Source organism: Diabrotica virgifera, chromosome 1 (assembly GCF_917563875.1).
Source record: "Diabrotica virgifera virgifera chromosome 1, PGI_DIABVI_V3a".
Taxonomy (NCBI): domain Eukaryota; kingdom Metazoa; phylum Arthropoda; class Insecta; order Coleoptera; family Chrysomelidae; genus Diabrotica; species Diabrotica virgifera.
Window position 1 is genome coordinate 200,717,937 of NC_065443.1, and position 144,179 is coordinate 200,862,115.

Consider the following 144,179-nt stretch of genomic DNA (forward strand, 5'->3'; position numbering starts at 1 on the left):
ATGAAAATTAACATGGAAGGCCTATGCCCAGGAATGGGCGTTTAAGGCTGATTAGATAAATAACTAGACAAGAGCATAGCGTATAGAAATCAGAAGTGTGATCACTTTTGAAGGTAACGCGGTTATGCCATGAGTATACATAAGTTCAACTGGTAAACTATTAAAAGTTAATTTCCTATATATAGTCCAGGGTAATAAGGTTTTTTCCATGACACTTGAACAGCCAGGGTACTGAAGCGTTTTTTCGACAGGTAATACCTATAAGCGCAAATTGTAACTATTTCCTGCGTAGGATCTGGCGGCCATTTTTATTTATAAACAGTTAAGTGTCAAAAAATGGCATTTTTCACTTTTTTTTCTAATCAATGAAAACAGGGAAACTTCTGGTCTTTTTAGTACAAATATCTTCGAGATACTGGAAAAAGCTTTAAAATGACGTATTACAAAGTTTGATATACTCATTTATTGTTAATATAATTGCGAAAAAAGGTCGGAATAGTAAAAAAAATTTCGCAATAACTGTTGTAAAAATTAGTGTACAGCTTTGAACTTTTTGTCAAATAAGGGTTCTTTGGTGGTTAATATGTGATAAAAATTTCAAAGCGATTCATTCAATTGTTTAAATTTTATTCAAATGGTTTATCCCAGAGAGCATTTTTTTTGCAATAACATAAGTCAGAAGAAAATGACGTGAGAACCATTCCACAGGTGTCAAATGAAAGAGCATAAGCTATATTTTCAACTTGGTTTAAAAAAAGTAAATAAAAAATGTATTTATTAGTAATAAATAATTATGCAAAAGTTTCTTAAATCTTTCCTTATAAACTTTTTATTTTGTTATATAAGAAATTATACATATTTATTACAATTTTTTATCAATTATAATATAGATAACATTACTTGGTAGTTGTGCACTTAAAAAACAGGGTAAAAAAGTTAATTTTTTTGGAAAAAGTTATTCAAAAAGCTTATAAAGAAAAATTGACGATACTTTTGCATAATTATTTATTACTAATAAATGCATTTTTTATTCACTTTTTTTAAACCATGTTGAAAATGTAGCTCATGCTCTTTCATTTGACACCTGTGGAATGGTTCTAAGGTCATTTTTTCTGACTTATGTTATTGCAAAAAAAATGCTCTCTGGGATAAACAATTTGATTAAAATTTAAACAATTGAATGAATCTCTTTGAAATTTTTATCACATATTAAGCACCAAATAACCCTCATTTTACAAAAATTTCAAAGCTGTACACTAATTTTTACAACAGTTATTGAGAAAATAATTTTTTCGCAATTATGTTAACAATAAATGAGTATATCAAACTTTGTAATACGTCATCTTAAAGATTTTTCCATACTCTCGAAGATATTTGTACTAAAAAAATCATAAGTTTCACTGTTTTCCGTTGATTTGAAAAAAAAAAGAAAAAATGCCATTTTTTGACAGTTCATTGTTTATAATGTTGTTTATAATGTTACAATGTTCAGGAAATAGTTATAATTTGTTCCTATAGGTATTGTCTGTAGAAAAAACGCTTCAATGCCCTGGCTGCTTAAGTGTCACGAACAGGGTATATTTTTGTCTTATTACCCTGGCCTAATAGGCTTCAATATGAAATTAAACACAAAATACTCAGATAAGTTATTTATTTATCAGTGTATAAGTATTGTCATTGACTCAAGATTAAAAATTCGGTTGGGTCGATGGTTCTAGGACATCGCTAAACTTAACTTCGGGAAAATGATTCAATGTAACTGTGTCAGTATATGTAGTATTGGAACACAATGACGGATAATGCACTTCTTGTGCAATAGCGCTTACAGAAGTACTCGGGCCCGAAGACCACATCTCTGACTCAATGTTTGATATCATTGTTAGGGTTTGTATTTTGGCTCGTTGTTGTAAGTGACGAGGAAACTTCTTTACAGTCATTGCAATGCTTCTAAAAAATAAATCCGTTTCGTCAGTTTCAGTATCCGTTTGAAATAGCTGTTGGATCATTGCATCTCTCTCTTTTGATCTCTTTTCAATGGTTGAAATAAGGTTTTCACTATAATTAATATTCTCATTGATCATTGCATCTCCCTCTCTTGATCTTTTTTCAATGGCTGAAGTAAAGTTATCTCTATAATTCATATTTTCATTGATTATTTCATCTCTCTCTTTTGATATTTCTTCAATGTCTGAAGTCAGGTTTTCTCTATAATTCATATTTTCCATGCTGGTGGGCTCTCTGGGTGGTGATTCCTTGGCTGTTAGTTCCTGTTCCATCTCAGAATCCTTACTGGTCGATTGCCCATCGATTTCGATGTTATCATGACCAACGTTCTCGTCGACGTTGCAGAAATCCCTGGAAAAAATAATCAGCTGTAATGGAAGTTTAAAACGGGATAATTTGTGATAAAACGGGGAAAAATTATACCAGTTACAAAAGAAGGTTTTTTACTATGATGTTAAAAGTTATAATATATATCGTAGGTCCGCTCGAACAGTGTCACAACTCAAAAAAAAGATAAAAACGGTTTTATTGCACCAACAGTTTCAAAACTAGAAAATCTTATCCCAAAAGTGATACGTTTATAGTTCAAGCATTTGTCGTTAGATGACACTAATGTCATTATATGATTAACCGAAATCAACGGTGCACCGAACATAAACAGTGTCACATATAGGCTGGGAGATATTATACAGAAGTTCAGCCACGATTTTCTTTCCATAGAGTCCTGCCTTTTGCCATAGTGGAAGGGTAGACGAGGTACTTACAATTTGTGGAAATATCCACAAAGGACATCGCACACATCTTATGGAAAATATAATGTCACTCAAATTCAATAAAATTTATACCAATAGATTCGTTTTAAATTAACGATCAAATCTTATCATTGCGCCAACTCTCTATTTTCAAAAATAAGAGCAGAAATTGATATAAATAAATCTGAAATCAAATGGGTAGGTACATAAGTTAGAGAGAGAAAAAATATTTTAAAATACCCAGATTTTCGGTACTCCATAAATCAGCGGATTAGTTTCACTAATCCGCTTAGGCCCAGCGGGATTTAAGCTGTTATGAATAGCACTCAGAGCAATAATGATTGTAAACTAATATTTTATGGACTCCAAAAATGTGATTTCGATAAACTTTAATTGCAATTTGCGCCGTAATTAATCATAATTAAGAGTTGGCGCAATGATAAGAATTGATCGTTATATTAAAACGAATCTAATCGTATAAATTTTATTGAATTTGAGTGACATTATATTTTCCATAAGATGTGTGCGATGTCCTTTCCTGTGACATTTTTCTGTAAAAATTAGATTTTCTCAAAAAATAAAAATAGGGTTTTGCGATGAATTTCTGAGTCCTGCATATCAGTAGAATGACAGGATACTATGGATTTTATGAAGAAAATTTTTTGGGCAGGAGGGTTGCAAACGGGCTAACGGAGTATATATGTATACAAACATGTAAGGAAAATAATGAAATTTTCATGATTTTCTGGGTCCTGCCAACTAAATAAATTAAACATATTTATTTCAAAATGATCAAAAAAATGTTGGCATGACGTCTCCTACTGTTTAAGTATACTTGTCCCTTGGAAAATTCTGAGGAAAATTTTCACCCTGATTCCGCGATTTCCTGCCTTTAAAAAGTTATAATATTCAAATGCAATCAATACTTTTTCGGTACTCGGCAGGAAGGTTAAACGGTTCTTGTAAGACAGCAGGAGTCCTAGTAGGTCTGGATCTCGCGTATGAAAAAAAAGTTGATTAATAGCAAGCTGAAAATTTGTTAATAGCTTAAGGGTGTCTAGTCGAAAAAACTTTGATATATGGGAACACTGGAACAGGGGAAGATTTAATTGTGGAACAGGTTAAAAATTTGGAACGGTCAGACCACGAAAACGTCACATGTATTTTGTCCGACAGAACAGACTTAAACTCTCCGAACAGAGATTAAACTCTCATGCAAAAATCAGACTGCTATTTATCACCAAATGGGCGTTTTAATGAGTGAAACATGTAGAATATGTCAAATGACAGGAATTATGACAGGTGATAAATATCAGTCTGATTTTTGCATGAGAGTTTATTCTCTGTTCGGAGAGTTTAAGTGTATTGTGTCGGACAAAATAAATGTGCCGTTTTCGTGGTTTGACCGTTCCAAATTTTTAATCTGTTCCACAATTAAAACTGCCCCTGTTCTAGTGTTCCCATATATCAAAGTTTATCCGACTAGACACCGTTAAGCTATTAACAAATTTTCAGCTTGCTATTAATCAACTTTTTTTTCATACGCGGAATCCAGACCTATAGATTTGTAAGAAAATTCGTGAAAAAATCCACGATGTTCTGAGTCATGCCATTTTGCATATGTTTCAAGAATCTTAATATAAGCCTATTTACAAAATTATTTCGTATACAGGGTAAGGCATTAGTGTGACAAAGTCCAATTACTCGTTTGTCGTAAGAGATACGAAAAAAAGTTATTAAGGTAAAACGTGGGGCAAAGATAGGATCATAATTTAAAAATATTTTCTAATATACAGGGCTACCCGTATTGACAGGGTGACATAAACTTATGTTTTTTTTAAATGGAACACCCTGTATATAATTTTAAGATTCCTAAGATAATTTTAAGACAATTTAACACAATTCACCTAATTCAAAAATGTTTCCTAAGGCTAAGGCTCCACGGGCGACAATTTTACGCCAGCAGTAGCTGTAAAACGAACATAAGGTTCCGCGGAACGGAATAGGAATAGCCGAACTGAACCGACTACAGGACTTGTGCGTAGTCGGTTCAGTTCGGCTATCCGAGCTAGAGCTCTTTGAAGATAGCGCCTTGTAATTAGTTTTTTTTTATCTCCAGAACGCTTCCATTTCGATAGACAAAAACTGGTCCGCCTTTTTATCTTCCAGAGATAAATCGATTCCATCAATTGCGAACATCTAGTACCGGTCATAGGAGTCCGTTTTGGGTAGGGTAACGGTTATTTTATCGCATAACATTTTTGTCTTTAACTTTTAAGCATTTTTGACACTATGTATATTATTAAATTGTGAGGTATTCTAGTACTAAAAGGCACTCTTGCTTTAAGTCGGTAAGATGCAGGGTTTTCTAGAAAAATCAATTTTAAAATTTTTCGCATTTTAAATTTAAAAAAAATTTGAAAAAAAAATAAAAAAAACGGTGTATTTACCGACTTTAAGGAAGAGTAACTTTTAGTATTAGAATACCTCATAATTTAATACTCTACTGTCAAAAATGCTTAAAAATTAAAGAAAGTTATGAGATTTCGTTGATCTACCCAAGACGGACGCCTATGACCGATACTAGAAATTCACAATTGATAAAATCGATTTCTGGAAGAGAAATAAACGTACCAGTTTTCGTTTTTCTAAATAGTTTTTTTTTATTTTTTTTTCAAATTCAAAAACCGAAAAATTTTTCAAATCGATTTTTCTAGAACACGGCGTATCCTACCGACTTAAAGCAAGAGTACCTTTTAACACAAGAATACCCCATAGTTTAATAATCCAGTGTCAAAAATGCTTAAAAGTTAAACACAGAAAAGTTATGCGATAAAATATCCGTTTCCCTACCCTAAACGGACGCCTATGACCAGTACTAAAAATTGACAATTGATGGAATCGATTTATCTCTGGAAGATAAATACATAGGTGTACCAGTTTTCGTTTTTCTAAATAGAAGTGTTCTGGAGCTATTTTAAAAAACTAATTACAATACGCCATCTTTAAAGTGCTCTAGCTTCCTAGCATTTTCGGACTAGGTGAATTGAGTTAAATTTTCTTAAAATTATCTGAGGAATCTCCGGGCTTCGTTTGTTAGAAGAGTTTCTGGACACCCTGTATCTGTATAATAGGTACAATCCCTACTATAACCAATTAATTGTAAAATTATTGATTTTATTCCTATTACTTTTATTACGTTTACTTAGATATAAATATGATCTAATCGCTTAAAATAAAGATAAAAAAAAATAAAAAGGAAAAGATTCCTCTCATTGGCTGTATACCATAATAAAAAACTTACTTAAGTAAGTTTTACTTCCTTAGTAAGTAAAATAAAGATGTTACAGTTTGGTATTAGATTTGAAAGGTATGTAAAAATCCGAGACATTACTCAGGGAAATAATATTTAATACCGTACGATTGTTCGCCAAGCCTGTCTATTCTGCCAGTCTTCTTCAGATAGATTTCTTGCTGACATTGCTTTTGAGATTCCTTGGATCCATCTTGTTGGTGGCCGTCCTCGTTTTCTTTTCTCTGGTGGTACCCATTCTAATATCTTTTTGGGTAGTCTTTCTTCCCCCATACGTCTAACATGTCCGTACCATATTAGTTATTGTTTTTCGATGTCTTCTATAATTGACCTTTGTACTTTCATTTGTTTCCTTATGTCCTCATTTCTCACATGTTCTAATCGAGACTTTCCCGCTGCTGTTCTGCAAAAATCCATTTCAACTGCCATAGGTTACATTTAAGTTTATGTGATAACTGCCACACTTCTGAGCCATAAACGATTACTGGTTTTTTATATATTCTTTTTTTCGTTTCCGGTCTTATATTTTTTTGCCATAATACTGAATTCAACGCACCTATAACTTGTTTTCCTTTGGTTATTCTCTCTTTTATGGCTTCATCACTTCTCCCTGTCTTTGTGAGTTTTACCCCCAAATGTGTACATTGGTCACATTTCTTAATGGTTTCATCTTCGAAGTCGAGGTCATCTGCAGTATTTTCTCCTCCTACGCAAAGATATTGTGTTTTTTGGACGTTTACTTCGAGGCCCCATTTTTGTACTCTTCCATTAGTTTTCTAGCCATATACTCCAGGCCTTCTTTGTCTTGGGAAATAACTACCTGGTCATCTGCATAGTGCAACGTATATAACGTTTCATCCCCAATAGATAGCCTTATCCCTTCATACTTCTTTTTTCAGTGCCTGAGTGCTTCATCGATATATATGTTGAACAGTATGGGAGATAAACAACAACCTTGCTTCAGTTCTTTTGTTACCTGAAAACCATTAGACACCTCTTTTCCTATTTTAACTTTTGCTATTGTGTTCTTATATAGCTCTTTAATAGCGTCGATTAGTGTAAAGCTGATACTGGTTTTCTCCAATACTTTCCACAACTTCGCAACAGGCACGGTGTCATATGCTTTTGTTACATCGACTAAAAGTAAATGCACTTCTCGAGATCTCAGTTTCAATTTTTATGTACCTATTAAATATCTTCGTGGTTATCCTGCCACGTTGTAAACGGTTTTAGATTAGTGTTTTTTAAGCATATCTGACATGACATGACTCAGAAAATTGTGGTGATATGTTTGTATAACAACCTGCAATAATTTTACAGACTTAACATTTTATTTATATACGAAATATCTACACAACCATCCTGCCTCTTTGTTAATAGTTTTATATTAACATTCTTGAGATATATGCAAAATGGGATGACTCAGAAGATCGTGTAACTTTCCACGAATTTTCTTACACATTTTTGAACTATGTATAGTTAAAAACATCCCGCCATTTTGAATGATGTCTACTTAAATTATTTATTTTATAATAAAATTTTTGTTATGACTCGGAAAATTACGGAACCAGGGTGAAAATTTTCCACAGAATTTTCCAAGGGACAAGTGCAGTTAAACATTGGGAGACGTCATGCCAACATTTTTTTCGATCATTTTCAAATAATTATATTTAATTTATTAAGTTGGCAGGAGTCAGAAAATTATGAAAATTTCCTTATTTTCATTACATGTTTGTATATCTATATACTCCCTTAGTCCTTTTGCAACCCTCCTGCCCACACAATTTTCTCCATAAAATTGATAGTATCCTGTCATTCTATGGATATGGCAGGACTCAGAAATCCATCGCAATTCCTCATTTTTTTCTCATGGAAAATCTAATTTTCACATGAAAATGTCACAGGAAACCCCGTGGATTTTTCCATAAATTGTAAGTACCTTTTCTAACCTTCTATTGCAACGGTATTGCAACGGGCAGGACTCTGAAAATCGTGGTTGAAGTTCTGTTAATATATCCCGGTTTATTTGTAGAGGTTTAAAATCCTTTGTAACTGACTAAAATAGTGATTATACTTATTTTAATCATTTTTAAATTAAACCCGGAAAAGTTCTAGCACAAATTTTTAACGACGTTTTTTATATTATTTTCTGAGAGTCGCGGCTAGATTAGAAATCACACGAAATGAACGAAGCAATCATGTTGAGGATCCCATTGGTCATTCACCATCATTCCCAAGTATTTGAATGGTTTCACTTGCTCGATTGGAGCATTATATCTACTTGCAGTTGTACTCTTAAAAGTGCGCCCTTTCTTATTGCCATGCATTTAGTTTATACAGTAGTTATCTTTAAGCCATTATGTTATTCCTGCAGTATTTATTTTATTTAACATCAACTGCTTATCATGTTCGTTATCTGTGATTATCGCGGTGTCGTTGGCGTAACGAATATTATTTATAGAGTACCCGTCTTGACCTTTATATCATAGTCAGTGCCTTCAAGTGCCCCTGCAAAAACATTGTCCACATAGAACTTGAAGAGCACAGGAGACAAAATACACCCCTGTCGCACCTCTCTTAAAATGTTACACTTCCTAAATAAGATAATTTTGTAAAGCTCTTATTTCTTACTGTTGAAAGGAGCAACTTTACAGTGTACTTGTACTTACCTTCGAGAATAATTCGGTGTCCTGAGGAATGACAACTTTTCTTGTAATAGCCATTTCTTCTTTCCTTTTTTGTAAAGTGGTGCATCCGAACTAGTCCTAATAATTTTCGTGTTCCTTTTGTTCCTTCTGTCATGGGTGTCTTTGATGTTCTTCCATCGCTTTTTACAGTTAATAACTGCGAACAAAAATGTAATTGTTAAAAATGCTGAACACTTAACATTTAACTAATTTACATAATTTTAACATAATTTACTTTTTTTAAGATATTTGGCAACTGGAGAGTCTTTCCATTCATTGCAATACCACTTCAGGAATCAGAAAGGCATCATGAAAAAGGCATTAAAAAACAGCAAAACTGCAATATGGCCTTGAAAGCTGGACATTGAAGCAAGAACTTATAAATAAGCTACAGTCCTTTTAGTCTAGAAAGCCACTGCGCATCCGCTAGGGAAAATATTCCGATTCGGATTTTTTGCACAACCTTACTCAAAAAGGACCCCTTTTAACAAATTTGCATGTTGCCAGGTTCAGGCATTCGAAGTATGCTTTTCATACTTGGCAGGAAGTATAGGTACTGTTCAAACTACTAAATTATGTTAAACAAACGTTTCTGGCTATTACCAGAGGCGTACGACGGGGGAAAGTGAATGGTTGACCCTTTCCAAATTCTACGCCACTAGCGGAATTGCTATTTTAGTTCAATTTTTGGATTCTCCAATACTTTCTATGAAAATAATATACTCTTCATTCGTAACGATAAAGTCATTAGTTTTCGAGATCTTTGAAGTTAAAAATGAAACGACACGGTTATTTTGATTAATGTATTATGTCGCTTCATTTTTAATTTCAAATCTCGAAAAATTAATCATTTTATCGTTCCGAATGAAGAGTATATTATTTACATAAAAAGTATTGGAAAATCAAAAAATTACACTAAAATAACAATTTCGTCAGTGGCGTAGAATTTGGGAAGGGTCAACCAGTCACTATCCCCTGTCGTACGCCTCTGGTAGTAGCTAGAAACGTTTATTTCTCTTAATTTAGTAGGGTGTACAGTACCTACACTTTCTGCCAAGTATGATAAGGATACGCCAAATAGTTTTAAAGTACTGGGTACAAATAATTTTTAAATTTTAATCATATGAATCATATCATAAATTAATCAAAATAACTGTGCCGTTTCATATTTAACTTCAAATATCTCGAAAATTAATGACTTGATCGTTACCAATGGAGAGTATATTATTTACGTAGAAAGTATTGAAGAATCTAAAAATGACACTAAAATAATAATTCCTCCAGTGGCGTAGAATTTGAGAAGGATCAACCATTCACTATCCCCGGTCGTACGCCTCTAGTAGTAGCTAGAAACGTTTGTTTATCATAATTTAGTAGGGTGTATAGCAGTCGCACTTTCTGCCAAGTATGCAAAGGATACGTCGAAAAGATTAAAATGCTGAGCAAAAATAGTTTTTAAATTTTTAGATAAAACACCCTGTAACTCAGTAAGGAACCACATTTTATTTAAGTGTTTTAGGTTAAATCTTCGTATTTTGCGCTCCAGGTTTCTCCAGTTACTATATGGAACATTAAATGAAACACCCTGTATATGTAACGTGCGTAAATATATGTGCGGAAAAATATTTCGATTCAATTTTTTTCACCATCTTGCTTGAAAATAGCGCCCGCTTGGTTGGCAATTAAAAAACAAAGAGGTTTTCGATATTGTATTGCAAAAAACTCTTCGGGATTTGATCAATCGATGTTCAAAGGATATCTTATTACCTTGGCAACATCGAAATTTTAAGCTTTTCACATAGTTTTTGAGGGCCAAAAATGGCCGATTTCGTAATTTTTAAATTTTTAATCGTTTATACATATGTCAAAAACTATCAACTTTAGAGAAAAGTCACTAAAGACATTTTCTGTTTGAAATGATCCAAAAAATCTAAAAAAACTGTGTTCGGTGCAAAAAATAATTTTAGGAAAAAAAACAAAAAAAAAAAAACGTTTAAAAAAATTTTGACCCACTTTTGGACCTGACAACATGCAAATTTGTTAAAAGGGGTCCTTTTTGAGTAAGACTGTGCAAAAAATCCGAATCGGAATATTTTCCCTAGCGGATGGGCAGTGACTTTCTGGATTCTGGACTATTTGAAATATGTTGTTACAGAAAGATGCTTAGAATAGCATGGACACAGAAGAAAACTAACAAAAATACTAACACGGAAACATTGCGAGAAATTGGCAAAGAATACGAAATCATAAACATAATAAAAATAAAGTTACAAAGTCTGGGACACATAATGAGGGATAGTGGTATGAACTGCTAAGACAGATAATACCGAGAAATATAAGAGGAGGAAGGGGTATAGGAAGAAGGAAAGTGTCATGGTTGAAGACGGCGGGCGTAATTTCGGCCGGTAATCCCTTGGTCTACCTGCATAAATCAAGGGGTACCATTTATGACAGGGGTAATTTCGGCCGAGGGGTTGATGTTTACGATGAGATTAAAATATTGGTAATTACACTCCTGGGGTACTCTACACTCTAATACCCGAAAGTTAGGTTTTGACGAAGCGTTAGGTCTTCCACCTTTGAAAATTGTACTGTGTAATATATAATATAATATATTAATTTTTTAAAATTAGCAAAATTTCGGTTCAAAACGAATAAGAAGTAATTAAGAAGCAACTTAAAACCTCCGGCCGAATTTACCTACCGGCTTTTAGTACCTGCCCTTTTTCCGGCCGAAATTACGGCTGCACATGGATTCGCTCCCGGGTTCAGGTAGGAAGACCTAACCCTTCGGTCATAACTTAACTTTCGGGTATGAGTTTCGGAGCCAACTCGTGTACAATAAAAGTGGTTTTATAGGGGTTGGGAGCGAATCCATGTGCGCCGGAAATTACATCCGCCCGGTTGAAGAATTTAAGGGACTGATTTAAATGCAGTTCTATAGAACTCTTCAGAGCAGCGGTAGATAGAGTAAAGATAATGATGATGATATTCAACGTCCGATTGGAAGACGGCACTGAAAGAAGAAGTTAGTGAAATATGTGTAATAATGGAAGAAACTCTTCAATGACTAAAACAGAAGATTGTAGCTTTGTTTCTGCCACACCTTTCCAAAGGTGATTTGTTACGAAAGACTACAGAATATTATGCGAAATGGAACTTCCCAAACTGCGCACAACACATTCATAGAAAACATGTTAGAATCAAGCAGTGTTGCCAATCTGCGGATAATTATCCGATTTGCGTACCTTTTTGAGAGTTGTCCTATCTTCTTCGTATCTTTAAATAAATCGGATATTTGCGTATATTTTTCAGTGTATCTACAATCTACTAAAACTTTCTCATCCATATATTCCCAACACCAACAACACATTAATTTTGGTTCCACCCAAATTTTTATACCGGATAAATGTTAGTGACATCCCATACTTTTCATTTTTTGACAAAAGGGACATGTACCGATTCTTTTGTTTAGAATTTAAATGCACAAGTGCGTCCACTTAAGGCATACTAATCCAATTCAAATTTCAAAAACCATCTGCCGTCCGATGTTATTTATGAGTTTTTAGTTTTTAGTCTTTAAACTTATCAAAGCTAATTCACGCACGATTTAGTTTTATTTTCATTTTATGTAGTGCAGTCTAGGGATGGGAAAAACCTACCGGTTTTAACCTAAAACCGGTTTTTTTCTCTGATATAATCGGTTTTTCCGGTTGTTTTTTGTCCCGGTTATAACCGGTTTTGTCTTTTTAAAGTAACAACCGATAAGTAGAAAATACTGAATTCAGAGAAAAAATAGAAAATTTTTTCGCCCCACGCTCGTAAATGAGAAATTTTAAGCTGACTGGAACCTATTGTACATAGGCTATGTCTATAAAAACCGAACACCGGTTTTTGGAACAACCGGTTTTTTTGACCGGTTATAACCGCCAGGTTAAACCGTAGGTATTGATTTATTTCTTATTAATTTTTTTAGTACCTAGTTTTAGGTAGTTATTACGTTTTAATAAAATAATCTTTAAAAGTGTTTTTTTACTTAATAATTATAATAAAAATAACGATCCAAATAATGAAATATTTAGATTTATTTATTTATTTAGAATTTAACACTTACGATAATACAAAATACGAATAATATAATAATAGTAAGTACCTAAATAGTATTTTCCACCTACCTCTACCGAAAGTATACTTTTCCGGACCTGATTTTAAAAGTTGCAAGTTGTACTTTTGCTCCCTAGGGAGGAAAAGTAAAAGTGACGTCATGGTATTTCATTCATGAAATTTAACTTATTGACCAATATCTATTTTCTATTACGTAAGTATCTATACATTTTAACGTTTTTTTTTATAAAACACCCTGTATTTTGCAGAATGGTAAAAACAGTAAATTGTTATTTTGATTTAACAATGTCTACATTAATAATTTGACTTATATTTGACAGTTGACAGTTATATTGTACCTACTTGTTAAGTTTTAGTTTTAATAAATTTTGTTGGTTAGTTACATAAATAAATTAAGTAAAAATGAAATATTACTTGTTATTAATTTGACGAAGGTGGAAAAACCATATGTATAACATGGGAGTAAAGTGTCTTTTCCTCCCTTGAATGATTACTGCCCTCCGCTACGCGTCGGGCAGTAAACTTCATTCTCGGGAGGAAAAGTAGCCCTCCCTTGTTATACAAATAGCTATTACATACATGAATTAGGTAATCAGCTAGGATACGAGATTTTCATCTATAAACGAAAATTTTTAAACTGTGAAACAGAGAATCCAGTAGATTAAAGGGCCGGTTGTTCGAACGCTAATCAGAAATGGAATCAACTGATCATTATCAAATATTTAATTTTAAAGTCAAAAGGCAGATATCGAGCACTGAATGTAATTAAATCTTGCCCAAGTATACTTTCGCTCACAAGAGCATCCTCAGGGGCATCTGAAATAAGTAAAGAAAACGCCATTGTAGAAGAGGAAAAAAGTTACAGACTTCGACAAAAAATCGAAGGTGATATGATAAAAAATACAAAAACGTTTCTAGACTTACTTCGTCAATAAAAAGAAGGTATCCTCGAATGTCATTTAATTATTATAGATCATTTTGGTGGCAAACTTAAATTAACAACTAACTACACCCTGAACAAGGGACAAACATATAAATTAAATTGCCAGTAGGTTCTACATTTTAAATATGGAGGCAGAACGAAGAATGAAGCAATGAAGTATTACTTTCTTCTTCTTCTCTTTTTTTATGGCTTCGCTACGAGGCGATTCGCCAGCACTATTTGTTGGCGACCGTGATGTAATCTGGTTCTAAACCATATCAGGGCCGCTGACATTTGCGTGAGATGGTAGCATTTTTTCCTGACTTTTAAAAATTTGAGGTTAAGGTGTTATATACAAATAGGAAACACAAACACAGATTGTAAACAAATGGTAATAGGAACGCCACAGAGGAGAAACTGAAAGGCAAAAATATTAAACATATTAAATTAAAGTTGAGCATCATAAATTACAAATTAATTTTATTATAGTCAAGAAACTGTAAGATTGCACTGACCGACCTTTCGTTAGGGGATATTAAGATTGTATCTATTGAGATTGGTGTTTTGAATTTCATTAAAATAAAGATTGTGTATAAGTCCATGTTGGGAATAACATTAATGGGGCATTCAAAGAAAATATGGTTTAAATCCTCCACTACTCCGCATTCACATGCTGGACTGTCTATTATTTTGATTTTAAAAAGGTGTTGTTTAGTTAAGCAATGACCTGTTCTCATTCTTATTATTGTGGTGATATGTCTTCTGTTTTTAAATGTTAGGGTTGAGAACCATGCCTTAAAGGAAAAAGAGGTTTGCATTCTCATATACTGGTAGTTTTTCCTCCGCAGCATGGCTTCCCAATTGATTTTAAATTTAGTAATAATTTTTTCCTTTATGGAGTTTAGAATATCTTGGGAGTCTAATAACATAGCCAACGGAATATTTAAGCCTGTCCCTATTTTGGCTAGTAAATCAGCTTCTACATTACCAGGAATGTCAGAATGTCCTGGAATCCATGAGATTAAAATGTCAAATCCTTTCTTATATGCTGATAAGATGAGATTTTTTGTTTTGAGGGAGATTGAGTCATCAGTGGCTGATATTTTAGGGTTTTTAATTTTAGATATAGCATTTAGAGAATCTGAGAAGATAATAGCCTTCTTGATGTCTTTAGATATTATGATTTTAATTGCTTGGTAAATTGCCACATTTTCGGCTTTTGTTATAGATATCTCACCAGGAAGCCTAGAAGAAAACTTGAAGTTAATGTTGGGAATGTTGACTCCAAAACCTATTCTCCCATTACTTTTGGAGGCGTCAGTATATACAAAGGAGAAATCCCTATTGTACTTTTGGGTGAATATTGAAAATTTTTGTTTGATTGATGATTCATTTTTCTTAAGATTACAGTTTAACGTTTGTATTGGATTGATTAATGTGTTGAAATCCAAGTCATAACAAGGAAAGTTTGGATGTTTGTGTATTTTGTTTTGATAAGGGAAAAAATGTTCAAGGGCCATTACAAGAAGAGGTACGAGGTTTGCCTTGTGGAAAATGGGTTTATTTATGATTTTTCTACGTATGTTAAGAAGCGTCTTTATTACTGGGTGATTGTTAATTTTGATAATTTTAGATATGAATTTAGACGCTAGTATTAGACTTCTATGTTCCAGGTCAATCTGAGCAGATTCAGCTAAGATTGCTAAGCGCGGAGTGGATTTCATGCATCCCAGGCATACTCTGAGCCCTTCGAAAAATACGTTATTTAGGTTATTGCTACATTTCTGTGTAATTGGGCTGAACAGAAAGGAACCATAATCCATATGAGACCTAATCAAAGCATTAAAGACCATAATTAGAATCTTGGGGTCTGCACCCCACCAAACTCCACACAATGCTCTCAATATGTTGATATTTTTCTTTGCTTTAAGTACAATTTTGTCTAAGTGAGGGTCCCATTTCAAGTTTTTATGAAAAGTGATGCCCAAGAATTTAACCTGATTTTTGAAGGGAATGTTATTGTTATTATTAAGAGAGATTATAGGGGGGTTTGTTTTGCGTTGACCTCTTGTGAACCACACAGCTTCACATTTATCAATTGAAATAGACAACCCATGAGCTTCTAGCCAGTTTTGAGTGTTTGTAATTTCTGGGATGATCTTATTTGTCATACTATGAATGTCTTTACCGCTAATAAATCATCTGCATACCCACATATTTTCACTTCGTTAGAGAATAAATAGAAAAGGTCATGAATGTATATGTTAAAAAGAATGGTGCTTAAGGGAGAGCCTTGAGGTAGCCCCATAGAAGTTTGGTATGGTCCCAAGAAATTGCCGTCATCAGCTCTTGAATATAAAAGTCTATTTTGTAGGATTTTAAGGATAAGGTTGATTAAAGCCAAGGGCAGGTTTAAATTTTTAAGTTTATTATAAAGGTTGTATATTTCAACATTGTCGTAGGCTGATTTAATATCTAGAAAAATGGCTAATACCGTTTGGGAAGATTCAAATGCTTCTAAAATCGTAAAATGTAAAAGAGCTAAATTATCATATGTCCCTCTACCTTTCCTGAAACCTGATTGATTAATTTTAAATAGTGAATTGTGTTCCATAAACCAATCCAGACGATTTTTAATTATGATTTCGAGAGTTTTAAGTACACAGGATGATAGGACTATTGGTCTGAAACTCTCAGACAAAGTAGGGTTTTTTTGAGGCTTTAAGATGTTAATTACATTAAATTTTTTCCATTCCACAGGAACAGGACCCCCACTCAAACAAAGGTTGTAAATTCTTAACAGTGTGTTTTTGGCTGCCAGTGGAAGGTTTCTTAACATCAAGTAAGATATGTCATCGATACCTGGCGCAGAATCTTTTTTATTATTTAACGCCAAATTATACTCATGGATTGAAAAGGGAGCAACTTCTTGGTTATCATATGACATATTAAAATTGGGATCAATGTTTATTGAAGACATTTTACCTAATATTTCTAATTTAATATTATCTGGCGGATTATGAACAACTTTATTATTGTGATAATTGGAAAATTTTTTAATTTTATTCCAAACGTAAGTGATATTGGATCCTCTATTTAAGGATTCACAAAAGTTTTTAAATTTGTATTTCTTTTTTGCTTTTAAGTTCCTCCTAGTCATAGCGATGATGCGTTTTGTTTCGATGAAATTTTCTATAGAGGGGGAATTATTAAAATTGGAGATTGCTTCTTTTCGTGTTTTGATCCATAAGGAACACTCTTCGTCCCACCATGGATTCCTGGGTCTACCCTGTACCCCACAATTTTTGAAAGGGATTGCTTCATCTGCCGCTGTGTTTATGACTGTAAAGAAATCCTTATAGTCTTTGATTTCTGACAAGTTTTGCTTGTTTAATAATATGTTCTGGTAATAGGTATTCCAGTCAGCATTTTTAGTGTTTCTTGTTTTGTATGGTTTAAGTAAGTGTCTTTCTATTCCATTAAGGTCCTCTATATTTAATTTAATGTATGTGGGAAAGTGGTTACTGTTACCGCAGTCTTGGATAACACCCCACTCAGACGACAAACACATACTGTTGCTCACAATTGCAAGATCTATTGCACTGATGTTCTTATAGAGTCTTGAAATAAGGTTGCTGAGCCATCATTTAACACTGTAAGGTCATTATCAAAGGAAAAATCAAAAATAACTTTACCACCTTTATTGCATACCCCTTTATCCCAAGCGGGATGGTGTGAGTTCAAATCCCCCATAATGATCAGATTATTTAAGGGTATACCTTCTACCATTTCGTTTAGTAAAGTGGCAGTGATTGCCATATTGGAACTAGAATATATATTTATAAGGTATAGGTTACTGATACTAATTATTATGTATTGAACTAGAGCTGAATTGAATTTTTTGATTGTCGAAAACCTTATGGATTTCTTAATGCATGTTGCCACCCCACCAAATGAATCATCCCTGTCTTGTCGGATGATGTTATAAAAGTTTAAAGAAAATCTGGCATCATGCTTAAGCCATGTTTCATTGATGAAAATGATATCTGGATCCATTTCGGATATTAGACTAATCAGGTTATCCCTATTTGCATTAACACTTCTGATATTCCATTGTATTATTTTTAGTTTTGGGTTGTGAGACATTGTGGTGTATAGGAAGTTATAAAGAGTCAAAGTCTGAGATTGAATCTTGGTCCATATAGTCCAAGTTTGTCTGGGATAATATATTTTTGAGAATATTTAAATTATCGAATGTCGCATTATTGAGAAAATGTAGACAAGCGTTTCTGGTATCATATAAAGTATCTGAGTCAGAATGTTCAATATGTTGCAATGCACTGGGATGCCAGGCTAAGTTTTGTAGAGAGTTTGATGAGGGTTTTTCTGTGTTTGTGTTATATGATGTTGAGACCTGTTGTTGGGAGGGAGAGTATGTTGATTTTTCGGGGCGTGAATTAGGGAGAAAGAGGTTTTCTTCATGAGCTTTCTTGTCGTACCCTTTTTGAATGACTCGTCTTTTGTTGTTTGAGTTAGAGACCACCTGTTGAAATGAGCGTTTGGTAGTAGAGGATTTGAAGTTATGAGTTCTTCTTTGGGAGGGCGTGATAGAGTCGTTGATGCTAACATTATTGTTTGGGATATTATTGGACTTCCTATTCCTAAGAACTGGGAAGTCACTGGCATACATAATAAACTTATCTTTTTCTACATATGTTTTTGTGACTGCTTCGTTGGCATCATAGAAAGTCATATTTTCGTATGCCATTAATTCTTTAATGTTTTTTTGCCTCAGGAATTCGGGGCAGTTCTTATCAGTGGCTTTGTGGGGTCCCTTGCAGAAGAAGCATCTGACTTCACATGCTTCAGTATGGGCAAGTTCACCACAGTTAATGCAACGATCTTTACTCTTACAGATTGTTTTAGTGTGCCCAAACCTTAAACAATTGAAACACTGAGTAACTGGTGCTACGTAAACGTTAACTAGTTTCGGCATGCCATAAAAGTTTACTATTTTAGGCATTATTACACCTTTAAAAGTAAAGAGTACTGTGCCTGTTGGTTCGTACGTGATTATGTCATTCTTGAATACCTTCCTATTGAGTCTTCTAACATTTAGTATTTCGATGTCAGAGCCTGTACTGCAACAATCCAACAATTCTTTGTCACCAATCTCTAGATCAATTTGTCTAACTATACCCTTACAAGTAACAAAATTAAAGGGAATATAAATTTTATAACCCTTGTCTAACAAAGTTTTATTATTTAGAAATTGATTAGCTGATTCAAAATTAATAAATTCAATTGCAATTCGATTAAGGCCTTTACTATGTATTTTTCGAATATCTTTTAATTTTAAATTGAAAATATCTCTAGCAATTTTAATCCCATTAAACGAACCTACTTTCGTATCTATGTTTGTTGATTTTAAATACACAAAAAAGGGCCCATTATCTTTTTCGGAGTAGAGGTTGATAATTTTTTGTTCCTGATGGGTTTTATCGTTCTGAGATAGGCTATGGGAGTTAGAAATATCGTTATTACTATTTGATGCGGAATCTAAAATTATGTTCTCGACGGGTTTGAGGGGGGACGTACCCCCCTGTTCGTTACTCATAATACAAAAAGCCAGTCAGTGCAAGTTTTGTAATAAACAATATATAAAAAAGAAAAATAACAAAATATATCAAATTAAGCCTATAAAAAAGAAAGAAGTATTCAAATGATTAAGCTAATGCTCAACTTACCCAGACAAAAACAATTTGGGGTAGGTTAGGTACGTTAGTACTTAGGAAAGACCTCGTATTCGTAGAACGCGGAGCCAAGCGCTGTTCACACCACCAAGCACAGGTCAAGGAAGTATTACTTTTTCTTGACGTAAATGATCAAGTGATGGCTGACAGATGACAACTTGGTGAGACTATGATTGTGTAATATGTACAGTCACTACACATTGGGCTGTACATTCAAAAAACTGTAAACGATCAAAGGCCTCAAGCAAGACAAAACAGTATCAGTAGCAAACGGTGAAATGAGAGGTTATTAAAATGTTTTGTTAAAATATTTATTTGTAGTTAAAAGTGAAAGCCAGTTACCACATTCAAACTTGTCAGAGGTGGGCTAAGATGTTGGTTGGCGACAATGTTTCTAGACATAGAGATTGGATGTGGCACTGGTTGAAATATGAAGATTAGTGGGTTGCATACTCTGTAGTACTTACTAATTAAGTGTCAGCTGTTGAAAAATTTTTTTTGAAATTGACTTATTGAAATGGACTGAGTAAAATTTGAGATTTAGAAAACTTCAAGCAAGCAAGCATAGTGATTTAACCCAGCCTGAGAGACTTGCTCACCCCTAGAGAATGACATTCGGGTGATACAATTCATTAGGGCGAGGAGGATTAACTCCCGTAAGCAGGAATCACTCCACTTTAGAAAACTTGATGAAATATGAAATATTATACCACTGTTGAGTCAATGATCGGAATACAAGATTGAAGTGTCAAGCATAATCCAAGATCAAATGAAAACAGCTAGGGCCATCTAAATATATGATGTTAATGAAATATTAAAATTCCAAAAAAGGGTATATATAAGTTTTAATTAAGTCCAGCTGTGAAACAATTGACCTCAAATGAGCTTGGCTAACATGTAATGTGTTATGGATGATACAAATCTAAAGAGATGTAAAACTATTAATGAATATAGACTCAGTGCTGGAAAACCTATACAGCCGAGCTGGGACTCCTGCGAGGTGATGCTGTAACAAAGTTTTTAAAAATTGGTTTAAATTTAGTGCAATTTAAATTGATTTGAGTGTTAAGGCAATGAAAGTTTTCATTTGATTCCCTGGTAATCTCCAAATCCTCCAACAAATCCAACTCCAAGTAGTTTTTCTTCCTACTGATATCATGTAAAATGGACGAGCCTTTATTAATATTGAAATTATGTTTGCTGGAATCTAAGTGTTGACCGAAACTTGAAGAATTTGGTCTTTTCAAATGTTCTGTAATTCTCGTTGACAACTTACGAATGGTTCTACCTACATAGGAAGCATCACAATCCTCACATCTCAATTTATATATACCACTCTTATCCAAGGTGTTCGTCCTGTCTTTGCTGTTAATTAGAAAGGAGCCTAAAGTATTATGTGACTTGAAAGATATTTTGATATTGTCAATTGTGGAAGTAAAAAGTTTGGATATTTTTTTAGAAATGTCACTAATGTAAGTGAAGGAGAAATACTTGGTGTTATTATTAGTATTGAGGGTAGTGGATGTTTGAGAGTAAGCATGCTTTTCTGCAAGTTTTCGTTTTTCTTTATTGAGAAGTATATCTATGATATTGGGATCATAACCATTGTTGTGAGCATTTTGCTTAAGAGTACAAAGTTCTAACTTGAAGTTGTCATTAGAAAGTGGATATTTGAGAACTCTATAAATGAAACTATCGAAGGCTGCCATTTTGTGTTGTATTGGATGGTTAGATGTTTCATGTATAACATGATCCGTTTGGGTAGGCTTCCTATATATGTTATATTCTAGAGAATCTTAATGACGAGTTATGGCTATATCCAAGAAGTTCAACTTATTGTTAGACTCTAGCTCAAGTGTAAAAGAAATGTTAGGATGGAGTTCATTAAGATGATCTAGGACCTGTGTGGCATCATCTTGAGATCCCTCTATGATGGCTAGGCAATCGTCAACATATCTAGACCAGAAGACTATTTTGTTGTTGTTATGAACAAAGGTCTGTTCCAAGTTATCTAGGAAAAGGTCAGCTAAAAATGGGGATAGTGGAGATCCCATCGCTAAACCTGTTGGTTGTTTATATATTTTTTGATTGAATTGAAAAAAGTCTTGGTCAAGACAAAATTTAAGCATGGTTGAGATTGCAACTTGGTCTTTTGTAGTTATGTTACATTTGTTTAAAAGGTTTTGTACCAGAGGTAAAGTTTCATCTCTTGGTACAGAAGTGAACAGATTAGACACATCAAATGAAACCAAATAAAAACTCTCTCTGATCCTGATGTTATTTAAACGTTCTATTAATTCTAAAGAATTTGAAACAGAAAACTTAGGTTTAAAGTTAGTGATAGATTTAACTGTGTTGTAAACGAACTCTGATAAAAGTGAAACTGGGGTGTTACAGAAACTAACAACAGGCCTTATAGGGCAATTATGCTTATGAATCTTAGGAAGTCCATATAACCTAGGTGTTATAGGATTAGATAAAGTTAACTTTTTTGTAGTATATTTAATGATGGTGTCATTGTACAACTTAACCATAGCTTTTGATTTATTAATAAAAGTGTTAATTGGATTTTTTTCCAAGATTAGAAAGTTGTTATCTGAAAGGAAGGACTACTTTGTCTATATATTGAACTTGTTCCAAGACTACAATACAACTACCCTTATTGGCTTTACTCAGTACTAGAGAATCTCTATTGAGTTTTTCTTTTATAGATTTAAGTAAAACATTTTGTTTTTTAAATAAATGATGGTGTTTACGGAAATTGAGTTTGTACTTACATTGTTGTTGTTGGAGTAAGCTTATACATGAATTTCTCAAATACTGTTTTGTTTCAATATCTTTTGTCATACCTTCTATAAGGGTATCCAGCTCCACTGCAAAGGTTCCCAACACTGAGTCAGTAAACCTAAAATTCTGACAAGAAAACTTAAGACCTAGACCTAAAAATTGTAATTCTTCCTCTGAGAAATTGGTGTTACTTAGATTTAAAACCCTAGGGTGGAATTTATGATCTGAAAAACTATGTCCGGGTGTTGAGGAGTTGGACTATTGTTTTTTCAAAATCAAACGGTTTAGTTTGCTGGTCAAACAACTCTTCTTAGTAGATTGTAAGCGAGAAACTTCATCTTCTATATCAGTTAAGGAATCAGTAACGAAAGACCAGGGATGTTGTTGTAGAATCTTATCATAGGTTACTTTGAGGTCAACATTGATTTGATTGAGTTTTGAATAGTGTTTCTTAAGTTCTCTTTTCAGTATTTTCTTTTCCAAAATATGTTTTTCCCTATCAAGTACATTCCTTGATGTTTGGACCTTAGCAAAAGTAGGAGTGACTTGATGTAGAATGCACTGCCTAACGAACCAAATGTTTAGAAAAACGACCATTCTCTTGCAGAATAATCTCCTATAGGAATCAACCAAGACTGCCATAGTCAGAAAATTAGGAAATGGTTGAATGCTCGAATAAATGAATTTTAAAGTCAAAAGGCAGATATCGAGCACTGAATTTAATTAAATCTTGCCCAAGTATACTTTCGCTCACAAGAGCATCCTCAGGGGCATCTGAAATAAGTAAAGAAAACGCCATTGTAGAAGAGGAAAAAAGTTACAGACTTCGACAAAAAATCGAAGGTGATATGATACAAAATACAAAAACGTTTCTAGACTTACTTCGTCAATAAAAAGAAGGTATCCTCGAATGTCATTTAATTATTATAGATCATTTTGGTGGCAAACTTAAATTAACAACTAACTACACACTGAACAAGGGACAAACATATAAATTAAATTGCCAGTAGGTTCTATATTTTAAATATGGAGGCAGAACGAAGAATGAAGCAATGAAGTATTACTTTTTCTTGACGTAAATGATCAAGTGATGGCTGACAGATGACAACTTGGTGAGACTATGATTGTGTAATATGTACAGTCACTACACATTGGGCTGTACATTCAAAAAACTGTAAACGATCAAAGGCCTCAAGCAAGACAAAACAGTATCAGTAGCAAACGGTGAAATGAGAGGTTATTAAAATGTTTTGTTAAAATATTTATTTGTAGTTAAAAGTGAAAGCCAGTTACCACATTCAAACTTGTCAGAGGTGGGCTAAGATGTTGGTTGGCGACAATGTTTCTAGACATAGAGATTGGATGTGGCACTGGTTGAAATATGAAGATTAGTGGGTTGCATACTCTGTAGTACTAATTAAGTGTCAGCTGTTGAAATTTTTTTTTTGAAATTGACTTATTGAAATGGACTGAGTAAAATTTGAGATTTAGAAAACTTAATGAAATATGAAATATTATACCACTGTTGAGTCAAACTTGAAGTCAATGATCGGAATACAAGATTGAAGTGTCAAGCATAATCCAAGATCAAATGAAAACAGCTAGGGCCATCTAAATATATGATATTAATGAAATATTAAAATTCCAATAAAGGGTATATATAAGTTTTAATTAAGTCCAGCTGTGAAACAATTGACCTCAAATGAGCTTGGCTAACATGTAATGTGTTATGGATGATACAAATTTAAAGAGATGTAAAACTATTAATGAATATAGACTCATTTAACTCACTAAATAAACTCATATAGACTCACTAAATATTTAATTACTGTCAATGTCAACTTTGATTGGGTTGCTGAAAACATAATTGATTACAATTATGAGATTAATTGATTAATTAATCAATTATGTTAATAATTGTTACGTTAATTGATAGTTAATAATTAATCAATCAATTAATTATGTTAATTATCATAATGATAATTGATTACAATCAACTGATTGGCGTACGAACAACGGATTTTGTTATTTGATGGTTGTTAAGGGGAGTAAAAGAATAACATTGGCAACATTGATTTTAATAACAGAATAATTTTTGACCTAGCGTACCTTTTGTGACAAATCGGATATTTTTCGAGCGATCATCGGATAATCTAGAGAAATGCGATTGGCAACACTGGAATCAAGTGCCCTGACGGATCAGCCTCTCTGTTTTATAACTACATAAGGTTCTTCTCTATTGTACCTACTCCTGTCGTTGACGCAAACTACAAATTTATGTACATCGATGTTGGTTCATATGGTAAAGAGGGCGACATGCGACAGTGGTATTTTTAAGTCCAAATTGGGCAATGGTACTATACTACAATCCCAATACAGCTCCCTGACTCTGAACTTATTTTGCCGCATGTTTTTGTTGGTGATTTAGATTACATCCGATCAAGATAAAACCGTACCGAAGAGACGATGCTATTGGTAAACATATCAACGCATGAAAGGCAATCCTTCCTAACCGACATCTATACAAATGTGCAGGAGAGCTGATCAAAAATTTTTTTTATTGAAAAATTCTTATAAAATATTTACTTTCCATCATAGATAAATACTTGTTAGAGTTTATGCATTATAATATTGTGGGCTTTTATCTAAGAAGTAATATTTTTACTTAACACTTCAAGTTTACCATTTAGAGTTGGTTAGTAAAAGATTACCCCAAAAAAATAACAGGTACAACTATATATGCGCCTGAGCCTACAAAAAAACTTTCAAGTATATTCAGTTACATACTTAAGCTATTTATATGCAAATAGGTAAAAATATATTAATAACGAAAAAATATCTTTGAAAAATAGGAAAAAAAAACTAAATAATTAAATTTTAGTCAGATCTTTCAAGAAAAATAATCTAATTACTTATTATAAAGTAACATTTGCAACTCTATCCGACATTTTTGAAGGGAGTGAGTTTAACAAATAAAACAATTTTTGTTTTTAATCAATATTTTTATTGTATTGCAGTATTTTTTTGAATTAAAAATGAAGAACTTAAACAAAATTTGGTTTTTATAATAAACACTGGGTATGAATAAAAAAAATCTTCTAAATAATTGTTAAATAACATAAGTAAGTAACATCAAGAATTTGCAAACAAGAAAGAGATCTCAACATATTATTATTAATTATTATTACTCCAAATAAGGCACAGTGTACAGTTTAACATCACAAGACTCATCAGAGTTAAAAAAGTTTCTTTAAAATCTCATACATAATATTATGTTCGTGTGTACTCTTTCATTAACACTTAACTATGGTTAAGATCCAAAACTCTAACTATTGGAAAAATAATTGGTAAAGAACACATTAAATGCAAAATTAACCAAGTGTACTTAGAGTAATATCCTATGTAAGACAATTTGTAAGGAATTCTATAATTCAATCTCAAACATATAACAAATGATAGCAAACAAACAAAACAAATAATAGTTAAAAAATCAACTTTAAATCGTATTTGGTCAAGACTGTAATACTGGAACCTCAAATAATTAAACTTATAAAAAAATATGCTATTTAGGGGGGCTTGCGTAACGCTTTCTAAATCAATTTATGCCTAAACGCATTTAATAATGTCATTGCATCTTTTTATAATCCAAACAGATGACGGAGAAGCAATAATTGCATTTTAATGCATTTACCCATAAATTTATTTAGGAAATGTTACACAAGCCGACCGTATACTTGTTATTAACCAGCCTTATTAACATTTTGACTTCTTATACCTTATAACATCAAAATGAAAGCAACCACAAATTATAATATACTCGTAATACTAATATAATAACATAATATCAAAACAAAACTGCAGCAAAAATAAATGAAAAATCGTAATCAGGATCTTCTACGTCTGATTCTGGTAACACACCTTTCATATTCGCATCCCGTGGAATGTTCAAATATTCATGATGAAAACAAGCTGGAATGACTTGGTGAGCACAAAATTTCTGAAGATCGTCATATTTCTTTTTGGAAATGGGCAATAGTGATCTATAGCAGGACATAAGTGGGACCCTAGTCTTAGGCTGGACTTCAACATCGAATAATTTGACAACAGAATTCATAGATGTTTTTATAGAAACAATAAGTGCGTTCGCGGGTGCCAATTAGCAGCAAAACGCATGCGCACTTTAAAATGATATAAATAAAATCGTTAATAGATAAATATACAAGGTATATTTACCTAGTATAATTTTATAATTAGTTATTAATATTAATTAAATGTAAGTATACCTCGTATATTTACCTATTAACGGTATTATTTATATTACGTGAGGTTTGTCACCTAATGTGTTTGTCTTTCTTAAAAGTTGCAATCCGAACTTTACTTATTTTGCCAGTAAGATTTCCTTTGAAATATTTGTCTCCAATGTTATCCCATTTTTTAAATTGATCATAAGATATTCGGTCAACATTAAATGGCGATGGATTCTTTCTAGCAGTTGAGAAAATGGTGAACCATTGGGAAGGTGCATAAACAGTTGTATGTTTAAGGTTATTTTCAATGATGGCGTGAGACGTATCTACTGGCATATAAGTGTGTCCAGTTAGTAGGAAATTCAATTGAATTGTTTCAAGATTATTACATTCCTGCAAAGTTTGGTGAATCATACCCATAACAGTGCGGTTCCGGTTTTGCCCTGGACAACAATCGCAGTATAACAGCAATCGTTTAACATTTCCTCTGGCATCAACAGATTTAATGTATTTATGCAAAATTGTTGCTACTTCATTTGCACCTCGTTTACCATTAGATTCGTCCCAATAATAACAGAATACTTTACGAGTCCTGTTCTCGTAGAAACATAGGTTATAAACAGCTAGTTTTCTACTATAGTATAATAGTAATAAAGGTGAATATGGCGTATTCAAGACCTTTTGAAGATCAAAGCTGACGCATAATGTAAAAGAATCATCTTTGTGGATCTTTTTGTGACTTTTGAAACGGGCGTAACTTTCTTCTTTTTCTTTCTCATGCTGTTCTTTTTCTTTCAGTTTGTCAGGATCAGTGGTTTTTTCAAACACAAGGCATTTATTGCACTTATCTTTCTTTGGTACATGAAAGCCGACGTTAAACTGCTCATGAAATATTTTGCGAAAAATTCTCTCACTCACAATATCCATACCTTGATTAATGACATTATTTTTATAAATTCCGTAAAGAGTTGGTATGGTCTTGAATTCTTCTGGTAAATAAACTTTACTGGAATCTTGGCGGCCATAGTGCGATGGTAAAGCAGGCAAACTTTTTATAAAGTTTATAACGGCATCCAGAGTAGTTTGTTTGGTTTTATTTGACGGCTCCATCTTTCCTCTCATGTTTTCCTTGGCACATCCCCACTCTGCATTTTTAATAATACTATAAATAGTTTTATCTGAAACATTCATAGTGGCTGCTAAGAACTGTAAGCATACATTTCTCTTACCTTCTCCTTCATTTATAAAATATTTTATAGTACAGTTGCGTTTTTCAGACTCACTGCGCTTGCGCTTCACACCTACTCTTTGCGCCAATGATACCAACCAATTTCGTCGTCGAGTTGTATCCAGTTTCCAGAAATGGTTAAATAGGCTTTCTCTTCTTTCTTCTGGGATAGATCCACAGTTATTGCCACATTTTTTTCCTTTACATGGATTCGGGAGAAATTTCTTGGCTGGTACTGTCACTCCCTTCTTAATTGTATATTCTTCCCCAGCTCTCTTCTTCTTAGATCTTTCTTTTCTTTCATTATTTTTTCTTTCCGTGAATCCAGCGTCACCTATAGTTTCTTCTTCTATGCCCGATCCATTCGTTGTTGGTTTTATTCTTCTGAAATTCTTTTTCTTTTTTCTTGTTTTACCCGTTGACTCTGCATCATTTGTTTCCTCGTCGCTTGCACTTTGTACTGGCAACCAGTCGTATGAATCCTCATTGTCGCCGTAAAAAGTTGAAAAATCTTCTTGATCAGACATGTAATCGATGTATTTCATGTCTCTTTTGCATTTACGAACAGTTTTTTTTCTTTTCAACAATATTGGTATTATTTGATTGTTCTTTATTCATCTCAGTTACTTTTAGGACTATATCAATGTGTGGTGTATTTAAATCCATACTATTTGAGGGCTATGCCAAATTTTCACCTTCATCAGGACTGTTTCTCGATATAAGTTTATGATTGTGAGTTAGTCCTCTTACTAGTATAATACGAAAGCAGTATGCAGTATGTTATGCATAACCGACATTCAAAACATGGTTGCGCCTCCTAAGCGCCTATTATTCGTTTTGAAATTCAAATAAAACTATCTAAGCGACACGTTTGGCACAACATTAAGGCAAGTAAAACTATTTAAGCGACATTCGGTTCCAAACTAATTAGTCAGGTAAAATTATCTAAGCGACATCAAGTCGGTATCGTTTTTTTATGTAAAATTATCTAAGCTCTTTTTTATACCTATTTCGCAACAAGCAAAAATGTCTAAGCACAAATGATGTCAAATACATTTTTAGGAACAAATGTATAAGGACACGTTTGGATGATATTTCTGTTTGTATAAAAATCGGTAAGCGACTATGATAGCAAAATCTAGAACAGGAAAAAATACCGTACTGCTTGGTGCATATGATTTTACTTTCAGTAAATTTATCTAAGTTAACGGTTAATATAATTTTAAGACAGGAACAAATTACTATTCGTTTTTTCTTATAACTCAAACTGTCCAACCAACCGATATATAGAAAATTAGGACTTTTTTGTTGCTTAGTCAGTTGAAAACGTGAGAATACTTAAGATTCACGTACTTCCTAAGCGACAACAAATCTCAACGCAGCGCTACGAGACCCAGACCAATCGACGCGGATTTTTATGGCGAGTCGAATGATATATATATGTCGTTTTACCAAATCTTGTCGGTTAGGAAGGATTGCCTTTCATGCGTTGATATTAAAGATGTGTTTAATTACATACTGTGTCGTGCCAGGCAAACTTCGGAAAACGCATTTGGGATACTTTCCCAAGTTTTTCGCATTATTTACACTCTAATATTCCTCAAACCTAAAACTTAAAACAGTAGATGACGTCATCATTGTATCTTACTGTTTACATAATACTATGAGGGAAAGGTATTTGTCACGTAATGGACTTTCCAACAAGTTTGATTGTCTTTTACTATTCTACACAAGAGACAAAGACAATCACTTTGACAACTTGTGGCATCCAGCGTCGTATAGACTTGGGATGGGCAGCATTTGATAAAAGCTAAATGCAAGGGTTTACAATAAGGTATTACAATACGCCTCATATTGTGCTGTGGAAGTGAAAACAACTTGGTAGGATTCTACTGTCTGTAGAACAGATAGATCATAAGATAAGAGCATTTTACTGTATATTTTATTGTATTTTATTGGCAGTAGACTACGTGTTTTTTGAAGCTAACATAGAAGTATTAGAACAGCTCGCATATCTGGGTGTACAGATAATTGAGAATGGCAGCGAGGAGAAGGAAATACGGAAACAGATAATTCTTGCTAACAAAGCATACTTCTCTCTGTTGTAGCGTATGTGTTTGGATCCAAAGACATCCATAGAGAAGTAAAGTTTAAAATATATAAAACCATCATACGGCCAATAGCAATATATGGAATAGAAACATGGATCATGACTAAAAAGACAATAAACTTTATTAATACTTTTGAAAGAAAGATATTAACCCCTTCGTGCTGGACCGTCATTCGGCAAGTTGGCTCCTGTATACGGATTCGAGCGCTTACCGAGCGGCTTCGCGCGGTCGGTTAAAATACAGTATCACACTACAACTAATTAAAGTTAATGTAATAATAACACTTATTTTAGAAATAAAACTATTTTTATTAAATTATTATTCTACATAGTATGTGAGTTAAATTAAATTTTATCCATAAAAAACCATTTTAAACAAAAATTATTAAAAAAGATAAACAAGATAATTCGTATGGAATTCCTCAGATTATTTTGTGCTCGACATCGTCCCAGTCTCGTAATCTGGACAATCTACCTCTGGATATCACCCACTTTTGGGCGTGGTTTCCCCACTTTTAGATTTGAATAAGGTAATTCGGACAGAACAAAAATACCTGAAATATGATGAAGATGGTGGCACTGCCTTATGGCGAACGAAAACTCATGATGCACCCGTGTGCATCACCGTACTGAGCGAACAGGCAAGCATGATGCACACGGGTGCATCACCGTACCGAAGGGGTTAAGGAGGATATTGGGACCCATTTGCGACAATAGTATATGGAGAATAAGGTTTAACCACGAGTTATACCAATATTACAAAGAACCCTCTATAGCAGTGGTTCTCAATCTTTTTGGGTCATGTACCACAAAATACTTTTTAATATTTTTGGTACCACCTAACTGAAATAACTACCTATCTAGATAGGTAATCTAATTAACTGTAATAGTGGTGATTTTGACAGTTTTGCGTTTTGTGTACCACCGTAAATAATGATATGTACCACCAGTGGTAGATGTACCATAGATTGAGAACCGCTGCTCTATAGCAAATTATGCAAAAATACAAAGATTGCGCTGGGCAGGTCACCTTATAAGAATGGATGATAGAGCACCTAGTAGAACGCTTAGCGAAACTATGGTGTGACGCCGGCCAGTAGGAAGACCAAGGAAGGGGTGGATAGACAAAGTGAGAACCGATTCTAAAGAGATATTGAAGGTGGACAACTGGAGGAGAGCAGCCATAGAGACAGATAGTTGGAGCTCGACTTGAGCTATAGCGCCATAGGAGAGAGAGACTACATGTTTTTGTGAGATCTGTTTGTTATTAAATTTTGTGGTTACTTGACATATAACTTTAATACCTATAACAAAATAACAACTAATATGTACTGTAATAATTCAGTTTTTGGTTGTAGGGTTTAGATCTGAAAATGTACCGTATACGATTATTTTAAACTTGAAATACTATAGCTGATTCTTTTCCTTAAATATTATTTGCAATTTATTACAGACTATTACTAGACTTTAGTTATATTAAAGAGAACTGGAACAAATTGCTAAAAGTTATTTCTATAAATGACATACCTGTTTTTCCAACTTCTCCTGCAATAACAACCCACATGTTGTCCTTAGCGTTCTGATCCTTATAGAGAACGTGCTTCATGTCAAATACAGCAGGATGTGCCGCCACTGCCTTAATAAGTTTTTTATCTTCTTCAAAAGTAAAATGGGACATTCTCAAATACAAGCAACACTACAGACTGCTAAAAAATCTCTCACATAAAAACTCTCAAAATCACATAGACTCGCCACTATAGTCGCTCAGCGTTTGTGAGTCGATCTCTACCTCGACAGCTCTCGGACCTCGCCCTCGTACCAGTCGCCAACAACCGACGCTAGCGGCTACAACGACAGACGGTTCAGTCGTTCAGTCAAAACGGGCAGTACAGTTGATGAATTGGGGCTCTCGATGAAGTGGCTGCATACGAGTTGGATGTATATGAAATGTCTCTCGATGAGGTCAAGGAGTTGCACCGCACCCCTAAGTAACGTTGTATTCATTATACGTTTACTTCCAACATTCTACCATAGAGCGCAGCACAAAGGATTTTGTCGTCATGTTTTTTGTGTTAATATTATGTATTCATTAATAATAATTATTATTTTGCTTACATACTTACAGGGTGTTTCATTGGTAAAGTAACATACGTTAACTGTAGAAAGAGGATACTTAGGCGGTCTCAAAAATACCATACTTAATGGGTCTTACTAAATTAATAACAAAGATACTGGGTGTTTTATCTATTTTGCCATTTTCTTAATTGGTTCATAACTTTTTGACCACACTGTATATTTATTTTATATTTGCACGCAAATATCATTTAAGGCGTACAATAAATTAATTTATTTACAATTGGTAAAAATCCAGGTCCGGCTTAAAAAATATTGGAAAAATTTTCCGACCCCAAAACAACACCCTGTACATTAATTTTTTTTAAAATGGATTTTTCAGTTGAAAAGAGGATAAAAAACTAAATTCAGTGGTTTACTTGGAATTTTAGGCAAAATGATTTTTCTGGTGAAATTTGGAATTTGAATTCTGAAATTATGTGAATTGCGAGAGCTCTAAGTAGAAAAAAATTGAAATACAGCTTACAACTTTTCAACCACACTGTATATTGATTTTATATTTAACACACGAATATTCTTTTAGGTGTCCAGTCAATTAATTTAATTACAATTATAAAAAATCCAGGTCCGGATTAAAAAATATTGTATAAATGTTCCAACCCAAAAAAACACCTTGTATATTAAATTTTTTTAAAATGGATTTTGCATTTGAAAAGAGGATGAAAAACAAAATTAGTGGTATACTTTGAATTTTCGGCAAAATGATTTTTCTGGTAAAAATTTGAATTCTGAAATTATGTGAATTGCGAAGCTCAAAGTAAAATAAATTAAAATATGACTTAATTTTAATGAATACCATTATTTAATCTAAATTGGTAAAATATTAACATTTGCACACATAACAATAATTTTTTTATGACCCCCTCTGTGGCTCAGTGGTAAGAGCGCCTACCTTTGGATCGAAAGGTCCGAATGGTCGTGAGTTCGAATCTCACCAGGGTCAGAAATTCTTCGTTTATTATAAATTAATAAATGAAAATAGTTTCTGTCCTTGTGGGATCGGTACTCACCGGAGGGACCGCAGACGTTCGGATACAATTAGCGTCTCTTTGCAAAGACAATGACGTCGACTTTGCAATGTAACAAGACACTTACTCAAGACACACAGTACACACTACAGATGACGCTAGGTACCTAACTACAAAAATTTACCGTACCTACGTATAAAAAAAAATAATTTTTGATGGTGGTAATTTTGAATAAGTACTTTAGTTTTGAATAGTGATTATGCTGCACATTTTCGCTGTTTTGTTATAATTTTTAGCTATTTTGTTGATTTAAGTGATGTATTCTTTATTGACATTGACCCTTTATTATTTATTCATTATTTAAAGATTAATATTCGCCAAAAACTATTTTTCACACATAATAAAAAAACACTAAAATATTAACATTTTACCAATTCAGATTAAATAATGGTATTAATTAAAATTAAGTCGCATTTTAATTTTTTCTACAAGAGCTCTCGCAATTGACATAATTTCAGAATTCAAATTCAAAATTTTACCAGAAAAATCATTTTGTCGAAAATTCAAAGGATACCACTAATTTTGTTTTTCATCCTCTTTTCAAATGCGAAATCCATTTTAAAGAAAATTAAGGTGTTTTTTGGGTCGGAATATTTACACAATATTTTTTAAACCTGACCTGGATTTTTTATAATTGTAAATAAATTAATTGATTGGACACCTAAAAGAATATTCGCGTGTTAAATATAAAATCAATATACAGTGAGGTTGACAAGTTGTAAGCTGTATTTCAATTTTTTTCTACTTAGAGCTCTCGCAATTCACTTAATTTCCGAATTTCAATTCAAAATTTCACCAGAAAAATCATTTTGCCGAAAATTCAAATTATACCACTGAATTTAGTTTTTCATCATCTTTTCAACTGAAAAATCCATTTTAAAAAAATTTAATGTACAGGGTGTTGTTTTGGGGTCGGAATATTTTTCCAATATTTTTTAATCCGGATTTGGATTTTTTACAATTGTAAATAAATTAATTTATTGTACACCTTAAATGATATTTGCTTGCCAAATATAAAATAAATATACAGTGTGGTTAAAAGTTATGAACCAATTAAGAAAATGGCAAAATAGATAAAACACCCAGTATCTTTGTTATTAATGGAGTAAGATCCATTAAGTATGGTATTTTTGAGATCGCCTAAGTGTCCTCTTTCTACAGTTAACGTATGTTACTTTCCCAATGAAACACCCTGTATATAATAATTTTAATAATCTTATAGACATATCGGAAGAGTCTAGGGATATTTTTATAACATAATAAAACAAGAATAAAAAACCGCTAAACGCCGTTTAAATTATATTAGTGGAGCATACATTCCAGCTAGAAAAGAGCTGGTATAGTATTTTTACTACAAAAGCGATATTACGTAGGTCAAAATTTTTGACGTAAGAGAACTGTCAAAACATTAGAATGTGACTTTTCATTATTGCCATGTTTATTAATAAAAGTAGTAATTGTAGTAAAAATACTATATGAATATTACGTGGCGCGAAAATGCATTTTCATTTTTATGGAAAATAAAATTCTATGGTTATTTTGAAAGATTTTTCAATAATATTTGCTAAATTTGGAATAAAACGCGCCACAAAAGAGTAACTTCGATACAGTTTGCATTTTGAAGCTCTTTTGTGGCGCGTTTTACTTCAAATGTAGAAAATATTATAAAAAATTTATCATAATAAAACTGGAATTTTATTTTCCATCCGAATAAAAGTACATTTTTGCGCCACGTAATATTCATATCAGCTCTTTTGTAGCTGGAATATTAGGTATATTCGCCACTCATTTTTACAGCGTTTAGCGGTTTTTTATTCTTGTATCAGGAGTTTTTCAAAGTTTTTTATAAATTGAATGTATTAAGTTGAATGTAGTGTTTCTCGATTACACGTTGAGCGTTATAAATGGTCGCCTTATCTCCCAAATGATCTAGTGGTTACGACACTAAACTTGTGATAGGACAATCCGAGTTCATAACCCAGCCATTCTAATACAGTGAAAACCGTTTATAATGGAATCAGTTATAGTAGACTATCACTTGTAGTGGACAAATCCTCCAGTCCCTCCGAGTGTTATGGAGTTAATGCATAGGAACACTGGCGAAGCGTAATGTAACCACTGTTACCATTGGTAACAGTTAAAAATCTTGCAAATAAATATTTATGACGATGAATAATTCTATTTACCAATATTTTTACCAATAGAAATATATTATTATATTATGTGGTAATAGTATCTAACTCAGTAAATAGCCAACTACTCGTAGACACGAAAATATTGGCGAGTTTATTTGACTCAGTTGCACTTTATTATACTCTGTTACCAAACTCATTTCTGGTTACAATGGTTATATACCCACGCTAGCGCTCGGGACCGGCTAGTGACTGAAAATTTTGAAGAAGCGACGGCATCAGCGCGCTGTGTATCAGTATCGCTGTTACCACATTTAAAATTGGTGACAGTACTTATAAAAAGTGTGCGTGCAGTTAACCATGGATGAGTGTCGCTTCTTAATCGATCAACTACTTGAAAAGTAATTCTCCTTGTATAATTTTGAAGAAAAAAATGAGATTAAAAATGAAAGACCTATTTTAAAAAATTTAAAAAAGGAATCAACAAAAATAGTTTGATATTTTAAATTTAGTTGGTACAGTGAAAATCCTTGGTTATATTATGGTTGCAAGAAAAATATACTGTATTGTTGGCCATGTCTTCTGGTTTATACAGAAAAATGGGTGGACCAGGTTCACGATTTAAATACTGTTAGATTTTTAAAAAGGAGACATGAAATTTCTCCGTTACCTACATGTAAGATGTATACGTATACCCAGTTTGATTCAGTTTGGCAAAACAAAAATCAAAAGTTCTCTTAACCAAGCTTTTAAAGCAAATATTGCTAAACATAATGAGTTTGTTAAAAAAACAGATAGGTATATTCTTAGCACACTTATAATAGATACTGTATGTTTTTGGGCCAAACAAGAACTAGCGTTTCGTGGTCATTTTGGGTGCGACGACTCTGACAATCCAGGCAATTACAGGGAATTGTTAACATTAATTGCCAAAAAAGATCAAAAATTTTGTCAACATCTAGAAACATCTGTTTTTTTCGAGAGTTTCAAGTGATATACAAAATGATATTATTGAAGCTACACTCACCGGCACAAAATTCCGCCACCCAAAATTTTTGATTAAGTTTGACAATTTATAACTTTATTATTTGTGCTCCGATTTTCAAGATTCTAACACCAGTTTGTAGGTACATGTATTCATATTGTTTGGTATTATTCCGGTAACAAATAATTTTGCTTGCATGTCATTGTACAGGGTGCAAGGAAGCGTTGTATTTTCTCCTAATTTTAAAAAATTCTGTGGAAAAATGGAATAGCTGATTTTGTTTCATAGTCCTGTCATATTTTCCCGGAGGCATCACCAACATTTTGTTTTTTGAATTATTCGAATATCTTTTTTTATTGTAAGAGCTGTACCATTTTTTGTAAATAAAAACACTGATTGACTCATACAATTGAGGTTGGATTGATAAGATTAGAATGGCCCACATGCAGCCCAGATCTCAATCATATTGAGCATTTATGGGATGAATAAAAAAAGCTATTTGCCGTCATCCTAGGCCTCCAGAAAATTTGGTACAGTTATGGCCCTGGTAGAGGAATATCGGGCTATTCCCCAGGCAAGGAAAACACATCTTTATTAGATGCTAAACAGATTGCGAGCAGTCGTTGCTGCAAGAGGTGGACATAACCGCTATTGAATTGTTTTGTTTTGTTGTTAAATTTGTTTTGGTTTGTTAATTTTAGTGCGTTTGATATTTTTAATTAAATAAACCTTCAAAGCAGTGTTTTTAATTACAGCTCTTACAAGAAAAGAGATATTCAGATAATTCAAAAAACAAGACCTTAGTGATACCTCCAGGATAATACAAAAGGAGTATGAAATAAAATCAGCCCTCCAATTTTTCCACAGAATGTTTTAAAGTTAGGAGAAAAAACAACGCTTACATTCACCCCCTTATAATGCCATCTAAGCAAAAAATTTTTGTTACCGGAATAATAGCAATGGCAGCTAATCTGGAAAGCTCAACGTAGGTGGCGCTCGTGTGGTTGGAGGTCATGTCAACTTACGTCAATACTTAAAATCAATCTATTTCCAAGTAAATATTGCATATTTGTTTCGCTGTGTGAATTAAACTTGAGAAAATAAAATCCCTCAATGTTGTGCTGTGCATTTGTGCTCATCGAGAACATCGGGACACAGGTTTCCCAAAGATATTCTGATGAGAAAAAAGTGGATTGTAGCAATAAGAAGGGATAAATATGTGCCGAGAATAAATGCACGTATCTGCAATAAACATTTTGTTGAAACAGATTAAGTATTTCCCCCAGATTCGACTGTAAAAAATAGAATACTTCACTATAAAATTCAGATTAAAATTTATTATAAACGCACGGATTAAGATATGCAATTTTATATACATTCACACTGTTGCCACATCTACAATCGCTTTTTATGGAGTGAACATGTCAAAAAATTTATATTTGAAGTAATAATATAGAAAAATGTGAAATACTAATTTTAAATATTTCTCAAGTTCTCAATATTTTTTAGTGACTAAAACATAACCTGACCAAACCTAACCTAGCGTCATCGAAAATAATATAAAAAAGTTAATAACTGAACATTTTAGTGACATATTATCTTTAAAATGACTAAAACATAACCTGAGCAAACCTAACCTAATCGAAAATAATATAAATAAGTTAATAACTGAAAATTAAAGTGACCTAGTACCATTCAAATATTCTTTAGTGACTAAAACTTAACCTGATCAAACCTAACCCTAATTTTTACTAATTTCACCTTAAATTTAAGGTCGCCTTTCACGTAGACAAACACCCAAATAATTATACTTAATTAAATTAACACATTTTATATTTCCATAAGGAATTATAACTTTTTTTAAATAAGACAACATTGCAGAATCAACTGCGCTCACCCCATGCTTAAACCAAAGGACATCGCACACATCTTATGGAAAATATAATGTCACTCAAATTCAATAAAATTTATACGAATAGATACGTTTTAAATTAACGGTCAAATCTTATCATTGCGCCAACTCTATATTTTCAATAATAAGAGCAGAAATTGATATAAATAAATCTGATATCAAATGGGTACGTACATAAGTTAGAGAGAGAAAAAATATTTTAAAATACCCAAATTGTCGGTACTCCATAAATCAGCGGATTAGTTTCACTAATCCGCTTAGGCCCAGCGGGGTTTAAGCTCCTTTTGAATAGCACCCAGAGCAATAGTGACACTTTTACTGACTCCAAAAATGTGATTTCGATAAACTTTAATTGCAATTTGCGCCGTAATTAATCATAATTAAGAGTTGGCGCAATGATAAGATTTGACCGTTAATTTAAAACGAATCTATTCGTATAAATTTTATTGAATTTGAGTGACATTATATTTTCCATAAGATGTGTGCGATGTCCTTTACACCAAATGCGCAACTGTCATGGCAGCCATATTTTGAAAATATCACATTTTTAAATAAGATAAACACAAAAATTAATGCTGAGCGCACTTAATTGTGAATTTTAAATTGATAAAAAAGTAAGGCAGATCGCACATATCATATTATACACAGTTGTCAGACTCGTGTGGGGAGTTAATCAATACCAAATAAATACCCTCTGAGCTATAGAAATAAAACATTGAGACGATGATTAATATAGTTTATCATTCGATAAGTGTTTCCTTTTTCCAGTAACTCTCGCATCCCTTCTCAATTCGTTTTTCAACGCACAAACAGTCTCCAAGATCCGTATATTTCGGCCATAATTTATTATTTATTAAATCGTAATCAAAAACACCATATACAAACTTCACGGATAGTCAAAACTTTGACCTCCAACTACACTAGCGCCGCCAGGCGGGAGCAACGGCGTACATAGGTGCCATTGACATCAATACATGTACCTACAAACTCGTGCAAGAATATTTAAAATCGAAGTACAAATAATAAAGTTATAGATTGTCAAACTTATTCAAAAATTTTGGGAATTTTGTGTCGGTGAGTGTATATATTACATTTAGCCATATCTTAATTTTTTTAAATAAGATTTTTTGCATTTGGTTTTGGTAACACTTCAGAAAAAGTCACGCGTCGCCACTGCATAGGAATAATTTTTGTAATAGACAATCGTTTGTAGTGTAAATATCGACTGTAATAGACACAAATTCCCGTCCCTTCCCCTGTAAAAATCGGTTGTAATAGACAGATCGTCAAAACTTGTTCCTCATATGATGCAATCAAATCCGATTTTCTAGTATTCTTGCATTTGTCAGTACAGGGCCGCGCCAAGGCTTTCAAGCGCCCCGGGGCAAGTAATTTTAGGCGCCCTTTTCCGCCTTCTTTTGTAAGTAGTTTTTTGTAGCTTAGTGTTAGTGAATCGTTATACGGTATAATACCTACAAACTATTTTTTATGTGAAGTAAAGTATTTTTTGTGTGTTAGGAAAGTATCATAATCTAACCGTTATCGTCCACTGTTGAACATAGGCCTCCTCTAAGTTTCTCCATGTCTCCCTATCTTGAGCTACCAGCTATCCTGTTCCCAACAGTTCTCTTTACATCGTCACTCCAGCGCTTTGGTGGTCGATCTCTGCTTCGTTTATCCTATTGTCCGCCCGCGGTCGCTATTCCAATAATCTATTCTAGCTGTTGTTCGGTTTTCTTGCCACGACCTGCAGATCTCCATTTCTTTTTTACTACATATTCTACTATGTCTTTGATTGTTGTTCTTTGCCTAATATTATTTGGTATGCTGTCTCCTTGTGATTGTTAGCATGGCCCTCTGAGTAACCCTTTTTTCTGCTCTTAGATTTTCAGGAGCAGAGAAGTTATATACTGATAAGTTATTATGAATACTATAAATATTTAAAAAAACGACGATTATACTATCAGAGAACAAATAAATATACTGGGTTGGGCTAAAGAATGGAACCAAGCAAATATCTTTTAAACGAAAAGAACAATCTTTTTGAAACTTTTCATGCAAGTACAGTGACGCAAAACGCATCTGTTGCTATACTTTTTGTTACTAGTTCACTTCCAGTTTCACCGGAAATACCCTTAACTTATTTATTTTAAATGGAACACCCTGTATGTTTTTGCAGATTTTGAAAATACTTATTATTTTTAATTCATACATACCAAATTTGGAAGAAAAAAATAGTTAAAAAGTGTCTGTAGATAATTTTTTGTATTAAAAATAAACGAGTACTACCATCCATACTATAGACTAAAACTATTGTTGTATTTATTTGAATTTAGCATAGTAGGTAACTGTCACTAAACTAATTGACAGAAGTAAGTTTTATTCAAAATGGTTCATTTAAGTGAAAGAGATCGGATTGAAATATTAATGATAATCGGTCATGGTGATCGTGTTAGAACTCATGACGAGGTGTGTAATATTTTTAATGAATTGCATCCTGAAAGAAATCCTATATCACGTTCAACGGTTACTAAAACATTGAAACTTTTTAATGCAGCTGGGATAGTCAAAAATTTGCCAAAAACTGGAAGACCACGGACTGCAACGAACGAAGTTATTAAACAAAATATTGCAATTGATTTAGAGGAATCACCTCAAACTTCCACAACAAATTTGGCACTAAACCATGGAATAAGTCAACCTTCTGTAAGGAGAATATTGAAAATGGAAAAATATCATCCGTATAAGATACAATTTAAGAATTGTCAGATGACGATTTTGACCGACGGCTAGAGTTTTGCGAACGAATGATGGACATTTGTAACAATGACGAACATTTTGCAAGTAATGTACTGTTTTCCGATGAGGCAACTTTTTGCTTAAATGGAACCGTTAACCGCCATAACTGTAGGTATTGGTCGAATGAGAATCCTCGTTGGATTATTGAAGCACATACCCAACATCCACAAAAGTTAAATGTTTGGATGGGAATTGTTCAAAATAGACTAATAGGCCCTTTTTTCATAGACGGAAATTTGAATGGTGACAAGTATTTAAATTTACTAAATAACCAAATTATTCCTGCACTTCAACAGAATGGCTAGTTACCACAAAATTTTTGGTTTCAACAAGATGGAGCTCCCCACTATGATCAACGGGTTAGGCTACGGCTCCACGGGCGGGAAATTGACGCTAGCAGTAGCAGTAAAATGAACTTAAGGTTCCGCAGAACGGAATGGGAATAGCCGAACTGAACCGACTACGCACAAGTCCTGTAGTCGGTACAGTTCGGCTTTCCCTATTCCGTTCCGCGGAACCTTAAGTTCATTTTACTGCTACTGCTAGCGTCAATTTCCCGCCCGTGGAGCCGTAGCCTTAGGGATTTTTTGGATATGAATTTTCCAAATCAATGGATTGGACGTAGAGGATTCCTAGAGTGGCCAGCTCGTTCTCCTGACCTCAACCCGTTAGATTTTTTTCTTTGGGGTTATCTAAAATCACGGGTTTACGTTAATAGACCAACATGCTTGCAGGATTTGAGACAAAGAATAATTGATGAATGTGATCTAATACGTGGAGAAATTCTGGAAAGAGTGACTCAAGAATTTATTTATAGGCTTGGGCTTGCACGTTGTCAAGAGGTGAATGGCGGGCATTTTCAACATTTGAAATGATTTTTTTTTATTTTTATTATCATTGGTCTAACGTAAATAAATTAACCTATTTTTTAACTGTAAAGAGATTTATTTCCTGTTTTATTAGTTTTTTCTTCCAAACTTGGTATTTATGAATTACAAATAAAAAGTTCTTTTAAAATCTGCAAAAATATACAGGGTGTCCCATTTAAAGTAAATAAGTTAAGGGTATTTCCGGTGAAACCGGAAGTGAACTAGTAACAAAAAGTATAGCAACAGATGCGTTTTGCGTCACTGTACTTACATGCAAAGTTTCAAAAATATTGTTCTTTTCGTTTCAAAGATATTTGCTTGGTTCCATTCTTTAGCCCAACTCTGTATAATTATTATTATAGTCCACTTCCTCACTTTTTTACTCAGTATTTTAAAGAACCGCTTGGATTGATATGAAATTTGGCATACGCATAGCTAGTTTATAAAAAAAAAACATTGATATTGCGTCGTCGGGGATAAAAAAATATACGGTAAAATTAAGTCCGGAAGTGGATAAACTCTAAGCAACTTTTGTTCCATATACAGTTCTTTCACTAAGTCAATGTTTTTCGAGTTACTGTAGAACCCCGGTTAACCGAAATAAAGGGGGGAGAGCCGTTTCGGATAACGAATTTTTCGGTTTAGCCGTCATATGCTAAAAATACCCTAATAACACGACGTATAGGGAAAATGAATTTACAAACAATGTCTATATATACTGTAGTATGTACAGTACAGTAATACAGTATTTTATTACAGCTATACAAAATATTTAAAATACAATAATGGATTGGTAAATACATAGTAGGCTACTAGAGTATGTACTGTGATATACTGTATTACAAACACTTTTAAATATTTACGTTCCGGTTGACCCGGGTTCCGGTTAACCCGATTTCGGTTGACCGGGGTTCTACTGTATTTGCTAGTATACTGTCATTCCTAACTCCGGGAACCACTTATTTAATACCGAAGGATCAAAATAACTGTTTGTGAAAGTTCAGGGAAGGATCCAGCCAAATACGGCCCAATTACTTGTCTTCCAACTTTGTATAAATTGGTCACATCCTGTGTAGCCCGGCGTATATACCAACACTGTGCTCTGATCAATATCATAGAGCCTCAACAGAAAGGATGCGCTAAGGGTTCATGGGTTGTAAAGAACAACTCATCATCGACTCAGTCATTTCTAATCAGGCATATTCCAAAAACAGAAACCTATTTACTGCCTTCATTGATTACAAGAAGGCCTTTGATTCAGTTCCGCATGAGTGATTTATAGATATATTGAGAATATATAAAGTCGATGATAATATAGTGACCTTTTTAGAGCATATGACAGAGTGCCAGATTTTTCAACTTAAAAACCACGGTTTTTCGCAAATAACACAAAAAGTGTGTATTTCATTGAAAAAAAAAATGTTCTTATGTCGGTTCGCTAAACTCAGACACAACTGGCTAGTAATTTTAGTGAGGAATTTTGCCAATTTGGTAAACTTGGCAAAAAAATAATTACTAAATACTTAATAATTACTAAATAGGTAGTAATTTTTCCAATTTTGGGAAAATTGGCCAAAAACAAAAAAATTACCGACTAAAATCATTAGCCAGTTCTGTCTTTAGCGAACCGACTATAGCAAAAATATAGCTTATAAAAAAATTAAAAAAAAAGCTTGTGCACGCTTGTCGGCACCTAGAAGAGGAAATAACCAAAAAATGAAGCACTTCTCGGTCAAAACTCGTTATAACTTTTTTAAAGGCTTTAGAAAAAGCTTTATTTTTGTTTTTTTTTTTCAAAAAGTTTTTAGCAGCAAAAGTAAGCCAGTAACGCTGAAAATAAAGTTGGTCCCTTTTTTTGGTCAAAACATCGTAAAAATCTCCGCTTAATTAGCATCCCACATGAAATTAATCGTTACAGCTTTACAATTTACTTCACTTTGTATATTTATATTATCTGGAAGTTTCACCGCTTCAAAGTGCTTTCAAAAAAAAAAAGGAAATGCCTTTTTTTAAAATTTTTTCCGAAGAATCTATTTTTGATAAAATACTTACTTTTTGAGTTAAACCGTCGAAAAACGTGTTTTTTTTGTTGAAAAATGAACAGATTCACTCGTAAATAACTCGAAAAGTAGATTGACTTAAGTAATATAAAAACTTTATAGAACAGCTTAACTTTATAGTTACTTACAATTCGTCAGTTTGGCCCCATATAGACTCGACGAAGACCAGCGGATGAAATCAGCTGAGCTCCTCTTCCCCACTAAGGAACCACAGAATTTTATTAAGGTATTTCCTACCATGGTCGAGGAGTTCACGGAAGAGGAAATAAAAACCGCTGGTCAGGAAATGAAGACAGGGAAAGCTCCCGGCCCTGACGGGCTGCCACCAGAGGCAATAAAGATTATAGCAACAGAGAAACCAGGTTTGATCAGAAAAATATGTAATGAGTTACTGCAGAAACAAGAGTTTCCCAGGGACTTAAAGGAAGCGAACTTGGTTCTACTCCTAAAGCCTGGGAAACCCCCTGATTCACCAACTTCTTATCGGCCAATATGCCTCCTGGACTGTCTTGGTAAATTCTATGAAGGACTTGTCAAGAGGAGGCTGGAGGGCATGTTGGAAGATAAGAGAGTTTTATCTAGTCAACAATATGGGTTTAGAAAAGGTAGATCGACAGTCGATGCCGCTACCTGGATAAGGGATGCGGCTAAGACAAGCAAGAAAAGATGGGTGGTCCTTGTTCTGTTGGACATAAAAAACGATTTTAATTCAGCAAACTGGGGCCTCATAGTGAACCGAATAGGCGAATGTGGTGCTCCGGAATATTTGTCCAACATAATTAAGGACTATCTATCTGAGAGATCCGTATGCATATCGAAGAAGAAAAAGAAACAAATGACCGCGGGAGTACCCCAGGGGTCAGTCCTGGGACCCTTACTTTGGAATATATTATATAACGGGGTACTAGAAATTCACAAGAGAACAGGAGTTAGAGCGATAGCATACGCGGACGATCTAGCCTTACTGGTGGAAGATGATATGAGTCGGGGTATAACGGAAAAAGTAAATAAAGCTATAGAGAAGACCGCGGCGTGGATAGAGAAAAACGATTTAAAGTTAGCAGTAGAAAAGACAGAAATAATAATCTTGAGGGGACCAAGAAAAAGAGATGATACAGTTTTCAGATATCAAGGTTCCGAAATAAGACCCCAACGGACAGTAAGGTATTTAGGCATAACTTTGGACGAGAGATTGACATTTGGACAACATGTGATAGAAGCATGTCGAAAGGCGGAGGAGAGGACCTCAACGCTGAATAAACTAATGCCAAATATAGGGGGGCCCGGATCCCAGAAGAGGCTAATGATGTTACAATCAATATTATCCATAATATTATACGGGGCCCCAGTGTGGCATGAGGTCCTCCGGATGAAAAAGTATAAAGACATGCTTCTGAGGGCTCAAAGGAAACCCCTGATCAGAGTGTGCAGCGCGTACAGGACTGTATCAACCATTGCTTTACAGGTAGTGGCTGGTTCTCTGCCGGTGCACATCCTGGCCAGGGAGAGAGTCCAAATGTACCGAAGGGGCAACGGGGCGATAGGTTCAGGACCACTGGAGAAAGCTAGAAGTTTAGAGACGTGGCAGAGGGAATGGGCAGCCGAAGTCGGAAGGGCCGCCTGGACGAGATCCCTGATCCCGGATGTAGTGAGGTGGTACGGATGTCGGCATCGGCGCGTCAACTACTACTTTACACAGTTTCTGACGGGGCATGGATCGTTTCGACAATATACCCACCGTATTGGGAAAACTAGGGACGATCTATGTCCCGAGTGTGGTGTGGTGGATGACGCGAGGCATGTCGTGTTCGTATGCCCTGCCTATCGCGCGGGGCGTACCGAACTGCAGCTGGGCCTGGGATCTCCACTAGGCGAGCCTCATGAGCTGATCGATAGAGCTATCGACAGCAAACGAGACTTTGAGCTGATCATTGCCTTCGTCACAAAGACAATAAAGCACAAAGAAGAGAAAGAGAGGCGGCTGCAAGCGGGATGACCGCTTTATATTTATTTTCTTAAAATGTGTTTGTGTTGTGATTGGGCAACCAGCGGGGGGCGGACCCTTTACATCCAAACCACGCTGACTGCCCATTTCTATTTTTATTTTTTTATTTACTTATTTTACTTTTTCATATTTTTAGTTATTTATTTTATCGTATTTTATTTATTTACCTCTTTAATTTTATTTACATAAGTTAATATTTCTTTCCAACAATTTTTATTTTTGGTTTTTCCTGTCTATGTGTTCTATCTTTTCTTTCTTCACTGTCCTTTCTTTTTTCTTTCCTTTTTCGTTATGTCTTTTCTCTTTCTTTTCTCTTCTCTCATTTTATCTCTGCTCTTTTCTTCTCTTTTTTCACTCTCGTTTAGTCCTTTGTGTTATGTCTTGTATCGTTTTCTGAGACAGTCAGTGTGGAAGGACCTTTTACATCCGACCTACACAGACTGTCCCATTTTAATTTCCGAATTGAATGGGTGGATGAGTAAGCTTACATAGATGAAAGTATGAATGATTGGAGTTGAATGAGAGAAAGTATGAAGGAGCGGACGAGAAAGAGTGCATAGATGAAAGTATGAACGACTGGAGTTACTCGTAACTGTCAACTGACATCTTCTGGCTGTTTTCATCCGGGATTGGGGGCCTTTTTGTCGCCCTACCTGCGCACGGGTTGCGCCAGACAGTCGCTACGCTGACTGGCCTGCTGCGGGGCGTGGGCGGGGGGTCGGCCCGGGGCCAACTGATTCATGGAATGCACGCTAGGAGTGCCGGAGGGGAGATATGAGTAAGGTCGACGGGTCAGATATGCTCGCTAAGAGCGGTCCCAGACCCGTCGGCTGGAGAAAAGAGGGGGTGGGTTTAGTCGGTAGGCGACCCGTGATACAGATAGGACGGACCGAATCCGACACACCTGGGACACCTTCCCAGACGGTCTTGAAAAAATTCCCACCTCCCAAAAAAAAAAAAAAAAAAAAGATATGAGGTATAGTTATAATTTTGAGTAATTGTCGAAAAACCAAACTCTTCAAAGTTTATTTTTTCGGCTATACTGAGCCGTGTGTATGCCTAATCCTGACCGCTTAGGCACCATTTGAAAGCTTGACTCAACACCATTGATTTGGTGTATTATCCTGTCTCTCCTTGAACCTAATATACCCCCAAAAAATATGGTGTTTTGTACCTACCCAGTCCAATAACTGTCTTATGGGTGGTCAAAAGTCACAAACTACACCGGTTCTGAATCGGCCCTGAGCCCCTCTTGAAACACAGAAAAAAAATTCAGATCGGTGTAACTTTTTCACGCACATATACATACATACATACAAACATTTTCCCGTTTTTATATAGAAATTGAGTAAAATTTCTGAGCTCGGTAACTTTTGAATTAGATATGCGTTCGAGAGGTAATGATCAGTAATACCAGAAGCCGCAAAGGTAGGACTTAAGATTTCAAAAATTTTGGGGACGAGAACGAAAAACAGACCCTAAATGGCAAGGGCCGTAAAATCCACACCCTTGGACCAAAATGGATGGTTGACATTAAGTATGGGCGAGTCTATTCCTAAACTTTAAGATGGGATTTGGCCCAATTTTCAATTCAGTCAGATTTAGAAAATCGAAAATTTCGTGTATAATATAGTCACAGTATAAAGAGGGACAGTAAAACCTCTTCCACGTCGGCACTTTGATCTCAAGAAGTAATACCGGCAGTACGCAATTGGTAATTCACCAGTGGTGGATGCGGGTTTTCCCTGTTAAAACTCGTACGCTTCTATGCTATGTACTACTTGTACTACTTGTAATACCACCATTGAAAAGAGCGTAAGAATATGTTTTAGAAAATATTTTGAACTTTTTAGTTATGTTAATTACCATTTAATAAATGCATAACGTATCTTCAGATGTACCTGTGTGCGTCAGATTCATTTTGAATGCCCGCCATTTTTGTAAAAGATAAAATCTGAGATGGCCTCATATCTAAATTTGAATCTTTGTATGTGTAGTATGTGTGGTCCAAATTATATGATATAATCATTAAATGCACAATAATTCTTATATTATTTGCACGAATCTGCCGCACATAGGTTTATAGGTACATGTGAAGATACATTATGCATTTATTAATTGGTAATTAACGTAACTAAAGAGTTCAAAATATTGCCTAAAAATATTTTTACGCTCTTTTCAACGCCGGTATTAACTTTTTGAAAAATTAATATATACAGGGTGAAAGAATTATTAGAAAAACAACATGTTTTTACATAAAAATCAGGAAAAACACAACTTCTGGTAAATCGATTCTTCCGGTTCAAGACTTTGGTCTTGCACATCAAAAGAAGAACCTATATACCAAATTTGGTTGAAATCGGACTTTTCGTTCAAAAGTTATCGTGCTATTAGTCACATATGTATAGTCTCCATTTTGAATGCCCGCCATTTTTGTAAAAAGTAAAATCTGAGATGGCCTTTTATCTAAATTTGAACCTTGATGTGTGTAGTATATGTGGTCCAAATTATATGCTCCTACGATTAAATTCACAATAATTCTTATAATAGTTGTACGAATCTGTCACACATAGGTACATGTGAAGATACATTATGCATTTATTAAATGGTAATTAACATAACTAAAATTTTCAAAATATTTTCTACAAAATAATTTTATGCTCTATTCAATTGCGGTATTATCTTTTTGAAAAACTAATATATACAGAGGGAAAAAATTTAAAAAAAAACATATTTTTTACACAAACAACCAGTAAAAACACAACTTCTGGTAAACCGATTCTTCTGGTTCACCACATCCATCTTGTAAATCAAAAAAAGAACCTATATACCAAATTTGGTTGAAATCTGAAGTCTCGTTCAAAAGTTATCGTGCTATTAGTCACATATGTATAGTCGCCATTTTGAATCCCCGCCATTTTTGTAAAAGGTAAAATCTGAGATGGCCTCATATCTAAATTTGAACCTTTATATGTGGTCCAAATTATATGCTTGTATCATTAAATATGCAATTGTATCACATATCGGCCGCACTAATACATTTTTTTAATTTCTAATATGATTTCTTTGATTTTTGTTCTTTGACTGATGGTAGTACTATTTGGTATTCTGTCTCTTCTTGTGATTCCTAGCATGGCTCTCTCCATGGTCCTCTGATATTCCTACTGAGGTAAGTAAGATGAAATGTTTTGTCCAATTTATTTGATAGGCACTTCACTATTTGTTAATAAGCATTTTTTTGATCTGCTTTGGGATTTGGGAAGATCTTTGTTACCTCACTAGAATCATAGTTTATTTCTGATAAAGTCTTGATAGATAGATAGATACGTTTATTGACAATTTTTACATATTATGTATTTTATTTATTACACTACATACTACATGTCATGTCACAATATAAATAAGTCACTTATGTATACATAGGAAACAAGAATAAAAGACCGCTAAACGCCGTAAAAATGAGTAGCTCATACAATATTCCAGCTACAAAATATCTGATATGAATATTACGTGGCGCGAAAATGTATTTTCATTTTGATTCAAAACAAAATTATAGTTTTATTTTAAAAGATTTTTCCATAATATTTGCTCAATTTGAAGTAAAACGCGCCACAAAAGAGTAACTTTGATAGAATTTGAATTTTGAAACTCTTTTGTGGCGCATTTACTTCATATTGAGCAAATATTATGGAAAAATCTTTTAAAATAAAACTAGAATTTTATTTTGCATTACAATGAAAATACATTTTCGCGCCACGTAATATTCATATCAGATCTTTTGTAGCTGGAATATTGTATGCCCCGCTCATTTTTACGGCGTTTAGCGGTTTTTTATTGTTGTATCAGAAGTTTTTTAAAGTTATTTATAAATTAAATGTATGAAGTTGAATGCAATGTTTCTCGATTACACGTTAAGCTTTATAAATGGCCGCCTTTGTCGCATTATCTCCCAAATGATCTAGTGTCCATCGAATGTAAGATGGACTACCACTATTCGAAATAGATTGAAAAAAAATATTGAGATGGCCGGTAAATAAACTCGGATTGCCCGTTGCCAGATCAAATTTAGCGTCGTAACCACTACAACTACATAAACCATTTCGGGAATAATCGTTAATTGGATTATACTTTTGTAGCTTAATAACTTCTAAACGGCTTAACCGGGTTTGATCACTAAACATCAGTTAGAAACGACGTATTGACAAGTAGTATCTGATTTATCTAAGGTCAAGTATGATAACTGAAGCTACTACAGGAATTATTGAGCTTGAAAAACAGTTTTTCCCATAGATAATAGACTTGATCATACTTATGAAGCCTATAACTTAAAAATTCGAATTTTCCCGGGTATGAGGTGTACATCGTTAGATTGGTCTAGAGTCCTTCTACAAACTCTCAGTTATTGGCGGAATTCGTAGGTTGAAATTTTGAGTAATTGTCGAGAAACCAAAATTTTCAAAGTTTAGTTTTTCAGTTTTTCGGCTATACTGAGCCGTGTGTATGACTGATCCTGACGGCTTACAAACCATTTGAAAGCTTAACTCAACACTATTGATTTGGTGTATTTGCGGTTCTCCTGTCTCTTCTTGAACCAAGGATATATACCCCAAAAATATATGCCGTTTTGTACCTACCAAGTCCTATAGGTGACTTATGGGTGGTCAAAAGTCACAAACTACACCGGTTCTGGATCGGCCCTGACCCCCTCTTCAAAGACAGAAAAAAAAATACAGATCGGTTTAACTTTTCCACACACATATACATACATACATATGTACATATCCACAAACATTTTCCCTTTTTTAAATGGAAATTGAGTCATATTTCTGAGCTCGGTAACTTTTGAATGGTATAACCGATTTTCAAAATTAGATATGCGTTGGAAAGGTAATGATCAGTACTATTAGAAGCCGCAAAGGTCGGACTTATATTTTCGAAGTTTTGGGGACGAGAACGAAAAACAGACCCTAAAGGCAAGCGTCCACAGACCCGCATCGTACGCATCGCACGCATCGTACGCAACGGATTTTAGTTTGCCTTGTACAAAAACTTATGTAACTGCGTCCACTAATCCGCATCGTACGGATCGTATCATCGGTAATGCCGAAGGGTTCCTTCGAGAGGCAACTTTTGCAATGCGTGCCGATGAATCATTCGAAATGCCGACCAGTGGACGCACTCTGTTCGGAATTTCGCTTCGCCCAGTGGGAGCTAATCTACGGCTAATTTGCATTTGATAATGATCTTCTTCGTAATAAAACAAGTAAACTTAGTTTTAACTTTTATTTTATATTAGGTATATTCAGGTAAAAATATTACAGCCCATGGTAAGTTGATTATGGGGATTAAAATATCATAAATATTACTCATTTTACAATTATTACTCATTCAAAGTGTGTTACAAGTACAGATTGGCCAAACTGTTTAAAAACAGAAGGTATTTCCGATTTCAGAAAGGCAACTTTAATTATTAATCTCTAAAGTCTAAAGAAACTTTTACTGATGTAGTTACTATTTTCCATTTAAACCAAATTGTAACAGCTTTGTGTATTCCTTTATATCAAAATGTATAATTAGTTAGAAAATGGGTGATACTATGCGGTCTACCGTCGTGTTTCTGCTGTAGCTTGCGGTCTACCGAGAGAATTGGTGTATAAGCTGAAATATTTAAAATGACATAATGAGAGTTTTATCAGTATAGTGTCATTTTTAAATAATTTAATATCTTTGACATAGGTATATCAATATAAAATACAATGTGATCACTATTTGCAAATACAACTTTTTTCACTGTCTTAAATGGTACACCCTGTATATTGTATATTAGTATTGCATTTTGTAGTAAATGTTGCAGGCTTTCTTTTAATATCGGTTGTATGTACCTAGCATGTTTCGTTTTGTAGATATTTCGTTCAACACATTTTTGTGGATTTTTTATTACTAAACAGATACATTAAACTATCATACTAATAAATGTAGTTAATATGCATAAATTAATTATTACATTAAATAAACAACCAATAAATACATAAACAACAAATTTTAAAGTCTACCTTAGGAATTTTTCTACCCTAGCAGGTAGTGGCATCGGCAATCCGATCGCTGCCGATACAGTGGACGCAGTATGAAAAATTAATCCGATGCGTACGATGCGTCCGATGCGTACGATGCGGACCTGTGGACGCTTGCCTTAAATAGGAAGATCCGTAAAGTCCACACCCTTGGACCAAAATGGATGATTGACATATGAATGGGTCAGTCTTTTCCTAAACTTTAAGATGGGAGTTGGCCCAATTTTCAATTCAGTCAGATTTAGAAAATCGAAAATTTCGTGTAGTTATATACAGGGGTGGCCAAGCTCCTTGATAGTCCGAGCCATTTTTCAAAATTTGAAATGTTTCGAGAGCCGCAACTGAACAATTAGGTATCTAAAAAGTGTACAGAAGGTATTAAATTTTTCTCTCACTGTTTGGATTTCACGAACTTTAAAGTGAAATAAAATGGTTAACATCGTTGTTTCAAATATTCAAATAATTCTACAAGCAGCCTTTGCTAATTCAGGATATTTCGATTATTTATCATCCTTCCATCTTTTTCTGGGACTGCCTACTTATCTTCTATCGTCTTTTGAAAATACACTGTCTTTAACACTTCGTCTTCCTCTGATTTACCACATGAACTGCCCATCTTATCTTAACGAATAATACATTCTTAATTTAGATTGTCTTTTTAGCTGCTTAGATCTTAATAATGATGGTAGGGAGTATAATGTTCTATTCCACGCAACTATCCTTGCTGAGACATCTTTTTAGATGAGCCCATGCTAACCTGCTAAATCCTAAATTTTCCGTTCTGCTAAATCCAAACTAAGTACAAATTTCTGAAGATGTAAGGGCGTGCAGAAAAATTACAAATTAGTGTGCCATTTTATGATATTTATTGATGCCCCTTTGATTGAAAAATACCGGATACTTTTTGGAAAATTTACATTTTTAATGTTCTTTTAGTCTCCTGACAAAATTTCAACACATGGATCTAGCAGGTTTTGATTCTATAGGCCTCAGATGTAGTTGTCATGTGTGATTACCGCCATATATTTAAACTCTTTTTTTACCAATTCCAAATTGTGGCCATTAATAGTTATGTTCTGCCTAACTCTTTGGTCTTGGATTTTTGGTTATTAGCATGTATTTCGTCTTCTCTTCATTTATTTGAAGGCCTAGACTACCTGTTTTCTCCTCGAGTTGTGAAAACAACTCTCTCACGTCTCTTGTGTAGATTGAATGACTGCACCTATATCATCAATAGTTTTGATCCTCTATTCGCAAATCTTCCTGTCAGCTCAGATGATATTTTACTTATTACATATTCTAAGGCCAAATTGAATAGCAACAGTGATAAGGGGTCTCGTTGTCCAAGTCCTGATATTACTCTTAGGGCCGGTACTTTATGTCTCCGTTAACAGCCGGTTAGTTAACCGAGGTTTAATCGGGACAGAAATATATGCAAAACATAGACATAAACGCAATTATACTTATTATTATATTCATAAATAATTATAATAATAATTATAATTGCTTTTATTACAACGCAAGAGGCCCTATGGGGTACTTTTCTGTCCCGATTAAACCCCGGTTAGCTAACCGAGGTTTAACCGGGACATAAAGTACCGGCCCTAAGTCTTTTATATTTGTTGTCAGTAGTTTAAGACTTTTGAAAAACAAAAATTAAAAGTAAATCAGGTCCATTTATTGAGAGCCACAAATAATCCTTCAAAGAGCCACATGTGGCTCGCGAGCCAAAGTTTGGCCACCCCTGTATAGTATATAATATATTTATAGTGACACATGTAGGGGGGTGTGGGTGTGCGCCACTGGCGAGAACTGCCGTTCTCTGGTAATATCTAAGAAATAATACAAGAACACATAATATAACATACACACTGAAAAATAAAAATATATAAAAAAAACAATTCAGTTAACAGTGTTCCAGCAAGAAGTGTTTTGCCAATTTATAAAATTGTATAGAATTCATTGCCTTAATATCAATATTTTTGCTCGGGTTTAAAAAACAATTATACAGATTATAATCTATTGTATTAATTTGTGTAACACACAATGTGGAATATGGTATAATGCTATGACTTTTGTTTCTTGTATTGTACTGATGTTGATCAGCATATGTGTTTTTACATTTTGTATATTATTATGAACGGTTAACAAAGTTTCAAATATATAAGTTATAGGTAAAGGAAGAATGCCATACTTTTGAAACAAGGATTTACAGCTGGCGCATTATATTCTGCTCAGTTAATAATTCGAATTGCTGCTTTTTGAAAAGTGAAAACTTTATATGCATAGGACGAGTTCATATCTTATAAGACTTGTCATATTAATTATTATCTTATAATTTTTACAACAATCATTCATCACCAAAAAATTTATCATTCCTTAAATACCACATACATTTTTCGCGTTCTGTGTAAAGTTTCGTATTAGGATAACAGTAGACGGAGGAGATGGCAGATTAGTGAAGCTGAAATTTATTTTTCCAGACCGCCTTACAATTTCCTACTTCGTGAGATTCGTTGACCTTCCATAGTATAGATGGCGCAGAAGGTCACACTCCATCTTCAAATACCGTGATATTACCCAATATTACCTAGCAAATAGATTATTAAATAAATATATTATAATCCATAATTTTATTGTTTCAAAATATTTAGTCCTGTCGCCAGGGGGGGGGTACAACGGCCTCCTTAATTCAGATGGACTTACCCAAGTTTTTTTTATATATTTTGACCCGCAGAATACGAATTTTTTGGGTAACAGTTGATCCGGATGTCGATAACATTGTTATAGACAAAGAACTTGAGGAATTACATAACAGCGATTTCTCGCAAAACAAAACATCTTTTTGTATTTTTTGGGTCATTCTAGGCAAAAAATGTTCTTACAAGTTTTTTCGTAGGATGCATAGTTTTCGAGATAACCGCGGTTAAACTTTCAAAAAATCGAAAAATTGCAATTTTTGAACCCGAATAACTTTTGATTAAAAAATAAAGTAGCAATTGTGCTTACCGCATTTGAAAGTTTAAGTCAAATTATATCGGTTTTGATTATTTGCCTTGCTAAAAATTTATTATTTTATTGTTAAACAAAGCTATAAAAACCTAGTGCGCGAGTGATGTTTCAATGATTTCTCATTTAAAATCGAACGAGTAGGTAGAGTAGCTACAAGTGCAAGCGAGGCAATTTCTACGTAGCATGCGTTAAAACGCATGTATTAGGCACGGGAAACACTATGTGTTTATAGCTTTGTTAACCAATAAAAAAATTAATTTTTAGCAATGCAAATAATCAAAACCGATATAATTTGACTTAAACTTTCATATGCGGTAAGCAGAATTGCTACTTTATTTTTTAATCAAAAGTTATTCGGGTTCAAAAATTGCAATTTTTAGATTTTTTGAAAGTTCAACCGCGGTTATCTCGAAAACTATGCATTCTACGAAAACACTTGTAGAAATATTTTTTGCTTAAAATGACCCCAAAAATACAAAAAGATGTTTTGTTTTGCGAGAAATCGCTGTTATGTAATTCCTCAAGTTCTTTGTCTATAACAATCTTATTGACATCCGGATCAACTGTTACCCAAAAAATTCGTATTCTACGGGTCAAAATACATAAAAAAAACTTGGGTAAGTCCATCTGAATTAAGGAGGCCGTTGTAACCCCCCCCCATGGCGACAGGACTAATTGGATTGACTTTTATTATTTTAGTTATTTATTTTATTTGTATTAACTAGATATTAGAAAATCATCTATTAGTCCATGTGGTGAGACCGCTCCAGTCTGGAAATATTTCTGATTCGGTTTCTTTGTGGATTCCTATTCAAAATGTCCCCTTGTCCCCAAATTGTCCCCAAAATGTGCCGGGCGGACTTTTTGTACAGAAATTGTTTAAACAACTTTTTTAAACAAATACAAAAGATCACGTTTTTTTGCTCCGAAGCATATATTTTTGAGTTTTGTGTGTCATTCTGAACAAGAAAGGTATCTTGTAAATTTTCTCAGAAATTGATAGTTTTCGAGTTATAGGCGATTTAAAATCTGAAAAATGCGAAAATAGGCATTTTCGAGGCTTAAAAACTCATATTAAAATTAATATTTTTGAGGTTGCCAGATACTTAAATTGAAGACTAAATATTCAGCTTCGAGATTCTGAAGAGTGATCGCGTCTAACTTTAATATGCTTTAATTTATACCGTTGTTTTTTAATTGTTAAATATGCGTGTTTGTCCGATTTTTTTTGCCGGTGAGGCGCGCTCCGTTTCAAAAATCTTCTATTTTCCTCCGAAAAATATTTTTTCTAGATTTTTTGGGACATTCTAAATAAAATAAGTTTCTTGACATTTTTCTCAAAAGTTAATAGTTTTAAACAAACTGGAACATGAAGTAAAAACCACTTCTATGTAAAAGGTATATTTACTAAAAATTTTTAGAATCCCAATGGATTCAATAAAATGAGTTCATCAGAACGTTTTCAAACCTATCGGTCCATCATCAGTGAATTTGAATACTTGCAAAATAGCCCCAGAACCAAACAATGGTTGTGATTATAAATAGATCTACATTATGCTAAAATAAATTTAAAATGGCTAAACGCCGATGTTCAGGGATTAAACCTCTGGGAACATGGCGTTAATGTTTAATCCCTGAACATCGGCGTTTAGCCATTTTAAATTTATTTTAACATAATGTAGATCTATTTATAATCACAACCATTGTTTGGTTCTGGGGCTATTTTGCAAGTATTCACATTCACTGATGATGGACCGATAGGTTTGAAAACGTTCTGATGAACTCATTTTATTGAATCCATTGGGATTTTAAAAATTTTTAGTAAAAATACCTTTTACATAGAAGTGGTTTTTACTTCATGTTCCAGTTTGTTTAACTATAAGGTATACAGCCAACCCAGGGAACTACCCCTTTTTAGTTAATAGTTTTAAAGTTATAAGCGATTTAAAATCCGAAAATACGTTTTTTCGTCATTTTCGTCAGTTATTTTAAAAATAATTTTTTTTTTCAAAAGGCATTTTTTTTTAATTTCGATTTTTTTTAATTTAAGTCCCAATGTTTTGAAATATAAGCACTGTGAACCGGTGAAACTTACAGATAATATAAATACTACCTATACAGTGAGCACGTAAAGGTTGGAATACATTCATTTTCTCGAAAATGGACGATTTTGGAAAAAAATCCCGAAACAGGTAAATTTTTATTTTTAAATTACGACTTTTTGGCATATATATCATACTAGTGACGTCACCCATTTGGGCGTGATGACGTCATGGATGATTTTTTTAAATGAGAATAGGGGTCGTGTGATAGCTCACTTGAAAGATAATTCAATTATCTATTCAGTAATATAAACATTAACATAATTATTTATACAGGGTGTCGAAAAAATTTTTTTTGAATTAAATTTATTGGCATAAAAAGAAGAATATGTGTAATTTATTTAATTCAAAATACATTTTATTGCTCTCAGAAAATAGAAAAAAATGTTTATTTGAAAAAAAAATCATTGCTTTTCGCTTAAATTAAATGCTCAAATTGTCAAGAGGCAGGTGGGTGGCTGCTTTAATATTGAATTTACAAAAAACAATATTTATTTGTCAAATAAACAATTTTTCCTGTTTTATGATAGCAGTAAAATGTATTTTGAATTAAATAAATTACACAGATTCTTCTTTTTATGCCAATACATTTAATTACGAATTTTTTTTTGGACACCCTGTATAAATAATTATGTTAATGTTTATATTACTGAATAGAGAATTGAATTACCTTTCAAATGAGCTATAATACGACCCCTATTGTTGTTTAAAAAAAGAGCACCGATGACGTTATCACGCCCAAATGGGTGACGTCACTAGTATGATATATATGCCAAAAAGACGTAATTTAAAAATAAAAATCGGCCTGTTTCGGGATTTTTTTACAAAATTGTCCATTCTCGAGAAAATTAATTTATTCCAACCTTTACGTGCTCTCTGTATAAGTAAAAACTAGGGTAGTGATTTTCAAGATTTTTTTGCAAGAAAAGGAATCAACATTATTGTGAGCTTTACTTGCTTAATTTTCAAACTTGTTTAAAAATAAAACAAAAATAAAGCTTTCCTAACACTTTAAAAAAGTTGTGATGAGTTTTCACCGAAAAGTGTTTCATTTTTTGATTATATACGTTGAAATATTTGATTTTGAATTTGTCAAATAAGAATCTACTTTTCATTAGCTCCAGCTCTGCTTATATTCGGTCTACATACTTCATACATACACCATTTTTTTTTCTTTTCTATAGGTACGCGATATTTTCCTAAGAATATTTTTTCGATAAAATACTTAATTTTGGAGTGATTTGCGAACAACTGTCTAAAAACGTCTTTTTTGTTGAAAAATGAACATATTCAACATAACTCAAAAGGTATTGATATAGTGAAAAAACTCTAGAGAACAAAAGTTACTTAGAACAAATCAGTTTAGCCATTTCTGCACTTATTTTGAATGTATGTTTTTTCACCCCCGAACGAGTGGCACTCATACCTGTAATGTATGCCTCTTTAGGACTGTGGGACATAATATAACATAAAGCTACTTACGATAGGTTTTATTAAGCTTTATAAGGATATAGGAATTAACATTATTATTCTTGTTCACATGGAGTCCATAACATAAGCTAAGTGTGTTGTCAATGTCTGGTTGTCATGTCACAGCTGTCACTTGTGGTTCCGTTTACCAAGTGCAACGTTGCCAAGTATATGCGTACATGAGAACCATACATAACAATACCCAGGGCAAAATCACATATCGACACAATATTGAAAATATCCCTGTTTTTCTTTGGCATATTAGCTATGGACTAATTAGAAGTTGTTGCAAAATGTCGGTTCCAAGCAAGGGCTGATCCAGAGAGGGGGCCATGGGGGCCATGGCCCCCTCCGAGAAAAATATAAATTTATATATTTGCAGTCCAAATGTCTTTAGTTTCAAACATACACTATATAATTAGGTTCAAAGTGCAAATTATTACTGTGTCATATTTTACAGAGGACCGACGTATCCCACGTGGAAAAGCTTTCTCTAAATTTGAGATACATATACAATAATAACAACATTCGTGAAGACTTTTGTCAAGTTCATTGACGCTTATGAGAAAAAAATAATTAGTAAAACTTACAGTTGTAGAGTAATGAGCTCTGAAGCGGTCGGTGCAGTAACAGAAATAAAAAAGATCGCAACAAATGCAGTAAGATGTCCTTGCTTGAATTACTTATATTTTCAACAACTCCCTTTCAAGTTCTATTAATGTATCGTCCATCAGAAACACAGTGGGAACAATGAAGTCAGTAATATCATTTTTAACATGTTAGCCAAGAGAAAAGTTTTAAAACTGAAACTCGGACAAAATTTAACAAGTTTATGTGAAACAAGATGGGCTGAGCGCCATGAAAGCTTAATCCAGTTCAAATCTGGCATTTTATATAATTTAAGCACTAACATCTATCTCAACATGAAAACATCTCAAGACTGCTACACTTGCATCAACATTCTTTATGCACATCTGAGTTTCTAGTATCAATGATGTCACTGATTGACAAACTAAAATTAATATTGCCATTAAGACGACTTCTACACAAACAAAATCTCTTGATGCTAACCTGGCGACTAAGGCTGTTTCCAATAGATACCATGCCGACTTTGAAAGACAGAAGATCCAACTGCGAAGAAAGTTTTAGTAAGATCTTTACCGAAGTTAAAGATTTAGCAGAAGAATTGGATGTTAAAGTGAAGTTACCTAGATTTGTGGTTAAACAGACTAAGAGAGCCAATCATTAGGGTGGACCAGAAGAATATTACAGACATTCGATTTACATACCTCTTCTAGACAATGTTTTTATCAATTTAACGTCAAGACTACATATCACCTCATTGGAATGTTTGTGGCTACGGGGCATTATTCCCACACTCCTAACTGATTCCCAAGGAGAAAAAGAAGTGGATTTATTAAAAGATTTGAAGAAAGTAGTTGAAAAGTTTTCACCTATCATGGACATTGGTGATACACAGACAAACATTATCCTATTACCAGATGAAGTAACAAAGTTGCTTGACGTTTGTGACGCATATGTCTTTATGCCATTTAAAGTACTATATGAAAAGTGCCTTAAACGCACCATTCTAACTCTAATTTTTAAAAAATTTCTCCAGAAAAGTATCCCCAAAAAAATTCATGGCCCCTCCCGAAAATCGGTCCTGGATCCACCCTTGGTTACAAGACTTGTAAATTAGATGGTCAGCTAGATTTGATGCAGTTAAAGCAGTACAGATGTTATATAGGAAAATGAAGTACATATTAAATAGCTCTTTTGACCATTATGTGGTAAAAAATTTTGGAACGTTTTAGTACTGCTAGTAAACATTAAAAGATCCAACTATAAATGTATCAGATACAGTTATTTTACTTAAATCTTTAGCAAAGTAACGGAAGTAAAACAGAAAAATGATCTTTTTTACATTGTCGTAATTTATTTTTGTAGTAACTACTTTCCAAAACAACATAAATATCTGTAAATTCGTTTTAAGTAAATGGTCGCTATAAAGGGGCCTACTTCTTATGGCCGCCTAGGGCCCCATGATGCCTTAAACCGTCACTGGCTCCAGTGGATACGACATGCGCTTCTCTACAAATAAACTGCCACCGATTGGATCGCCGAGGGTGAGCGCCGCTTCGGTAGCACCAACGTATCCACTACATGATACAATAACACAAGATACGATACGGAGCTAATTTCGTTAAGGTTGCGCATGACGTCACGTTGTGAGTAGATCCTTTAAATTTCGAATGCATTGCCATTATGATTTAAAGATTTTAGCTTTTAATATCAGTTGTGAAACTTTCTAGAAGTGCTGTTTTGTTTAGTATGATTAAATATAATTATTGAGAACATATTCTAATAATAGAAATCAATTAAAAACATGATTTTTTTATTTTTAGGCAAGATAGGTCTAATTATACAATGTGGAAGGCACTTATGGAATAAAATTATTTCTAAATGAAGAAAAAGACAGACGTACTCTCAATCATGATTGAGAGTACGTCTGTCTTTTTCTTAATTTAAAATGAACTCTCACATGCAACCCATTCAACATTTAAAATTATTTCTGTTCGTGTTTCGAAAAATTATAAAAAATGCTGATACCCGTCAATTTTTAAATAAAAATCTGCACTTTTTAAACATAAATTTAAATGTACAGGGTGATTCATGCAATCAAACACAGTCTATAAGCTTTATTTTTAATAGAGCACCCTGTATATTTTTATATTTTAAAAGCTGCTTAACAAGCTGATTTCAACTAACTTTCAACTAACCTGATATCATGTAGGGTGAATTATGAATCATACAGGGTGAAATTTTGAAATTATTAAGGATGGAATCCACTCATGGAATAAAATTGTTTGTGTCCTTATTTTAAAAAATTATAAAAATTGTTAGAACAGATCAACTTTTAAATTTAAATGGGCGCTTTACAAACATAGATTTAAATTTACAGGGTGATTCACGCAAGTACTGCATATTCCATGATCTTTCGTTTTAATGAATCACCTTGTATATTTGTATGTGCTTAGAAGCTACTATACAACTTTATTTCAAAAAAATGTATTGTGTAGGGTCCGTTATGAATAATACAAGGTGAAATTTTGAAAAGGTGAAATTTTGAAATTATTCATAAATTTCGTCAAGACATTAAATACAAACAAAAAAAAATATTCTTTATACTTATTTTAAAAAATGTATTTTTACTTTATACTTTATTTAGCCAAGTTTAAAAATAGTACTATTACTTAAAGTATGATAAATTATTAGATAATTTAAAAGTTTTATGTAGGTATTTAATATCTTGGCGAAAATTATACCTATATAATTTTAAAATTTCATCTTGTATTAATCATAATTGGTCCTATATAATACATTTTTTTTTATGATGAGGTTATTTAGCAAATTCCAAAAACATAAAAATATACAGGGTGTCTCATTACAATTAAAGATTATGGACTATGGTAGACTTGTGTGAATCACCCCGTATATTTAAATTTATATTTAAACAGAGCAAATTTGAATTTAAAAGTTGACATATCCTAGCGTGTTTTATTATTTTCTAAAATAAGGACACAATCCATACACTACCTATAATTTCAAAATTTCACGATGTATTATTCATAATACACCATACATGATATGGGTCGTTGAAATCAGCTTGTTGAGTAGCTTTTAATAATATAAAAATATATAGGGTATTCCATTAAAAATAAAGCTTATGAACTATATTAGGCTTGCGTGAATTACCCTGTACATTCAAATTTAGGTTTAAAAAGCTTACATTTAAATAAAAAATGAACGCGTTTTTTAAAATTTTTTAAAACAAGGACAGAAATAATTTTATTCCATAAGTGCCTTATGTTTTATCACTTACGTTCTGTTTCTTATTCATTAAATTTATTATCACACGACTATTCAAATACAACTATGAATATAATATTTTTAATAAAAGTATAACAACTTACAAGTAAAATTCACCTTAAACACAAAATTAAACACTATTTACTATACGGCAACACTGAATATAATGCTGTTCTACTCACAGAGTGACGTAGCTACGTAGGTCCCGCCCACCTGTTCCATGTCATATCTTCAGAGTTATATCATATCATGTATCTGTTACCGTTAAAACCCGATTTCAGTTAAAACCGGAATTTACTAGGAAAAACTAGTTTTAACTAAGCGCTTTAGACAATTCTAGTTTTTACTAGTCAAAACTAGATTTGTCTGCTAAATTCAGTTAAAACTAGAAATCCCGAACATTTTCCCGAATTTTATTTAGAATAGTTTATACCAGTTTAAACTAGTTTTTACTGAAATTACTAGCGAATACCAGTTAAAATCGTTGCGAGAAGAGACAAATACGATTTGGCTTTTTCGAGGTAGGCTTATAAACGGTAACAAACTAGTGTGTGCAACTGTTGATTTTTCTGCATCGTTTTTATTAATTATATTACACTACTGTGTATTATTCACCATGAGTGATAATATAAGAACTTGGAAAGAACGTTTTTTGGAAAAGATCTTACAAAAGGAACAGACCGAAAAGAAAGAAAGTCACTACAATGTTGTGACCAAAACATGTATAATAAATTAATGTCCGAAGTACAAGATGCGGAACTGTCTGCCCAGAAAACACTAAAATGATTTAAAATTGTTGAAGTTGGCGAAATAAAAAAAGTTGGCTTCTAGAATTGAGCCCATCAAATATTATGTACCCGCTGAAGACATTTTTGACATAATTGAAGCAGCGCACGTTGCTATTGGTCATGGAAGTTGGGATAGGTTGAAGACTGAGACCGCCAGATAATACTCAAATATAACAATTGGTATGTTCAATAATTTTATATTAATTTGTGAGACCTGCCAACAGAAGAAGTGGAAAGCGAAGAGGGGTCTTGTGTCGAAAGCTATATTGCATTCAGAAATGAATAGTCGCTGTTAGGTAGATTTGATCGAAATGCAATCACAAGAGGATCACGGCTATAAGTTTATTATGGTTTATCAAGATCATTTAACAAAATTTGTTTTGTTGAGACCATTACAAAGTAAGAGGGCGGACGAAGTTGTTAATCAATAATAATTAACGGATATATTCTTGACTTTTTCCATTCATGCATTTTACTTTCCGATAATGGCCGAGAGTTAGGTAATGCAGTTATAAATGCGGTAATGTCATACAAAATTAGTTCATGGTAAAAAAGGCATAGTCAGAGTCAAGGTTTAAGTAGAGTGAGCTAACCAAGACATCGAGAAAATGTTAGCAGTCTGGATGCAAGATAATATTTATCAACAACGTGGTCAAAAGACTTGCGTTTTTTACGTTAATGATCTTGTCCAATATTTTACGTTTTAGAGAAATTATTTACAAACAACCAGTGCAGCAAATTATTTACCGAGTTTTAGTTGAATCTAGAAATTACTGAAAAGTTTAGTAAAAACTAGTTTTGACTGAAATACGTTTAGTCTCAACTAGAATTAACTGAAAATATTTGATATTTCTAGTTTTCACTAGTTAAAACTAGAATTGTCTAAAGCCCATAGTTAAAACTAGTTTTTCCTAGTAAATTCGGGTTTTAACTGAAATCGGGTTTTTACGGTAACATATCCACTATGTGGAGCAGTTACACGGAGCACCAACGTAAAGGTACGTATACATATGTGTGCGCCATGTGTGTGCCGTGCGATCTTGGCGCCGACAGAAGTTGGATCGTGTGCACACCGTTTGTGTGCCACTTGAAAACACGTACTAACGCGTATTATCTGAATCTAACGAACCCGCCACGAAAGCGTAGCGCACACACGGCGCGAAGTGTTCGGGCATATCTATATACGTACCTTAATGGATACTTACGTGCCTTTATATGTTGTTGGTTGTTGGGTCACAATCTCACTATTTATTTTTAAAATGATTGAATATTGATTTATATGATTTACGAGGCCAAAGGTATGATAATGGGGCCAATATGAGAGGAAAAAATGTTGGCCTTCAAAACAAATTTTTGGACATGAATCCTCGAACGTTTTATATTCCTTGTGCAGCTCACTGTCTTAATTTAGTGCTAAATGATGCTGCTAAATGCTCATTGGAAATAACAATTTTTTTTACTTCTGAGCTTCACCGATGAGGCATAAGGATGCTGAAATAGCTATATGGAGATGGTGGTCCAACTCTGAATCAAATATAAACAAAACCTGCCTTGATCTTTTTTATAAATTTTTTTTCAATTGTTCAAAAAATTTGTTTTTTGGCATCAACATCATGATGGAATGTTATAATGAATAGGATACCCACCTTTACATTAAAACCGCTTTCAAGTACACGATGGGAGAGTAGAATTGACTCTTTAAAAATACTTCGTTTGAATATGGGAAAAATTTACGATGCATTATACTCACCATTTTACAAGTACGACACAAGAAATATCGCAAGCTCATTGATGACAAAATTATAGAAATTTAAGTTTACCTGCTCTGTCGTGGCATGGTACAATATTTTAGCAAAGGTTAATATTGTCAGCAAAACTTTGCAAACGAGCCATATCTTTATTTTGGAAGCAGACAAGATGCTTGATCAAGTCAGTAAAGATTTAGCCAACAACCGTACTGACACTGCGTTTGAGGAGAAATTAATTTACTCAGTATCAATAATTACTAAAGAATTATGTTGCAAAACTACATTTTCTGAAATTGTTGGTCCACGTTCCCGAAAAAGACAATTCAATTACGAGGCTGCAGACGAGCCTCTGTTAGACCCAAAACAAAATTTTAAAGTTAGCTTCTATTATTATTTTATCGGACAACTGTCATTGCAAAATTAAGTGAAAGATTTAAAATTTTGAGCTAACATAACTAAGAAAACTAAAAAACACAATATATAAATTTACCAGGGCCGGCGTAGCGCAGGCGGTAGTATGCTTGCCTCGCATGCTGGTAGGCTGGGGTTCAAATCCCACCGCCGGCAAGAACAACTAGACATTTTTAAAATGTCTATAGGCCTCAGGTCGACTCAGCCTGAATAAAATGAGTACCTTGGGTAAAACCAGGGGTAATAATAGGCGGTTGAAGTGTAGCACTGGCCCTGTTACCTTCCTTGTATACCGTAGGCCCTATAGATATAGCAGAGTACCCTGCTATAATCCCAAAACCGCGTCAGCGGTATAAAACGGGAGACTATTATATGTTATTATAAATTTACCAACAAACTAGCGCATGGATATAGATCTGATATAGATCGTTAAATATCTATTCCATGAGTTGGAATTCACGAATATTTTTTTATTAATAAAGATACACCTCCACTCGATATTTTAAGTTAAACAACGGTGTAACCAAGATGATCCTAAAGGGAGGTTACAACTACTGGATGATCTCTGCGGGGGGTATGGAATAGTAATGGTGATAAGCGTATAGAGCTCAAAATACATCCAAATGCAGGGGGAGGGGTTATAACCCCCAAACCCCCCGGTTACGCCTATGAAGTTATATATCTTCTAATAATTTACTCTCCGTTTACCAAATCTTTGTACGTGTCTAAGGATATATTTTAACACTTCCCATATAGTTCTTAGGCCCCCATATAAAATTATTATTTATGACCACACCGTTGAAACTTTTTGTACTTGTTATTTGGGTGGAGTCGGACAAATTTGGAGCTTAGCGCATCATGGCAGTGGGGCGTTTGTCTGTCAAGCGGTCCCGAAGTTGTCAATTTTATGCAAGAAAAAAATTTATAACCACATTGGTCATTTTATTTTAATCAATGGTTTTTATCATATAAACAGCGAAAACAATTTTGTCGGACAAAAATATTGGGGCATATGACGCGTCGGACACGCTAAATATGTCAAATTTATGAAAATAATAAATTTATTACCACATGGATAATTTTAACGGTATATATCATAAAACCTTTTTACAATCATGTGGTAACCTTGTCCGACAATTTTCACGGGGCATATGCGCAGTCGGATGCGCAGAAGATGTTAATTTCCTGGAATTTTTTTATTTATTACCACAGATGTCATTTTTATTTTGTACTGTTCTTTTACATGTGTAATGCATATTGGATCACTTGTCGGACAAAAATAATGGGGCGTTTTGGTACAATTAAAAAAAAAGTAATTTTTATAGATACAGGGTGTTTGGTAAAGAATGGGCCATAGCTTAACCTCAGGTTCCTGAGTTTAAAATAGGCCTATTTAAGCTAACTTACCTTGGCACAAAGTTTATAATAACCAAGACACAGGGTGTCAAAGTTAAACTTTTTTTTTATTTATTATTGAATATTTCCTGACAGGTATGAGATAACAACATGAAATTTGGTATGTGGGGGTTTTTGGGTCGATAAAATTGGGTATGCATTGCCCAGAGGGCGCCACATACGCCTTTTAGCACTCATTTATTACGTTCAATTTTTTTATCCCTCACTCTGTATAATTTTGACATTAAAATTTTAATTCTCCTATTAGTTTTACTTAAAAAAGGTATACTTCTTTCATCTCCCTAAACTCAACCGTTTTCGAGATAAACGCATTTTAAATCTGCGATACACCATCATTTTTAGCATAATATCATTGTAGTTACACCCGAAAAATAACTTAAAACCATCAAATTATCCAAAAATGTATCGCAAATTTCTTCAAATGGAATTTGCGATGCAATGACATAAATTTGAGAAATGGCACAATTATTGAAATGTGTAAATGTGGAATGAAAAACTGTAAATTTTTTTTTTGACAATACCTCTTCGTCGATAGCCTAAAAGAATAAGTTTTCTGTTCGTTTGCCCCAACATTTTTGTCAGACAATTACATTTTTTGTTTAAGAATATAATTACTTGCAACTTACTATTTTTGTCGGAATAATGGTTGTAAAGATAAGGGGTGCACGAACCCAGCATAGTTTAAAAGTATAGTTTAATAATAAAAATTAAAATTTTTGTCCGACTTTGGATTTGCCCCAATATTTTTGTCGGACACTTAGATTTTTTGATTTAGAATATAACCTGATACTTTTGTCGGAAATGTGTTTTTTTAATTCGAGAATATACTATAGAACGACGTTTGTCGTTGTTCAAGGAGTATGTACACAAATTATCAGATCAAAATTTTTCTAAAATTTTCCCTATTGTCGGAAAATTGTTTAAGAAAGTTTTGGCTAAAGCTCTTCGTCATACCTTTTTTAAATGTTTTACTTAGCGTGTGTACCTATTTTCAGCTAAATGGATTAAAAAATAACCGAGAAAAACTGTTTTAAAATTTTTTTGATAATACCTCCTTGTCGATAGCCTAAAAGAATTAAGTTTTCTGTTCGTTTGCCCCAACATTTTTGTCAGACAATTACATTTTTTGTTTAAGAATATAATTACTTGTAACTTACTACTTTTGTCGGAAAAATGGTTGTAAAGATAAGCGATGCACGAACACAGCATAGTTTAAAAGTATAGTTTATTAATAAAAATTAAATTTTCTGTCCGACTTTGGATTTGCCCCAATATTTTTGTCGGACACTTAGATTTTTTGATTTAGGATATAACTCCTTATAACCTGATACTTGTGTCGGAAATGTTTTTTTAATTCGTGAAAAAAACTATAGAACGGTGTTTGTCGTTGTTCAAAAAGTATGTACACAAATTAGCAGATCACAATTTTTCTAATATTTTCCCTATTGTCGGAAAAATTTTTAAGAAAATTTTGGGTACACCTCTTCGTCATACCCTTTTAAATGTTTTACTTAATGTGTGTACCTATTTTCAGCTAAATGGATTTAAAAATAACCGAGAAAAACTGTTTTAAAATTTTTTTTGATAATACCTCCTCGTCGATAGCCTAAAAGAATTAAGTTTTCTGTTCGTTTGCCCCAACATTTTTGTCAGACAATTACATTTTTTGTCAGTTTATTTAGAAGTCCTCCTAAAAATTATTAATTTTTAAGGTTTTTTCTTAACTTTTTGAGTATTGCTAGTTGTATAAAGAAGTACTAAACTAGTGCTCTGTAAGAAAGTGTGAAATTTCGCGACAAGAAGTTAAATTTCAGAAAACAAGTAATATGGAAGGTATACCACCTGAACCTCCAGATAAAGAGAAATTTTATGTAGAAATGGAAGGAGATGGGATGATGGAATATGAGGAATTAAATAAAAATAGGCTAAATAATAAGGTAACAAACAAACAAAACCAAACAAGTAGCATTATTGAGGTAAGTAACAAATTTAGTTCCAATAACGATGAAACTTTGACAAATTTAAATCAAACAGATAAGTCAGGTAAGCAAAATTTAAATAAAGTAATAAATTTAAGATTAAAACATAGATATCAATTTGGAGATAATGCACCTTATATAGTACACATAGAAAATAAAAACGGTAACATTGGTCGATTACACAGGATCGGCACGGCCCGTTTGATTTTAAGTGCAGTACCTGAAATTGAAAATAATATCACACAAATTACAGTAGTTGGTAGAAATAAAATCAAGGTAGAACTAAATAATTTTGCTAGTGCTAATAAATTAATTGATTCTGAAATTCTAAAAAGCAAACAGTACGAGGCATATATTCCAACGTTTTTTACTCAAAAGAAAGGTGTTATAAAATTGGTAGATAAAGAGATAGAAGATAATGATTTATTATTATTAATTAAACCTAGATTTGGAATTAAGTTCGAAGTATTACATGTAAAAAGAATTATGCGGAAAGTGACTCAAGATAATGGTAATACTATTTATGTAAAAACAGGAACCGTAATTGTCACTTTTAAAGGTCAGTCTATACCAAAAAATGTAATAATAGAAAAAATGATATACGAGGTGGAAAATTATACACCCAGAATAATCCAATGTTTAAAGTGTTTGAGATTTGGGCATATAAGTGCTCAATGTAGAGGAAAAGATAGGTGTGAAAGATGTGGCGAAGAACACAACAAATCTAATTGTTCCAATCCGAATAATTTACTTTGTGTATTGTGCAAAGGAAACCACAGCGCTACTGACAAGGGAGCAGATTGTACAGAAAGACAAAAACAGGAATATATTAAAAAAGTTATGAATACTGAAAATATAACATATTATGAAGCTAATAATAAATATAAAAAATATTATTCAACAGTAAGCAAAGAACAAGAAAATACTTCTAATAAATATACAATATATAAACGAAAACGATCAAGTAGTATTGATTCTAGTAGTGTAGATAAAGAAACAATGGAAGCACGCAGAAAAATTTTGCAAACACCAAAAGTACAAAGTCAGCCTTGTTATAATCTTAATAATCCCATTTATTCTACCAAAACACAAACACAAAACGATAATCAAAATAATATAGGAGAAATAATAGTAAATTTTATTTCAGCAACATTAAATCAAATTAATCACAACTTAGATAAAAAAAACGTTGGAATTATTAAAAAACAATATTTCACAATTATTATTACCTCGTGATGGCTAACGTTTCATTTCTTCAATGGAATGCGAGATCAATTAAAACAAATAAGGGATATTTAGAAAAATTCTTGTATGACAATAAAATAGATATAGGATTAATATCAGAAACTTGGCTAAAAAAAAGTAATTTTATTAACTTTACTGGTTATAATGTCTTTAGGAATGATAGAGATGACGGATATGGTGGAGTAGCCATAATTTTAAAAAAATTAATTAAATTTTACAACAGTCCTACTTTTCACCAAATCAATGACATAATGTGCAATAGCATATCAATTAAAATTCAATCCGGCAAAAGATAAACATTTATTCAATATACGTAAAACCCAATCTTAAAATCACAGTAAATGAATGGAAAAAGTTTTTTAATAGTCTAGAGAAGCCTTTTATCATTGGTGGTGATTTTAATAGCCACAATTATGTTTGGGGTTGTAGTACTGTAGACACTATAGGAAAAAATCTGTTAGAAGCTATTGAGGACTGTAATCTTGTAATTTTAAATAATGGTAAAGAGACTTTGATGCGTAGATCGAATAGCAATAATAAATCTGCAATAGATCTTACAATATGCTCAGCAAATATTAGTCATTTTTTCGATTGGGATGTTGTGGACGAGACATTAGGTTCAAACCATTTTGCTATTGTTATTAAGTCAAATATTAATGTCAATAAAGCGGAATGTGTAAATACAAAATTCCAGTGGAACATAAATAAAGCGGATTGGTCTCTTTTCTCTTCTATCACTGATAATTTCATGGAAATTGATAATAATTTAAGTTACCAACAATTTTTAAATAAATTAAATGAATATTGTAAGATATGTATACCGGAGAAGAGAACAGGGACTAATCCACGATTTAGAAAAACTTGGTGGAATGACAATTGTAAAAAGGTAATACAAGAACAAAAACTAGCCTTACGCAAGTTTAAACTACAGTCTAATATACAAAATTATATACATTATAATAAATGTGTAGCAAAAACCAAAAAAGTTGTATTAGAGAGTAAGCGTAATGCATGGAGAAATTTTTGTAAAACTTTAAACAAAAATACACCAATTAAAGATATGTGGAATCAAGCCAAACGATTACAAAACATTTTTAAACCACAAGTAAATCCAGTGACGGAAGGAGAATGGGTTGAGGAGTTTTTAAGAAAATTATGTCCAGATAATATATTTTCAAAAATTAATGTAATGGAAAGGAAAAATTCTAACCATCCACTTTCAGTTCCATTTAGTTTCTGTGAATTAGAAATAAGCCTTAAGAATAAGAAAAATACTTCTCCAGGTATAGATAATGTACATTATATTATGTTGGCCAATTTACATCAAAAAGGAAAAGAAACACTATTAAATTTTTTTAATCAAATATGGCTATCAGAAGATATTCCAGATAACTGGAGAGAGTACCGGGTGATTCCTATTCTCAAAACAAATCGGAATCCTGATTCAGCAGAATCTTATAGAGGTATTTCATTGAGCTCCTGCATAACAAAAACACTGGAAAGAATGATAAAACTTAGGCTCGAAAGTTGGCTAGAAAAAAACAATAAATTATCACAAACACAATTTGGATTTCGAAAAAATCATTCTACTGTGGAAGCAGTGAGCCACTTGGTAACAGATATCAATTTAGCGTTTACGAAAAATTCTTCAGTAATAGCTCTTTTATTAGATGTCGAAGCAGCATACGACAACGTTAATTTAAATATACTATATAACAAAATGATACAAATAGGTCTGCCAGAATGTTTCTGTCAAAAAATAATAAAATTGTATGACTGTAGAAAAATTTATATATCGGTAAATAATAACACATTTGGTCCAAGACTAGCGATGGGTGGTTTACCTCAAGGAGGAATATTAAGCCCTTTGTTATATTTAATTTACACTTCTGATATAGAAAAAAATTTACACTCAACAAAAATTTTACAATTTGCAGATGATATAGTTATTTATCAAGAAAACATTAAAATAGAAAATGCAGTCAAATCCATTGAAGAAGGAGACAAACATATTAAAATATGGAGTGAATTACATGGACTAAATATATCTGATTCCAAAACCAAATTATGTATTTTTACAAGAAAACGAAAAGAAATACCCAATTACATCTTAATAAACAATATATCCTATCCTGTACAAAGTTATGTTAAATATTTGGGTATTACTCTGGATAGACAGCTTCTCTGGAAAGAACATATAGACCATATAGTTAAAAAAACAGAAAAAGGAATAAACCTTCTTCGATTCGTATCACACTTACGTTGGGGAGCAGATCCAAATATTTCATTGTTGTTATTTAAAAATAATATAAGAGCTATATTCGACTACGGATCAATATTATACAGTGACGCATCACAGTGTCATTTAAGTAAAATAGACAAAATCATTAATAAATCCCTTAGATTGTGTATAGGAGCCCTAAGAAGTACACCGATAAATAATCTACAAGTTGAATGCTGTGAAATACCGATGGATATAAGACGAAAAAAACTTGGCATCAGCCTTTTAGTTAGATTGTATGAAAAAAAGGCAATTTTAATTTCCAAGATACATCAACTGTTTTTAGCAGACTTGACGGAAAAATATTGGATAAAAAAGAAAACTCTAAATATAGTAGATTTATATTCAAAAATGATAATATATGATAAACAACTTTATAAATATGACATACACCCAAATTATAATATCGACTTTAATACTATGGAACAAGTTCAGGTATGCTTTTTAAGGGACTATAGCAATTTGCCTCTATCTTTAAGAAAATTAGTGTTTATCTCAGACAGTTCACAAATGTTCAAAGATTGTTTTATGCTATATACAGATGCATCAAAAAATATTGAAGGTGTGGGGTGTGCCTATTGGGATAGCAGTAATAAAATTAGTAAAATGTTTAAACTAAATTCTATTATGAGTATATACACAGCTGAATTAATAGCGATAATGGAAGCACTAAAATATTTATCTAATATAAATCATTCAAAGTTTATAATTTTTAGTGACAGTAAAAGTTCTCTTAGTAAAATTAGTGCTATAAATCCTAAATCAAAAGTGAACTACATTGAATTATATATCATAAATAAAATTATAGAACTTCAGCAACAAGGAAAGTCTGTTAAATTGGCATGGGTTAAAAGCCACTGTGGAATAACTGGAAATGAAATGGTAGATGAATTGGCTAAAAACGCGGTGACACAAGGAGTATTAACCCATTATCTTTGTACGCCAAAAGATATTGAATCAAATTTATTCAAAGAGATTAAGAAAGAATGGAAAGAAAGGTATATTGATGAAAACGCAAATACAGGAAACCACTACAGATCCATCAGAAACTATATAACGGATAAACCTTGGTTTTCTAAAATGGAGTCGACAAAAGATATGACAAGAACCATATGCAGAATGAGATTTGACCACTGTCTTACTCCATCATATTTATTTAAAATTAATATAGCTGATAGTCCACAATGTATTTGTGGACAGTTGGGCAATCTACAACACAAAATTTTGACATGTTCTCTTATCTCTAATAAAGTTAATATGTTTTTAAATTCACTGTATTCTTTGACTGATGTCCACCATCCCGTTAATTTAAATTATTTATTAACATTAGAAAATAATGAGTTGGTATACCGACTATTGTATAAACATATTTTAGATATTAAGCTTAAATTGTAATTGTAAAATATAGAGTAAGTATTTCTTGTAAATTGTTATATGTTAAAAGATAAAGAAAAGAAAAGAAAAAAAAAGAAAAAGAAAAGAAATATAAAAAGAAATAAAAAAAATAAAAAAAAAACAAAAAAAAAAAAAAAGAAAAAAAAAATATAAAAAAGATATATAAAAAAAAATAGAAAAAATATATAATGATTAAAGAAATATAAAAAAAAAAAATATGTAGATAAAAATGAATGACGAACTTGGACAGTCCATAGTAAAATAGCTTTCGAATGAAGTAGAGGGCTAAAGAAGAATGTTGCAGTTTTTGCTGTGGAACTCTGAGAACATCATTTAGAAAAAAATAAATAAAAAAAAATATATAAAAAATTATTAAAAAAAAATACAAAAATAATTATTTATTAGTAGAATTGTTTATTATATTAGTATTAGTTTTAGGATAAGATACGAAAAAATGACTAATAAAATAAAAAATAGTAAAATTGGCGAATGGATTTAGTGTCCGCAGTCATATAAACCCAAACAAACAACAATACATTTTTTGTTTAAGAATATAATTACTTGCAACTTACTACTTTTGTCGGAAAAATGGTTGTAAAGATAAGCGATGCACGAACACAGCATAATTTAAAAGTATAGTTTATTAATAAAAATTAAATTTTTTGTCCGACTTTGGATTTGCCCCAATATTTTTGTCGGACACTTAGATTTTTTGATTTAGAATATAGCTCCTTATAACCTGATACTTGTGTCGGAAATGTTTTTTTTTTAATTCGAGAAAAAACTATAGAACGACGTTTGCCGTTGTTCAAGAAGTATGTACACAAATTATCAGATCACAATTTTTCTAATATTTTCCCTATTGTCGGAAAATGTTTTAAGAAAATTTTGGGTACACCTCTTCGACATACCCTTTTAAATGTTTTACTTAGCGTGTGTACCTATTTTCAGCTAAATGGATTAAAAAATAACCGAGAAAATCTGTTTTAAAATTTTTTTGATAATACCTCCTCGTCGATAGCCTAAAAGAATTAACTTTTCTGTTCGTTTGCCCCAAGATTTTTGTCAGACAATTACATTTTTTTTAAGAATATAATTATTTGTAACTTACTACTGTTGTCGGAAAAATGGTTGTAAAGATAAGGGATGCACGAACCCAGCATAGTGTCAAAGTATAGTTTATTAATAAAAATTAAATTTTTTGTCCGGCTTTGGATTTGCCCCAATATTTTTGTCGGACACTTAGATTTTTTGATTTAGAATACAACTACTTATAACCTGATACTTTTGTCGGAAATGTTTTTTTTTTAATTTGAGAAAAAACTATAGAACGACGTTTGTCGTTGTTCAAGGAGTATGTACACAAATTATCAGATCACAATTTTTCTAAAATTTTCCCTATTGTCGGAAAATTTTTAAAGTAAATTTTGGGTACAGCTCTTCGTCATACCTTTTTAAATGTTTTACTTAGCGTGTGTACCTATTTTCAGCTAAATGGATTAAAAAATAACCGAGAATAAATGTTTTCAATTTTTTTTTTGATAATACCTCCTCGTCGATAGCCTAAAAGAATTAAGTTTTCTGTTTGTTTGCCCCAACATTTTTGTCAGACAATTACATTTTTTGTTTAGGAATATAATTGCTTGTAACTTACTACTTTTGTCGGAAAAATGGTTGTAAAGATAAGGGATGCACGAACCCAGCATAGTTTAAAAGTATAGTTTACCAATAAAAATTAATTTTTTGTCCGACTGTCGATTTGCCCCAATATTTTTGTCCGACACTTTGATTTTTTGATAAGGAATATAATTACTTATAACCTACTAATTTTGTCGGAAAAATTGTAATAAATAAAAAAATTTCAGGAAATTGACATCTTCGGCGCATCCGACTGCATATGCCCCGTGAAAATTGTCCGACAAGGTTACCACATTATTGTAAAAAGGTTTTATGGTAGATTCGGTTAAAATTATCCATGTGGTAATAAATTTATTTTTTTCATAAATTTGACATGTTTAGCGTGTCCGACGCGTCATATGCCCCAATATTTTTGTCCGACAAAATTGTTTTCGCTGTTTATATGATAAAAACCATTGATTAAAATAAAATGACCAATGTGGTTATAAATTTTTTTCTTGCATAAAATTGACAACTTCGTCACCGCTTGACAGACAAACGCCCCACTACCATAATGCGCCAAGCTCCAAATTTGTCCGACTCCACCAAAATAACAAGTACAAAAAGTTTCAACGGTGTGGTCATAAATAATAATTTTATATGTGGGCCCAAGGCCTAATAATAGTAGCTGAAGGAGAAAGGTCTCTATTGATCAAAACAAACTTAATTATCTGCTCTCAACAATGGACCAAGATAGATTAACAAAACTGCTTTAATAAGTTTAGAAAAGCAAGTAAAAATAGATATTACCGAAGTAATAACACTTTTGCCAACTTAAAAGCTAGAAAAGTTGAATTTGATATATAGTGTTATAAAATTAATTGATTGGTTGACTTACCTGTTAAGGAGGGACAATCATAATTGTCCTATCTTACATTTCGAACATTTGTACTTATGGTAGTGGTCTTTTCGGGCCGCTGATCACAGTTTAAAGAAGCAGAAGAAGAAAAAGAAGATTATTAAGCTTCTTGACAAGTGACGTCCGCGCATCACTGTTTTTTTTTATTTTATTTTTATCGCACAAGACATGGGTGGGTTCAAAAGAATCAATGGGGGGGAGCGTACAAATGTTCGAAATGTAAGATAGGACAATTATGATTGTCCCTCCTTAACAGGTAAGTCAACCAATCAATTAATTGTCCTTCACATAACATTTCGAACATTTGTACTTATGGTAGGCTGTTGAAAGATTAAACAATATTGTGCGATAAATAAACAAAAGTACATTGCAATCCAAAAATGAATAGTACTTAGCAATTTTTTTTTAGAAACTTTACACAAAATATATACATATGTATACCTAACTAACATATTAGAGCAATTAATAATTAAGATTCATGTTTATATTTTAATTATATGAGATGTGTACCTTCAACCAGGTACAAATAAACATAATAAGAAAATTAATGTTCTTACTAATATTAGTAACCTACACATGTAATATAATTACAATTACATACAATTACATGGACTCACCAGACAATACGGTTTTGCAAAGGGTCCGTAATCTTTTGCTATAGGTTTATTATAAAAAATATTGAATACTTGAGAATTTTCTGTCCATCTCGCCGTCTCTCTAATATCTTCTATAATCCAGTTCTAACTCCCGCTGAGGTAGATGCATGTCTGACACTATACACTTTAAAAATATTAGTGTCTATATTTTTAATTTAAAAAAATGTTATATCTATCTTCTCAACGCCTGGGTAGATGTTGCTTTATACGTCTCTTTTTTTTTCTTTAGTTATAAACAAATTGTCTTCCGATTGAGGACGAATGTTTTAGAAATCTCTAAACACTCTCAACTGTGTTTTTTGTTTTAAATAGGTTGATATTTGTTTATTTATTATTATTATTATTTTTTGGGGAAGTCTTTATCCTATGTTATATTAAAATGTCAATTTTATCTTGATCCATGAAAATATTCTGAATTTTTATTAGGTACAGGGTTTGCAACCTCTGAACTGAAGTGAGTGCAATCAACATTACAAGTTTGTAAGTAAGATCTTTCAGGGAAAGGCTTGTGAGACGAAATAATGTTTCTAAATAAAGTAATACTGGTAGAGGGTCCCAAGTTAATTAATATTTGGGCAATTAAGGTTTGAGGTTATATATACATTTGTAAAAAAATTTAAAAATGTTTTTATAATATTCTAGGATATCTTCTGTCAACGCCAATGCAGCACTGTGAATGTTTATACGAGCTATAATTATAATCCTGTTCTACGATAGATTTAATAAAATTAAAATTTGATAATTCATAAGCAAAATGGTTATTATTTTATACTAAATCGTCACCATCTCTTGAAAACTGTATCATACAGATTTAGTGATTTGTTGTAATAGATGGGATGGAATCCTCAGGAATGCCTTTTCTTAAAAAGCTTGCCTGACAAGAATATGGAAACCCAAAAGATGTCCTGGATATAAAAGCCCAAAAAAAATTCTAGATTAAATTTTTATCAGGTCCATAATTATCTTTTTGGTTGTGTAAGGTGTGGTGGTCAAAGGTTGTGTACCAAGGCTGAAAAACATAAAATTTAAATCCATGCCAATCTAGAGTTAAGGCATTGGCTTTCTCTGATCCGGGGTCAGGGTTCAAAATTACATACCTTGCACATTTTTTTTTTTTAGGATATGTGGCAAACATATCGATTTCTGGAATAAGAAGCTGCTCAAAAATTATAGTAACACAATTATCACTTAAAGAATACCTACTCTGTTTCTATTTTTAAAGATCTTGATTCCGAGTCAGGCAAAAGCATTTTTTTTTACTGTTATAGATGCAAAAATAATTTTTAAATTCCTATTTTCACAGAATTATTAAACTTATCTGCAAATGTTGAGTACTGTACACTACCCATCTTGTTAATGCAAGACACAGCTGTTGCGTTATTTATTCCTAGCAAAATGTTACAATTCCTATATTCGTATTCGTAAAAGTAGTTAAATATATTTTATTCTATTCTAAAGTTCTGGGCTACTATAAGTAACTCTGCGAAATAGGAGTAGCTCAAAATAAAGATTTTCTGGGCTACTAAAAAAAGTACCCTCTTCTAGTTTTATTGTTTGAAGACAAACCAAACAAAAATTTAATGTAAGCAGTAAACTTACTGCTCTCGTAATATGAAATCTAGGCAAAATGTGCACAAAGTAGTTGAATAAATACATTTTATTGTATTCTAAACTTCTGGGCTACATTAAAGTACCTCGGAGAAATAGAAGCGGATAAAATAATCATAAAGATTGTCTGGGCTGCTAAAAAGTACCATCTGCTGTAATTTTATTGTTTGAAGACAAACCAAACAAAAAACTTGGTGTAATTAAACTTGCTTGTAATCTTAAATCGAAGTAGAATTTACAAAAGTAGTGAAATAAATATAATTCTATTGTATTCAAAACTGCTGGGCTACTGTAAAATACCTCTGAGAAATAGAAGCAGATAAAATGATCATAAAGATTGTCTAGGCTACTAAAAAATACCTCTGCTCTAGTTTTATTGTTTGAACACAAAACCAAACAAATAATTTAGTGCAAGTAAACTTGCTTGTAACGTGAAATCGAAGAAAAATTTACAAAAGCAGTTAAACTAATATATTTTGTTCTATTCTAAACTTCTGGACTACTGTAGAGTACCTCTGAAAAATAGAGGCAGGTCAAATAATCATAAAGATTTTTTGGGCTGCTTAAAAGCACCCCTGCTCTAATTTTATTGGTAAACCCTTTATTTTGTTCTATTTTAAACCTTTGGTCTATAATTTTATTGTTAAACCCCTAATAATTTAGTCTGTATTACTTTGGGCTACCTTAAGGTATCCTTATTGACACAAACAATATAAATTTTTGCATAATATCATGTCTGTCGGACATTTTGCTACAAAATAAACATTAATAGGAAAACCACTGCAGTGTGGCAACATAGCGCCTGTTACATCTCTGTGTGTTTTGACAAATACTATTGACGTTTTGAGTATTTCGAATAGGGAAGAAGGCGAGATATAGTAACTATGACAACAGAGAAAATATATTGATAACAACAAAAAAGGACCCCAAGTTTGAATTTGATTAAAATTGTCATTTCGTAAATATTAAATATTTATAGTTCGATCTATTCACACATAATTTAATTTATCTAACATAAAATAATTCAAAAATATCTTATAAATAACTTGGTCTTTTGGGATAAAACCCAAAAATATCATATAAATACCTTAACTCTACTAGTTTCTGTTGCAAATTTTCATATTTCCGCCTCTTTCGGGATACATAATTATTCTCTGATGACTTTTGTGGTATTTTAAACACTTTCTAATAATTTTTATAAAACTATTTGGAAAACATTTGTGATCAGTACACGCACAGAAAAAAACAGTGATGCGCGGACGTCACTTGTCAAGAAGCTTAATAATCTTCTTTTTCTTCTTCTGCTTCTTTAAACTGTGATCAGCGGCCCGAAAAGACCACTACCATAAGTACAAATGTTCGAAATGTTATGTGAAGGACAATTGATCTTTTGAATACCGAAACCATATTTTTTAAATATAAATAAAGCAAACTTAATAATTGGTTTTAATTTTAGCGAACCTCTAACCTATATAATCTTCTGACAAAAGGGAGCACAGAGATGCATCTTGCACGCCGCAGAGACGGATTTGAAGATTTTTTACTTTTTTACCAAAATTTGCCGCCCTCAGCCCCTATCATGTAAATCCAGCCCTGGCACCCCAGCGCCGTGTATCCTTAAGCCGGCCCTGCTTGATGACATGTGTCATTGGTCTTCTTTTTTTACCTTTTAACATAGGTAATAACAAAGTGTCAAACTTCAAAAGCACCAACTTCGGGAAAACATTGAAATTGTCATTAATCTGTGTGTGTATTTGCTGCCGGTTTATATTGTAATTGAGAGAATAAGATGCTAAGGGGTATAAGTGATAAAATGGTTTAGTTGAGAAAAACGAAGTCAAAGTTAATTTTACATAGTAAATTCTACAGCGCATGAATCATTTATGAACTTATTTTGAACAAATTTTACACATTTTATGTATTTAATTGTGAAAGTTTTTTTGAAATTAGTATTTATTTTCATTCAAAATATTTGAAATTTTGAAAAAAAGTTTGTACTTGTACCCCTCTGCTTCAAATTTTGCACTTGTTTCTCTTTGTCACTTAAGTATGTACCTTACGAATTTCTTAAAATAAAATAAAAGAAAAATTACGTTACAACATTTTATTCTTAAAAAAAAACATTTATTCATCATAATCTGAGACAAGATCCAGTTCAGTGATTTCTTTATCTTCTAATGGAGTATCCACTTGAAGACCACACCACAGTATAAAGAGGGACAGTAGAACCACTCTCCGAAAAATTGGAAGTAACACGTTATAAAATTCTTCGTACAGGGAAGAAATGCGAATGGTTCTCGCGTAAATCCGAGAAAGGTGAAGTGGAATGACAGTGTGGTCGAGACGTCGGCGTCGGGGAACACACGTCACATTTTGTTTAGTAAAAACGTTAGTTTTCATTAGCCTTCGTTAAATAAATTGCATGTTATTGTGCTCGAAAATGACGGATAGTGAAAGAGATGATACGGGTCACGAAAATACACCACTATAAAAATGAAAATTACAAGTCGAATAAATGAAGTAATAAAGCGGTTAAGACAACAGAGCCACGAAACAGGTGACGATTGTCAATGTAAGAGACTTAAGTGTTTTAAAACAGTAGATCAACAAAGCCGATCAAACATTATGAACAATTTTAACGTATGGTATATGATGAACAAAATATTTACTTGGCAGGCCCAATAACGTCAATGCCCGTAAAGCAAAGAAGAGCCCGAGATCAAGAAGCTACATCAAGATTGCATGATGCAACGTATTCTTTTAGAGTTAGAATAACGACTGACGATAAAACTACTGACGTTCCAGTTTGTTTTAAAGCTTTTCTAAGCCTTCATGGAATTGGTCGGAAGAGGCTTGAAAATATTCAAAAAAGTTTAAAAACTACTGGTAGTGCACCAATTGACAAACGCGGAAAAATCCAAAAAACATGCATTACCAAAACAACAGCTAGATGAAGTTATTGGACATATAAAGGATGGATCAATCACTTATACGAAACTGGTTACTATCCTTGGACCAAATTTACGTAACTAAACCAACACATTCATCAAGACCAATCAGAGAACTCGAAATATTAAATATACCTTAAGAAATGGAGACTACAACCAAGTACTACAAAAACTGAAGTATCAGCTTTTCATCTCAACAACAAGCTGGCAAACAGAGAACTGCGAGTGTATTTTAATAACAAGCTGTTAAAACACAATAAATACCCGAAATACCTTGGGGTTACTCTAGACAGAACACACATTCAGAGAACACCTGACGAAAACAGCACCAAAATTGAAAACACGCAACAATATAATACAGAAACTCTGCGACACTACATGGGGGTCCACAGCATCAACTTTAAGATCCTCTGCTCTTGGCCTGATATATCCGGTGGCAGAATACTGTGCACCAGTGTGGCTAAATAGCAGGCATACCCACCTGGTCGACACCCAACTAAACCGTGCTATGCGTATGATAACAGGCACAATTAAGCCCACCACTACAATGTGGCTACCTACCCCTGGCTAAAGAATATAACAAAATAATGGACAGTCGCCAGCTTCTAGTCCACAACGACATCCCCGATATTCTTGGAAACCGTCTCCGATCCAGGTTACCTCCTCTACAATCTGCTCAAGCGTTGCAGCAATCCAACTTTGACTTAAATACCCGATGGAGAGAAGATTGGGAAAGTAGGACAGATCCGCATTATCATAGTCTACCGGACATCATACGAAAACCTGGCGAATTTGAACGTCCCCGTAAGATTTGGGCAGCCTTTAATCGAATTCGAACAAACTGTGGAAGATGCGCCGACTCCCTCTACAGATGGGGTAAACTCTCCTCGCTTTCTTGTGACTGCGGCGCTGCAAGACAGACGATCAGTAACATTGTTCAGGACTGCCCACGCAGAGCATACACAGGCGACCCTATAGACTTTGTAATGGCACCCGAGGGATCAATCGAATATATAAAAAAACTGGACATATGTTTGTGATGCATTGTATAATGCATAAATCTAAATATATTCTGTGATGTACTTAAGCCATACGCTAAATAAATAAAGCTCGGTTAAGGGAGCTATACTTTTAAAATCATTTAAATCCATTTTATTCATAAAGAAATTAGTTAAAATGTTGTTACTTACTTGTTATATTTTGTGTTAGTATGTGACTCTCATTTTGAATACTTTTTTAAGAGTTCGATTTGCAAAGATGCTAAACGACTCACTAAAAATATTATCCAATACCTTACAGGCCAAGGGATTCAAGTGAAGTTATACCTGCTTGCCGCAAACTCTTTTTAAATATTTTGTAAGTAGTCAAACTAAAACTTGCGATATATCGCCACCAGTAGTTTAATTCACCTGTATCTCTTTGTCACTAAATTTTTACTACTATCCAGTATTATTTTGTGCGCTTAGCTCATTTTCAATAATTTGTCACTTGTATCCCTTAGCATCTAATCCCCTCAATTAACAATAAAATCGAATTCAAAAAACTATAGAAGTAAGGAAGTACAAAACTCAAAGAAGTACCACAAAATGTGTACTTTTGTGGTACTTCTTTGAGTTTTGTACTTCCTTATCTCGAGACCACATTTGAGAATGGATACTTCTCTTCATGTTTAACTATACATAGAAGTGTTCCTCAATGCTCATCCTATTATTTACGGCTTCGAGATCAAATTACAAATGAATATTTTTTCCCGAAGTTATCGTCCATCTTTGAAATTTTGAGCGCACTCTGTCGGAATTCTGTTGCGAACTTTAAAACTTTTCTTAACATCAACACACAAAGATAAACAAAAACAATAACAAACCACAAATCGTCAAGACGACAAATCATGTATCAGGAGAATAAAAATGACTGGAAGTCGACCGTATCTTCACAGTTTAGTGCTGGCTGCAATGCCGCTTCCTCCGCGCCGAGTTGCCAAGCGCAACATACTTTTTCCTATTAGTAACCAACTTTATTTAAAATATTACAGATATGCAAGTTTTGGTAAGTTTCCCATTCCCAATAATTGAAAATGTTAAATGTTATTAAATTTATTTGTTTTTTGAGATAGGCAACACTGTGCACCATTTAATTTATTCAGAATATTTTTTGGAATATTTACCCTCTGTTAAAATGTTATCCAGGTCATATAAAAAATAAATACAATGTTTTGAAACATCACAAGTTTTGATAATTATTATAATATATCTTTTTTCTATGGATGCTAAACAATGTGCAACTTCTCTCACTACTTACATACATTCAAAACGAACAATTTCTCAGGCAGTGAGAAAAGTCGGCCATTGCAGTGAGAAATATTTTTTCTCACGGGTTCACCGCCGGTTTACACATATGAGCGCCATTTCCATGGTAACATGCACAATACAAACACAATTATTTTTGTCAAACAAAATGTGTTAACACTTGTCAAAACTTATCAAAAATTACCTTTTATAAGAATGTTCAACTGTGAATTATAATGTTAAATAAATAAAGTATATAAATATTAAGAATATTAAATACCTATGTGCATATATGTATTTTATTTCAATTTAGGCATGTAATAAGCACCTAAATTATTTAATTTTGAAGTTTTAACTCTTGACAAAAACGCATCCATAGAAAATGTACAGTGTACTACAACACAAGAGAAAATGACATATTTCTCTCTCGCTTGATTTGCGGCACTCGCCTCATGCCTCGGCTCGTGCCAACATACAATATACTATTTTTTTCTTCCAGAGATCTCCATAGATAATATTTTTTTTCTACGACCGTTTAATAATATGCTCATTATTCGCTATTTTTTTATAGATAATAGCACCCATTACTGTACCCGTGAGTAATAATTCATTACTCACGGGCTGAAGTTACTCACGGGTCATTACTCACGGGCTGAAGTTAGATTCAAGTGGCGCATGCCACTTTTAATATTAATCGTATATAAACTTCAAATAAAATTACTTAAACTTGTTTATTTAATACAATAATTATTGTAATTTATACCAATAATTAACTTCGAAAAATTTTAAAAGGAATTTATAACTGTAACAATGTCAGTATATTTTTTACGTTTATATCTTGTTTACTAAAAATTTTGACGTTTATCATTTAATTTAGTGACAGTGACATTAGCGCATTTTGTTTATGTTAATTGGAATTTATAACTAATATTGTGTTTGTTAACACAACACACCACAAATCATCAAGACCACAAATGATGTATCAGGAGAATAGAAATGACATAAAGTCGACAGTTTCTTCGACAGCACAACTATAATAAAGTCAGTATATTTATAGAGGGTATTTCCACGTCAAAATTCCGCTTAAATATTTTTGTATAGAGCAGATAGATTGCAAGGGGCAGCTTGGTATTTCCAGATCAAAAATTACCTTTAATTTCGAGGGGATTTAAAATAAGTTGAAAGAAGGAATACAATACATAATGTGGTCACACAATCAATTCCGATTTTGATGTTGATAATATTGAATTTCATAAGTTGTGGTTTATTACACCAAAAACTAATAAACTATAATATGACACAAGAAATACAGTGGAACCTCGATTATCCGTCTCTCCATTAACCGTCACCTCTGTTAACCGTCAGGGTCCGAGCGTAAGTTGTATTGAGTACATAAGAAAAAATCTGAGTCATCAATTCATTTTTTTGCATTGCGATAAGCCAAACGAAATTCGCTGAAATGTACAATGCGGTAAAACCATAAAATGAAGTTATGGCTGAATCAACTGTTTTGTTTTCGTTGCCTAAAGATGACATAAATGAATGGTTAAGTAATGTGTGATGAGGACGCAAACGGCTATCGATTGCTGACAGTTGATGAAATCGTTGACATGGCAAAACAGAGGCTGACGAAATAGGTTCAGAAGCTGACACAAACTAGGAATTTGACGGTGGCGATGTCGATGATGCTTGCGATCGATTCAGCCCTTGCAAAATGTGAAGCATCAGTAAAGCAAACAAAGATTTCAGTTCCTCTTATATTATCAAACAAAACATACAAATAAAATTTGAGAGTTGTATTATCAATTTTTAACTTTTTTTATCTGTTAACCGTCTTTTCGATTATCCGTCATACCCTTGGTCCGGTGCCCTGACGGATAATCGAGGTTCTACTGTACATAGTTTCAAAATAAGTTTATTAAGTTTGATATGTTTTTAATAACAAATAGTATAGTTGTTTATATAGTAAACAAGCTATAATTCATTGCAATACTACAATGCAACAAATTTGTACGTCAACAATATAAATAGCAGAAGATTCTTATTCTTAGGTTTACATGGAAATTTCAGCTTTCAAACATATAAACTCACCTTGATCAACATTCGAATGTTGGTTTGGACTGTCTTCTATTGAAGGAAATAAACTTGGTACTGCGTTTTTACATAACCTGTTCCGAGTTTCATTTGAAAACATAGTATTTTCAAAATGCACACTGCATAATCTGTTCAAATTTAAGTTTGTTTTCTTGTTTATCAAATCTTCTCTCTGGCACAACATTGCCCAATTTCGTGCTCTGAAAATAAATTTTTACTTACTATTTAGACAACACTAAATTTTCCGGCTATTATTAACTTTCATAAATATTATAATATAATATGCAGATGAATGCAGAAAAAACACAATATTTATGCCTAGGTGAAGATTCAACTGATATGATATTGGACAATAATCAGAAAATGTGTATAAATATAACTAAGTATTTGGGAATTAATTTCAACAAAGAAGATACGGACGGTGCAGAAATTAAGAGCAGAATACATAAAGAAAGAACGATAATTAGAGATATAATTAAATCATTGAACGGAGTTTTGTGGAGTACCGAGATAGGGAAACAAAGAAAAATGAGAATATACAACACCATGATTAAGAGCACATTGGTATACGGATCCGAAACATGGAGAATAAAGGAACACCAAAAAAGTAAAATAGAAGCTACCGAGATGGATGCTCTAGGAAGAGCAAGTAAAACATCGAGATTGGACCGGGTTAGAAATGAGTAAGTAAAGCGAAGAATGAATTTACAGGAAACGGTCATAGATGCATTGAAAAGAAACAATTAACGTGGTACGGACATGTTCAGAGAATGGGGGAGGATAGACTGCCAAAGAAAAAATTATGAAATGGATACCTACAGACAACAGGAAAAGAATAAGGCCAAGAACGACGTGGATACAAGGAGTAAGACTATCAATGAGTGTACGAGGATTAGAAGATAAAAACTACAATGATAAAAGATATTGGCAACAAGGCATGGGACAACGTCGGAGGACGTTTTGAACCCGAATTTATATATAATATGTCGTAGGCAAATATGAAATGCAGGCATTCTTGCAAAAGCCTAGTTATTTTCGTAATGACTAGGCAGTTTGTATAACGTTTTCATTTTTACAAAATGACTTCACACTTTTAGGCATTTGCAAAACCACCGGCAACGTGAACGTTTTTACAATATAATTTTGTCAAACGGTAATTTTATTTTGAAACTGTGTTGCAATTTAGATTATGTTTACAAAATTTATTAAATTTAAATAATTAATGCTATGAAATTATTACACCCAGTGATTCTAGACCTTTATTTTCTAATAAGGAACAAATATTATTATAAAAATATTAACTTAATTAATTAAGGAACTTAATTAAATATTTTGGACTTAAACCATTATTTCACTGAACTTACTGGAAAAGCTATACGACAAGTTCATTGCACTAATTTGCAAAAATGATAAAATAAAATTATAAAACAATAACAAAAATAAACAACATAACCTTAACTAAAATATATGATCTGTGACTAAATTGCAACACTGTTTCAAAATTAAATTATCCTTTCCGGCAGTTTTGCAAATGCCTAAAAGTGTGTGAAGTCATTTCGTAAAAATGAAAACATATAAACTAACTAGTCATTATAAAAATGACTAGGCTTTTGCAAGTATGCCTGCATTTCATACTTGCCTACGACATATATACAGGGTGTCTGCGTAACTTGGAACCATATGGGAAACTTTTTTAATATCAATTTTACGAAAAAAAGCTATTCTTTATAAAATGCTCTGCATAGCCTAAAACCTAAGACGCAATCATCAGATATCAAATTTTATTAACAGTTGTCAAAAAATATGAATTTCGCTCAAGAGTAAAGTCTTTATATTTCAAAATATCGAAAATTGTCATTGAGAAAAGTTGTTTGTAATTAAAAATTATGTTGTAATCTGCATTTACACTCCTCTAAGGCAAGCCGCACACCAACGAAACATGAAACGAAAAACATGAAACATGAAACGTAAAATACGTTTCATGAAAATTAAACACGGCTAAACAAATCTTGAAGTCCGCCTACCAATGAAACGAGTGTGATTCATGCTCATAACACATTTTTATTTTCGGAAAGTTTCATAAATGGCCGGACGTCTATTTGTTTAGCAGTGTTTTATTTCCATGAAACGTGATTTACGTTTCATGTTTCTTTAATGTGCGGCCTGCCTAAGTGAAAAATTTTTTTTGAAAATTTTCCTCAAATCACGGACCCTCAACGTCACTTTATTTATGATAGCTCCGTTATTATTGATTTAACGAAAAAAATGTATTCTTCATAAAACGTTCTGCATAGTCTAACAACTAAGATAAAATTATAGGATATTAAATTTTGTCAATTTTATACGAGGTATGTCAAAAAATATGAATTTCGCTGAAGAGTAAAGTACCTTTATTTTTCACAATATTAAAATTTGTTATTATAAAAAGTTGTTCAGAATTAAAAACTATGTTTTAATACGCAATTGCATTCTTCTAGTTGAAATATTGTGAACTATAAAGGTACTTTACTCTTGAGCGAAATTCATATTTTTTGACATACCTCGTATAAAATTTAAAAAAATTGATATCTTATGATTGCATCTTAGTTTTTTGACTATTCAGAATTTTTTATAAAGAATAACTTTTTTTCGCAAAATTAATAATTACGGAGTTATCATAAAATAAAAAGGATGTTCAGTATCCGTAATTTGATGAAAATTTTAATTTTTTTTTAATTAAAAGAGTGTAGATGCATATTATAACATAATTTTTAATTACAAACAACTTTTCTCAATAACAATTTTAGATATTGTGAAATATAAAGGCACATTACTCTTGAGCGAAATTCATATTTTTGGACACACCTCGTATATTATTGATAAAATTTGATATCTGATTACTGCATCTTAGGTTTTAGACTATGCAGAGCACTTTATGAAGAATAACTTTTTTTCGTAAAATTGATATTAAAAAAGTTTCCCATATGGTTCCAAGTTACCCAGACACCCTGTATAAACATAGAATATAATATATGAAAAAATCGGACACCTTGGATATTAAAGCACCCTATGTAACGCACAGCTGAATGTGGCTGAAGTTTTATGTTTGTGCGTCACAGTGTTGCCATGCTGCTTTCTATATATTTCTTTCATAATTTCAATCAATGTTAAATGTACCTACAAGAATAATAGAATAATAACGTTTACTTCTCCGTCATTATACTAGGTATAATGACAAATGAGGTGTCAAATTAAAGCTTATAATCCAAGGATAGTACTAAAGGTGAGAAATTAGACCTAGGTTGTCTGTCCCTGTCCGTCTGTCTGTCTGACCGCGAATATAACTCCTCCGTCACTATAGCAGGTAGAATGACAAATGAGATGTCAAATGAAAGCTTATAATCCAAGGATAGTACTAAAGGTGAGAAATTTGACATAGGCTATATGTCCGTCTGTCCGTCCGACCGCGAATATAACTCATCCGTCACTATACCAGGTAGAATGACAAATGAGGTGTCAAATGAAAGCTTATAATCCAAGGATAGTACTAAAGGTGGGAAATTAGATCTAGGTTGTCTGTCCGTCTGTCTGTCTGTCCGCGAATATAACTCCTCCGTCACTATATTAGGTAGAATGACAAATGAGGTGGCAAATGAAAGCTTATAATACAAGGATGTTACTAAAAATGAGAAATTTGACATAGGCTGTGTGTCCGTCCTACCGCGAATATAACTCATCGTCACTATACCAGGTAGAATGACAAATGAGGTGTCAAATGAAAGCTTATAATCCAAGGATAGTAGTAAAGGTGAGAAATTAGACCTAGGTTGTCTGTCCGTCTGTCTGTCTGTCCGCGAATATAACTCCTCCGTCACTATACCAGGTAGAATGACAAATGAGGTGTCAAATGAAAGCTTATAATACAAGGATGGTACTAAAAATGAGAAATTTGACATAGGCTGTCTGTCCGTCTGTCCGTCCGACTGCGAATATAACTCATCGTCACTATACCAGGTAGAATGACAAATGAGGTGTCAAATGAAAGTTTATAATCCAAGGATAGTACTAAAGGTGGGAAATTAGATCTAGGTTTTCTGTCCGTCTGTCTGGCTGACCGCAAATATAACTCCTCCGTCACTATACCTGTAGAGTGACAAATGAGGTGTCAAATGAAAGCTTATAATCCAAGGATAGTACTAAAGGTGGCAAATTAGATCTAGGTTGTCTGTCTGACCGCAAATATAACTCCTCCGTCACTATACCAGGTAGAATGACAAATGAGGTGTCAAATGAAAGCTTATAATCCAAGGATGGTACTAAAGGTGAGAAATTTGACAGGCTGTCTGTCCGCCTGTCCGTCCGACCGCGAATATAACTCATCCGTCACTATACCAGGTAGAATGACAAATGAGGTGTCAAATGAAAGCTTATAATCCAAGCACAGTAATAAAGGTTAGAAATTTGACCTAGGCTGTCCAGTCCGTCTGTCCGTCCAACCGCTAATCCTCCTTCGTCTTTATACCAGGCAGAATGACAAATGAGGTGTTAAATGAAAGCTTATAATCCGATGGTACTGTAGGTGATAAAAATTTGACCTAGGCTGTCTGTCCGTCCAACCGCGGATATAACACCTCCGTCATTATACCAGGTAGAATCACAAATGAGGTGTCAAATGAAAGCTTATAATCCAAGGATGGTATTACAAAAGGTGGAAATTTGACCTAGGACTTCCGGTTTTAGAAATGCGACCAGAAGTACTGTTTTAAAGTGACTGGAATATTACAATACTGGAATATATCATTCGACGCGCCTTCACAAGACGAAAATAAATATATACTTTCGCTTTAATGACCGTCTGTCCGTCCGCGAATACAACTTCCTTCGTTATTAATACAGATAGAATGACAAATGAGGCGTCGAATGAATGCTTACAACCCAAGGTTGGTATTAAAGATGAGAAATTTGACATCGGACTTCCGGTTTTAGAGTCGCAACCGTAAGTACTGTTTTAAAGTCACCGAAATTGTATAAGCGGTATATCATTCGACGTGCCCTAGCAAGATGTAAAATTTTGTTTTTTATATCATTTCCCGTTAAAAAGTTCTAACCAGAAGTGCCATTATAATCGCAGAAATAGTACATGTAACACATCAATCGAATCGTATTGAAAGTTGAGTTTGAATCTTTAGTTCCGGTTTTGTAGTCATTTCTGTTTAAGCAATGATGACCAAAGTTTAGTAAATATGACTCAAAATTAGTAAAATCGTAAATCAATCGACGCAAAGTTGCACTTTGATATGAATAATTAATTATTAATATTAATTAGTAGTAAATATACCTTGTATACATATTAGGCTATTGATTATGTACTATAGAAAGGAACTACAACGTTAACGGGGTTTTATTACTTCATATGGTCAATGAATCTCTATATATGAAAAAACCGCGGAGTGCTACCGTTTAAAAGGGTGCGTTTTTGAGAAATGGGTGAATTAGTCCATGGGCACAGGTTACATTAGGGTGAGTTCTATGCACTTTTGGTACAAACACGTCTACATAAAAATTGTACCTGGTTAAATTTCCTATCTAAATATAACTTTTTAAAGTCAAAGATACTTTTTTTTACAAAAATATATTCAAAAGAAAAAGCCCAAAGAAACCCAAAGGAAAGAAATTTTGTTTTTTGTCCCATAACTTTTGTCCACGGGGATATAGGTATAGACATTGCTTCACAGAAAAAAAACTTACATATTTTCTCTTTAAAATGATGCTTAGTAGAGGTCGTTGGGATTTACAATTTTCGCAATATGATTTTTCAAAGTTCGCCACTCACAGCAATTTTGGGCAATTTTCCTTGTTATTTCGCAAATATTTTTCTGTAACTTTTTCTACGCAACTTTAGGCATATGCAATGGTACATGTAAGAGGAATAGAAATCAATTACCTTTAAAATGTTCTACTGTATAATGTTGTACGACTTCTTTTAAAGAGGTTATCTTTTTCAAGATTTTATACTTTTAACAAGTTTTTATATCTTTTACGATTATCTTTTAAATTTCCCATTATAACTTTTTTTCTTCTACATTTAGGTATATATTATATAATAAAAAAGAAAGCTTATTCTGTTTACTTTAAAATGGTGTATTATAAAAATTCTAGGATTATTTTTGAATAAGATATGCTTTTTCAAAATGTAATAAGTACTTGCAACGATTTTTGATTTTAGGATTATTTTTTAAATTTCTCCTTATAACTTTTTTATGTGATTGTGTATTATGATTGAATCTTATTTTTTATAGGTAATACTTTGGATCCACTTGACTCGGCCGGGCAAACTTCAAAATATGGATTAATTCCAATATTTACTGTCAAAGCTCCTGCACCACAAGCTTTGCTTGAAAAAATAGCATGTAAATGTACCAAAGGATGTACAAAAAACTGCGGTTGTAGGAAGATAGGAATTAGTTTTTCAATATTCTGCAAAGGGTGCATGTGCATGGGTACTAATTGTGGGACTCTAAGATAACTGAGGTGTCAGAGGAAGATATTGAAGCTAATGCTAACGAAGAGATGGACTTTGATTTTGAAATTTTTTAAATGTCAACGTTTAAATAATTTTAACTAAAGTGATGTTTTCTAAGACTAATGTTTATGTAATTTTTGTAAAAGAAATAATTTTAAATAATACAGGTAAAAAAATATCAAAGAATCACTCGGTTTCCATTATTTAAATATAGATGATACACCATTTTAAAGAACAGAAAGTAAGCCCTCTTTATTCAGCAATATAAAGTATATTCATGTACAAGAAAAAACTTCATTAAGTTGGAGGATCCGAGAAGTTAGCCACATTAGATTTTCATAGAACGTTGAATTGAAGTTTGACAGTGTTGCCATGTGATTATAATGTATATAATGTATAGTATGTTGCACGCTTCAAATATACAGAAAAAACTTCGAAAACTACCTTTTTGCATTATTCTATGGATTTTGATATTTTTTAATTTATGTAAAACACGAACGAATAAATATTTGTTGTTTGTTTTGATATTAATTGTAGTTAATTACTAGACATTTTTTTGTGGCAATTGCCCTGATAGATTACTGGAGAGATTTGGCAATAGAGTCAGAACGTTTAAATTTGCGTTTGCCAGATTGCACAGATGTTCCTCAGATATACATTTTATAACTTTCTTTTTATTATATTTCTTTTTATTATTTTATTATTTAGAATGAATGTACCTGAATACTGAAATGCTCTTATTATTTTTCCTAATAGTACTGTGGACTTGTATATCTGTATTTTCAGTTGCATATATTCTGGAGCCTGTTATGCACAGCTTTTTAATATTTCTATGGACTTGTATATCTGTGTTTTCAGTTGCATATATTCTGGAGTCTGTTATTATTTACATTAAATATTTCTGTCTTTGTTGGAATTTTTTTGATGGCGTTTCGAGTTCAGGTGAAAAGATGCTATGTAATAATGTTACTAGATAATCTGTAGGTAATTATTGTATTGACGACCTTATTATTTATGCAAATCTTATTTTTATAAAGATAATAATAAACTAAAAGTGTATAGTAAAATCTTAAAACAGCAGAATTTTACTTATTTTGCACTTTATTTTACAAATTTTATTTTCATATAGATTATAATAAACAAAAAATATATACAGTAGGAAAAATGAAAGAATACCCATGAACGAACATATAAAACACGCTGTATTTTCCTGTCACCGTGTCACACAAAAAATTGGCCAGCGCAAGTACATGTAACAATTATTGTTACATGTATTTCCACTGGACACTTTTCTTTGTGACACGGTGACAGAAAAATACAGCGTGTTTTATATGTTCGTTCATGGGTATTCTTTCATTTTTCCGACTGTACCTAGTAAAATCTTACAGCAGCAGAATTTTACTTATTTTACATTTTTTAACTTTATTATTGATACTAAAATCTTGTTATTTCGACATAATTAGAGAAATTTAAAATTATTTCTCGTTATTTTATCTACACAGTTAATGTTTTCTATGTTAATAAATAAATTAATAAAAATATATCACATGCTCTCTTCCGATTTATTCTAAGAACACATTGCAACACTGTCAGGCCTTCATTTCCTTATATCTGTAGCTAACTTCTCGGACCCTCCAATTTAATGTTGCCCAAAGTTATAATGAGAAATTTAAAAAATAATCCTAAAATCAAAAATCGTTGCAAGTACTTATTACATTTTGAAAAATAATATCTTATTCAAAAATAATCCTCGAATTTTTTGTAATACAAAATTTTAAAGTAAACAAAATAAGCTTTTTTTATTATATAATATAATATATACCTAAATGTAGAAGAAAAAAAGATAATGAGAAATTTCAAAAATAATCGTAAAAAATGTAAAAAATAATATTTTTTTTATATGAGGTATTATATATTATATAATATAATATAATATTATATTATATATACTATATATATAATATAATATTATATAATACACAATATATCATATAATAATATAATTTTATTTTTATATTATATTATAAAAAATCGTTAAAAGTATAAAACTTTGAAAAACCATAATCTCTTTAAAAAAAAGTCGTACAACGTTAGACAGTAGACCATTTTAAAGCTAATTGATTTCTATTTCTATTACGTGTACCATTTCATATACCTAAAGTTACGTGGAAAAAAGTTACAGAACAATATTTGCGAAATTACAAGGAAAATTGCCAAAAATTGCTGTGAGTGGCGAACTTTGAAAAATCATATTTCGAAAACTATAAATCCTAATTACCTCTACTACACAACATTTTAAAGAAGAAATATGTAGATTTTTTTTCTGTAAAGCAATGTCTATACCTATATCCTCGTGGACAAAAGTTATGGGACAAAAAACAAAATTTCTTTCTTTTGGGTTTCTTTGTGCTTTTTCTTTTGAATATATTTTTGTAAAAAAAAGTATCATTGACTTTAAAAAGCGATATTTACATAGGAAATTTAACCAGGAACAATTTTTATGTAGGTATGTTTATACCAAAAGTGCATAGAACTCACCCTAATGTAACCTGTGCCCAGGGACTAATTCACCCATTTCTCAAAAATGCACCCCTCTAAAAGGTAGCACTCCGCGGTTTTTTCATATATAGATGTCCATTGACCATATGAAATAATAAAACCCCGTTAACGTTGTAGTTCCTTTTAGCTATCTTATTTTGAATATAATCAATAGCCTATATGTATTAACGGTATTATTTATATTATTTTAAATTGCGCATGCGATTTTCTGATAATTTATCACTGACCAAGGATGGAATGAAAAATTGGAAGTAATTTTTTCATGGAGCTAGTGCGAAAAAGTTGCGTTTTGATATTGAATAAAACTATTCTTTTTATTTCAAAATGCTCTTGCACCGATTGTTTTCATCAGCTGATTTTAGTATCTTTTATTATTCTGACCTCTTTCGTTCCACCTTAGGACGGACTAAAGTTCTGGGAACGCACTTATAGTACGATCAAATTTAAAAAAGGGATATTTTTGGGAAAAGTTGTATGAATAAATAATTTTGTTCGAATACATTTCCTTTTCATTTAAACTATTTCTTATACTTAATGCTTAAAATTAACGTGTTTACTTTCAATATCCATACTTTTAGGTTTCTTTAACATTACATACGTAAATTACTTTATTTTTAGCCGATTTGAATTTGGTATTATGTAGTACGAATCCAATTCCAGGAAAATGTTAAGTTGCAATAGTCTCTCATTATTTAGTTTTAACTCATATTTATATCATTAGATCATGACAGTTATTCACACTGGAGTGTATTTCCGGAATTGGTGTAGGTATTTGGGTACTCGTTTAGTACTTTAGACTGAAATAAATTTTGTATATATATTTTTGTGATTTATTTATTTTGCCTTTAGTTACAAATAAAAATCTAGGATTGAAGTTACTAAATATTATTATTTTAAGCCACAATTAGTGTCGCTATTTTTCTACAAGAACTTAATCTTGGTTCTTCTTTTCGTATAGACATGACTGAATAGTTTTTTTTCAATGTGCCTCCAGTATGTTATCGATTTCGTGGTCTTCCCACTGATCATCTTCCAATTGGGAATTATCTCTTGACGTCCTTACTACTCTATTTGTTGTCATTCTGCTTATGTGGTCATTCCATTCTACTCTTCTGTTTCGTATCCAGTTATTAATGTTCTCCACTTCGAATCTCCGTCATATCTACTTCTACCTGTCTCGTAGTGTGTTACCATTCTTTGTCCTCTCTGTGTCAGGTTGTGTTTCTGCCGCGTATGTCATAATTCGGAGTGAGACAATGGGAAATAGTGGCACAGGACTGACAAACACGGAAGGCAATAGTTGTAAGTCCATCGATGATGATGACGTCATTATTGGTCTGATGACTGTTTTGTAAATTCTGCCTTTCATTTCTTGTCTGATATTTTTATTTCTCCATATTGTGTCATTCAGGTAACCTGCGGCTCTGTTTGCTCCATTGTCTACTTGTTCTTTCACTTTTGTTTTGCGCTTTCCGTATTGTGATGCCTAGATATTAAAGTACGTTCTTAAATTTAAAGTTCGTTCAATATTCTGTCTTCTACTGGAGATTTTCTATTCTTTTAAATTTCTTAATGCTTCCTTTACCACTCCCTCCTCGATGTTTATTTCTTCGTTTGTCGTAACTTCAGGTGTTGGTGGTTCATTTCAGTCGCCTTTAGCAAATAGAGATCGAAAACAGTCTGCCCTTGTTTCCTTCTGACTGTGTTTCATTCTCTTGGTTCATTCTAATTCATTCCTTTCACCCCTCCTCTCGTTTTAGGAAGTTGGAAATTCACTTTAAAATATTCTTGGAAAAATTGGTTGGAAAAATATTCTCATTGACTTTGCTTCATATGGTGCAACTGTGACGATGGGAACCAATTATTCTGGCGTGACTCTTAAAAATTTATATTTCTTCACTGTTCTATATATAATCGTTGCTGTTATATGATGCATATATGCCATATGCTATTGTTACTATTTATGTGCCTCCTATATTCGGTGATAATTTTAATGTCTCTTGTTTATTGTAGCCCAATTTAGGTCCTTGAACCTCCTAAGTAGAGCTTCAGTGAAAATACGCCAACAAGTTCTATCTTGCACTAGGCCGGCACTTCATTCTTAGATTTTTCTTGACCTCTTATCTCATCCATTATGGATCTTCTCTAAGTTTGTGCTGGGCGAACCCTTTTTCCTTGGGGATTCTACTCTAGGGCATTCTTTGCAATACTGGAGCTTTTAATACTGGATCCAACCCCACTTTCTGGACTTATATTTCATTTTCTACCCTCTTTTATTAGGTCAGGTGTAGCAGATGTTCGTTTCTGATATTAGCCTATTATCAAACATATTAGTTTTATTTACGATTATTTATAATCAACACTTCAAATTTTAATTTTTTCAAGACACTATTTACAAATTATTATACTTATTATGTCTATGGTTACGTAGCAGCAGAGTCGAGCGCGGTTAGATTTGCATGGGTGACCGCTTCGGAACCGCGTGGCTCTGGAACTAACACCTCATGGTGTTGCTGTATTATTTTTATTATTATTATTTTAAGTAGTAGTATTAAAATTGGTGTAATATTTACATAAAATGAAAATAAACTCTTTAAAATATATTTATTTCGTCGAAATAATATATAAAAGAAGTATACATTTTTACGTGCGTACAAAGTACTCACACTCTTTATTTTTCTTTTAGAGGAAGCGACTTACCTAGTTCTTCCCTGTTTTACTGTTTTATTTTATTAATTTTTATAATATAAATTATAAACACGGTTTTAGATATTAATTTAACTTAATGTAATAGTTACCGAGATATTCTATTTATTTATAAGCCAAAAAATGTTTATAACTTAAAAATTTATTAATTTATTATAAACTTATTAATTTTAGAGCTCTTGTGTAAATACTAATGAAAATTTTCGAGAAAGGAATTCGGGATTAAAATATCTCTGTGCATAATTAAATCACTGTGAATTTTAATGGTTGTTTTTGGTTTAAAATTAAAATCTTCGGAATTACAGAGCAATAATTAAAAAAAAGCAAGATTTCGGAGCGCTAATTTGTTAATAAAAAAAATAGCACACTTTTTGCGGACGTTGCAAACCGATATTACTAATATATCCAATCTTAAAATTTGATTCCAGTAATAAAGTATCTGCTAAAAAACTTTTATCTTTTCTCCTAATTTGCTCAGACTATTAGGTATACGAAAGCAGGGATTGCTGACTCTGCATATGGTCAACAGATGACAATTTCTAAAAAATCTTTTTCCGAATAAAGGGTTTTATCTTAGGATAAAGCCGTACTACAAGCGTTTATAGCCGACGCCAGCCGTAACTGTATGCGATCGAATGGAGTATTATGTATTAATTTATGGATATACTTAAAACATATAATTTTATCTAAAATACATCAAAATCTAAATAACTTTGTGATAAAGAAATATGACATCAACTATTAGTTTAATCTTAAACTTCGTTTTTATTTTCATCTTTGATATTTTATATTAGTGTATGTATGTTTCTAAAACGAGATTATAATTAGTTTCTTTTGCAAAAAAATGTTTTAATAAAAAATCAAATCCACAAAAACGTAAAATTTCTAGTTCTTTTTTAAATATCCACAAAACGAAACATACTAGATAGATACATACAACCATATACATATACCAAAAGAAAGTTTGTAATAAATATAACCTATTTACTACCAAATGAAATACTAATATACCTACAGGGTGTTCCATTTAAAAAAATGAGAACAGTTTGTATTTGGTTCGCAGATGTAGGAACAAGGAGAGGTTGACAGCATAGGAGTAAAGGACGTGGTGGTCGTATGAGTGAGAGAGACGGAAGCTGATGAGTGATGGCGAGCGACTGAGAATCAGGCAAAAGAAGGACATCGGGGAAAGTTATGCTCTAATAAGCGATTCCACCCCGATGACCTAGTATGAGAGGGGTGGGGTTTAGCTGGACCCGGCCACATCGGAGTTACGGAGGGCAGGGAGGTTCGACTTAGGGCCAAACTGGTCGACGTGACACTGATGAGGTTTTAGCTCAGGAACCCAGCACTGTCGGAAATGTTTACCTCCGACGTCTGTCTGCAGATTCCCCGCCTAGTGATGAAAAAAACAAAAAAAAATTCACTTTTAGTTTACTTTCAGGTAGTGTATTCTTTTATTTATCTTAATTTATTATAATCATTCATCTGTTTGATTTATCTATGTATCTACTTTTTTATAACACTTTAAATTATCTTAGATTTAAACGGATTTTTACAGTTTATCTTCATTGATCTTTCTTATTTATCACTTGATCTTTTTCTTATAGCAATTTTAAGGTAACTTTGATTTAAAGGTCATAAATCTTTGGATTATAAGCTTTCATTTGACACCTCATTTATGATTCTGCCTGGTATAATGACGGAGGTGTTAAATTCGCGGTTGAACGGACAGACAGCCTAGGTCAAATTTATCACCTACAGTACCGTCCTTGGATTATAAGCTTTCATTTAACACCTCATTTGTCATTCTGCCTGGTATAATGACGAAAGAGTTATATTCGCGGTTGGACGGACAGACGGACAGGACAGCCTAGGTCAAACTTCTCAGCTTTTTACTATGCTTGGATTATAAGCTTTCATTTGACACCTCATTTGTCCTTCTACCTGATCTAGTGACGGAGCAGTTATATTCGCGGTCGGACGGACAGGCGGACAGACATCCTATGTCAAACTTCTCATCTTTAGTACCATCCTTGGATTATAAGCTTTCATTTGACACCTCATTTGTCATTATACCTGGTACAGTGACGGAGGACTTATATTCGCGGTCAGACGGAGCAGTTATATTCGCGGTCAGACGGACAGACGGACAGACCGCCTAGGTCAAATTTCTCACCTTTAGTACCATCTTTGGATTATAAGCTTTCATTTGACACCTCATTTGTCATTCTACCTGTTATAGTGACGGAGGAGTTATATTCGCAGTCGGGCGGACAGCAGGACAGACAGCCTATGTCAAACTTCTCACCTTTAGTACTATCCCTGCATTATAAGCTTTCATTTGACACCTCATTTGTTGTTCTACCTGGTATAGTGACGAAGGAATCATATACGCGGTCGGACAGACAGACGGACAGACAGCCTAGGTTTAATTTCTCACCTTTAGTACCATCTTTGGATTATAAGCTTTCATTTGACACCTCATTTGTCATTCTACCTGTTATAGTGACGGAGGAGTTATATTCGCGGTCGGACGGACAGCAGGACAGACAGCCTATATCAAACTTCTCACCTTTAGTACCATCCTTGGATTATAAGCTTTCATTTGACACCTCATTTGTTGTTCTACCTGGTATAGTGACGAAGGAATCATATACGCGGTCGGACATACAGACGGACAGACAGCCTAGGTTAAATTTCTCACCTTTAGTACCATCCTTGGATAAGCTTTCATTTGACACCTCATTTGTCATTCTACCTGGTATAATGACGGAGGAGTTGAGTTTGCAAACAGACAGACAAGACGGACGGACAGGCAGACGGACGTGGACAATTCAATTCACATTTTTTGAAAATTGGTGAAAACAACAACATAATAAACTTTACTTAATTGGTGTTTCAAAACTACTTACTTTTAACACATTACACAATATTACAAGGTTTCTAGCAAGTTAAACGTCACAATGATTTAAAATAATCAAGTAAAAACCTATATATACATAACATATTAGAACATACCTAAAATACACAAAAATGATATGTACATTTCACACACAAATATAATATCACAAAAAATTGTAACGTGATAGTATGAAAAAATAGAGGATACGGCAACGGTGTTAAATGTGACGGTCGGATCCAATCTACACAGTTAGAAAATATTTCCTCTTTGTAAACATAATTATTGTATCTAAAGTTTTTAAAAAACTGCAGGTAACATTGTACTATTTTCAATAATAATTGATGCTATTCTGTTAAGGTGGTTAATATTTATATATACGGATATACGTACCTATCAGCTTCCTTGGGAAATCGGAAAAAACTGTAATTACAATTTTTTGAATTGTTCTTGCACATTTTCGCTGAACACCGACTAATACCACTTGGAATTTTACTCATGTCCAACTTCACAATACTAATAATTATTCACAAAACTAACTCAGTTTAAGCAAAATACGGCACTGTTAACCCGTACGTTTCTACGCGACTATTAGCAATGGAAGACTGGTTCTCGAGGTCGGGCTAGCGACTAAAAAATATGCGCAGTCGCCATGGAAATATGCGCAGTCGCCATGGAAATATGCGCAGTCGCCATGGAAATATGCGCAGTCGCCATGCGCGTTGAAAGATTTTACTTCCAATTTTTCGGAGAGTGGTTCTACTGTCCCTCTATATTACTGTGATGCTGTTTCTAAAAACATAAACAAAAACACCAACAAACCACGAATCGTCAAGACTACAAATCATGTATCAGGGGAATAGAAATGACATGAAGTCGACAGTTTCTTCCACAGCACAACAAACGTGCTGTTTGTAAACATAGAAACAAACACCAACGAACCACCACAAATCGTCAAGACGACAAATCATGTATCAGGAGAATAGAAATGACAGGAAGTCGGGGGTTTCTTCACAACAACTTCAATATAATTTGGTCTAAGAGCTCAACGTTTTCGAGAAAGTATTTTAAGACAGCTTCTTTAATATACAGTGATGAGCGCACTAATAACCGGCAAAATAGCTCAAAATATAGATAATAGATAAGTAACATAATAGTTTGCGAAACAAAAAGAGATGAAACTAGTGGAGGTGGAAATTATTGTTATAAACGTATTAATTAACATTACATTTCATTTTTGCCCACCTTTAGACGTCCGTGACAGGAGTATTTTATAAAAATTCTACTATCATATTGACACATTGACAGTTGTCATATTCCTCTGATACGTATAAAGGTGGGAAACTAACGATAATTTCCACCTCCACTAATTTCATCTCTTTTTGTTTCGCAATGTATTTAGACCAGTAAGGATCTGTTTTTAGGTGGATGTGAGAGGTGGCATTCAGATTTTTGCGGATAAAGTTAGGTGATAACTTCGTTAATAATAATTGATTTATGCTCCTTCTCAAATATGCCCGAAACATTAATAAAAAAAATAAAATATTTAAAAATTTCGTTTTTTTTCTACTTTTTTTGCTTATAACTTTAAAACGATTCATTTTGGAACAAAGTCGTATAGGAATAAAATATAGTATATTAAGTATGGAGAACGGTAAGGGTTTTATACCGATAGAAGACAATTGTTTGAAGGAGGAGCGGCGCGACGACTCCAATTATTGTCTGAGATCGGTTACCCTTAACGTTCGACATGCTTATAACGTTTTTTGCACGATTGATACCATTATAAATTATAAAATTACACATTTTCGTCATATTGACTAGTTTCATTCATTTTATCAAGATAGATACTTTGGTTGTTAGGTAGTAACTAGGGTGCATAAGAACAATGGAGAATTGAGTTTTTATTTAGTTGTCAATAATTTTAAGTACAATTTTGATTATTATAAATTAAAATATGAGCGAAAGTGAATTTGAAGAAATTGAACGGGCTTGGGAAGAAGGGTGTTCCGCAATTATTCCCGAAAAATCCAAAATCCGTTATCAAAATACCTACCAAAGTTTTAAAAAATGGTGCGAAGGCAAGAATTTAAGAATCGAAGAAAAGACTCTATTGGCATATTTCGTTCAAAGACATATGCAGTTGAAAGCTCCTGGAAGCCTCTGGGCAGAATATTCAATGATTAAATCCACCGTTTTTCTTTATGATGGCATTGACATTTCCAAGTTTTCAACTTTTATACCATACCAACTTTTTTACCATAAGTTTCAATATTAATAAATAATTCGTTAGTTTTCTTTATTCTTTCAAAAAATAAATAAAAAAAAAATTAAGAGATTTTTTAACTCGACGGTAAGTGAATTATGTACTTACCGTCGAGTTGGATTACTTACCGTCGAGTTGCTAGTAAATGTCACCTACTGACGTAAAATCTGTCACGGTAAACAGTCAAAAATGATCAATCGTGCAAAAAAGATAATTAAATTTTATATCAGATGCGATTGGTTAAAAATGTCTTAATTTATCACCCTTGCTGCAAAATAGCAATAAATATAAAATAAAGGGGCAAAACAAGCCTGTCCTTATTCAATGATTTTCCATCACTTAGGTTACACTTGGAACCTTCCTAATTCGCTTAGAAAATTTTTGTGATGTGCTAAAACCGTACACCAAATTTCATTAAAATTGACTTACTAGATTATGAATAATAATTTTGCAATGTAAACTTTTTTTAAAAAATTAAAATTTTTAAAAATCTTGCACAGCAAAATCTAGAACATGCAAAGATTTGACAATTTTTTTACATATAAAGAAGCACTCCACCTATCTAATGCACTTTACAGAATTGAAATCGGTTTGTTTAAGCAGCCTCAGTAATGTTTTAAAGTTATAAATAATTTCTTGGCTTATAAACAAATTAGTCCTGTGGCCAGGAGGGGGTGTCGGAGGACGTTTTGAACCCGAATTTATACAGTGGAACTTGCTTATAGCGTCATTGAAGGGTCCAGTAAAAAAATGACGATATATCAGAGTGACGTTATAAAGGAGATAGAGAAAAATGAAAGTAGTATTACTTCCTTTTAGTACAACTTGCCATATTAAAAAATAAAAAGCTAATTACCAAATTAAAATCTAAAATCAAAACGAACCGAACACAATTTCACGATAGCAAAAATTTCTTAAACCGACTGTTCTGAAACAGAAAATTTGACTGTTAGTGTAAAGGCACATTTAAATCAAAGCGAACACGAACGAACGAACGAATTCGTTCGTTAACTTTATTGTATTTGTACAGCGAATCGAGCACGACCGAACGAATTCGTTCGCATTCGCACATGTTCCAACCGATGTCGGTAAGTGAGCGAATCATCAAAGGAAATCGTTTTTCAATGTGGACAGTGGATAGACGGTAGCGAACGAATTCGTTTAGAAGTACTGATTTAATTTATTTACAAACATTAGTTTGAGAGGGTTGTTTATTGTGTAGTTGTGAAAACATAATTTTGCAATATGGAATATGCCTATGAAACCCAAAATCGAAGCTATATAAAATAATAAACAGAAAAACTGATGCTTGTTTTAACATTTCTATAGGAATGGGTTATGATGTCTCTGAACTTCTTCTTCTTCTTAAAGTTCCCTCTCCTATCGGAGGTTGGATATCATAATGGCTATGGTCACTTTGTTGGCTGCTGCTCTGAATAGTTGTAATGAACTACAGTTAAACCATTCTCTAAGGTTCCTCAGCCAGGAGATGCGTCTTCTTCCTATGCCTCTTCTTCCTTGGATCCTTCCTTGCATAATAATTCTCAGCAACTCATATTTTTCTCCTCTGGTAATGTGACCCAAATATTCCAGTTTTCTAGTTTTTATACTTTTCATAATTTCTAACTCCTTATTTAAACGTCGTAGCACTTCAACATTGGTAATCCTTTGAACCCACTGAATTTTCAATATTCTTGTGTAACACCACATTTCGAACGCTTCTATTCTTCTTATGTGTTGTCTCTTCAATGTCCAAGCTTCCATTCCGTATAGCAATATAGAAAATATGTAGCATCTTAGAGCCCTCAATCTGAGAGGCAACTGAAGGTCTTTGTTTGTAAGCAGTGTCTTCATTTTTATAAATGCTTGCCTTGCAGTTTCAATTCGGACTTTAATTTCTTTGCTTTGGTCATTTTTGTCATCAACCCAGCTTCCCAGATATTTGTATGTCTTAACTTTTTCTATTTGGGTTTGCTCTATCATTAACCTTTCATTTCCATGTTCTGTTTTTGAGACAATCATAAATTTAGTTTTTTTCTTGTTTATTTTTAGTCCGTATCGAATGCAATAATCGTTAATTCTATTTAGCAATTCTTGTAGTGATTCCAGGGTGTCTGCCATTATAACGGTGTCATCAGCGAATCTTATGTTATTTACTATTGTTCCGTTTATAGAGATTCCATCACTTAGCTCCGCTATCGCTTCCTGAAATATGGCTTCACTGTACAGGTTAAACAGTAGCGGCGACAGAACACAACCCTGTCTTACTCCTCTCTTTATATCAATATTCTCGGACTCCTGTTCTTCTATCTTTATATTGGCCTTTTGATTCCAATACAGATTGATGATAATTCGTAAATCTCGTCTGTCTATATCTCTGTTTTTCAATAATTCTATTAGTTTTTCATGTCGGACCCTGTCGAACGCTTTTTCGAAGTCGATGAAACAGGAGTAAATATCCAGGTTCATATCTAAGCATCTTTGAGAGAGGACATTAAACGCAAACAATGCCTCTCTTGTTCCAAGTCCTTTGCGGAACCCAAATTGGGTATCATCCATATCATATTCTAGCTTTCTGTATAATCTTCCATGAATCACCTTTAGAAATATTTTGAGGGTATGGCTTATTAGTGATATTGTCCTGTAGTCCGAACAATCTTTGGCGTATTTTGTTTTTGGTATTGTTACAAAGGTGGACACCAACCATTTCTGAGGGATTTTTCCGGTTTTATATACTTCATTAAACAGATCCAGTAGTACCGGTAGAGTTTCATCGTCTAGACATTTCAGTAATTCCGCAGGTATTTCGTCTGGACCTACAGTTTTTCCGTTTTTTGCGTTTCGTATTGCTTGTTCGATTTCCTCCATTATAATCTCTGGTCCCGTTTCGCTGTCGATTTCTTCCGGTTCTTGTCTATTATCCTCAAACAGATCTGTTATGTATGTCTTCCACTTTTTTAATTTCTCTTTGACTTCTATAATAATTTTTCCATTTATATCTTTAAGAAGGCCATCTCTCTTTTTTCGCTGTGCATTTGTGAACTGATGCTTGTTTTAACATTTCTATAGGAATGGGTTATGATGTCTCTGAACTAAAAAAATGAATTAGCTTCTGGCATCATTTAGACGAGAAAGACAAAAAGAGGTTTCGAAGTGGTTTGCTTTTAAAAGCCTAATGTCTTTATTGGATAAATTTCAACCCAGAAACACTAATGAGGTAACCAAATCAAATTAATTGCTAAAATTAATTAAAAGCAAATTTATTTTGATACACCAATTTTACAATTTATTATTTGAACATAATATAGTCATAATATCAAGAGCAAGTAACTTTTTCGAGGAAGAATTTTAAGAAAGCTGGTTCTTTATTATGTTATTTTCTAAGCTCCCTCAAACAGAGTATAATACCTGCTACCTGCTATTTTTGTAAGCTATTATTGTATTAAAATTTACCCAGCAAGAAACACGAAAATAAACTTGAACACAATGTGTGACTGGCCCATCTTAAAAACATCTGCGGGCAATATGCACTCCCGATCATCAACGAATGCGAACGTTCGCTTCAATGTAAATGGCCCTACTTTGTAGCGAACGAATGACCAAGCGAACACCTACGAATTCGTTCCTTCGTTCGTTCGTTCGTGTTCGCTTTGATTTAAATGCGCCTTTAGGATTTTACTAGTCACTGAGAAATCATAGAACTGTCAAGGCCACGTAACTGTACACAGGAGGGATAATAATAATACCAATTGGGCCTTGTTATGCAAAAAGCAACCAACCCACATTTTTGAGGAAAACAAGATAATGTCACATATCGATTTAAAAATGTGTATTCTACATTGTGTAAAAAGCAACCAAGCCATTCTAAATATTAAACCATGAAAAATACTACTCCAAATTATTTCTGTTTAATAATAGTTCACTTAAGATTTCGCATAAGACAACCAACCCACTTGGATTGTTTGTGTGTATCACTGGACTGAACATATTATTACATTGCACTATCGAAAAGTACCAGCCAAGTGGGTTGATATTGTTATGCCGATTACGTTTCCTGGAATGTTGCATCTTTTTGTTTTTACATGTAGGTACTGACCAATATTAGTTCGTGCTTAAATATTAAAATATTTGTTGTGTTATATCTATTATATTATGAAGAAATCTTTGAATCTTTAATGCGAAAAATATGTTTAAATCAAGAACTGTTAAAATAATTAAAGCGGCTCGCGAAATTGCAGAAAATGGTAAGTTTCAGGATTAAGGCTATGTTTATCTTACTTTTTAAATATTATGGTTTGTTGTTTTGACTGATTATCGCATATTTTTTATTTGTATTGATATTATGTTTAATAGGAGAAATTCTACTGTATGGTATTATTGAGTTGACTGAAATTATTCGGGATTATTCATGGATTTTGTGGGTTGTTTGGATTTTGCAGATTGCATTTTATTAGATATATTTCCAACAGCAAAAAGAAACCAACCCTCAATATGGCTATTTTTTTTGTAAAAATTTATTAGGATAATTTTGATACTACTCTGATAAAATTGCTCTAAAATTAAACTATTGATTAGTGAAGTTATCGTTTAAAAAAATACGACGGAAAATTAAATATTTAGAAAAACATAAAAAGTTAATTTTCTCTTAATTTACAAATTGAGGGTTGGTTGCTTTTTGTTTAACTTGGCCCAATTATTGGTCTTTCTCACATTCTTAGAAGGAACAATGACGCAAAGCCGGAAATGCATTGCACTTTATTCTTCATAAAATAAAAAAAGGACAACCTACTGTAAAATTTTATGACGCTATAGACAAGGGTTACGTTATTTTTAGCCGATAAAATCGATTTTTTAATAATATTAATAATGTTATCGAATAGTGTTTGGCCGGACCTATTAAAAATTGACGTAACTACCGAGGCCGTAATATCCAAGTTCCACTGTATATAAACATATAATATATATCAAAAAATCTTTAGAATAATTATATCTTTGTAAACATAATTATTGTATCTGAAGTATTTAAACAACTGCACGTAACATTTTACTATTTCCAATAATAATATAATTAATGCTATTCTAAAGGTGGTTAAATAAGCAAATTCAAAATTATATACGTACCTATCAGCATCCTTGGGAAATCGGAAAAAACTGTAGTTACAATTTTTTGAATTGTTCTTGCACATTTTTACTAAACACCGACTAATAACCACTTGGAATTTTACTCATGTTCAACTTCACAATATGTAGTAATAATTATTCACAAAACTAACTCAGTTTAAGCAAAATATACGTTTCTACGCGACTATTAGGAATGGAAGACTGGTTCTCGAGGTCGAGCCAGCGACTAGGAAATATGCGCAATCGCCATGCGCGTTGAAAGATTTTACCAGTGATGTGGGAGAGAGGGGATATGACATAAGAGATGCTTTTGTGTTTACTAAATGGGACCACTTGATTTGACACTTGTGGGGAAGACAATATGGCGGCGGGCAGGTTTTTTTATGTTATACATGGAATATATGTTATTAATTAATTATTAAAATTATTAATTATATATATATATATATATATATATATATATATATATATATATATATATATTGTTATATTTCTATGTGATATGAAAATTAAAATTTGATAATTATAAACAGAATTCAATTTAATATAAAATATTTTCAATTTTCTCAACCACGGGCATATAAATTTAGAACAACCTGTATACAACAAATTGTTATATTTAATTTTAAGAAGTGATTAAATAAGACTCAAGTGAAATCGTTAAAAGGTCATTAAAATTTGTATATAGTAGAAAGTAATTTTAGAATGGGAATTAACTATTTTCTTTGAAATCCATTAAGCATATTTAGAAAGTTTAAAAATTGGTTTTGAGGAATACTGCGAATGAGAGTTGGTGGTGGAATTTTGGTTTGTGAATCTGGAAGGGATATTTAGAAAGTAGGGGAATGAATGACAAATAGAGATCAGAATGTTTTGAGCTGTCGAGAAGTGAAGTCGAGTAGTAGACGGTAGTGTACGGAGAGTGAGAAAGCCTGTGTAGTTCCGTGAGTGTGAAGTATCTATCGTAGAACGAGAGGTAGGCCAGGTTGAGAGTAAAAGAACCTCCTTGAGCCAAGAGTTCCCGGTAGCTGATTGCAGTTTCGAAAAAGGTAGAACACAGCATCACGACAGAAGCAGGAAACGAGAGCTATACGAGCTAGTTTCAGAGGAGAACATTACTGGAAGCCAGGACGAGGTTTGGATTGCAGCCAAGGATAGCAGGAAACGGGTCTTGTGTGAAGACATTCTCAGTGCACCAGAAAAAGGTCAGTCTCATTTGTTTGGACATGAATGTATGGGTTTTTCGTAGTAAATACCACATTTAAAATTGAAGAAACATAATCAATAATATCAGAAAAGCTTCATCAAACTTAAATAGAATTGTTGCTAATAAATCATAATAGTTAAATGTTAATAAAAACTTTCAATTGGAAATCAAAAGAAAATAAGATTCCCATGTGTAAATGTTATGTTTAAGAAAAATAAGATATAGCAAATATTAAGCAGTGATTGCCATTTAAATAAAATAAACAATATTTTGATTACAATTGTAACCCATATGTGTTATTATTTTACTCTTTTCTTTCCTATCCCGATTAGGAACCATTAAGAAATACTTAGAAGCCACGTATGTAAGTAATTAATTTTATAAAAAGCCCTGAGATTGAAAACATATTGATATGTGATCTGGTAAATTAATTAGATTATTATTAATGCATTGATTAAATTAAATGACATATAAAAATATTATCTCATATCAATAATCAAGATCACAACAACTGTCGTCCAACGTGGAAAGCATTGTTAAGTATTTCTAGTGGCAAATTTGAAGGATAGAAAGAGTAAAGCCGGTATTTGAAAATTTATATGCCTGTGGTAAAAAGTGAGATACTTACATTTGATAACATAAAAATTTAGATCTCTTTAGGTACAAATTTTACATAACTGATTTAATATTTTATTTTTACGATATTTACATTTGATATATTTATTGACAATTTATAATATTTGGGTGAGAAAAAGTCGTCTTGGTAACATACTAGTAAAATTTCATATTTGGCGGGGACAGTACTTCTTGAAAACAAATGTCTGTGACAAGAAGCCAAAGCAAAGACAACAAAAAACAAAAAGAACATTCAAATCAAGAGAATAATTCAGACCAAGAAGATATTTTAGACACGACAATCATGGCATCAGAACAGCAAGAATTATCAGGAATAGATAAATTATTACAAATGATGCAACTCCAGTCACAAAGAATAGAACAAAAAATGGATAAAAATCAGGAAGAAACATCAAAGAAAATGGATAAAGTGGATCAAAAAATGGATGAATCACAACAAAAAATGGATCAAAAAATGGAGGAAACACAACGAAAAATGGATGAAACACAACAAAAATTGGATCAAAAAATGGATGAAACACAACAGAAAATGGATGAAACACAACAAAAAATGGATGAAACACAACAAAAATTGGATAAAAAAATGGATGAAACACAACAAAAAATGAAACAAGCAATAGAAGAGAACAACAAGAAAATGGAGGAACGCATAGAAAAGGAAGTAAAAGGATGTTTAACAACAATGAAAAACGAGATGAAAGAACAAGAAATGAAAATTCAAAATAAAATAAAGGAGATAACGAATTGCCAGAAAAAAGAAATGGAAAGTTTGGAAAACAAGTTGCAAAACGCTATTCAAGCAGACATAGAAGAAGTGGAAAGAAAGATTGCGGAAATCAATACCCAACAAAATGTCGGAGAAAGAAGAGAAATGGTTATACATAGCACAGATGACGTGAAGATAAGGTTTGGCGGGGATGTAAGAAGATTACACCCAGTGCCGTTCATAAATAGCCTGAAAAAGAAAATACAGCACATCGGAAATTTCGAAACAGCAAAAGAAACTATCAGAAACCATCTCAAATATGAAGCAAGCCTATGGTTCGATAGCAAAGAAGAAGAATTTGACAGTTGGCAACAATTTGAACAAAAATTTTTGAATTATTTCTGGGGAAAAGTCCAACAATTGGAAATTAACAAGGAATTGCAAAATGGGAAATACAATGATAGGATGGGTATATCAGAAAGGACATATGCATTACAAATTTACTATAACGCAAAACATTTACAATATAATTACTCATCGGAACAATTAGTCGAACTGATTGCAAGACATTTCGAAGAAACGCTGGAAGACCATATCACATTGCAAAACTACAAAGACATAGATAGTTTATGCCAATTCCTACAAATAAGAGAATCACGTTTAAGGGAAAGAAAATCAAGAAGGTCGCGAGAAGATTACAGGCCCCGAGAAACACAGGATTACAGAGATAGAAATCAAAATAGGAGGGACTATACAAGACGAGATTTTAATCCCAGAAGGGAAAACGAAAATAGAGACAACGGAAGAGGAAATTATGAACAAAGAAATAGGCAATGGAATGAGAACAGAAATCGAGAATACCAGAATAGAAACACCACACGCTCAAATCAAGAAAACAGAAATAATGGTAGACAAAATGAACAGGGATATCGAGAAAACCGAAACAGATCCGACAGACCAAGAGAAAATAGAAGAGAAGTAAATAATACCCAGACAGATGAATATGACGGAGAGAGACATTATGACGAAAATATAAACTACGATGAGCAACCGGCGTTTTTTCACGACGGCGCTCACTAAAAACCAAAAATCAAACAGGAATCTTTTGTAACCCCAAGGAGTTTATTAAATTGGCAAGGAACAACGAAAAGAAAAATGGAGTTAATTTAAAATTTGTGGATGGATTTATCAACGAGAAACCAATTAAAATTATGATAGACACTGGATCTGAAATAACATTGGTCAACAGAAAACTAATAGAAGAAGTTAACTTAACAAATTTAATTTACAAAATACCTAGGGTAAATTTAGTGGGCGCAAACAAACGGACATTGGCAACTATAAATGAAGGCATACGAGTAATGGTACGACTGGGTAAGAAGATGTATGCACTACAATGTGTAATAATGCCAAACATGTCACATGACATGATAGTAGGAGTTGACGAATTGGCAGAAAAACATGTAGTGATAGATTTTAAAAATAATACGATGAATCTAACAGAAGAAAAAGAAGAAGAACAGGACAAGGAACAGGAGAAACAAAATACGGACGAATCAGGTAAAGACCAAACAGTGGAAATGAATTTGGCAACGAAGCAAGGACAAAGAAGAAAAGGGAGAAAAAGTCAGAAAAAGACAAAAGAAAATGAAACCTGTGGCTCCTCAAAAGAAGAGTTGAGCCCAGAAGAAGAAAAATTGAGAGTATCAAAAGCAAAAGAAAACTGGGATTCCTCAAAAGAAGAGATGAGCTCAGGAGAAGGAGAAATAAAGCTAACAAATGAAAGCGAAAAAGATATAATCGAAACAGTGGCATTTGAAGAGGAGGCATATGAAAACGAGGATGCAGAATGCACGGTAAAAGTATGTGAAAAATCTGAGGAAAAAGACAGAAGATTGATATGGGAAAAAGGGAAAGACAACATAATAGCCGACACTCTAACACAGGATGAGGACACTGAAAATAAGGAAACAATTACTCTACAGGTGGGACTAATTAGAGTAATACAAGAAGAAGGGGTATAAGAGGTAGATTAAAGTAAGGAAATATACAGGGAGTTGGTTTTGCCTCGAGAAAATTTATTTAAAAATGCAGATAAATTTTATCGAATACAAGGCGGGGATTTGTTATATTTCTATGTGATATGAAAATTAAAATTTGATAATTATAAACAGAATTCAATTTAATATAAAATATTTTCAATTTTCTCAACCACGGGCATATAAATTTAGAACAACCTGTATACAACAAATTGTTATATTTAATTTTAAGAAGTGATTAAATAAGACTCAAGTGAAATCGTTAAAAGGTCATTAAAATTTGTATATAGTAGAAAGTAATTTTAGAATGGGAATTAACTATTTTCTTTGAAATCCATTAAGCATATTTAGAAAGTTTAAAAATTGGTTTTGAGGAATACTGCGAATGAGAGTTGGTGGTGGAATTTTGGTTTGTGAATCTGGAAGGGATATTTAGAAAGTAGGGGAATGAATGACAAATAGAGATCAGAATGTTTTGAGCTGTCGAGAAGTGAAGTCGAGTAGTAGACGGTAGTGTACGGAGAGTGAGAAAGCCTGTGTAGTTCCGTGAGTGTGAAGTATCTATCGTAGAACGAGAGGTAGGCCAGGTTGAGAGTAAAAGAACCTCCTTGAGCCAAGAGTTCCCGGTAGCTGATTGCAGTTTCGAAAAAGGTAGAACACAGCATCACGACAGAAGCAGGAAACGAGAGCTATACGAGCTAGTTTCAGAGGAGAACATTACTGGAAGCCAGGACGAGGTTTGGATTGCAGCCAAGGATAGCAGGAAACGGGTCTTGTGTGAAGACATTCTCAGTGCACCAGAAAAAGGTCAGTCTCATTTGTTTGGACATGAATGTATGGGTTTTTCGTAGTAAATACCACATTTAAAATTGAAGAAACATAATCAATAATATCAGAAAAGCTTCATCAAACTTAAATAGAATTGTTGCTAATAAATCATAATAGTTAAATGTTAATAAAAACTTTCAATTGGAAATCAAAAGAAAATAAGATTCCCATGTGTAAATGTTATGTTTAAGAAAAATAAGATATAGCAAATATTAAGCAGTGATTGCCATTTAAATAAAATAAACAATATTTTGATTACAATTGTAACCCATATGTGTTATTATTTTACTCTTTTCTTTCCTATCCCGATTAGGAACCATTAAGAAATACTTAGAAGCCACGTATGTAAGTAATTAATTTTATAAAAAGCCCTGAGATTGAAAACATATTGATATGTGATCTGGTAAATTAATTAGATTATTATTAATGCATTGATTAAATTAAATGACATATAAAAATATTATCTCATATCAATAATCAAGATCACAACAATATATATATATATATATATAAAACAAATGAAATAGAGAATGTGGAAAAATCCCCTTACGAATAATTCACACATCCACCATTTCTATATTATATATATATATATATTGTTATATTTCTATTTGATCTGAAAATTAAATTTTGATAATTATAAAAAGGATTCAATTTAATATAAAATATTTTCAATTTTCTCAACCACGGGCATATAAATGTAGAACAACCTGTATACAACAAATTGTTATATTTAATTTTAAGAAGTGATTAAACGAAACTCGGGAAAATGCGCTTAGAATAAACAAAGTGAATGGCGCGTACCATTATCGTTGTTCGCGGAAGGTTCGATCATTAGCCTATGCTAAATAAGACTCAGTTGAAATAGATAATAGGTCATTATCATTGTTCGCGGAAGGTTCGATCATTAGCCTATGCTAAATAATACTCAGTTGAAGTAGATAATAGGTCATTAAATTTTGTAAATAGTAGAAAGTAATTTTAGAATGGGAATTAACTATTTTTTTTGGAAATCCATTAAGCATATTTAGAAAGATTAAAAATGGGTTTTGAGGAATACTGCGAATGAGAGTTGGTGGTGGAAGGTTGATTTGTGAATCTGGAAGGGATATTTAGAAAGTAGGTGAATGACTGAAAGGAGAGATCAGAATGTTTTGAGCTGTCGAGAAGTGAAGTCCAGTGGTAGACGGTAGTGTACGGAGAGTGAGAAAGCCGGTATAGTTCCGTGAGTGTGGAGTATCTATCGTGGAACGAGAGGTAGGCCAGGTTGAGAGTAAAAGAACCTCCTTGAGCCAAGAGTGTCCCGATAGCTGATTGCAGTTTCGAAAAAGGTAGAATACAGCATCACGACAGAAGCAGGAACGAGAGCTATACGAGCTAGTTTTCAAAGGAGAACATTACTGAAAACCAGGACGAGGTTTTGATCGCAGCCAAGGATAGCAGGAAACGGGTCTTGTGTGAAGACATTCTCAGTTCACCAGAAAAAGGTCAGTCTCATTTGTTTGGACATGAATGTATGGGTTTTTCTTATTAAATACCACATTATAAATTGAAGAACATAATAAATAATATCAGAAAAGCTTCATCAAACTTAAATAGAATTGTTGCTAATAAATCCTAATAGTTAAATGTTAATAAAAACTTTCAATTGGAAACCAAAAGGAAATAAGATTCCCATTTGTAAATGTTATGTTTAAGAATAATAAGATCTAGCAAATATTAAGCAGTGATTACCATTTAAATAAAATAAACAATATTTTGATTATAATTGTAACCCATATGTGTGTATTATTTTACTCTTTTCTTTCCTATCCCGATTAGGAACCATTGAGAAATACTTAGAAGCCACGAGAGTAAGTAATTAATTTTATAATTCGCCCTGAGATTGAAAACATATTGATATGTGATCTGGTAAATTAATTAGATTATGATTAATGCATTGATTAAATTAAATGACATATAAGAATATTATCTCATATCAATAATCAAGATCATAACAATATATATATATATATATATATATATATATATATATATATATATATATATATATATATATATATATATATATATATATACAGTGCTGTTTTTGTGACGGTACGCGCCGGTACGCCGTACCGGCACCTCTTGGGACAAAAAATAAAAAAGTCAACAAAATTATAGACAAATTCCTGAATTTTTCCCTTGCTCCCAAATAGATTTAAAACGCCATTATTGAGGATAAATTTAAAAAGTTTTCCCGGGGGTGGACCCCCCTTATGAACAATCCCCAGACCCCTAGGAACATTGCGTACCGGAACCTAAGCGTACCGGAACCTTTGCGTACCGGAACCTTATATTGTTCCAAAAACAGCACTGTATATATATAAATAAATAAGCAAAATCATTGGCTAATACTCGTAAAGTGAATGCGAATTTAGTTGGAAATATATAAAATGATGAAAGGTCATCATATAGTTGCACAGAAATGTATGGAATGATGACCTTTCATCATTTTATATATTTCCAACTAAATTCGCATTCACTTTACGAGTATTAGCCAATGATTTTGCTTATTTATTTTTATATTTGTACTCGATTATCCAACATCATTTTATATATATATATATATATATATATATATATATATATATATATATATATATATATATAAAAACATAAGATGTAGATCTTTGAAACACACTCAGTGAACCAAAGATCCAAGGTTATTGGTTTAACGACCACTCGTACGAAATCAAATAGATGAAATAGAGAAAACATTTCTAAGAACTGGTGTTTGGATCTTTGATTCTATTCGAAAAATTTTTCCCAGCCCGAAATGGTGGATGTGTGAATTGTTCGTAAGGGGATTTTTCCACATTCTCTATTTCATCTATTTTATATATATATATATATATATATATATATATATATATATATATATATATATATATATATATATATATATATATATATATATATATATATATATATATTGATACATGTATCCATGTGACTTCCAAAGTAGATTCTCGTAATACGTTGTTACTTCATATATACCGTTATGACTTCCGATTTCGGAAGTCACAACGTTTTGCCTATATTTTTACGAATTTGGCTACTAGATGGTATCAGAAGGCTTATATTAAAAATTTCGCTGGAAGTCATATCGTATCTAACATACTCATAAGATCAGATTTTAGTTCGACGGTATATCACCAGCGCTAGTGTCGCTCCCGTGCTTCTATACAGGTTATGTACACAACGCGTAGCGTCTTCCGTATACCACACCGCTCGGTGTGACTTCCGTTTTTTGGCAACCCTGTGTAACGGTTTCAAGACATTTATCTGTTGTAGATTCGCGGTCCTAATCGTACTTAGTGTTTTGTGTGCCTTTTGTTTTTAAACATAAATAATAGCAGATCTGTAAAGTTAGCCTTAAATGAAGGTACAATAAGTGATTATATATCTCTATAATTATATATTTTCTGTACTTATTTTAATCTATAATATTTACTTACCTATTTACTTATATAAATTCATTTTTCTCGTGTTTTTGTTTACTTCCTTTTTTACAATGAACTTCTAATTAAATCTACACTCACCGGCACGAAAAACGGGCACCCCAAAAAAATGGGTAATTTTTGATGTCTCGTATCTCCCAAACCTGTTGTCCGATTTAAGTAATTTTTTTTAATATGTTATAGCCTTATTCTTTAACAAAATAGCTACGATAATATTGTTGATAGACAGGTAAATTTTCATTGTATACCGGGTGTACCAATCAAACTGGATTTTTTTCTCAATTTTCACAACACCCTGTGGAATATTCTAGCCTTTATAAAATATTTAAATTAAAGCCTAACTATAGCTCCAGGTTTTATTAACATTCTGTTTTTTTATTCATTCGCTTACGTTGGATAATAAAAAGTTAAGGACTTTAACAACTAGCCATGTTCTTTATCGATACAGGTGTTTCTAAATATAAGTGCGACAAACTTTAAGGGGTAATTTCTGCATGAAAAAATAATGATCGTTTGGCAAAAGAATTTTATATTTGCAAGCATTTGCGGACATAGCTTTATCAAGTAAACGATCATTATTTTTTCATGCAGAATTACCCCTTAAAGTTTGTCGCACTTATTTAGAAACACCATGTATTGATAAAGAACATGTTTAGTTGTTAAAGTCCCTAACTTGTTTATTATCCAACATAAGCGAATGAATAACAAACAGAACGTTAAGAAAACCTGGGGCTATAGTTGGGTTTTAATTTCAATATTGTATAAAGGCTAGTATATTCCACAGGGTGTTGTGAAAATTGAAAAAAAAAACCAGTTTGATTGGTACGCCCAGTATACAATGATAATTTACCTGTCTAGAAACAATGTTATTACAGCGATATAGTTAAAGAATAAGGCTATAACATATTAAAGAAATACTTAAATCGGAGAATAGGTTTAGGAGATACGAGCCATCAAAATGACCCATTTTTTGGTGTGCCCGTTTTTCGTGCCGGTGAATGTATCTATTAAATATTCTAAATTATTTTAAAAAATCTTATTAAAAGCTTAAATACAAGAAATGTAGGTAAATGTTCTCATTTAACGAAATTTCCGAAATTGCGTATTTTTTTGACCCAAGTAGGCTGAAAAATCGATTTTATAGTTATTGTTATTTCGAAAGTAATAAAACGTGTAAAAATATACAAGAAAATTGAATGTACAATTACAATTGAATGGAATTAAATACACGAAAAAATGAATCAAGAGCGATAAAAAGTTTAAAGTAATAAATTCTAGTAATAATATGAAATATAGTAAACTCTCTCTTAAGGGGGTAGGCGCTAAATCTCGGTCCAATGCTATTTAAATGCATTCATTTTTTACGAATTCTGAGAAAACTAATAAATACTTTTTAAAACTTACACCCAGAATGAAAGATTATTATTGCGGAGGACCGAAAGTCCCTTAGAATAAACAAAAAGTTTCTTGATAATGAAATATTCGAAATTAAAAATCACACTAACTTTCTTTTGTTTTTTTATCCCGTTATCTTATTAAAATAAACATTATATAAGTTTTCAGGGACTTTCGGCCCTCGGTAATAATGTAATATTCCATTCTGCGTTTAAATTTTTCAAAAATACTTATTAGTTTTCTCAGAATTCGAAAAAAATTAGTGCATTTAATTAGCATTTTACCAAGATTTTGCGCCTATCTCCTTAACGAACACCTCCTCTATACGGACGGTATTTAAGACAAAACTCATTTGCCGATAATATTCAACCTGTACTCTTCAACGGACACTCCCTTAAAATGATGTGTAAATGAAAAAAAAATACATAGGTATTTTTTCCAAATATTTTAGAATACAAAACTACATATTATTTAAAATTAATACAGAGATGTCAACGAGTGATATTTGATACTGTTTAATTTATCAGCAGTAGGTAATAAAAATATGTTTCTAAGTTTGATGTTTCTACTACATTCTTAACTGTTTAGCAAAATGTGGGATCGGTAATTAAAATATAATATGTGTGTCGGTCATTAAAAGAAACGTGACACCGCACCGTAACGTTGTTCTAATAATATATTTAACATTGATATGTTGTGACTAAAAATTCTGCTTGAACGGAAATATCTGCTTGAACATATCAAATAAAAATTTTATTTTCTTTTAAAAATGTTTAGGATTCAAGGGCGACTTGACTGTATGATAAAACAATAATTGAGGAGCAGATTTTCTAAATGCATTTTGTCCACTTTTTGTAATTTTGGCAAATAGAGAAAAACTGCTACGCGTTTGGCAAGAAATTAAACGAAAAACTGATATACCTAAAAAATGGATAAAAAATCATTCAAATATTATACCTATATGCCAAAAATCTAGTATTAATAAGATCCCAAAAAACTTGAAAAAACTGTTGGACAAACTGCATTTAGATTGTCATCCTTGGACAAAACGCATTTTGATTGTCTACACAAGCGGTATGACTGACTTTTGGTAGTAACGATTTAATAAAGCTCAAGTAACTTCATACAAATAGTATTTTATTTTTAAATACAAAATATTGTTTAAAAATTAATGGAAAAATATGGTATTTTACATGTCATAAAGGTCCCCATTGTCATCATCATTGCAATCACAGCACTCAGCTCCTTCGATAACATCATCATCCTCAGTTTCACCAAGAATAGCTTGATTCCCATTTTGCTCACCAGTGTCAGCAAGAATTGGTTTTAACCATGTTAGCTCAGGCTCGTTGACCCAATTCGTCCCTGATAGTTCTTGAGTTTCGAGAGGTTCTGGAGTTTTTTGGTTTAATTTGGTTTTGAAGTTCTACAGTAGTTAAGTTTAAAGTCGAAAGCTTCTTTCCACGTTTCAATAATGTTTGGAATTGTTTGGATGGATCATTATTTCTGTAGAACAATTCGGTCTTAAGCAAAATATCGTTGTTGTTTTGTGATCTCTTAATAATGATTCGTTTGGCTGCACTGATTCCTTCAATTTTTTAAAAGTGGTTAACGCACTTTTTATATCATAAACTGTCCAGTCTCTACCAAGTTGTTTAACTTCTCCCTTCTTGGAGTAAATGTCATAATATTGTGTGGGGGTTTTTATTGTACTGTAGACTGTAGGATCGTGTAACTTTTTCAATTTGTCCGAAAACATGGTCCGCTGGCAAATATGAATATAAGGAAAAATAAGTACCACAGATTTAATATTTTGTGGGGCATCTCTGTACAGCCATAACATGAGCATATGCATCATGTGTGCATTTTTATTCTGAAGCGCACAACCATCTGCTAATAGTCTTAACTGTTTTATATCTGATGCACATTCAGATTTATTAAGAAAATCACGTAGATCAGGACTTGTTTCTGCAGATCCCCTTTTTGCTTGATGTTCCATCTAGGTGTAGAAAACTGGCTTTTTAATATCCACGTCCGTTACACAAAAACAATAAAAAAAACTGCTGGGCGTAAAATGCACCTTGAATAGGCACTTTCGGTAAGACTTGAACTTAAGTTCTGAAGGTCAAAACAGTAGGAAACAGTGTGTTCCGGTTTTTCATTCATTGGTTTAAAAAATTGTTTGGCCCTTACTTTATGTAGGTACACGTAGAGAAGTTCTTAGTTTTTCTATTTCAGCTTTGTCTTTGTAAAAGCTAATAGAAGCTTGGGTCCTGACACAAAAGCCACATAAGTCAGTAGCAGGGCTTCCAAATGCAATATTAAAACGAGTATTAAGATCCTACTAAAATACTTGTAATTTGCTTTCAAATTCTCAGCAGTACTCTGATTGTACAGATTCCATAAAATAGTAATATTATTTTCATATGATAAATAAATGAGACGATATTTAGCATGCCCGTAATAACTTTCATGTCCTTACAAACTGGCTTTAAATTTTTTAACAGCTTCAAATTTTTCAACATTCTTGAAAGACCGTTTGTCCCCTGTACGCTTCTTAACAATACCACTGCCAGGCATTTTTCTTTTTATCAGTTTATTTCTACCAGTTAGATGTCTTTTTCTTTTTCTGCTACCACGGTCCGTATCACCAACTACATGATCCCCTGTCACAACTACATCCATTATTTTATATTGTTTTGTTAAAAATTGGAAAAACAAACGCACATAAAACGAACTTAACAGTACAGACACCAAGTATACAACGACAATGACTGCCAATGACAAACAAATCGCAATTAGTCCATAGCGCACGGACAAACTTCGGCTAGTTTGTCTACGGTCAATGGACAATATGGACATACAGCACATAGAAAGTCCAAGGTATTTTGTTTATTTAATTTTCAGACAACAGAATGCATTTAGAACCTCTTTCGTGACACAAAATGGTGGCTCTATACATATAGTTTGCGATGCCATCTTTAGTTGAAAATTTGAAACAATGGACAAAATGCATATAGAAAGTCTGCTCCTCAATTATACAAACAAAACAATTGTAATTATCAAGATTTTTGCTGTAAACTCATGGAGAAATACATCAAATTAATAGAGCTCGGGAAATATGCACTTAAAAAAACTTTAAATTATGCAAAAAACAATTGAATAATTGAAATATGCACTAAAATATTATGCTTTTATACATTTATAAAAAACGCAATGATTATTGGTGTATTGAAAGTAGGTATTTTATTTTACCTAGTCCAGGTTGTATCTTAGTCGATAGGAAAAATATTCTGATTCGTTTTTTACGATCTTACCGAAATACATTCGAACCCGCTTATTGGAATAGCCTTCGTGCCAATCAAAAGTATTCCTATAACCGGGATATTCTAATAACCGATCATTGGTCGCTAGTAGAAACGTTTCCGGACCGCAAATTTCTATTCCTTAAACCGGGATATTCCTTTAAGAGGTATTCTAACAAGCGGGTTTGACTGCAGTATAATTCATTAACGGTTTTTGCTCCAAATTTTAAAGAACGGATTGACGTGAAATTTAGCATACACATAGGTCACATGTCAAAGAAAAAAGTGAAAAGAAAACTTTGCCCCTGGGGGCGAGTTTCTCCTCTTCTCGGAGGTGAAAAATATACGTTCAAAATAAGTTCGGAAATGGATAAACTGACTAATTCTAAGCAACTTTTGTTATATAGAATTTTTTCACTAAGTTAATACTTTTTGAGTTATTTGCGAGTCAATATGGCAATTTATCATAAAAAAAAACACTTTTATACGGTTTTTTGCCAATAACTCAAAAAGTAAGTATGTTATCGGGAAAAACATTAAAAATATAGCTTATAAAGTAACAAAATTGATGTACGTATGAACTTTTTAGAATCAGTAGAAGCAAAGTTGTAGCTAATGTAAAACAGGAAACAGGTTCATATTCGTCAAATTTAAAAACGAATAATTTCACGTCAAATAACCAAAAAATGATAGCAACCAAAAAATGATGCACTGTTCTGAGACAACTTATTACAACTTTTTTAAAGTTTTAAAAAAATATTTTTTATGTTTTCTAAAAAACTTTCTAGCATCAAAATTAAGCAAGATACCCTCAAAATAAAGTAGGTCCTATTTTTGTTAAAAAAATTCGAAAAAGCACCCCCTAATTGGAATCTCATATGAAATTAATACTTACCGCTTCACAAGTTACTTAACTTATGTAATATTTATATGATCTGTATATCTTATATAATCGGCTCAAAGGGCTAATTTATTTGAAAAAAATTGGTTTTAAAGTAAAATTTTTTGCAGAAAAAAATGCTGTTTCAAAATGACATAAAATTTATTAGTGATACTAAAAATTACGAATAGTAAAAAATGTAGGTTTTGCTTTTCTGAATATTTAGGATTATGTGTTTTTCTTTGAGATAAATATTGGTTAAGATATGGCTGTTCAAAATTGGCTTACACAGTTGGTTAGTGACTAGTTCAATCCCTTTCAATTACATCCCCTTAAAATAAGCATTTTGAACCGATGAAGCTTACAGATCATATTTATAAACAATACATACACGAGTAAATCAACTTCTGAAGTGGTGACTATTAATTTCATTTCGGATGCTAATTAGGGGGTGAATTTTATAATTTTTTACAAAAAAAAAGGATCTTCATTTTGAGCGTAACTTCCTTAATTTAATGCTAAAACTGTTTTAACCTTTTTTTAAACACTACAAAAAAGTTGTAATGAGTGTTCCCCAAGAAGTGCTTTAGTTTTTGACAGTTCACGTTGAAATATTCAATTTGGAATTTGGCGTGTATGAATGTATTTTTCATTAGTTACAACTCTTCTCTTACTGGGTCTAGGGATCTCATTCATAAGCACACCATTTTTTTTTTACTTTTTTATGGGCTATATTTTTCCTAAGAATGGTTTTTTCGATAAAATACTTACTTTTTGAGTTAATTGTCAAAAAAACCGTTAAAAAATGTTTTTTTTTGTTGAAAAATGAACATATTTGTACTTTTTGCGAACTTACGCGATGTATAGCACTCGCTCCGTTGTCGCTCGTGCTCTAAACATCACGTGCATTCGTAAAAAGCATACTTCACGAACTGTTTCATAAATAACTATTTTCATATATTAAAAAAAATGTTTCGACCCGGGTAGATATTATTCCAGATTTTCAGATTTCAGCACAGTGTTAGATGGTTGGGGCATATATGGAGAGCAGGTAGCGTAACAACTATAAACTCAATTTTACAATGGAAACCCGGAGTTAGAAGGAGACACAGAGGAACTAGAATAAATGGTTAAAGGAAGTAAAGGAAAATTTATATAGGGCAGGAATTAGAGACTAGCAGAAAAAGACAGAGGATAGAAAGAAATGGAGAAGCACAGTCAGTAGTATCGAGTAGCAGACTGAGACTAATCTGCTCTAAAAAGATGGATCTAGATAACTTTTTAGCGGCTCAACCCCACCTGGTGTATTTAGCCATTTAATTTTCTTATTACACATTATTATTGGTACATCAAAAATTAAAAGGACGGTGCCTGTACTAAAATCTAAAATTCAAAATTTAATCAAGAAAAATAATAAATATTAAAATTTCCTATAAGTTCAAATTTATTTATTAAAATTTTTGATATAATTTTCATAAATAAATTACTTACTAATAACACTTTTTTAATTAATTCCAAAAAATCCATTTTGTAGCAATAATAAAATATTAGTATTTGTAAAATAAATATCAATCATATCATAAATAACACAGGTTTACAAAAAAAAACTAAATTTCGGACTATTTGACGAAACCATGTTACAAGGGGGTTTTTGGGGTGGCTGATCACGAATCCGGGGTCCGCTCACCTCTTTCACGCCAGGTAAAGGTCATTTTAAGGTCAAATCAAGATAAATCGACAGTCGCTGTGAGAAAGTATATTAGGGCGTTTTTGGTGTCGCTGATGACGAATCAGGAGTCCGCTGACCTCTATCACGTCTAGTTCAAGGTCAAATCAACATAAATCGACACAATCGCTCTGAAAATATAGGGGTTTTGGAGTCACTGATCATGAAAACTGCGGTCCGTTGAGCTCTACCACGTAAGGTAAAGGTCATTTCAAGGCCAAATCAGGACAAGTCCACAAAACTGATTTGACCTTGAAATGACCTTTACCTGTCGCGGTTGAGCTCAACGGACCCCAGTTTTGTGATCAGCGACCCCAAAAACCCCCTAATATACTTTTTCAGAGCGATCATGTCCATTTATCTTGATTTGACCTCGAAATGACCTTGAGCTAGACGTGATAGAGGTCAGCGGACACAAATTCGTCATCAGCGACCACAAAAACCCCCTAATATACTTTTTCAGAGCGACTGTCGGTTTATCTTGATTTGACCTTGAGATGACCATTACCTGACGTGATAGAGGTCAGCGGACCCCGGATTCGTGACCAGCGACCCCAAAAACCCCCTAGTCATATGGTTTCGTCAAATATTCCGAAATGTATTTTTTTTGTATACCTGTTTAATCAAAAGAATATCAATCTTTTAATTTAAATAGACAACTGTAAAACATAGAACTGCATTCACAACTGTATTCACAGTAAAAGTTTCAAAAGATCACACATTACGCTTAAAGTAAGAGGTAAATCAGCAGACGAGTCGTTGTGACTTCCAAAATATGACAACACCGCTGGAAGTGACAACGCACCTTGAACTACCCTATATATGGAAGCCATAACGTATGCTGTACGCTTCGGTGTATACGTGTATATATACAAAATTTATTTTGGTAAATCCTTTCCCCTCAATAGGTAGACCCATTTTATAAGCCTCCCTTTTACCAAATACACAATTTTTAAAAAATAATTCCTAGTAGAAAAGGTGGAAGTCGGACAGCCTCTTCTGTATACCGGAACTCACAACTTAACGTGCATCAATATATATATATATATATATATATATATATATATATATATATATATATATATATATTGTTATATTTCTATTTGATATAAGAAATAAAAGTCTATAGTTATATTTAAAATTCAAATAAAAATAAAGGTTTTCGTTTTTCTCGACCGCGGGCATGTAAATTTGGAACACCCTGTATAAAACAAATTATGTATAGGTAGTTTTTAAGAAAGTGTTTCGGAGAAGTGTTTACGAACCCTAGGAACAATAGGACTCAAGTAAACAATTAGAGTGATGTTTAAAAAGAAAGTGTTCGTGGAAAGGTGTGAATAACCATCGATAATGCATATTCTAGCAGATAAGATAATAGGTTATTAAATTTGTAAAGAGGGTTAATGTGGAAAGTAAAATTGAAATGGGGAATATTATTTTTTCTTGAAATCCATTAAGATATTTAGAAAAAGGAAAGTTTGTGTTGGTAAATACGGATAATTGAAAGTTGCTTGGGATTGGTTGATTTTTGAATGCTGGAAGGGGTATTTTGGAAGTAGGAGAATGAATGAGCAATGAGAGTCAGAATGTTTTGAGGGATCGAGAGGCGAAGTCAAGTCTTCGAGAAGAGTGACAAAAAAGTGAAACGCCGGGTTGGTTAGTTTTGTCTTTAAAAAAATAAAAAGTAAGATATCGTGGAACAAGTGATAGACCGAGTCGAGATAGTATATAACTCCTTGAGTCTAGAGTATCCCGGTTTAGTGGAAGTGTTTGAAAAAGGTGGAACACGGCATCAGGAGAAGGCAGGAACGAGGGCTGTACGAGGCTTAGTTTTCAAAGGCGCAGAGGCATTACTGGAAGACTGGGACGAGTCTTTGGATCGCAACCCAAGCAAATAGGAAACGTGTTTTGTGTGAAGACATTGTCAAATCATCAGTAAAGGTCAGTCTATTTTGTTATGACATGAATGTATGGTTTGTGTATTAAATAACACATTGAAAATTGAGCTACACAATCACTATAAAAATTTCATCAAACCTCAATCAATTTGTTACTGATAAATCATAATAGTTCATTATAAATAAAATAAATTTGGAGACAAAAAGAAATAAGATTCCCATTTTTGTAACTGTTGTATTAAATAAAGATAGAAAGATAAGATATAAGAAATATTAAGCAGATATTGCCATTTAGATAAAATAAACGTTTTTTATAATTTCTAATTGAAATCCGTATGTGTGTATTATTTTACTCTCTTTTATCTATCCCGATTAGGAATCCACTGAGAAATACTTTGAAGCCACGAAAGTAAGTAATTGATATTATAATTTAGTCCTAAGATTGACACTATATTGGTATTTGATCTGTTTGATTAATGAGATAATTATTGATTAATTAATTAAGATAAATTACATCTGAGAACATCATTAGATTTCAAAAGTAAGATCACAACAAAATGTCGCCCAAAGTGGAAAGCATTGAAAAGTATTTCTAGTGGCAAATTTGAAGGAATAGAAAGGGAAAAGCCGGTGGTTGGAAATTTATATGCCCGTGGTAAAAAGTGAGATATTTACATTTGCTGACATAAAATTTTAGATCTCTTTAGGTACAAATTTGCCATAATTGATTTAATTTATCGATATTTACATTTGATATATTTATTGACAATTTATTAAATTTGGGTGAGAAAAATTCGTCTTGGTAACATACTATTCAAATTTCATATTTGGCGGGGATAGTACTTCTTGAAAACAAATGCCCGTGACAAGAAGCAAAAGCAAAGACAACAAAAAACAAGAAGAACATTCAGATCAAGAGGAAAATTTAGACCAAGAAGATATTTTAGACACAATAATCATGGAAACAGAAAAAAAAAAAGAATTATCAGAATTAGAAAAGATATTACAACTGATGCAACTCCAGTCACAAAAAATGGATACAATGCAAGAAAATCAGGATGAAGCAAAACGAGCAATGGAAGAAAATCAAAGGAAAACACAACGAAAAATGGATAAAAATCAGGAAGAAACATCAAAGAAACTGGATAAAACACAACAAAAAATGGATGACAATCAACAGGAAACAAAACAAGCAATAGAAGAGAACAATAAGAAAATAGAGGAACGCATAGAAAAGTATGAAAAGGAAATAAAAGGATTTTTGACAACAATGAAAAACGAGATAGAACAACAGGAAATGAAAATTAAAGATCACATGCAAGAACAAGAAATGAGAATGAAGGATCACATGAAAGAACAAGAAATGAAAATTCAAAATAAAATGGAGGAGTTAACAAATTGCCAGAAAAAGTAACTAGAAAATTTGGAAAATAAGCTGGAAAATGCTATTCAAGTAGACAGAGAAGAAGTGGAGAAAAGAATCACAGAAATAGAAAAACAAGTCACCGAAAACAAGACGCAACAGAATTTCGGAGAAAGAAGGGAAACGATTATCCATAGTACAGAGGATGTGAAAGTACGGTTTGGCGGGGATGTAAGAAGATTACACCCAGTGCCGTTCATAAATAGCCTGAAAAAGAAAGTACAGCACATCGGAAATTTCGAAACAGCTAAAGAAACAATCAGAAACTATCTTAAGTATGAGGCAGGTCTATGGTTTGATAGCAAAGAAGAAGAATTTGGCAGTTGGCAACAATTTGAACAAAAATTTTTGAATTATTTCTGGGGAAAAGTCCAACAATTGGAAATTAACAAGGAATTGCAAAATGGGAAATACAACGATAGGATGGGTATCTCAGAAAGGACATATGCATTACAAATTTACAATAATGCAAAACATTTACAATATAATTATTCATCAGAACAATTAGTCGAACTGATTGCAAGACATTTCGAAGAAACGCTGGAAGACCATATCACATTGCAAAACTACAAAGACATAGATAGTTTATGCCAATTCCTACAAATAAGAGAATCACGTCTAAGAGAAAGAAAATCAAGAAGGTCGCGAGAAGATTACAGGCCCCGAGAAACACAGGATTACAGAGATAGAAATCAAAATAGGAGGGACTATACAAGACGAGATTTTAATCCCAGAAGGGAAAACGAAAATAGAGACAACGGAAGAGGAAATTATGAACAAAGAAATAGGCAATGGAATGAGGACAGAAATCGAGAATACCAGAATAGAAACACCACACGCTCAAATCAAGAAAACAGAAATAATGGTAGACAGAATGAACAGGGATATCGAGAAAACCGAAACAGATCCGACAGACCAAGAGATAATAGAAGAGAGGTAAATAATACCCAGACAGAAGGATATGACGGAGAGAGACATTATGACGAAAATATAAACAACGAGGAGCAACCGGCGTCTTTTCACGAAGGCGCTCACTAAAAACAAAAAACCAAACAGGAATCTTTTGTCACCCCAAGGAGTTTATTAAATTGGCAGGAAACAACGAAAATAAAAATGGAGTTAATTTAAAATTTGTGGATGGATTTATCAACGAGAAACCAATTAAAATTATGATAGACACTGGATCTGAAATAACACTGGTCAATAGAAAACTAATAGAAGAAGTTAACTTAATAAATTTAATTTACAAAATACCTAGGGTAAATTTAGTGGGCGCAAACAAACGAACATTGGCAACTATAAATGAAGGCATACGAGTAATGGTACGATTAGGTAAGAATAAGTATGCAATACAATGTGTAATAATGCCAAACATGTCACATGACATGATAGTAGGAGTTAACGAATTGGCAGAAAAACATGTAATGATAGATTTTAAAAATAATACGATGAAACTAACAGAAGAAAAAGAAGAAGAACAGGACAAGGAACATGAGAAACAAACTACGGACGAATCAGGTAAAGAACAAACAGTGGAAATGAATTTGGCAATGAAGCAAGGACAAAGAAGAAAAAGGAGAAAAGGTCAGAAAAAGATAAAGGAAGTTAAAACCTGGGATTCCTCAAAAGAAGAGACGAGCTCAGGAAAAGAAGAAATAAAAGTATTAACAACAAAAGAAAATAAAACCTGGGATTCCTCAAAAGAAGAGATGAGCTCAGGAGAAGAAGAAATAAAGCTAACAAATGAAAGCGAAAAGGATATGATTGAAACAGTGGTATTTGAAGAGGAGGTATATGAAAACGAGGATGCCGAATGCACGGTAAACGTATGTGAAGAATCTGAGGAAAAAGACAGAAAATTGATATGTGGAAAAGGAAAAGACAACATAATAGCCGACGCTCTAACACGGGATGAGGACACTGAAAAAAAGGAAACAATTACTCTACAGGTGGGACTAATTAGACTAATACAAGAAGAAGGGGTATAAGACATAGATTAAAGCAAGGTAATATACGGGGAGTTGGTTTTGCCTCGAGAAAATTTAGTTGAAGATGCAGATAAATTTTATCGAATACAAAGGCGGGGATTTGTTATATTCCTATTTGATATAAGAAATAAAAGTCTATAGTTATATTTAAAATTCAAATAAAAATAAAGGTTTTCGTTTTTCTCGACCGCGGGCATGTAAATTTGGAACACCCTGTATAAAACACATTATGTATAGGTAGTTTTTAAGAAAGTGTTTCGGAGAAGTGTTTACGAACCCCAGGAACAATAGGACTCAAGTAAACAATTAGAGTGATGTTTAAAAAGAAAGTGTTCGTGGAAAGGTGTGAATAACCACCGATAATTCATATTCTAGCAAATAAGATGATAGGTTATTAAATTTGTAAAGAGGGTTAATGTGGAAAGTAAAATTGAAATGGGGAATATTATTTTTTCTTGAAATCCATTAAGATATTTAGAAAAAGGAAAGTTTGTGTTGGTAAATACGGATAATTGAAAGTTGCTTGGGATTGGTTGATTTTTGAATGCTGGAAGGGGTATTTTGGAAGTAGGAGAATGAATGAGCAATGAGAGTCAGAATGTTTTGAGGGATCGAGAGACTAAGTCCAGTCTTCGAGAAGAGTGACAAAAGAGTGAAACGCCGGGTTGGTTAGTTTTGTCTTTAAAAAAATAAAAAGTAAGATATCGTGGAACAAGTGATAGACCGAGTCGAGATAGTATATAACTCCTTGAGTCTAGAGTATCCCGGTTTAGTGGAAGTGTTTGAAAAAGGTAGAACACGGCATCAGGAGAAGGCAGGAACGAGGGCTGTACGAGGCTTAGTTTTCAAAGAAGCAGAGGCATTACTGGAAGACTGGGACGAGTCTTTGGATCGCAACCCAAGCAAATAGGAAACGTGTTTTGTGTGAAGACATTGTCAAATCATCAGTAAAGGTCAGTCTATTTTGTTATGACATGAATGTATGGTTTGTGTATTAAATAACACATTGAAAATTGAGCTACACAATCACTATAAAAATTTCATCAAACCTCAATCAATTTGTTACTGATAAATCATAATAGTTCATTATAAATAAAATAAATTTGGAGACAAAAAGAAATAAGATTCCCATTTTTGTAACTGTTGTATTAAATAAAGATAGAAAGATAATATATAAGAAATATTAAGCAGATATTGCCATTTAGATAAAATAAACGTTTTTTATAATTTCTAATTGAAATACGTATGTGTGTATTATTTTACTCTCTTTTATCTATCCCGATTAGGAATCCATTGAGAAATACTTTGAAGCCACGAAAGTAAGTAATTGATATTATAATTTAGCCCTGAGATTGACACTATATAGGTATTTGATCTGTTTGATTAATGAGATAATTATTGATTAATTAATTTAGATAAATTACATCTGAGAACATCATTAGATTTCAAAAGTAAGATCACAACAATATATATATATATATATATATATATATATATATATATATATATATATATATATATATATATATTAATGTGATATTCAAAGATCGGTGTGCTCAAAGCACTTGATTAGATAATTAACTAATTAATTAAATTTAATTTTAATGATGCACTTATGATTTAATCACACTATTTAATGCTCTAATCTCCGGGTTTTATATTCTCGTGCTTCAATATCTCCTTTGCTTTACATATGATAAATAAGGTCAAAGATTAACGGAATAAAACACATATATGGTACAAAAGCATCTATTGAAATAAATTCACCCTCAAAATATCCTCTAAAAATAATATCTCCTATTCTGATTATTGAAATAACCCTACCACTATCTAAAGTACTTATTGAAATTTGCGTTATGAATAATTCTACAAAAAAAAATAAAACTGTCTCTCGGATGATGAGTTGTCCAAATTCTTGTCTCTGGTCGCCTACAATTTACTCTTAGCAGCCCCCTATGTAGTCAGCAATCTCGCAACAAATTATTGCAAGCCTATTGTCATTAATAACCCCCTACAGATGCACGTATCTTTCAAAAAACAATGCTAGCCTTTTCTCCTCTCGATAAACTGAATCTATTTCTCGTTCCGGCATGCAACGGTGACTCTTGGAATATAAGTAGAACAATATACCTTACAATGCTTTACGTGATGAGCTTCCGTCAGGACACTTATTTCAACAAACTCACAACTATTCACTTATCTGCCTTACTACTTCAGGAGACTCTTAGAGATCACCACTAGTCGACTTAACGATCATTTAACAACTGACTCTTCTTCCACCCTCTAACATTTCGCTAAACTCCCATTCTTCATACCTAGCCCCTCCTTTTTCCTTCTTCACCAATCCGAGTTCCTCAATTTTATCCCCATCTACCTTTCAGATAACAAACACCAATTTTCCCTACCATTAGAAATTTCCTAAAACTAATTACATGCCAATCGGTTTTTTTTTTCCTTTCTTAATATCTAAACAAAGATTACATTCATTTAAATTTCTAAATACAATTATTCCCTCGCCGCAAAAGTCCATTTGGGAAACCCGGTCTCATTGTCCAAACACATAACCACTTTCTTATCATACTAACTGTACAAAGAAAATACTTAATCCCTATTTAAATTTTGTTTACCTACGGCCATCCAAAGATAATTGACTTTCATTTCTTCGAAATGAATTTTGGTATATTTTTATTATATGTTTTAACTTTTCTAAAATATTAAGATCGAAACCATATTAATTCAAATTTTACATATCTTAACAACTCCCCGCCATTTGATTTGCCGAAAAAATTCTGTTATTTATTTAAATGACACAAGTTTTTTTTTTAGGATCAAATTATTCCATTTTGTTACCAAACTCTACTTCCTTTTCCATGTTTTCTCCACATTTTAATTTTCTTTCATCCTCATTTTGTTCGCATGTGTTCACTGTCCATAATATTTCTTCATAAAATTCTGGATTCTCGTCCATTATTGCCATTTCTTCTCTGTCCTCATCCTTTATTTCTTCTTCTGTTTTTTTTTATCTTCAATTTCCATTTGGTATCCCGAGCACCATGTTTCTACTGCTTTCATTTCTCTTATGAGAACTTCCTTTTCTTCCTGCTTCCTTTCTGTTTTATCGTCGATTGCCGACAATTCTTCCGTATCTTCGATTTCCTGTCTTTCTCTTGTATCCACCGTGTTTTCCTTCTTTCTTTTTGAACTCTTCTTCTTTTTCTTCCTTCTTTTTTTTTTTTCTGGTTGATTTTTTTCTTGTACTTTCGGTTTTTCCTCTACAGTCATATTGATTTCTTTATGTTTTTCCTGTTCATTTATCTTTTCAACAATTATTTTCCTCTCTATTTCCGTTTCTTCTTCTATGTTGTCTGGTTCTGCTCTGATTTCCAGTTTATTCTCCGAAAAATTTATGGTGATGTGTTTTTCACTCAATTCATCAATTCCCGCTATCATATCATGGTTTAAATCTTCGATCACCACACATTGCATAATATAGTATTTGTCTCCCACTCTGATCCGCACTCCCAAACCTTCATTTACTGTCGTCAATTTTTTGTTGTTTGCACCCACTAAAACAACCCTAGGAATTTTGTACACAAATCTGTCCAAATTTAATTCTTTTACTAGTTTCTTATTGATTAACGATATCTCCGATCCAGAATCAATCAAAATTTTAATCGCTTTATGTTTTATAAATGCATCTAAGAATATTAAATTGGAATTAGAACTTTGTCTTTCATTTCCCGCCAACTGTATAAACTCTCTCGGATGACAAAATATACCGGAGAGTTGTTTATGTTTGTTCAGTGGATGCTTTATTGAAAATCCTGTCTGGATTCATTGCATATATCTTCTTCCTCGTTTTCTATTGTTACATGATTCATCTCCCTTCTATTTTGTCGTTGGAAATTCTGATTGTTTCTACCGTCCCTTTGTTCGTTCGTATTCCTAGTCGGAGGATTTTGTGCATCTCTGTTTCTGTTGTGATTTTCATATGTTCTATTTTTTGCGTGATTCCTGTTATCATAATTTTGTTGTCTATTGTAATTTTGGTATTCTCTCGGCCTATCTTCGTTTGTTGATTGGGCATGTCGGTTTCTCTGGTCATAATTTGATTGATACCTTCTTGCCGGTCCATTATATTGTTCATGTTGTCTTCTGTTTCGCATTTCTCTTCGTTTTGCTTCCCTTACTTGAAGGAATTGGCACAAACTATCAATATCTTGATAGTTTCTCAAAATCACGTGGTCCTCCAGCGTTTCTTCGAAATGTCTGCTTATCATTTCTACCAGTTGTTCGGTAGAGTATTTGTAGTCTAGATATTTGGAATTGTTATATATCTGCAAAGCATATCTTTCCTCCGATATTCCCATTTTCTCGTGATATCTTCCATTCTGTAGCTCTTGGTTGATTTCCCTCTGTTTAACTTTCCCCCAGAAATAGTTGAGAAATTTATTTTCGAAATCTGTCCAATTTTCAAACTCATCTTCTTTACTTTCATACCATAACGCTGCTCCTTCTTTCAGATGGTTTCTAATTGTTTCTTTGCAGTCGTCAAAATATCTAATATGTTGCAATTTGGTTCTCAAATTTTTAACAAATGGTACTGGGTGTGTTTTTCTAATATCCCCGCCAAATTGTATTTTCGCGTCGCTTGTACCATGGATAATCATTTCCCTTCTTTCTCCACAATTCTGTTGATTCTTGAGTTCCGCAATTTGTTTTTCGTTTTGCTTAAATTTTTCTTCTATTTCTCGCCTGTCTTCTTGTATTGCATTTTCAAATTTGCTTTCTAACTGTTCTAATTCCATCTTCTGCACATTCTTAATATCCTTCATTTTAGTTTCTATTTCTTCTCGTTGCATCTCCAGTTTCCTTTCTGTTTCTTCTCTAACTTTTTTCTTTGTCCCCGCCAAATGTGAAATTTTACAACACTCTATAAGTTGCAGAACACGACAAATATTTCTCCCCAAATTTAATAAATTTTCGCCACAAATATCAAATATGCAATCAGTAAATTTCAAAATAAATATCAAATGTACGATTGGTAAAAAAAAAATCAAATAATTCAATGGCAGTAAATATCCAATACCTACGATCAATCCATAAATCAAAATTATTTTTACACCTGGAAAAATTGTCAAATTATCTCTGGATCACCTGTAGTTATTCCTTATCTCTTTCCCTACCATCAAATGCAAAGCTGCGATATTTTTAAGCCACCACGTTCTGGGCTCCAGTTAATGTGATATTCAAAGATCGGTGTGCTCAAAGCACTTGATTAGATAATTAACTAATTAATTAAATTTAATTTTAATGATGCACTTATGATTTAATCACACTATTTAATGCTCTAATCTCAGGGTTTTATATTCTCGTGCTTCAATATCTCCTTTGCTTTACATATGATAAATAAGGTCAAAGATTAACGGAATAAAACACATATATGGTACAAAAGCATCTATTGAAATAAATTCACCCTCAAAATATCCTCTAAAAATAATATCTCCTATTCTGATTATTGAAATAACCCTACCACTATCTAAAGTACTTATTGAAATTTGCGTTATGAATAATTCTACAAAAAAAATAAAACTGTCTCTCGGATGATGAGTTGTCCAAATTCTTGTCTCTGGTCGCCTACAATTTACTCTTAGCAGCCCCCTATGTAGTCAGCAATCTCGCAACAAATTATTGCAAGCCTATTGTCATTAATGACCCCCTACAGATGCACGTATCTTTCAAAAAACAATGCTAGCCTTTTCTCCTCTCGATAAACTGAATCTATTTCTCGTTCCGGCATGCAACGGTGACTCTTGGAATATAAGTAGAACAATATAACTTACAATGCTTTACGTGATGAGCTTCCGTCAGGACACTTATTTCAACAAACTCACAACTATTCACTTATCTGCCTTACTACTTCAGGAGACTCTTAGAGATCACCACTAGTCGACTTAACGATCATTTAACAACTGACTCTTCTTCCACCCTCTAACATTTCGCTAAACTCCCATTCTTCATACCTAGCCCCTCCTTTTTCCTTTTCCACCAATCCGAGTTCCTCAATTTTATCCCCATCTACCTTTCAGATAACAAACACCAATTTTCCCTACCATTAGAAATTTCCTAAAACTAATTACATGCCAATCGGTTTTTTTTTTTCCTTTCTTAATATCTAAACAAAGATTACATTCATTTAAATTTCTAAATACAATTATTCCCTCGCCGCAAAAGTCCATTTGGGAAACCCGGTCTCATTGTCCAAACACATAACCACTTTCTTATCATACTAACTGTACAAAGAAAATACTTAATCCCTATTTAAATTTTGTTTACCTACGGCCATCCAAAGATAATTGACTTTCATTTCTTCGAAATGAATTTTGGTATATTTTTATTATATGTTTTAACTTTTCTAAAATATTAAGATCGAAACCATATTAATTCAAATTTTACATATCTTAACAATATATATATATATATATATATATATATATATATATATATATATATATATATATATATATTTGTACAAATATTTTCGACCGTACTGTGTTATAGTGGTTTGAAGTTTCAGCAATTGGGTCATGTGAAATAAAAGTCTATTTGTTATTTCTCAATATTTCGTCACACTTTTGTGACTTCTTCAGGAGAAAACTGTAAATTTATTAAGATTAGAAATTAACAAAAGCTAAATATTTAATTACTTACAACTATAAGAGTATTAATTTAGATTTTTTTAACATATCGTAAGGGACATTATGCCTTGGTAGAACACCATTTAAAGACGGGACATAAATTTGACTTTAACAATGTAAAAATCTTGGAACAAGTTGACAATTATAAAAAACGACTCTTCCTTGAGATGGTACATATTATCAAAACTCCAGAATCTATTAATTATAAGACTGATACTAACCATATGAGTAATATCTACTGTAACATTCTAAATAATAAATAACCTTTAAAATATTTTCAAAAAGTGTAAAAATTCAAACAAATTACTCAATTATTCACCTAATAATTAATCCATCTTAATTTTTATTTAATTTCGAAAAATATCAGCCTTATACTAACTCACTATGTACCATCACTTACATTTTATAGATCAATTTAATATACTCTAGTCCCTTTCTAAAATTTTTCTACTATTAATCATACCTTTCCACCTTAAAATTCCGTTAATATTTTCTTTGGTTTACTTTGACCTATTTATTATTAAAAAAAGAATTTTAAATATCAGACAATATTCTATGAATATAAAATTTATTGCAGTTACCATAACTCCGAAGTAATAAATGTCAAAATCAAAATTAAGTCAATGTCCCTTACGATATGTTAAAAAAATCTAAATTAATACTCTTATAGTTGTAAGTAATTAAATATTTAGCTTTTGTTAATTTCTAATCTTAATAAATTTACAGTTTTCTCCTGAAGAAGTCACAAAAGTGTGACGAAATATTGAGAAATAACAAATAGACTTTTATTTCACATGACCGAATTGCTGAAACTTCAAACCACTATATATATATATATATATATATATATATATATATATATATATATATATATATATATATATATATTTATATAATATAATATAATTTTATAATTATATACTTTATTAAGAACAGAATATACTACCAAAGAGTTGTTCCGCCATATTGAGTTCCCCATTTAGTCCGTGAAAGCGATCCCATCTACTTCACCTCATGTCACATCCCCTCCCTCCCACATCACTGGATTTTATTTCCAATTTTTCGGAGAGTGGTTCTACCACTATAAACCAAAACACAAACAAACCACGAATCGTCAAGACCAAAAATCATGTATCAGGAGAATAGAAATGACATGAAGTCGACAGTTTCTTCGACAGCACAACAATAAAGCCTCGGTTTCCTCGAAAGCGGCACCGACAAACTGTGACCGTAACACTGCGATGAATTACGTCAGATTACGGTGAAAAATTCAAGGTTCTTCACTGAGGCAATGGAATGTGCAAACTCAGCAAGCAGTGGCTTCCAACGCATCCTTGGAAACCACTGCTATTATTTTGAGTGGTACAGTTTTTTATGACGTCATTCATCGCAGTGTTACGCTCGCAGTTTGTCGGTGCCGCCTTCGAGGAAACCGAGGCTTTACAGTCACAGTATATAGCAGGGGTGGCCAAGATCCTTGATAATCCGGGCCACTTTCCAAAATTTGAAATTTTTCGCAAGCCGCAATTAAACAATTATTTAAAAAGTGTAAAAAAGGTACATATTAAATTTTTCTCTCAGTGTTTGAATTTCACGAATTTTACAGTGGAACAAAACAGTTCACATCGTCGTTTCAAATATGCAAATAATTCTACAAGCAGCCGTTACTAATTCAGGATTCTTCGATTCTTCATCATCGTTCCAGCTTTTTATGGGACGGCCTACTGATCTTCTACCGTCTCTCAAAAAACACTGTTTTAAGATTATGTCTTCCTCTGATCTTACCACATGACCTGCCCATCTTATCTTAGCTTTTATGTCTGACGATTATTTCACCACATACACAGTCACCAATTCAGTATTGCGGCGCCTTCTCCACTTTACTGTCAATTCATCTCTTTGATGGCAAAATATCATTCTGGAATGAGAACTTTCTTTTCAAATACCAGCAATTCATTTATATCCTTCTGATGTTTTACTTCCATATGTAACAATTGGACGAATAATTGGCATGCACAGTCTTAATTGTGTTAATAATAGATTGTCTTTTTAGCAGCTTTTTGATCTTAATAGCAGATCTTAATAATGATGGTAGGGAGTAGTATAATGCTCTATTACACGCATCTATTACACGCAGCTATCCTTGCTGATACCTCTTTTTATTTGTGGTTGTCATCTTTAATGATATTTAAACTCTTGCATTACATACTTCGAAGTTATGGTAATTAATAGTTATGTTATCCCTACGTCTTGGTGTTGGATTTTTGGCTACTAGCATTATTTCATTTTTTCTTTATTTATTCGAAAGCTCAAACTATGTACCTGTTTCTTCCTCGATTTGTGAAAACACACCTCTCACGTCTCTTGTAGAATGAGTGACTGAACGTAGATCATCAGCAATAGTTTTGATCCTCGATTCGCAAATCCTCCTGTCAGCTCAGATGATATTTTACTTATTACAAATTCTAATACCAAATTGAATAGCAACAGTGATAAGGGGTCTCCTTGTCGTATCAGTCCTGATGTTACACTTAGTCTTTTATATTTGTTGGCAGTAATTTAAGACATTTTGAAACACAAAAATTAAAAGAAATTCAGGTACATTTGTTGAGAGCCACAGATTATCCTTTAAAGAGCCACATGTGGCTCGCGAGCCACAGTTCGGCCACCCCTGGTATATAGAGTATAGAGGGTATTTCCACGTCAAAATTCCGCTTAAATATTTTTGTATAGAGCAGATAGATTGCAAGGGGCAGCTTGATATTTCCAGATCAAAAATTACCTTTAATTTCGAGGGGATTTAAAACGGGTTGAAAGAAGGAATAATGTGATCATACAATCAATTCCCATTTTGATGTTGATAATATTGAATTTCATATGTTGTGGTTTATTACACCAAAAACTAATAAACTATAACATGACACAAGAAATAGTTTCAAAATAAGTTTAATATGTTTTTAAGAGGCTACAGTAGCGATCAACAGGTAGCAACAAACGTGTTCCAAGATTGCGGCTCTAATTTTGAATGTTTTGTCGAGATATTTGGCACACATATTCGTAATATAATAAAGAATGGCGGTACAGAGCCCGATTTCAGAAATATGTTAGTACGTGGAAATTACTCTATAACTAAATAAAATATTGAAAAAAAGGAGCCTGTACCGCCATTAAGAAGAAAAAAAAACTTTCTTCAAATAAACTTTTTTATCCCAGGCCTAGATTTTGTGTAATCTTGGAACTACTAAAATTTTTTATTTCTAACAAGAAATCGAACATATTATAACTAAATAACTAATTAGGCAACATAGAGAAATTATCGCTGTCATTTTGACAAACCTGCGTCAGAATTTCTCTAATCTGTTCTGTCATCTTTATCGATATCTGTTCAGTGCACTAGTGTGTTAATTTGAGAATTCGTTTTTGTTGTTTCATAGGAAAGTAGTGTTTATTGATAGTTAATTTATTATATATTTGTTGTTGTTGTATAAGTTGTTGGCCTCTTTGAAGGAATATATTGTTTTTAATTGTGAGTTTTAGTTATATGTAGGTAGGTAAGTATATTTTACGTAAAAATATTTCGAATTCTAATGCGAGTATATAAAGTTTTAGGCGGATTTTTTATTTTAAAAATATTATCAATAGTTTAACAAAATGGAAAAAGTAAATCAAACGAAAAATAAAGTGAAACCGTCCAAGAAAACCTCCATTAAAAACCGTGCCAAAATTATGCGAAAATCGAAATTTGTAATCGGTCTACAACAAAAAATGATTATTTATTATTGTTTTATTTATTAGATATTTCATGCAAATACCTTTCAAATACCTATCTTAACATAAAATTTTCACCCATTTTGGTTTATTTTTATACATATCAATTTATTAATACTAAAATCGTTTTCTATTACTTCCATTTAGCGCGACTATGATATTGTCAAAATATTAATCTTAGATAATGTCAAAGATTACCACTGTTGCCAAAGTTTATGATACTATCTCCCGAAGTTATATTTTGTTGCTACCTGTTGATCGCTACTGTTTACTCTTAATAACAAATAGTAAAGTTGTTTACATAGTAAACAAGCTATAATTTATTGCAATACTACAATGCAACAAATTTGTACGTCAACAATATAAACAGTGGCGTACTGAGGCCCGGGCCCCGCGGGGCCCGCTTTAATGCGGTTTTTGCTTCTTTTGTTTCTAATTTGATGGGGACATTTTGAACAAGTACACACATAAGAAATGTAACTGATTAACAGATTTTAATTTTTGTGTAGGTACTTGTGTAGGTAAAAACGAAGAATTCCTCAAAAATTTTGAAAATAAAATTTATTGAAATACAGAGAATGCTGTTGTAAGGTTCCCTACACATTTTACCTGCTTTCCAAACATGTTTCAACTTATAAAGACTAACCGCCAGGGCCTGCCTATAGGTGATTACTCAAACACTTGTATATTAGGTCAAAACGGCAAACAGGTGTATGTTTTCAAAAAACTTTTGATAGTGTGTAAAAGTACTTTTTTACACACTATCAAAAGTTTTTTGAAAACATACAAAAAACTTTTGATAGTGTGTAAAAGTACTTTTTTACACACTATCAAAAGTTTTTTGAAAACATACACCTGTTTGCCGTTTTGACCTATTTAGAAGTGTGCACAAGTCTTACAGTCTTTTCCAATTTACTTGTATATTAGTACGATTCATGAATAAGATGTCGGTATACTACAAAGTTGTAAATATGCATTGCAAGTTTTATTGCAATAATCCCAATACAATAGGGTCGATACTGGTGTTTATAGAACCGTCATCATTCAGCCTGTACTTTTATATAGGTAGGTGATTCTTAAAAATTGAAATTAAATTCTAAATATAGACAATAGTGGTAAGGATAACTAGACACTATAACTCTTCTTTTTAAGAAAATCTCGTCGTTTGATAAAAGATATCAGCCCTACCGTCATCCAAGGTTTTTTTTATTTAAGGCTATGGGTCCATAATTCGCAAATATTTTACGGCTATCCCTACCTTTTCTGTCTTTACGTGGCAAATTACGTGTAGTAAAATTCACACTGGTATGGATATGTACATATTACTAGAATGTCATTCTACTTGACAATGTCGTAACTAGCTTAAAGAGATGGCTTTTGAATGTTCTTGGATAACTGTTATTTTTTGTATAATTGCAAATTATTAATTCAGTTAATAAATGTGATAATTTTTTCACTAGTTATGTATTCAGTGATTGTAATAATTTGTATGTACGTACAACAAAAACTAATACTCAATCGAGAAAAGAGGAAAAGTGTTAAAGTGATTTTTTAATAATATATTGTTACTATGGAACGCTTACAATTTTGAACATCTTTAACACCAAAATACTTGGATCACAGAATATATCTTGATGTATTCTCTGCTTCTATCTTCCATAAATACCTAATACACAATAAATTACTTTTTATAAAGTTCACCTCTTAAATCAATTATTTATCAAATACACTATATATATATATATATATATATATATATATATATATATATATATATATATATATATATATATATATATATATATCAATATTATTTAATCAACAACTAAAAATATTCCCGATTCATGTCAAATAATTATTTAAAATTGTCACTGATTGTCAGTGTCTGACTGACAATATTCTATTCGACTAAGTGCGTTGTATGACAAAGATAGATTTGGAAAATATTACCACGAACATTGTGTTCATTTTTTTCGAATCCTGAAAAAACCAATAAATATTTTTGAAAAATCTAAACGCAGAATGAAAGACTAAATTATTCCCGAGGGCCGAAAGTCCCTTAGAATAAATAAAAAGTTTATTTTGAATGAGATATTTGAAATTAAAAATAACACTAAATTTTCTCTTAGTTTTTTCACCCCTGTAACTTATTAAAGTAAAGATTATAGAAGTTCTCAGGGACTTTCGGCCCTCGCTAATAACGTAGTCTTTCATTCTGCATTTAAATTTTCAAAAAATACTTATTAGTTTTCTCAGGATTCGAAAAAATGAATCCCCATTTGAATAGCATTGCAGCCGAAAAAACGTACCGATCCTCTTAAGCGTTTTATCTCCCTAGAGGTTTGTATGAAATTATTTAACTTATTTATAAATGTATCATATTATGCAATTTGAGAATCTATTTTGTTCATATAAATTTTATTCCAATGTTCATTTTTTAATAGCTGTGTTAGTTTTCCGGTATTAATGTTTTTAATTATGACTGTAATTTTGGATGTAGAAAGTTTTTGAGTTTCATTATTTATAAAAACGGCTGGCGTAAAGTGATCAATCATGTGAGTATGAAGAACGATAGGATTAATATTAATTTACTGTTTTAATAGTATATTGTTGCTTTTTAAGTTTCTAACATCAAAAGTAAGTAAATTTCGATCAAAATAATGTTAGTATCTTTTTTTTTTGGTTGGTAAAAAAAGTGAAAATCACCTTCTAATTAGCATCCAAAATGATATTAATCGTTACCGCTTCACAAATTACTTTACTTATTGTTTATAAGATATGTAAGATTCGTTGGTTCAAAGTGCTTATTTTTGAAAAGGCTGTAGTCAAATGGGCTTAAACGAGTCACTAATCACAAGTGTATGCAAAATTTGAACAGACATATTATCTTATAACCAATTTTTGTCGTCAGGAAAACAAAAAGTCCAAAATATTCACAATAGCAAAACCTATATTTTTTATACTAGGTAGTTGAGATTTTTGAAGTTGAGTTATTTTGAAAAACAATTTTTTTTCAAAAGTTTTAATTTTTTTGTTTATTTAAAGCCAAATTGTTTTCAAAATTGAGCACTTTAAAGCGGTAAAACTTACAGATCATATAAGCCAGGGGTCACCTGACATGTTAGCTATGTGTATGCCAAATTTCATCTCAATCCGAGCAGTTCTTTAAAATTTACAGCAAAAACCGTGAGTAAATGGATTATAAATTAGTTTGAGTTTTTATGAAATATTTTATGATATAATATGATGATTTATATTGAATGTTTTGGGCGGGGGCCCGCATCCCAACTGGAACCAGGGCGCGCTGATCTATCAGTACGCCACTGAATATAAATAGCAGAAGACTCTTTGGTTTACATGGAAATTTCAGCTTTCAAACATATAAACACCCGTGTTGAGCTGCCCCCCCCCCACTTGCAAAAATCAAAAATCAAATAGCCCTGATTTATGAGCTATTTATGAACTTTCATATTCCGCAAACTAAAAATTTTGAGCTCGTTCCACTGAGCAGGAATTTAATACTTTAGTGGGGGTGGCTGAGTCAGCCCCCCCACTACTTAAAAATAGGAATATTGAATCGGTTTTTGCAGCAGAATTACGAGCTATTTATGAGCTCTTCAAATTATATAGTTTCGATTTTTGAGCTCTTCCCCTTCACCCCCAAACAACCCTTTAATTTATTTAACTTAAGAGAAAAATGCTGAGAAAACTTAAAATATATCGTTTTCCGGATATAATTCCTATAGCTTATATACTCTAAGAATAAACTATTAAATAACGTGCATTTCGATTATTGAGCTACAACCACTTCGCAAGAAAACCACCCTATCTTCCCGGCTTAAGAGAAAGTTGTACTTAAAATGCATTAAATTAATTATTGGGCGACTACATATCATTTAATAATTTATAAGCTTCCAAATTACGTGCATTTAGATCAGTAAATTGCAATTTATTTTGTATAGTGCAGTCACTGAAGGTAAAAATCAACGATTACCTTCAATTTCGGTGAACCTTAATCGATTTTCACGAAAATTGGTCAGTGGTTAGAGGATACGTCAAGAAACAAAGGTGACATGGTACCACCTTGCGCCTTTACCCTGAGGGTGGATACCGCCCCTTCTCGGGGGTGAAAATTATTTTATAAAAAATAACTGCACAAATCAATAAAAGAACAAATTAAAAGCAAAATTTATTATATAAAGTTATTAAAATAAGTCAATACTTCAGTTATTAAAGATCAAAGATTTTAATTATTCGTGAAAAAAATGCATGTTTTGAAGCGGTTTTTCGTAAATCACTGAAAAACTGTAAGTTTTTACAAAAAAGTTAATAGTAGTTTAATTCGTATAGCTTA

The 144,179-nt window shown here is 32.6% G+C and overlaps 1 protein-coding gene and 1 long non-coding RNA gene across 3 annotated transcripts; both read right to left on the reverse strand.

Annotated features, from left to right (window-relative positions):
* Window positions 1-1,634: 1,634 nt before the first annotated feature.
* On the reverse strand, window positions 1,635-108,010 carry LOC114332422 (52 kDa repressor of the inhibitor of the protein kinase-like). 2 transcript variants are annotated; one of them, XM_050641895.1, is made up of 4 exons: window positions 107,826-108,010; window positions 85,767-85,969; window positions 8,739-8,913; window positions 1,635-2,355 (listed from the first exon to the last, which is right to left on the reverse strand). In XM_050641895.1, the coding sequence occupies exons 1-4, from the start codon at window positions 107,888-107,890 to the stop codon at window positions 1,689-1,691; spliced, it is 1,110 nt and encodes a 369-aa protein (XP_050497852.1). In that variant the 5' UTR covers window positions 107,891-108,010; the 3' UTR covers window positions 1,635-1,688. The 2 variants fall into 2 exon arrangements, with proteins under 2 accessions (XP_050497852.1, XP_050497851.1); XM_050641894.1 differs by lacking the exon at window positions 107,826-108,010 and adding an exon at window positions 100,832-101,036.
* LOC126879015 (uncharacterized) lies at window positions 13,976-19,659 on the reverse strand. Its single transcript, XR_007695937.1, has 2 exons — window positions 19,551-19,659; window positions 13,976-14,220 (listed from the first exon to the last, which is right to left on the reverse strand). It is a non-coding gene; the product is annotated as an uncharacterized LOC126879015 (long non-coding RNA).
* Window positions 108,011-144,179: the final 36,169 nt, after the last annotated feature.

Coding starts and splice junctions, on each gene's coding strand:
- LOC114332422 (XM_050641894.1), bottom strand. CDS start 100,938: ATGAGTAAAATTCCAAGTGGTATTAGTCGGTGTTCAGCGAAAATGTGC. Junction 85,970..100,831: donor TTTCCCAAGGAAGCTGATAG/GTACGTATATCC, acceptor ATTTATTTTCAG/AGCACGAAATTGGGCAATGT. Junction 8,914..85,766: donor ACATTCGAATGTTGATCAAG/GTGAGTTTATAT, acceptor TTTTGTTCGCAG/TTATTAACTGTAAAAAGCGA.